This window comes from Pseudophryne corroboree (assembly GCF_028390025.1).
Source record: "Pseudophryne corroboree isolate aPseCor3 chromosome 3 unlocalized genomic scaffold, aPseCor3.hap2 SUPER_3_unloc_6, whole genome shotgun sequence".
NCBI classification, from domain to species: Eukaryota; Metazoa; Chordata; class Amphibia; order Anura; family Myobatrachidae; genus Pseudophryne; species Pseudophryne corroboree.
Window position 1 is genome coordinate 1,010,981 of NW_026967552.1, and position 144,179 is coordinate 1,155,159.

Consider the following 144,179-nt stretch of genomic DNA (forward strand, 5'->3'; position numbering starts at 1 on the left):
ATAGCACTAAAAAGTTTATCTTTATTGTGGCCGATCGCTGAACTTTGATTGCAAGCAGACATGACCAGACTTGTCAGTATTACAGCGTGACATGTCCAGACCTGTATATTAGCGATAAAAGATTTACACCAAATACTGTGTATTAAACCGTTTATATCGATGCATACAGACCACATATTACAGTGTATTACAGAGTATATAGCACTGTATACAGACCACATATTACAGTGTATTACAACGTGTATAACGCTGCAAGCATACCACATATTACTGTGTATTAAACCGTTTATATCGCAGCATACAAGCCGTATGTTACAGTGTATTAAACAGTGTGTGTATTGCTGCATACATGCCATTTATTACTGTGTATTACAGAGTGTATAGCACTGTATACAGACCACATATTACAGTGTATTATAAGTGTATAACGCGGCAAGCATACCATATATTACTGTGTATTACAGAGTGTATAGCACTGTATACAGACCACATATTACTGGGTATTACGTGTATAACGCTGCAAGCATACCACATATTACTGTGTATTAAACCGTTTATATCGCAGCATACAAGCCGTATGTTACAGTGTATTAAACAGTGTGTGTATTGCTGCATACATGCCATTTATTACTGTGTATTACAGAGTGTATAGCACTGTATACAGACCACATATTACTGGGTATTACGTGTATAACGCTGCAAGCATACCACATATTACAGTGTATTACAGAGTGTATAGCACTGTATACAGACCACATATTACTGGGTATTACAACGTGTATAACGCTGCAAGCATACCACATATTACTGGGTATTAAACCGTTTATATAGCTGAGCACCATATATTACTGTATAAGTTACTGTGTGTTAAATAGCACTAAAAAGTTTAAACATTATTTTTTGCAAACATATGTAGAAAATTGGTTTTAAATTGAAAAATATTTAAAAAGCTTAACTGTATATTACAACCTATGTTGCATACATGACATATGTTACTGTGTGTTAAATAGCACTAAAAATATATTTTGCTAATGTAATACCCTTATGGGTGTATGAATTTTAAACAAATAATACTATGTGATCATGTGCAATCTGACTATCTGCACCAGTATTATGTGTTCCAGAATCATAATATATATAATAAATGTATATTGTTTAAATAAGACACAGATGCATTAAATTGAATAGTAACAATACTCTTATGTTATGTTGGTAATAATGTAACGGGCTATTTTAACATAACAGATCCTATTTAGGAAAATGATTACATGATATGCCTAGTGACCCAAGTTATTAAAACTTTTTACTGTAAATATAATGTTTGTGCATGCATACGCCATGAGATATGTACTTCTATTAAGCACAAACAAGCATATTGGCATTCTACTCTGACATTTAGGGTAAAAGATTAGAATGGATCAAGGTAGCATAGCGTAAGGACAGACATAGGTTCAGCGGCCTCTTTGACAATCCATGTTATGGATATGAAGTAAAACCACCATTAATAAGCATTAAAAAGGAAACCATCCTAAAATTTTGGTATAATTTTTAAACAAATAATACTATGTGATCATGTGCAATCTGACTATCTGCGCCAGTATTATGTGTTCCAGAATCATAATATATATGATAAATATATAGCGTTTAAATAAGATACCGCATTCTCACACTGACATACATATGAAAACCGATAATAAGCAGTTCCGGCTACTGTAATCCTTTACATGATGATTTTGGTATATACACATATACTACAGGTCACTACAAAGATATGAATCATGATATATAAGATCACTAAACAAAACAAGAGATCTGTAATGATTTCTGACTAACTAGTTAACTCAGTATACAGTAATCATATAGGTCCCTGTGTCATATAGATATGCGCTTGGCATAAATATTTCCACACGTTCCTAAATCTAAGATGTTTCATGCATGTTGTAACACTAAATATTGCAAATAGAATATCAACATGACAGATGATACAACTGAATTTATCATGATGAATCTTATATAGTCCTATATTTTGCTAATGTAATACCCTTATGGGGGTATGAATTTTAAACAAATAATACTATGTGATCATGTGCAATCTGACTATCTGCACCAGTATTATGTGTTCCAGAATCATAATATATATAATAAATGTATATCGTTTAAATAAGACACAGATGCATTAAATTGAATAGTAACAATACTATTATGTTATGTTGGTAATAATGTAACGGGCTATTTTAACATAACAGATCCTATTTAGGAAAATGATGACATGATATGCCTAGTGACCCAAGTTATTAAAACTTTTTACTGTAAATATAATGTTTGTGCATGCATACGCCATGAGATATGTACTTCTATTAAGCACAAACAAGCATATTGGCATTCTACTCTAACATTTAGGGTAAAAGATTAGAATGGATCAAGGTAGCATAGCGTAAGGACAGACATAGGTTCAGCGGCCTCTTTGACAATCCATGTTATGGATATGAAGTAAACCCACCATTAATAAGCATTAAAAAGGATACCAAGAATATGATTTTGACATATGGCCCCAGATTTTCAAATAAAGGATGTGCAGCGTATCTCCTTATTTAATCCTAATGAAGTCATAGTATTCAACAGGCATATGTATCTAGATTTTTCTTTAGTGACATACATAGTGATGTTACAACCACTTATATCTAGCTCAAACTGTTCTAGATCATAAATTTTCACCTTTTTGTGATTACTAGTGTGGAATCGTAGAAAGTGTCATGCCAAAACTTGTAATTTTCTTCATGTTGCTTAAATCTCTTTGTGTATTTTTAATGATATACACATGATCCAATATCGTTTTAAAAAGCATCTTAGTCATGCTGATATATTTATAAATGAATGGGCCTATTAAGCAGTAAATTACACCAAATGTGTGGAGCAGTTAATGAATCTTTTTTATTTCTGTTTTATTGTTATTTCTGTCAGAGAACTTCTGAGTGATATGAATATATTGGCATGCTTGACATGGTCCACAGGGATAACAGACAGATAATGATGGATTTTTCCTCTGATGCTTGGAAAAGTGACTTCTAAACAAATTAACCCGTAAATTTGTTGATATCTTCCAGATGATCTGTATGGTCTTATCAAATTCTTTCTTCAGAGCATAAACAGTGGTGAGTATATATCGATATTTGTGTAATGACGCATTGATGTGTATCCACTCTTTACAGTATGTAACAATGTATATCCTTACTTATAACCAAGACAAGAGAACGCACCTTGTGCCAAATAAGATACATTGTTACATACTGTAAAGAGTGGATACACATCAATGCGTCATTACACAAATATCGATATATACTCACCACTGTTTATGCTCTGAAGAAAGAATTTGATAAGACCATACAGATCATCTGGAAGATATCAACAAATTTACGGGTTAATTTGTTTAGAAGTCACTTTTCCAAGCATCAGAGGAAAAATCCATCATTATCTGTCTGTTATCCCTGTGGACCATGTCAAGCATGCCAATATATTCATATCACTCAGAAGTTCTCTGACAGAAATAACAATAAAACAGAAATAAAAAAGATTCATTAACTGCTCCACACATTTGGTGTAATTTACTGCTTAATAGGCCCATTCATTTATAAATATATCAGCATGACTAAGATGCTTTTTAAAACGATATTGGATCATGTGTATATCATTAAAAATACACAAAGAGATTTAAGCAACATGAAGAAAATTACAAGTTTTGGCATGACACTTTCTACGATTCCACACTAGTAATCACAAAAAGGTGAAAATTTATGATCTAGAACAGTTTGAGCTAGATATAAGTGGTTGTAACATCACTATGTATGTCACTAAAGAAAAATCTAGATACATATGCCTGTTGAATACTATGACTTCATTAGGATTAAATAAGGAGATACGCTGCACATCCTTTATTTGAAAATCTGGGGCCATATGTCAAAATCATATTCTTGGTATCCTTTTTAATGCTTATTAATGGTGGGTTTACTTCATATCCATAACATGGATTGTCAAAGAGGCCGCTGAACCTATGTCTGTCCTTACGCTATGCTACCTTGATCCATTCTAATCTTTTACCCTAAATGTTAGAGTAGAATGCCAATATGCTTGTTTGTGCTTAATAGAAGTACATATCTCATGGCGTATGCATGCACAAACATTATATTTACAGTAAAAAGTTTTAATAACTTGGGTCACTAGGCATATCATGTCATCATTTTCCTAAATAGGATCTGTTATGTTAAAATAGCCCGTTACATTATTACCAACATAACATAAGAGTATTGTTACTATTCAATTTAATGCATCTGTGTCTTATTTAAACGATATACATTTATTATATATATTATGATTCTGGAACACATAATACTGGTGCAGATAGTCAGATTGCACATGATCACATAGTATTATTTGTTTAAAATTCATACCCCCATAAGGGTATTACATTAGCAAAATATAGGACTATATAAGATTCATCATGATAAATTCAGTTGTATCATCTGTCATGTTGATATTCTATTTGCAATATTTAGTGTTACAACATGCATGAAACATCTTAGATTTAGGAACGTGTGGAAATATTTATGCCAAGCGCATATCTATATGACACAGGGACCTATATGATTACTGTATACTGAGTTAACTAGTTAGTCAGAAATCATTACAGATCTCTTGTTTTGTTTAGTGATCTTATATATCATGATTCATATCTTTGTAGTGACCTGTAGTATATGTGTATATACCAAAATCATCATGTAAAGGATTACAGTAGCCGGAACTGCTTATTATCGGTTTTCATATGTATGTCAGTGTGAGAATGCGGTATCTTATTTAAACGCTATATATTTATCATATATATTATGATTCTGGAACACATAATACTGGCGCAGATAGTCAGATTGCACATGATCACATAGTATTATTTGTTTAAAAATTATACCAAAATTTTAGGATGGTTTCCTTTTTAATGCTTATTAATGGTGGTTTTACTTCATATCCATAACATGGATTGTCAAAGAGGCCGCTGAACCTATGTCTGTCCTTACGCTATGCTACCTTGATCCATTCTAATCTTTTACCCTAAATGTCAGAGTAGAATGCCAATATGCTTGTTTGTGCTTAATAGAAGTACATATCTCATGGCGTATGCATGCACAAACATTATATTTACAGTAAAAAGTTTTAATAACTTGGGTCACTAGGCATATCATGTAATCATTTTCCTAAATAGGATCTGTTATGTTAAAATAGCCCGTTACATTATTACCAACATAACATAAGAGTATTGTTACTATTCAATTTAATGCATCTGTGTCTTATTTAAACTATATATATTTATTATATATATTATGATTCTGGAACACATAATACTGGTGCAGATAGTCAGATTGCACATGATCACATAGTATTATTTGTTTAAAATTCATACACCCATAAGGGTATTACATTAGCAAAATATATTTTTAGTGCTATTTAACACACAGTAACATATGTCATGTATGCAACATAGGTTGTAATATACAGTTAAGCTTTTTAAATATTTTTCAATTTAAAACCAATTTTCTACATATGTTTGCAAAAAATAATGTTTAAACTTTTTAGTGCTATTTAACACACAGTAACTTATACAGTAATATATGGTGCTCAGCTATATAAACGGTTTAATACCCAGTAATATGTGGTATGCTTGCAGCGTTATACACGTTGTAATACCCAGTAATATGTGGTCTGTATACAGTGCTATACACTCTGTAATACACTGTAATATGTGGTATGCTTGCAGCGTTATACACGTAATACCCAGTAATATGTGGTCTGTATACAGTGCTATACACTCTGTAATACACAGTAATAAATGGCATGTATGCAGCAATACACACACTGTTTAATACACTGTAACATACGACTTGTATGCTGCGATATAAACGGTTTAATACACAGTAATATGTGGTATGCTTGCAGCGTTATACACGTAATACCCAGTAATATGTGGTCTGTATACAGTGCTATACACTCTGTAATACACAGTAATATATGGTATGCTTGCCGCGTTATACACTTATAATACACTGTAATATGTGGTCTGTATACAGTGCTATACACTCTGTAATACACAGTAATAAATGGCATGTATGCAGCAATACACACACTGTTTAATACACTGTAACATACGGCTTGTATGCTGCGATATAAACGGTTTAATACACAGTAATATGTGGTATGCTTGCAGCGTTATACACGTTGTAATACACTGTAATATGTGGTCTGTATACAGTGCTATATACTCTGTAATACACTGTAATATGTGGTCTGTATGCATCGATATAAACGGTTTAATACACAGTATTTGGTGTAAATCTTTTATCGCTAATATACAGGTCTGGACATGTCACGCTGTAATACTGACAAATCTGGTCATGTCTGCTTGCAATCAAAGTTCAGCGATCGGCCACAATAAAGATAAACTTTTTAGTGCTATTTAACACACAGTAACATATGTCATGTATGCAACATATATGTGGTTTGTATGCATCGATATAAACGGTTTAATACACAGTATTTGGTGTAAATCTTTTATCGCTAATATACAGATCTGGACATGTCACGCTTTAATACTGACAAGTCTGGTCATGTCTGCTTGCAATCAAAGTTCAGCGATCGGCCACAATAAAGATAAACTTTTTAGTGCTATTTAACACACAGTAACATATGTCATGTATGCAACATATATGTGGTTTGTATGCATCGATATAAACGGTTTAATACACAGTATTTGGTGTAAATCTTTTATCGCTAATATACAGGTCTGGACATGTCACGCTTTAATACTGACAAGTCTGGTCATGTCTGCTTGCAATCAAAGTTCAGCGATCGGCCACAATAAAGATAAACTTTTTAGTGCTATTTAACCATACTTGCCTACTTTTGAAAAAGCATTTCAGTGAGATTGTGAAAGTAACACCTATCAGCGCGGGCGAGTACTACTACATCGGGGAGGCGTGTCATGAAAATGACTTACATCCAAAATGTAAATGAGCCCCAAAGTTAGTAAGATCTATTTGTTGAAGAAAAGACACTGATATTTTGCAGGATTTGTTTGTGTATTGTGTCCTACAAGAGGTTCAATATACTGTAAGTGGCCATAGGGATCCATTGTGCCTTATAACCAATGCAGGGAAATGGCACTAAGGATCCCATTTGAATGTATGTATCTGATTTATTTTTCCCCCAAGAATGAGGGAGATTGATGGACTTTTCAGGGAGTGAGGGAGATTGCTGCTATTTCAGGGAGTCTCCTGCAAAATGAGGGAGGGTAGGCAACTATGTATTTAACACACAGTAACATATGTCATGTATGCAACATAGGTTGTAATATACAGTTAAGCTTTTTAAATATTTTTCAATTTAAAACCAAATACACTGTTTCTACATATGTTTGCAAAAAATAATGTTTAATTTAATACACAGTATTTGGTGTAAATCTTTTATCGCTAATATACAGGTCTGGACATGTCACGCTGTAATACTGACAAGTCTGGTCATGTCTGCTTGCAATCAAAGTTCAGCGATCGGCCACAATAAAGATAAACTTTTTAGTGCTATTTAACACACAGTAACATATGTCATGTATGCAACATATATGTGGTTTGTATGCATCGATATAAACGGTTTAATACACAGTATTTGGTGTAAATCTTTTATCGCTAATATACAGGTCTGGACATGTCACACTTTAATACTGACAAGTCTGGTCATGTCTGCTTGCAATCAAAGTTCAGCGATCGGCCACAATAAAGATAAACTTTTTAGTGCTATTTAACACACAGTAACATATGTCATGTATGCAACATAGGTTGTAATATACAGTTAAGCTTTTTAAATATTTTTCAATTTAAAACCAAATACACTGTTTCTACATATGTTTGCAAAAAATAATGTTTAAACTTTTTAGTGCTATTTAACACACAGTAACATATGTCATGTATGCAACATAGGTTGTAATATACAGTTAAGCTTTTTAAATATTTTTCAATTTAAAACCAAATACACTGTTTCTACATATGTTTGCAAAAAATAATGTTTAAACTTTTTAGTGCTATTTAACACACAGTAACATATGTCAGGTATGCAACATAGGTTGTAATAAAACTTTTTAGTGCTATTTAACACACAGTAACACATGTCATGTATGCAACATAGGTTGTAATATACAGTTAAGCTTTTTAAATATTTTTCAATTTAAAACCAAATACACTGTTTCCACATATGTTTGCAAAAAATAAAAATAAATGGACATGTCACGCTGTAATACTGACAAGTCTGGTCATGTCTGCTTGCAATCAAAGTTCAGCGATCGGCCACAATAAAGATAAACTTTTTAGTGCTATTTAACACACAGTAACATATGTCAGGTATGCAACATAGGTTGTAATATACAGTTAAGCTTTTTAAATATTTTTCAATTTAAAACCAAATACACTGTTTCTACATATGTTTGCAAAAAATAATGTTTAATGCAGAAGTAGACTATGGTAACCTCAGCACAGCCTAGAAGAACAATAAGCAATATGGAAGCCATCACGATGATTATTACATGTCTTATGCTTTGGAGAAGGGAAATGTTCTACCCACAGTAATGAGTGTGTTTATATGGTGCTAATGTTCCTCTACAGAGATAACAATCGAAAATGGTCATGGTCAAATTGTACATCGTACTTCTGAGAGCTCTGTGACATTTTAAAATGACCTGTGATGAACCCGAGTGTCTAAGAAATGGACATGGTCAAATTGCACATCGTACTTCTGAGGGTTTCTGTGACATTTAAAATGACCTTTGTGACATTTTAAAATGACCTTTTAAATTAGTGCCATGTGTCATGATCCCGTGCTTCTAAGAAAATGGCCACGGTCATTAGTGATTATCCTTTTTAAAACTGTAACATGTGTGACTCATGAAGTTTCAGCTGCTGGAATGTAAGAACATTTTGTGTTACAAAAAAAAAAAAAAAGATGTATTTTAAAGTGTGTGTCATATGTGACATTCTTTTCAAAGCCATTAACTTTTAATACGGTTTAATATTGAACACTATAAATTTATATAAAATTTAATATTAAGCGATATAAAACACTATCATTTAATATTAAAAGGGGGTGGAGCCTAGGAGCAAGGGGTGTCACCACCTGTCAAGTTTGACAGAAAGGTTGTCTTTATCTACTCACGGGAATGAGTTCGGGAATGGTAGCAGCTATTCTGACGGGAAACGTAATACATTCCTTATTACAGATGGTACCCCATTGTGAAATCTCCCCCGACTGCCAATCAATGGTGGGATTATGAAAGGCCAGCCAAGGGTGACCCAGAACCACTGGAACTGCTGGGCAATGGGTAAGGAAAAACTCGATCTTTTCGGAATGAAGAGCTCCTACCGTAAGTAGTACAGGGGGAGTACGGAGGGAAATAACCCCATTGGACAAGGAACTCCCATCTAAACCATGCATGGTGATACACCTACCCAAGGCTAACTGAGGAATACCTAAGGCCTTGGCCCAAGTTAAGTCCATAAAGTTCCCTGCAGCTCCACTGTCAACAAAAGCCGACACCGAAGAACTGAGGCTGCCAAAGGAAACTTTAGCTGGGACTAAAAGGGAGTTATTCGAGGAGATAAGCTGCAGACCAAAGTGAACCCCCTCACAATTCACTTGGTCGAGGCGTTTTCCCGACTTGATCGGACAATTACGGGCAAAATGTCCCTTACCCCCACAGTACAAACAAAGACCAGAGTTCTGCCTTCTGGCACAGCCGGGAGAGACCCATCTGCATGGGCTCCTCTACGTCCTCAGGAATAGAAAATACACATGGAGTAGACCTGACAGATGCTCCTTTTTCAGCCCTCCGCTCTCTGAGACGACGATCAATCTTAATAGAAAGCTCCATGAGTTTATCGAGCGTCTCAGGAGCGGGATACTGAAGGAGACTGTCTTTTATAGACTCTGATAAGCCGAGGCGAAACTGACTGCGCAGGGCTGGGCCATTCCAGCCACAGTCGTTCGACCAACGGCGAAACTCTGTACAAAAAACCTCTGCAGGATTTCTACCCTGTCTGAGAGCGCGTAACTGACTCTCAGCGGATGCCTCTCTATCAGGGTCATCATACAAAAGCCCTAAAGACCCAAAAAAGGCGGCTACTGACAACAACGCCGGATCCTCTGCTTTTAAACCGAATGCCCAGGTCTGAGGATCCCGCTGGAGCAAAGAAATAATAATTCCGACCCGCTGAGATTCAGTACCTGAGGAGATCGGTCTTAAACGAAAATAAAGTTTACAGGATTCTTTCAAATTAAAAAACTCCTTCCTATTACCAGAAAAACGGTCAGGCAAGTGCATTTTTGGTTCTGGGACTACCCTCGGGGAAGTTCGTAAAAGATCTTCCTGCGACTTCACCCGAAGAGAAAGATCCTGAACCATCTGAGTAAGTTCTTGAATCTGGCTGACTAGGAGCTGACCAGGATTTGGCCCTAAACCTGTGGGATTCATGATGCCGATAACTCTTACAAAACTAAATAAGGAAAAAATGAAACCCTGTTTAATTTTAAGTTTTGGTTTGGCCGGTAATAATGTTATGATTCCAGTACTCCTGACCGGAGGAGATCTTATGACAATGGCCAGAGTACTGGAAGGGAATGCTGGTTACGGGAGCAGGAAAGACTAGTTGCCCCTGGCGCCCTAACTCTATTGTCTCACCCGTGCTATCGGAAATCCCTTGCAAGACTATGGTTTCTTGAGCCCCTGGCAGCCACGTTTGAAAGGCGGATTATGTCTGCCCAACTCCGGTGCCCCCCGGTCTTAGTGAGAGACAAAGGGAAATCCGAGGCAGGATGATGACAAGAGGACCTCTGACTGACAACAGGCCAGGGGCAACAAGCTAACTAACCAAACCAGAAGTATGCGCGGAAAAACTGCCAGATAAAAAGGACAACCAAAATCCACTAGTCCGTTACTCCTACCCAGCACCGCTGGATACCAGAGTGGATCTGTGGGAGCGGAATCCTCAGCAAAAGCTCCGAAACACAAATAATGAATAATAAGTAAATAAAGCGGCCAAGCCGCAACACACGGCTACGCCGCGACTCACGAACACCACTGGATGTTTAAAGGTGCTCAGTCGGGACTCCAGGAACAGATGACGACTTCCGAGTACAGGACAACTGAGGACAGTAACGACCGGATAAAGCAGGACTGGAAACACTCTCAGCAAACAGGTACAGCATGCAGGAAGCTATTACTGGCGTCTGTGAGAAGCCCTGGGAGTGTACTTAACAGGGAGTCCTCCAATCAGCTGTTTAGAGGCTGATTGGACTAAATGCCGTGCAGCTGCCTTGCTGCACGGCCAGGGAAACAGGTGCCCTTACTAATCTGAATGGACCTAGCAATGGGGAACGCGGTCCGCCAGTGGCGTCCCCGTTGCTAGGGTCTGTGCGGCTCCGTGCGCCCGGCGTCTAGCGTTGCCAGGGAGCCGGCGGCTGTACACGCACGGCGTCCCTGGTTGCTAGGCGCCGGGCCGCACCGACGAGCGGACCCCGGCGCCTAACAGTTGGATTGGATCTGAAAGGGTTTGCCCTGAAGAACTTCCAGCACCAGAATGAGTTATCTGTAGACAACTCATAACTCAAGGTCGTTTATCGGTAAGCAGGTTTCTGCATGTATGTTGTCTGGTTACTGCGCCCCATCCGGAGACTGGCATCCGTGGTAAGCAATACCCAATCCAGGATCCATAAGGTTCGCCCCTTGTTCAGATGTGCCGTCTGGAGCCACCAGACTAGTGACAGTCTGACCTTCGGAGAGAGGACCATCGTCTAGGGACCAGAACTGATATGGTTGTCCAGTCATCCAGGTCAGGATCAGGTGTCGTAGAGCGTAGCGCTCAGGTCTGAATTCCCCCCTTTGTCTGTGTGGCAGGAAGGAGGAAATTGATTCATGCCGTTATCTCCTTTTACAATGGAATTTATTTATCATCCTGATTGGATGGAAAAGACATGGAGGGCTCACCCCCGGAGATAGTGTATTACTGTATAGAGTGCTGTGACCCCTGTGTAGGTATTATACCATCTGCTTTCTGTGTAAACATCTGGCTGTATGATATCCCCTGGGAATAGGGAGGGGCCTTTTCAGGACTTGATTTCAGCGAATGAACATAATTTGCCTTAAGACGACCGCTTCATCTTGCGACCAGCAGGGGTATGCCAAACGTAGCCCCGTTCTGCTGTCCAGGGTAACCCTGGCATCTCCAAGCTCCGCCTTCAGCCAGCTACCATGTAGAGCCCCGGTCAGGTGACCAGTGGGGATCAGTATAAACCTACAGTGACGCTAGTGTACACGGGTTTATCTCCATTATTACACACACAAATGTTGTACAGCCAGTATAATCTTGTTAGAGGGGCCGCGCGCCATTACGCGGGCGCAGCTTCCCTCACAGCGAGACCAGCAGCTCACAGGCGCCATTTCCAGCGGCTGCTGATCTCTAGGTTGCATACAGAGCGCTGCTCCTCCCAGACCCTGCTACACAGCCCTGTACTGGTACCAAGGGGGAGCATATAAATAGTAAATACACCAGCTCCTTTATCTCAGGCACTGGCTTATGCCCAGCAGAGCACTGCTCCTCCACAGACCCTGTTACACAGCCTGTACTGGTACCAGGGGGAGCATATAAATAGTAAATACACCAGCTCCTTTATCTCAGGCACTGGCTTATGCCCAGCAGAGCACTGCTCCTCCACAGACCCTGCTACACAGCCTTGTACTGGTACCAGGGGGGAGCATATACATAGTAAATACACCAGCTCCTTTATCTCAGGCACTGGCTTATGCCCAGCAGAGCACTGCTCCTCCACAGACCCTGCTACACAGCCTGTACTGGTACCAGGGGGGGGCATATAAATAGTAAATACACCAGCTCCTTTATCTCAGGCACTGGCTTATGCCCAGCAGAGCGCTGCTCCTCCCCAGACCCTGCTACACAGCCTTGTACTGGTACCAGGGGGGAGCATATAAATAGTAAATACACCAGCTCCTTTATCTCAGGCACTGGATTATGTCCAGCAGAGCACTGCTCCTCCACAGACCCTGCTACACAGCCTGTACTGGTACCAGGGGGGGGGCATATAAATAGTAAATACACCAGCTCCTTTATCTCAGGCACTGGATTATGTCCAGCAGAGCACTGCTCCTCCCAGACCCTGCTACACAGCCTGTACTGGTACCAGGGGGGAGCATATAAATAGTAAATACACCAGCTCCTTTATCTCAGGCACTGGCTTATGCCCAGCAGAGCACTGCTCCTCCACAGACCCTGCTACACAGCCTGTACTGGTACCAGGGGGAGCATATAAATAGTAAATACACCAGCTCCTTTATCTCAGGCACTGGCTTATGCCCAGCAGAGCACTGCTCCTCCACAGACCCTGCTACACAGCCTGTACTGGTACCAGGGGGGAGCATATACATAGTAAATACACCAGCTCCTTTATCTCAGGCACTGGATTATGTCCAGCAGAGCACTGCTCCTCCACAGACCCTGCTACACAGCCTGTACTGGTACCAGGGGGGAGCATATAAATAGTAAATACACCAGCTCCTTTATCTCAGGCACTGGCTTATGCCCAGCAGAGCGCTGCTCCTCCACAGACCCTGCTACACAGCCTGTACTGGTACCACGGGGAGCATATAAATAGTAAATACACCAGCTCCTTTATCTCAGGCACTGGCTTATGCCCAGCAGAGCACTGCTCCTCCACAGACCCTGCTACACAGCCTTGTACTGGTACCAGGGGGAGCATATAAATAGTAAATACACCAGCTCCTTTATCTCAGGTACTGGCTTATGTCCAGCAGAGCACTGCTCCTCCACAGACCCTGCTACACAGCATTGTACTGGTACCAAGGGGGGAGCATATAAATAGTAAATACACCAGCTCCTTTATCTCAGGCACTGGCTTATGCCCAGCAGAGCACTGCTCCTCCCCAGACCCTGCTACACAGCCTTGTACTGGTACCAAGGGGGAGCATATAAATGGTAAATACACCAGCTCCTTTATCTCAGGCACTGGCTTATGCCCAGCAGAGCACTGCTCCTCCACAGACCCTGCTACACAGCCTTGTACTGGTACCAAGGGGGAGCATATAAATAGTAAATACACCAGCTTCTTTATCTCAGGCACTGGCTTATGCCCAGCAGAGCACTGCTCCTCCACAGACCCTGCTACACAGCCTTGTACTGGTACCAGGGGGAGCATATAAATAGTAAATACACCAGCTCCTTTATCTCAGGCACTGGCTTATGTCCAGCAGAGCACTGCTCCTCCACAGACCCTGATACACAGCCTGTACTGGTACCAAGGGGGAGCATATAAATAGTAAATACACCAGCTCCTTTATCTCAGGCACTGGCTTATGCCCAGCAGAGCACTGCTCCTCCACAGACCCTGCTACACAGCCTTGTACTGGTACCAAGGGGGAGCATATAAATAGTAAATACACCAGCTCCTTTATCTCAGGCACTGGCTTATGCCCAGCAGAGCACTGCTCCTCCCCAGACCCTGCTACACAGCCTTGTACTGGTACCAGGGGGAGCATATAAATAGTAAATACGCCAGCTCCTTTATCTCAGGCACTGGCTTATGCCCAGCAGAGCACTGCTCCTCCACAGACCCTGCTACACAGCCTTGTACTGGTACCAGGGGGAGCATATAAATAGTAAATACACCAGCTCCTTTATCTCAGGCACTGGCTTATGCCCAGCAGAGCGCTGCTCCTCCACAGACCCTGCTACACAGCCTTGTACTGGTACCAGGGGGAGCATATAAATAGTAAATACGCCAGCTCCTTTATCTCAGGCACTGGCTTATGCCCAGCAGAGCACTGCTCCTCCACAGACCCTGCTACACAGCCTTGTACTGGTACCAGGGGGAGCATATAAATAGTAAATACACCAGCTCCTTTATCTCAGGCACTGGCTTATGTCCAGCAGAGCACTGCTCCTCCACAGACCCTGATACACAGCCTGTACTGGTACCAAGGGGGAGCATATAAATAGTAAATACACCAGCTCCTTTATCTCAGGCACTGGCTTATGCCCAGCAGAGCACTGCTCCTCCACAGACCCTGCTACACAGCCTTGTACTGGTACCAAGGGGGAGCATATAAATAGTAAATACACCAGCTCCTTTATCTCAGGCACTGGCTTATGCCCAGCAGAGCACTGCTCCTCCCCAGACCCTGCTACACAGCCTTGTACTGGTACCAGGGGGAGCATATAAATAGTAAATACGCCAGCTCCTTTATCTCAGGCACTGGCTTATGCCCAGCAGAGCACTGCTCCTCCACAGACCCTGCTACACAGCCTGTACTGGTACCATGGGGGAGCATATAAATAGTAAATACACCAGCTCCTTTATCTCAGGCACTGGCTTATGTCCAGCAGAGCACTGCTCCTCCACAGACCCTGCTACACAGCCTTGTACTGGTACCAGGGGGAGCATATAAATAGTAAATACACCAGCTCCTTTATCTCAGGCACTGGCTTATGCCCAGCAGAGCGCTGCTCCTCCACAGACCCTGCTACACAGCCTTGTACTGGTACCAGGGGGAGCATATAAATAGTAAATACGCCAGCTCCTTTATCTCAGGCACTGGCTTATGCCCAGCAGAGCACTGCTCCTCCACAGACCCTGCTACACAGCCTTGTACTGGTACCAGGGGGGAGCATATAAATAGTAAATACACCAGCTCCTTTATCTCAGGCACTGGATTATGCCCAGCAGAGCACTGCTCCTCCACAGACCCTGCTACATAGCCTTGTACTGGTACCAGGGGGAGCATATAAATAGTAAATACACCAGCTCCTTTATCTCAGGCACTGGCTTATGCCCAGTAGAGCACTGCTCCTCCACAGACCCTGCTACACAGCCTGTACTGGTACCAGGGGGGAGCATATAAATAGTAAATACACCAGCTCCTTTATCTCAGGCACTGGCTTATGCCCAGCAGAGCACTGCTCCTCCCAGACCCTGCTATACAGCCTTGTACTGGTACCAGGGGGAGCATATAAATAGTAAATACACCAGCTCCTTTATCTCAGGCACTGGCTTATGCCCAGCAGAGCGCTGCTCCTCCACAGACCCTGCTACACAGCCTGTACTGGTACCAGGGGGAGCATAATAAGAATTTACTTACCGATAATTCTATTTCTCGGAGTCCGTAGTGGATGCTGGGGTTCCTGAAAGGACCATGGGGAATAGCGGCTCCGCAGGAGACAGGGCACAAAAAAGTAAAGCTTTACTAGGTCAGGTGGTGTGCACTGGCTCCTCCCCCTATGACCCTCCTCCAGACTCCAGTTAGGTACTGTGCCCGGACGAGCATACACAATAAGGGAGGCATTTTGAATCCCGGGTAAGACTCATACCAGCCACACCAATCACACCGTACAACTTGTGATCTAAACCCAGTTAACAGTATGACAACAGAAAGGGCCTCTTAAAGATGGCTCCTTAACAATAACCCGAATTAGTTAACAATAACTATGTACAAGTATTGCAGATAATCCGCACTTGGGATGGGCGCCCAGCATCCACTACGGACTCCGAGAAATAGAATTATCGGTAAGTAAATTCTTATTTTCTCTATCGTCCTAAGTGGATGCTGGGGTTCCTGAAAGGACCATGGGGATTATACCAAAGCTCCCAAACGGGCGGGAGAGTGCGGATGACTCTGCAGCACCGAATGAGAGAACTCCAGGTCCTCCTTTGCCAGGGTATCAAATTTGTAAAATTTTACAAACGTGTTCTCCCCCGACCACGTAGCTGCTCGGCAGAGTTGTAATGCCGAGACCCCTCGGGCAGCCGCCCAAGATGAGCCCACCTTCCTTGTGGAGTGGGCTTTTACAGTTTTAGGCTGTGGCAGGCCTGCCACAGAATGTGCAAGTTGAATTGTGTTACAAATCCAACGAGCAATCGACTGCTTAGAAGCAGGTGCGCCCAACTTGTTGGGTGCATACAATATAAACAGCGAGTCAGATTTTCTGACTCCAGCCGTCCTTGCAATGTATATTTTTAAGGCTCTGACAACGTCCAACAACTTGGAGTCCTCCAAGTCGCTAGTGGCCGCAGGCACCACAATAGGTTGGTTCAGATGAAATGCTGATACCACTTTAGGGAGAAAATGCGGACGAGTCCGCAGTTCTGCCCTATCCGAATGGAAGATTAGATAAGGACTTTTATAAGATAAAGCCGCCAATTCAGATACTCTCCTGGCAGAGGCCAGGGCTAGTAACATAGTCACTTTCAATGTGAGATATTTCAAATCCACCTTTTTCAATGGTTCAAACCAATGGGATTTGAGGAAATCTAAAACTACATTTAGATCCCACGGTGCCACCGGAGGCACCACAGGAGGCTGTATATGCAGTACTCCCTTGACAAAAGTCTGGACCTCAGGGACAGAGGCCAATTCTTTTTGGAAGAATATTGACAGGGCCGAAATTTGAACCTTAATGGATCCCAATTTGAGACCCATAGATAATCCTGATTGCAGGAAATGTAGGAAACGACCCAGTTGGAATTCCTCCGTCGGAACCTTCCGATCCTCGCACCACGCTACATATTTTCGCCAAATGCGGTGATAATGTTTCACGGTGACTTCCTTCCGTGCCTTAATCAAGGTAGGAATGACTTCTTCTGGAATGCCTTTCCCTTTTAGGATCTGGCGTTCAACCGCCATGCCGTCAAACGCAGCCGCGGTAAGTCTTGAAAAAGACAGGGACCCTGCTGTAGCAGGTCCCTTCTCAGATGTAGAGGCCACGGTTCGTCCGTGAGCATCTCTTGAAGTTCCGGATACCAAGTCCTTCTCGGCCAATCCGGAACCACTAGTATTGTTCTTACTCTTCTTTGCCGTATGATCTTCAATACCTTTGGTATGAGCGGCAGAGGAGGAAACACATACACTGACTGGTACACCCAAGGAGTTACCAGTGCGTCCACAGCTATTGCCTGTGGATCTCTTGACCTGGCGCAATATTTGTCCAGTTTCTTGTTGAGGCGAGACGCCATCATGTCTACAATTGGTCTTTCCCAACGGTCTATTAACATGTTGAAGACTTCTGGATGTAGACCCCACTCTCCCGGATGAAGATCGTGTCTGCTGAGGAAGTCTGCTTCCCAGTTGTCCACGCCCGGGATGAACACTGCTGACAGTGCTATCACGTGATTCTCCGCCCAGCGAAGAATCTTGGCAGCTTCTGCCATTGCACTCCTGCTTCTTGTGCCGCCCTGCCTGTTTACATGGGCGACCGCCGTGATGTTGTCCGACTGAATCAACACCGGCTTTCCTTGCAGGAGAAGTTCCGCCTGGCTTAGAGCATTGTAGATTGCTCTTAGTTCCAGAATGTTTATGTGAAGAGACTTTTCCAGACTCGTCCATACTCCCTGGAAGTTTCTTCCTTGTGTGACTGCTCCCCAGCCTCTCAGGCTGGCGTCCGTGGTCACCAGGATCCAATCCTGAATGCCGAATCTGCGGCCTTCTAATAGGTGAGCCTTCTGCAACCACCACAGAAGTGACACCCTTGTCTTTGGTGACAGGGTTATTCGCAGGTGCATCTGCAGATGCGACCCTGACCATTTGTCCAACAGATCCCTTTGGAATATTCTTGCATGGAATCTGCCGAATGGAATTGCTTCGTAAGAAGCCACCATTTTTCCCAGGACTCTTGTGCATTGATGTACTGACACTTTTCCTGGTTTTAGGAGGTTCCTGACCAGATCGGATAACTCCTTGGCTTTTTCCTCTGGAAGGAAAACCTTTTTCTGAACCGTGTCCAGAATCATTCCTAGGAACAGCAGACGAGTTGTCGGGATTAAATGGGATTTTGGAATATTCAGAATCCACCCGTGTTGTCTTAGCACCTCTTGAGATAGTGCTAAAGCTGTCTCCAGCTGTTTTCTGGACCTTGCCCTTATTAGGAGATCGTCCAAGTATGGGATAACTAATACGCCTTTTCTTCGAAGAAGAATCATCATCTCGGCCATTACCTTGGTAAAGACCCGAGGCGCCGTGGACAATCCGAACGGCAGCGTCTGAAACTGATAGTGACAGTTTTGAACAATGAACCTGAGGTACCCCTGGTGTGCGGGGTAAATCGGAACGTGTAGATACGCATCCTTGATGTCCAAGGATACCATAAAGTCCCCTTCTTCCAGGTTCGCTATCACTGCTCTGAGTGACTCCATCTTGAACTTGAACTTTTTTATGTAGAGGTTCAAGGACTTCAGATTTAGAATAGGCCTTACCGAGCCATCCGGCTTCGGTACCACAAATAGAGTGGAATAATACCCCTTTCCTTGTTGTAATAGGGGTACTTTGACTATCACCTGCTGAGCGTACAGCTTGTGAATGGCTTCCAACACCCTCTCCCTTTCGGAAGAGACGGTTGGTAAGGCAGACTTCAGGAAACGATGAGGAGGATCCGTCTCTAATTCCAACCTGTACCCCTGAGATATTATCTGCAGGATCCAGGGGTCTACCTGCGAGTGAGCCCACTGCGCGCTGTAATTTTTGAGACGGCCCCCCACTGTCCCCGAGTCCGCTTGAGAGGCCCCAGCGTCATGCTGAGGTTTTTGCAGGAGCCGGGGAGGGCTTCTGTTCCTGGGAAGGAGCTGCCTGTTGGTGTCTCTTCCCTCTTCCTCTGCCTCGTGGCAGGTACGACAAGCCCTTTGCTCTCTTATTTTTGTAGGAGCGAAAAGGCTGCGGTTGAAAAGTCGGTGCCTTTCTCTGTTGGGGAGTGACTTGAGGTAAAAAAGTGGATTTCCCGGCAGTAGCCGTGGCCACCAAGTCTGATAGACCAACTCCAAATAACTCCTCCCCTTTATACGGCAAAACCTCCATGTGACGTTTTGAATCCGCATCGCCTGTCCACTGTCGTGTCCATAAGGCTCTTCTGGCTGAAATGGACATAGCACTCACCCGAGATGCCAGTGTGCAAATATCCCTCTGTGCATCACGCATATAGATAAATGCATCCTTTATTTGTTCTAACGACAGTAAAACATTGTCCCTATCTAGGGTATCAATATTTTCAATCAGGGATTCTGACCAAACTACTCCAGCACTGCACATCCAGGCAGTTGCTATAGCTGGTCGTAGTATAACACCTGCATGTGTGTATATATTCTTTTGAATAACTTCCATCTTTCTATCTGATGGATCCTTAAGTGCGGCCGTCTCAGGAGAGGGTAACGCCACTTGTTTGGATAAGCGTGTGAGCGCCTTGTCCACCTTAGGGGGTGTTTCCCAGCGCGCCCTAACCTCTGGCGGGAAAGGGTATAATGCCAATAACTTTTTTGAAATTATCAACTTTTTATCAGGAGCAACCCACGCTTCATCACACACGTCATTTAATTCTTCTGATTCAGGAAAAACTGTTTGTAGTTTTTTCACACCATACATAATACCCTGTTTTACGGTATCTGTAGTATCAGCTAAATGTAACGTCTCCTTCATTGCCAAAATCATATAACGTGTGGCCCTACTGGAAAATACGTTTGAATTTCTACCGTCGTCACTGGAATCAGTGCCCGTGTCTGGGTCTGTGTCGACCGACTGAGGCAAAGGGCGTTTTACAGCCCCTGACGGTGTTTGAGGCGCCTGGACAGGCATTAATTGATTGTCCGGCCGCCTCATGTCCTCAACTGACTGTTTAAGGGAAGATAAACCATCACGTAATTCCACAAATAAAGGCATCCATTCTGGTGTCGACCCCCTGGGGGGTGACATCTGCATATTTGGCAATTGCTCCGCCTCCACACCAATATCGTCCTCATACATGTCGACACCACGTACCGACACACACCGCAAACTCACAGGGAATGCTCTAATGAAGACAGGACCCACTAGCCCTTTTGGGGAGACAGAGGGAGAGTCTGCCAGCACACACCACAAAGCGCTATATATACAAGGGATATCCTTATATTAAGTGCTCCCTTATAGCTGCTTTAATATATATATATATAGCCATTAATGTGCCCCCCCTCTCTGTTTTACCCTGTTTCTGTAGTGCAGTGCAGGGGAGAGACCTGGGAGCCGTTCTGACCAGCGGAGCTGTGACAGAAAATGGCGCCGTGTGCTGAGGAGATAGGCCCCGCCCCTTTTTCGGCGGGTTCTTCTCCCGCTATTTTTCCAGTCAGGCAGGGGTTAAATATCTCCATATAGCCCCTATGGGCTATATGTGAGGTATTTTTAGCCTTGTATAAGGTTTATATTTGCCTCTCAGAGCGCCCCCCCCCAGCGCTCTGCACCCTCAGTGACTGCCCAGTGAAGTGTGCTGAGAGGAAAATGGCGCACAGCTGCAGTGCTGTGCGCTACCTTATGAAGACTGAGGAGTCTTCAGCCGCCGGTTTCCGGACCTCTTCACGCTTCAGCATCTGCAAGGGGGTCGGCGGCGCGGCTCCGGGACCGGACTCCACGGCTGGGCCTGTGTTCGATCCCTCTGGAGCTAATGGTGTCCAGTAGCCAAGCAGCAAATCCACTCTGCATGCAGGTGAGTTTACTACTTTCCCCCTAAGTCCCACGTTGCAGTGATCCTGTTGCCAGCAGGACTCACTGTAAAGAAAAAAAACCTAAACTAAACTTTCTCTAAGCAGCTCTTTAGGAGAGCCACCTAGATTGCACCCTTCTCGTTCGGGCACAAAATCTAACTGGAGTCTGGAGGAGGGTCATAGGGGGAGGAGCCAGTGCACACCACCTGACCTAGTAAAGCTTTACTTTTTTGTGCCCTGTCTCCTGCGGAGCCGCTATTCCCCATGGTCCTTTCAGGAACCCCAGCATCCACTTAGGACGATAGAGAAATAAATAGTAAATACACCAGCTCCTTTATCTCAGGCACTGGCTTATGCCCAGCAGAGCACTGCTCCTCCACAGACCCTGCTACACAGCCTGTACTGGTACCAAGGGGGAGCATATAAATAGTAAATACACCAGCTCCTTTATCTCAGGCACTGGCTTATGCCCAGCAGAGCACTGCTCCTCCACAGACCCTGCTACACTGCCTTGTACTGGTACCAGGGGGGAGCATATAAATAGTAAATACACCAGCTCCTTTATCTCAGGCACTGGCTTATGCCCAGCAGAGCACTGCTCCTCCACAGACCCTGCTACACAGCCTGTACTGGTACCAGGGGGGAGCATATAAATAGTAAATACACCAGCTCCTTTATCTCAGGCACTGGCTTATGCCCAGCAGAGCACTGCTCCTCCACAGACCCTGCTACACAGCCTTGGTACCAAGGGGGAGCATATAAATAGTAAATACACCAGCTCCTTTATCTCAGGCACTGGCTTATGCCCAGCAGAGCACTGCTCCTCCACAGACCCTGCTACACAGCCTTGTACTGGTACCAGGGGGAGCATATAAATAGTAAATACACCAGCTCCTTTATCTCAGGCACTGGCTTATGCCCAGCAGAGCGCTGCTCCTCCACAGACCCTGCTACACAGCATGTACTGGTACCAGGGGGGAGCATATAAATAGTAAATACACCAGCTCCTTTATCTCAGGCACTGGCTTATGCCCAGCAGAGCGCTGCTCCTCCCCAGACCCTGCTACACAGCCCTGTACTGGTACCAAGGGGGAGCATATAAATAGTAAATACACCAGCTCCTTTATCTCAGGCACTGGATTATGCCCAGCAGAGCACTGCTCCTCCACAGACCCTGCTACACAGCCTGTACTGGTACCAGGGGGGAGCATATAAATAGTAAATACACCAGCTCCTTTATCTCAGGCACTGGCTTATGCCCAGCAGAGCACTGCTCCTCCACAGACCCTGCTACACAGCCTTGTACTGGTACCAGGGGGAGCATATAAATAGTAAATACACCAGCTCCTTTATCTCAGGCACTGGCTTATGTCCAGCAGAGCACTGCTCCTCCACAGACCCTGCTACACAGCCTGTACTGGTACCAGGGGGGAGCATATAAATAGTAAATACACCAGCTCCTTTATCTCAGGCACTGGCTTATGCCCAGCAGAGCACTGCTCCTCCACAGACCCTGCTACACATCCTGTACTGGTACCAGGGGGGGGCATATAAATAGTAAATACACCAGCTCCTTTATCTCAGGCACTGGCTTATGCCCAGCAGAGCACTGCTCCTCCACAGACCCTGCTACACAGCCTTGTACTGGTACCAAGGGGGAGCATATAAATAGTAAATACACCAGCTCCTTTATCTCAGGCACTGGCTTATGCCCAGCAGAGCACTGCTCCACCACAGACCCTGCTACACAGCCTGTACTGGTACCAGGGGGGAGCATATAAATAGTAAATACACCAGCTCCTTTATCTCAGGCACTGGCTTATGCCCAGCAGAGCACTGCTCCTCCACAGACCCTGCTACACAGCCTTGTACTGGTACCAGGGGGAGCATATAAATAGTAAATACACCAGCTCCTTTATCTCAGGCACTGGCTTATGCCCAGCAGAGCACTGCTCCTCCACAGACCCTGCTACACAGCCTTGTACTGGTACCAGGGGGAGCATATAAATAGTAAATACACCAGCTCCTTTATCTCAGGCACTGGCTTATGCCCAGCAGAGCACTGCTCCTCCCCAGACCCTGCTACACAGCCTTGTACTGGTACCAAGGGGGAGCATATAAATAGTAAATACACCAGCTCCTTTATCTCAGGCACTGGCTTATGCCCAGCAGAGCACTGCTCCTCCACAGACCCTGCTACACAGCCTTGTACTGGTACCAGGGGGAGCATATAAATAGTAAATACACCAGCTCCTTTATCTCAGGCACTGGCTTATGTCCAGCAGAGCACTGCTCCTCCACAGACCCTGCTACATTGCCTTGTACTGGTACCAGGGGGGAGCATATAAATAGTAAATACACCAGCTCCTTTATCTCAGGCACTGGCTTATGCCCAGCAGAGCACTGCTCCTCCACAGACCCTGCTACACAGCCTTGTACTGGTACCAGGGGGGAGCATATAAATAGTAAATACACCAGCTCCTTTATCTCAGGCACTGGCTTATGCCCAGCAGAGCACTGCTCCTCCACAGACCCTGCTACACAGCCTTGTACTGGTACCAAGGGGGAGCATATAAATAGTAAATACACCAGCTCCTTTATCTCAGGCACTGGCTTATGCCCAGCAGAGCACTGCTCCTCCACAGACCCTGCTACACAGCCTTGTACTGGTACCAAGGGGGAGCATATAAATAGTAAATACACCAGCTCCTTTATCTCAGGCACTGGCTTATGCCCAGCAGAGCACTGCTCCTCCACAGACCCTGCTACACAGCCTTGTACTGGTACCAAGGGGGAGCATATAAATAGTAAATACACCAGCTCCTTTATCTCAGGCACTGGCTTATGCCCAGCAGAGCACTGCTCCTCCCCAGACCCTGCTACACAGCCTTGTACTGGTACCAAGGGGGAGCATATAAATAGTAAATACACCAGCTCCTTTATCTCAGGCACTGGCTTATGCCCAGCAGAGCACTGCTCCTCCACAGACCCTGCTACACAGCCTTGTACTGGTACCAGGGGGGAGCATATAAATAGTAAATACACCAGCTCCTTTATCTCAGGCACTGGCTTATGCCCAGCAGAGCACTGCTCCTCCACAGACCCTGCTACACAGCCTTGTACTGGTACCAAGGGGGAGCATATAAATAGTAAATACACCAGCTCCTTTATCTCAGGCACTGGCTTATGCCCAGCAGAGCACTGCTCCTCCCCAGACCCTGCTACACAGCCTTGTACTGGTACCAAGGGGGAGCATATAAATAGTAAATACACCAGCTCCTTTATCTCAGGCACTGGCTTATGCCCAGCAGAGCACTGCTCCTCCACAGACCCTGCTACACAGCCTTGTACTGGTACCAAGGGGGAGCATATAAATAGTAAATACACCAGCTCCTTTATCTCAGGCACTGGCTTATGCCCAGCAGAGCACTGCTCCTCCACAGACCCTGCTACACAGCCTTGTACTGGTACCAGGGGGAGCATATAAATAGTAAATACACCAGCTCCTTTATCTCAGGCACTGGCTTATGTCCAGCAGAGCACTGCTCCTCCACAGACCCTGCTACACAGCCTTGTACTGGTACCAAGGGGGAGCATATAAATAGTAAATACACCAGCTCCTTTATCTCAGGCACTGGCTTATGCCCAGCAGAGCACTGCTCCTCCACAGACCCTGCTACACAGCCTTGTACTGGTACCAGGGGGGAGCATATAAATAGTAAATACACCAGCTCCTTTATCTCAGGCACTGGCTTATGCCCAGCAGAGCGCTGCTCCTCCACAGACCCTGCTACACAGCCTTGTACTGGTACCAGGGGGAGCATATAAATAGTAAATACACCAGCTCCTTTATCTCAGGCACTGGCTTATGTCCAGCAGAGCACTGCTCCTCCACAGACCCTGCTACATTGCCTTGTACTGGTACCAGGGGGGAGCATATAAATAGTAAATACACCAGCTCCTTTATCTCAGGCACTGGCTTATGTCCAGCAGAGCACTGCTCCTCCACAGACCCTGCTACACAGCCTTGTACTGGTACCAAGGGGGAGCATATAAATAGTAAATACACCAGCTCCTTTATCTCAGGCACTGGCTTATGTCCAGCAGAGCACTGCTCCTCCACAGACCCTGCTACACAGCCTTGTACTGGTACCAGGGGGAGCATATAAATAGTAAATACACCAGCTCCTTTATCTCATGCACTGGCTTATGCCCAGCAGAGCACTGCTCCTCCACAGACCCTGCTACACAGCCTGTACTGGTACCAGGGGGGAGCATATAAATAGTAAATACACCAGCTCCTTTATCTCAGGCACTGGCTTATGCCCAGCAGAGCACTGCTCCTCCACAGACCCTGCTACACAGCCTTGTACTGGTACCAGGGGGAGCATATAAATAGTAAATACACCAGCTCCTTTATCTCAGGCACTGGCTTATGTCCAGCAGAGCGCTGCTCCTCCACAGACCCTGCTACACAGCCTTGTACTGGTACCAGGGGGGAGCATATAAATAGTAAATACACCAGCTCCTTTATCTCAGGCACTGGCTTATGCCCAGCAGAGCACTGCTCCTCCACACACCCTGCTACACAGCCTTGTACTGGTACCAGGGGGAGCATATAAATAGTAAATACACCAGCTCCTTTATCTCAGGCACTGGCTTATGCCCAGCAGAGCACTGCTCCTCCACAGACCCTGCTACACAGCCTGTACTGGTACCAAGGGGGAGCACATAAATAGTAAATACACCAGCTCCTTTATCTCAGGCACTGGCTTATCCCCAGCAGAGCGCTTCTCCTCCACAGACCCTGCTACACAGCCTGTACTGGTACCAAGGGGGAGCATATAAATAGTAAATACACCAGCTCCTTTATCTCAGGCACTGGCTTATGCCCAGCAGAGCACTGCTCCTCCACAGACCCTGCTACACAGCCTTGTACTGGTACCAAGGGGGAGCATATAAATAGTAAATACACCAGCTCCTTTATCTCAGGCACTGGCTTATGCCCAGCAGAGCACTGCTCCTCCACAGACCCTGCTACACAGCCTTGTACTGGTACCAGGGGGGAGCATATAAATAGTAAATACACCAGCTCCTTTATCTAAGGCACTGGCTTATGCCCAGCAGAGCGCTGCTCCTCCACAGACCCTGCTACACAGCCTTGTACTGGTACCAGGGGGGAGCATATAAATAGTAAATACACCAGCTCCTTTATCTCAGGCACTGGCTTATGCCCAGCAGAGCACTGCTCCTCCACAGACCCTGCTACACAGCCTTGTACTGGTACCAGGGGGGAGCATATAAATAGTAAATACACCAGCTCCTTTATCTCAGGCACTGGCTTATGCCCAGCAGAGCACTGCTCCTCCACAAACCCTGCTACACAGCCTTGTACTGGTACCAGGGGGGAGCATATAAATAGTAAATACACCAGCTCCTTTATCTCAGGCACTGGCTTATGCCCAGCAGAGCACTGCTCCTCCACAGACCCTGCTACACAGCCTTGTACTGGTACCAGGGGGGAGCATATAAATAGTAAATACACCAGCTCTTTTATCTCAGGCACTGGCTTATGCCCAGCAGAGCACTGCTCCTCCACAGACCCTGCTACACAGCCTTGTACTGGTACCAGGGGGAGCATATAAATAGTAAATACACCAGCTCCTTTATCTCAGGCACTGGCTTATGCCCAGCAGAGCACTGCTCCTCCCCAGACCCTGCTACACAGCCTTGTACTGGTACCAAGGGGGAGCATATAAATAGTAAATACACCAGCTCCTTTATCTCAGGCACTGGCTTATGCCCAGCAGAGCACTGCTCCTCCACAGACCCTGCTACACAGCCTTGTACTGGTACCAGGGGGAGCATATAAATAGTAAATACACCAGCTCCTTTATCTCAGGCACTGGCTTATGTCCAGCAGAGCACTGCTCCTCCACAGACCCTGCTACATTGCCTTGTACTGGTACCAGGGGGGAGCATATAAATAGTAAATACACCAGCTCCTTTATCTCAGGCACTGGCTTATGCCCAGCAGAGCACTGCTCCTCCACAGACCCTGCTACACAGCCTTGTACTGGTACAAAGGGGGAGCATATAAATAGTAAATACACCAGCTCCTTTATCTCAGGCACTGGCTTATGCCCAGCAGAGCACTGCTCCTCCACAGACCCTGCTACACAGCCTTGTACTGGTACCAGGGGGAGCATATAAATAGTAAATACACCAGCTCCTTTATCTCAGGCACTGGCTTATGTCCAGCAGAGCACTGCTCCTCCACAGACCCTGCTACACAGCCTTGTACTGGTACCAAGGGGGAGCATATAAATAGTAAATACACCAGCTCCTTTATCTCAGGCACTGGCTTATGCCCAGCAGAGCACTGCTCCTCCACAGACCCTGCTACACAGCCTTGTACTGGTACCAGGGGGAGCATATAAATAGTAAATACACCAGCTCCTTTATCTCAGGCACTGGCTTATGTCCAGCAGAGCACTGCTCCTCCACAGACCCTGCTACATTGCCTTGTACTGGTACCAGGGGGGAGCATATAAATAGTAAATACACCAGCTCCTTTATCTCAGGCACTGGCTTATGTCCAGCAGAGCACTGCTCCTCCACAGACCCTGCTACACAGCCTTGTACTGGTACCAAGGGGGAGCATATAAATAGTAAATACACCAGCAACTTTATCTCAGGCACTGGCTTATGTCCAGCAGAGCACTGCTCCTCCACAGACCCTGCTACACAGCCTTGTACTGGTACCAGGGGGAGCATATAAATAGTAAATACACCAGCTCCTTTATCTCATGCACTGGCTTATGCCCAGCAGAGCGCTGCTCCTCCACAGACCCTGCTACACAGCCTGTACTGGTACCAGGGGGGAGCATATAAATAGTAAATACACCAGCTCCTTTATCTCAGGCACTGGCTTATGTCCAGCAGAGCGCTGCTCCTCCACAGACCCTGCTACACAGCCCTGTACTGGTACCAGGGGGGAGCATATAAATAGTAAATACACCAGCTCCTTTATCTCAGGCACTGGCTTATGCCCAGCAGAGCACTGCTCCTCCACAGACCCTGCTACACAGCCTTGTACTGGTACCAGGGGGGAGCATATAAATAGTAAATACACCAGCTCCTTTATCACAGGCACTGGCTTATGCCCAGCAGAGCACTGCTCCTCCACAGACCCTGCTACACAGCCTTGTACTGGTACCAGGGGGAGCATATAAATAGTAAATACACCAGCTCCTTTATCTCAGGCACTGGCTTATGTCCAGCAGAGCGCTGCTCCTCCACAGACCCTGCTACACAGCCTTGTACTGGTACCAGGGGGAGCATATAAATAGTAAATACACCAGCTCCTTTATCTCAGGCACTGGCTTATGTCCAGCAGAGCGCTGCTCCTCCACAGACCCTGCTACACAGCCTTGTACTGGTACCAGGGGGGAGCATATAAATAGTAAATACACCAGCTCCTTTATCTCAGGCACTGGCTTATGCCCAGCAGAGCACTGCTCCTCCACAGACCCTGCTACACAGCCTTGTACTGGTACCAGGGGGAGCATATAAATAGTAAATACACCAGCTCCTTTATCTCAGGCACTGGCTTATGCCCAGCAGAGCGCTGCTCCTCCACAGACCCTGCTACACAGCCTGTACTGGTACCAAGGGGGAGCACATAAATAGTAAATACACCAGCTCCTTTATCTCAGGCACTGGCTTATCCCCAGCAGAGCGCTTCTCCTCCACAGACCCTGCTACACAGCCTGTACTGGTACCAAGGGGGAGCATATAAATAGTAAATACACCAGCTCCTTTATCTCAGGCACTGGCTTATGCCCAGCAGAGCACTGCTCCTCCACAGACCCTGCTACACAGCCTTGTACTGGTACCAGGGGGGAGCATATAAATAGTAAATACACCAGCTCCTTTATCTCAGGCACTGGCTTATGCCCAGCAGAGCGCTGCTCCTCCACAGACCCTGCTACACAGCCTTGTACTGGTACCAGGGGGGAGCATATAAATAGTAAATACACCAGCTCCTTTATCTCAGGCACTGGCTTATGCCCAGCAGAGCACTGCTCCTCCACACACCCTGCTACACAGCCTTGTACTGGTACCAGGGGGGAGCATATAAATAGTAAATACACCAGCTCCTTTATCTCAGGCACTGGCTTATGCCCAGCAGAGCACTGCTCCTCCACAGACCCTGCTACACAGCCTTGTACTGGTACCAGGGGGGAGCATATAAATAGTAAATACACCAGCTCTTTTATCTCAGGCACTGGCTTATGCCCAGCAGAACACTGCTCCTCCACAGACCCTGCTACACAGCCTTGTACTGGTACCAATGGGGAGCATATAAATAGTAAATACACCAGCTCCTTTATCTCAGGCACTGGATTATGCCCAGCAGAGCACTGCTCCTCCACAGACCCTGCTACACAGCCTTGTACTGGTACCAGGGGGAGCATATAAATAGTAAATACACCAGCTCCTTTATCTCAGGCACTGGCTTATGTCCAGCAGAGCGCTGCTCCTCCACAGACCCTGCTACACAGCCTAGTACTGGTACCAAGGGGGAGCATATAAATAGTAAATACACCAGCTCCTTTATCTCAGGCACTGGCTTATGCCCAGCAGAGCACTGCTCCTCCACAGACCCTGCTACACAGCCTGTACTGGTACCAAGTGGGAGCATATAAATAGTAAATACACCAGCTCCTTTATCTCAGGCACTGGCTTATGCCCAGCAGAGCACTGCTCCTCCACAGACCCTGCTACACAGCCTGTACTGGTACCAAGTGGGAGCATATAAATAGAAAATACACCAGCTCCTTTATCTCAGGCACTGGCTTATGCCCAGCAGAGCGCTGCTCCTCCACAGAGCCTGCTACACAGCCTGTACTGGTACCAAGGGGGAGCATATAAATAGTAAATACACCAGCTCCTTTATCTCAGGCACTGGCTTATGCCCAGCAGAGCACTGCTCCTCCACAGACCCTGCTACACAGCCTGTACTGGTACCAGGGGGGAGCATATAAATAGTAAATACACCAGCTCCTTTATCTCAGGCACTGGCTTATGCCCAGCAGAGCACTGCTCCTCCACAGACCCTGCTACACAGCCTGTACTGGTACCAGGGGGGAGCATATAAATAGTAAATACACCAGCTCCTTTATCTCAGGCACTTGCTTATGCCCAGCAGAGCACTGCTCCTCCACAGACTCTGCTACACAGCCTTGTACTGATACCAATGGGGAGCATATAAATAGTAAATACACCAGCTCCTTTATCTCAGGCACTGGCTTATGCCCAGCAGAGCACTGCTCCTCCACAGACCCTGCTACATTGCCTTGTACTGGTACCAAGGGGGAGCATATAAATAGTAAATACACCAGCTCCTTTATCTCAGGCACTGGCTTAAGCCCAGCAGAGCACTGCTCCTCCACAGACCCTGCTACACAGCCTGTACTGGTACCAGGGGGGAGCATATAAATAGTAAATACACCAGCTCCTTTATCTCAGGCACTGGCTTATGCCCAGCAGAGCGCTGCTCCTCCACAGACCCTGCTACACAGCCTTGTACTGGTACCAGGGGGGAGCATATAAATAGTAAATACACCAGCTCCTTTATCTCAGGCACTGGCTTATGCCCAGCAGAGCACTGCTCCTCCACAGACCCTGCTACACAGCCTTGTACTGATACCAATGGGGGCATATAAATAGTAAATACACCAGCTCCTTTATCTCAGGCACTGGCTTATGCCCAGCAGAGCACTGCTCCTCCACAGACCCTGCTACACAGCCTTGTACTGGTACCAGGGGGGAGCATATAAATAGTAAATACACCAGCTCTTTTATCTCAGGCACTGGCTTATGCCCAGCAGAGCACTGCTCCTCCACAGACCCTGCTACACAGCCTTGTACTGGTACCAGGGGGAGCATATAAATAGTAAATACACCAGCTCCTTTATCTCAGGCACTGGCTTATGTCCAGCAGAGCGCTGCTCCTCCCCAGACCCTGCTACACAGCCTTGTACTGGTACCAGGGGGGAGCATATAAATAGTAAATACACCAGCTCCTTTATCTCAGGCACTGGCTTATGCCCAGCAGAGCACTGCTCCTCCACAGACCCTGCTACACAGCCTGTACTGGTACCAGGGGGAGCATATAAATAGTAAATACACCAGCTCCTTTATCTCAGGCACTGGCTTATGTCCAGCAAAGCACTGCTCCTCCACAGACCCTGCTACACAGCCTTGTACTGGTACCAAGGGGGAGCATATAAATAGTAAATACACCAGCTCCTTTATCTCAGGCACTGGCTTATGCCCAGCAGTGCACTGCTCCTCCACAGACCCTGCTACACAGCCTGTACTGGTACCAAGGGGGAGCATATAAATAGTAAATACACCAGCTCCTTTATCTCAGGCACTGGCTTATGCCCATCAGAGCACTGCTCCTCCACAGACCCTGCTACACAGCCTTGTACTGGTACCAGGGGGGAGCATATAAATAGTAAATACACCAGCTCCTTTATCTCATGCACTGGCTTATGCCCAGCAGAGCACTGCTCCTCCACAGACCCTGCTACACAGCCTTGTACTGGTACCAAGGGGGAGCATATAAATAGTAAATACACCAGCTCCTTTATCTCAGGCACTGGCTTATGCCCAGCAGAGCACTGCTCCTCCACAGACCCTGCTACACAGCCTTGTACTGGTACCAGGGGGGAGCATATAAATAGTAAATACACCAGCTCCTTTATCTCAGGCACTGGCTTATTCCCAGCAGAGCGCTGCTCCTCCACAGACCCTGCTACACAGCCTTGTACTGGTACCAGGGGGGAGCATATAAATAGTAAATACACCAGCTCCTTTATCTCAGGCACTGGCTTATGCCCAGCAGAGCACTGCTCCTCCACAGACCCTGCTACACAGCCTTGTACTGCTACCAAGGGGGAGCATATAAATAGTAAATACACCAGCTCCTTTATCTCAGGCACTGGCTTATGCCCAGCAGAGCGCTGCTCCTCCACAGACCCTGCTACACAGCCTTGTACTGGTACCAGGGGGAGCATATAAATAGTAAATACACCAGCTCCTTTATCTCAGGCACTGGCTTATGCCCAGCAGAGCACTGCTCCTCCACAGAGCCTGCTACACAGCCTTGTACTGGTACCAGGGGGAGCATATAAATAGTAACTACACCAGCTCCTTTATCTCAGGCACTGGCTTATGCCCAGCAGAGCACTGCTCCTCCACAGACCCTGCTACACAGCCTGTACTGGTACCAGGGGGAGCATATAAATAGTAAATACACCAGCTCCTTTATCTCAGGCACTGCCTTATGTCCAGCAGAGCACTGCTCCTCCACAGACCCTGCTACACAGCCTTGTACTGGTACCAAGGGGGAGCATATAAATAGTAAATACACCAGCTCCTTTATCTCAGGCACTGGCTTATGCCCAGCAGAGCGCTGCTCCTCCACAGACCCTGCTACACAGCCTGTACTGGTACCAAGGGGGAGCACATAAATAGTAAATACACCAGCTCCTTTATCTCAGGCACTGGCTTATCCCCAGCAGAGCGCTTCTCCTCCACAGACCCTGCTACACAGCCTGTACTGGTACCAAGGGGGAGCATATAAATAGTAAATACACCAGCTCCTTTATCTCAGGCACTGGCTTATGCCCAGCAGAGCACTGCTCCTCCACAGACCCTGCTACACAGCCTTGTACTGGTACCAGGGGGGAGCATATAAATAGTAAATACACCAGCTCCTTTATCTCAGGCACTGGCTTATGCCCAGCAGAGCGCTGCTCCTCCACAGACCCTGCTACACAGCCTTGTACTGGTACCAGGGGGGAGCATATAAATAGTAAATACACCAGCTCCTTTATCTCAGGCACTGGCTTATGCCCAGCAGAGCACTGCTCCTCCACACACCCTGCTACACAGCCTTGTACTGGTACCAGGGGGAGCATATAAATAGTAAATACACCAGCTCCTTTATCTCAGGCACTGGCTTATGCCCAGCAGAGCACTGCTCCTCCACAGACCCTGCTACACAGCCTTGTACTGGTACCAGGGGGGAGCATATAAATAGTAAATACACCAGCTCTTTTATCTCAGGCACTGGCTTATGCCCAGCAGAACACTGCTCCTCCACAGACCCTGCTACACAGCCTTGTACTGGTACCAATGGGGAGCATATAAATAGTAAATACACCAGCTCCTTTATCTCAGGCACTGGATTATGCCCAGCAGAGCACTGCTCCTCCACAGACCCTGCTACACAGCCTTGTACTGGTACCAGGGGGAGCATATAAATAGTAAATACACCAGCTCCTTTATCTCAGGCACTGGCTTATGTCCAGCAGAGCGCTGCTCCTCCACAGACCCTGCTACACAGCCTAGTACTGGTACCAAGGGGGAGCATATAAATAGTAAATACACCAGCTCCTTTATCTCAGGCACTGGCTTATGCCCAGCAGAGCACTGCTCCTCCACAGACCCTGCTACACAGCCTGTACTGGTACCAAGTGGGAGCATATAAATAGTAAATACACCAGCTCCTTTATCTCAGGCACTGGCTTATGCCCAGCAGAGCACTGCTCCTCCACAGACCCTGCTACACAGCCTGTACTGGTACCAAGTGGGAGCATATAAATAGAAAATACACCAGCTCCTTTATCTCAGGCACTGGCTTATGCCCAGCAGAGCGCTGCTCCTCCACAGAGCCTGCTACACAGCCTGTACTGGTACCAAGGGGGAGCATATAAATAGTAAATACACCAGCTCCTTTATCTCAGGCACTGGCTTATGCCCAGCAGAGCACTGCTCCTCCACAGACCCTGCTACACAGCCTGTACTGGTACCAGGGGGGAGCATATAAATAGTAAATACACCAGCTCCTTTATCTCAGGCACTGGCTTATGCCCAGCAGAGCACTGCTCCTCCACAGACCCTGCTACACAGCCTGTACTGGTACCAGGGGGGAGCATATAAATAGTAAATACACCAGCTCCTTTATCTCAGGCACTGGCTTATGCCCAGCAGAGCACTGCTCCTCCACAGACTCTGCTACACAGCCTTGTACTGATACCAATGGGGAGCATATAAATAGTAAATACACCAGCTCCTTTATCTCAGGCACTGGCTTATGCCCAGCAGAGCACTGCTCCTCCACAGACCCTGCTACATTGCCTTGTACTGGTACCAAGGGGGAGCATATAAATAGTAAATACACCAGCTCCTTTATCTCAGGCACTGGCTTAAGCCCAGCAGAGCACTGCTCCTCCACAGACCCTGCTACACAGCCTGTACTGGTACCAGGGGGGAGCATATAAATAGTAAATACACCAGCTCCTTTATCTCAGGCACTGGCTTATGCCCAGCAGAGCGCTGCTCCTCCACAGACCCTGCTACACAGCCTTGTACTGGTACCAGGGGGGAGCATATAAATAGTAAATACACCAGCTCCTTTATCTCAGGCACTGGCTTATGCCCAGCAGAGCACTGCTCCTCCACAGACCCTGCTACACAGCCTTGTACTGATACCAATGGGGGCATATAAATAGTAAATACACCAGCTCCTTTATCTCAGGCACTGGCTTATGCCCAGCAGAGCACTGCTCCTCCACAGACCCTGCTACACAGCCTTGTACTGGTACCAGGGGGGAGCATATAAATAGTAAATACACCAGCTCTTTTATCTCAGGCACTGGCTTATGCCCAGCAGAGCACTGCTCCTCCACAGACCCTGCTACACAGCCTTGTACTGGTACCAGGGGGAGCATATAAATAGTAAATACACCAGCTCCTTTATCTCAGGCACTGGCTTATGTCCAGCAGAGCGCTGCTCCTCCCCAGACCCTGCTACACAGCCTTGTACTGGTACCAGGGGGGAGCATATAAATAGTAAATACACCAGCTCCTTTATCTCAGGCACTGGCTTATGCCCAGCAGAGCACTGCTCCTCCACAGACCCTGCTACACAGCCTGTACTGGTACCAGGGGGAGCATATAAATAGTAAATACACCAGCTCCTTTATCTCAGGCACTGGCTTATGTCCAGCAAAGCACTGCTCCTCCACAGACCCTGCTACACAGCCTTGTACTGGTACCAAGGGGGAGCATATAAATAGTAAATACACCAGCTCCTTTATCTCAGGCACTGGCTTATGCCCAGCAGTGCACTGCTCCTCCACAGACCCTGCTACACAGCCTGTACTGGTACCAAGGGGGAGCATATAAATAGTAAATACACCAGCTCCTTTATCTCAGGCACTGGCTTATGCCCAGCAGAGCACTGCTCCTCCACAGACCCTGCTACACAGCCTTGTACTGGTACCAGGGGGGAGCATATAAATAGTAAATACACCAGCTCCTTTATCTCATGCACTGGCTTATGCCCAGCAGAGCACTGCTCCTCCACAGACCCTGCTACACAGCCTTGTACTGGTACCAAGGGGGAGCATATAAATAGTAAATACACCAGCTCCTTTATCTCAGGCACTGGCTTATGCCCAGCAGAGCACTGCTCCTCCACAGACCCTGCTACACAGCCTTGTACTGGTACCAGGGGGGAGCATATAAATAGTAAATACACCAGCTCCTTTATCTCAGGCACTGGCTTATTCCCAGCAGAGCGCTGCTCCTCCACAGACCCTGCTACACAGCCTTGTACTGGTACCAGGGGGGAGCATATAAATAGTAAATACACCAGCTCCTTTATCTCAGGCACTGGCTTATGCCCAGCAGAGCACTGCTCCTCCACAGACCCTGCTACACAGCCTTGTACTGCTACCAAGGGGGAGCATATAAATAGTAAATACACCAGCTCCTTTATCTCAGGCACTGGCTTATGCCCAGCAGAGCGCTGCTCCTCCACAGACCCTGCTACACAGCCTTGTACTGGTACCAGGGGGAGCATATAAATAGTAAATACACCAGCTCCTTTATCTCAGGCACTGGCTTATGCCCAGCAGAGCACTGCTCCTCCACAGAGCCTGCTACACAGCCTTGTACTGGTACCAGGGGGAGCATATAAATAGTAACTACACCAGCTCCTTTATCTCAGGCACTGGCTTATGCCCAGCAGAGCACTGCTCCTCCACAGACCCTGCTACACAGCCTGTACTGGTACCAGGGGGGAGCATATAAATAGTAAATACACCAGCTCCTTTATCTCAGGCACTGCCTTATGTCCAGCAGAGCACTGCTCCTCCACAGACCCTGCTACACAGCCTTGTACTGGTACCAAGGGGGAGCATATAAATAGTAAATACACCAGCTCCTTTATCTCAGGCACTGGCTTATTCCCAGCAGAGCACTGCTCCTCCACAGACCCTGCTACACAGCCTTGTACTGGTACCAGGGGGAGCATATAAATAGTAAATACACCAGCTCCTTTATCTCAGGCACTGGCTTATGTCCAGCAGAGCACTGCTCCTCCACAGACCCTGCTACACAGCCTTGTACTGGTACCAGGGGGGAGCATATAAATAGTAAATACACCAGCTCCTTTATCTCAGGCACTGGCTTATGCCCAGCAGAGCACTGCTCCTCCACAGACCCTGCTACACAGCCTTGTACTGGTACCAAGGGGGAGCATATAAATAGTAAATACACCAGCTCCTTTATCTCAGGCACTGGTTTATGCCCAGCAGAGCACTGCTCCTCCACAGACCCTGCTACACAGCCTGTACTGGTACCAGGGGGAGTATATAAATAGTAAATACACCAGCTCCTTTATCTCAGGCACTGGCTTATGCCCAGCAGAGCACTGCTCCTCCACAGACCCTGCTACACAGCCTGTACTGGTACCAGGGGGGAGCATATAAATAGTAAATACACCAGCTCCTTTATCTCAGGCACTGGCTTATGCCCAGCAGAGCGCTGCTCCTCCACAGACCCTGCTACACAGCCTGTACTGGTACCAGGGGGGAGCATATAAATAGTAAATACACCAGCTCCTTTATCTCAGGCACTGGCTTATGCCCAGCAGAGCACTGCTCCTCCACAGACCCTGCTACACAGCCTGTACTGGTACCAGGGGGGAGCATATAAATAGTAAATACACCAGCTCCTTTATCTCAGGCACTGGCTTATGTCCAGCAGAGCACTGCTCCTCCACAGACCCTGCTACACAGCCTTGTACTGGTACCAGGGGGGAGCATATAAATAGTAAATACACCAGCTCCTTTATCTCAGGCACTGGCTTATGCCCAGCAGAGCACTGCTCCTCCACAGACCCTGCTACACAGCCTTGTACTGGTACCAAGGGGGAGCATATAAATAGTAAATACACCAGCTCCTTTATCTCAGGCACTGGCTTATTCCCAGCAGAGCGCTGCTCCTCCACAGACCCTGCTACACAGCCTTGTACTGGTACCAGGGGGGAGCATATAAATAGTAAATACACCAGCTCCTTTATCTCAGGCACTGGCTTATGCCCAGCAGAGCACTGCTCCTCCACAGACCCTGCTACACAGCCTTGTACTGCTACCAAGGGGGAGCATATAAATAGTAAATACACCAGCTCCTTTATCTCAGGCACTGGCTTATGCCCAGCAGAGCGCTGCTCCTCCACAGACCCTGCTACACAGCCTGTACTGGTACCAAGGGGGAGCATATAAATAGTAAATACACCAGCTCCTTTATCTCAGGCACTGGCTTATGCCCAGCAGAGCACTGCTCCTCCACAGAGCCTGCTACACAGCCTTGTACTGGTACCAGGGGGAGCATATAAATAGTAACTACACCAGCTCCTTTATCTCAGGCACTGGCTTATGCCCAGCAGAGCACTGCTCCTCCACAGACCCTGCTACACAGCCTGTACTGGTACCAGGGGGGAGCATATAAATAGTAAATACACCAGCTCCTTTATCTCAGGCACTGCCTTATGTCCAGCAGAGCACTGCTCCTCCACAGACCCTGCTACACAGCCTTGTACTGGTACCAAGGGGGAGCATATAAATAGTAAATACACCAGCTCCTTTATCTCAGGCACTGGCTTATTCCCAGCAGAGCACTGCTCCTCCACAGACCCTGCTACACAGCCTTGTACTGGTACCAGGGGGAGCATATAAATAGTAAATACACCAGCTCCTTTATCTCAGGCACTGGCTTATGTCCAGCAGAGCACTGCTCCTCCACAGACCCTGCTACACAGCCTTGTACTGGTACCAGGGGGGAGCATATAAATAGTAAATACACCAGCTCCTTTATCTCAGGCACTGGCTTATGCCCAGCAGAGCACTGCTCCTCCACAGACCCTGCTACACAGCCTTGTACTGGTACCAAGGGGGAGCATATAAATAGTAAATACACCAGCTCCTTTATCTCAGGCACTGGTTTATGCCCAGCAGAGCACTGCTCCTCCACAGACCCTGCTACACAGCCTGTACTGGTACCAGGGGGAGTATATAAATAGTAAATACACCAGCTCCTTTATCTCAGGCACTGGCTTATGCCCAGCAGAGCACTGCTCCTCCACAGACCCTGCTACACAGCCTGTACTGGTACCAGGGGGGAGCATATAAATAGTAAATACACCAGCTCCTTTATCTCAGGCACTGGCTTATGCCCAGCAGAGCGCTGCTCCTCCACAGACCCTGCTACACAGCCTGTACTGGTACCAGGGGGGAGCATATAAATAGTAAATACACCAGCTCCTTTATCTCAGGCACTGGCTTATGCCCAGCAGAGCACTGCTCCTCCACAGACCCTGCTACACAGCCTGTACTGGTACCAGGGGGGAGCATATAAATAGTAAATACACCAGCTCCTTTATCTCAGGCACTGGCTTATGTCCAGCAGAGCACTGCTCCTCCACAGACCCTGCTACACAGCCTTGTACTGGTACCAGGGGGGAGCATATAAATAGTAAATACACCAGCTCCTTTATCTCAGGCACTGGCTTATGCCCAGCAGAGCACTGCTCCTCCACAGACCCTGCTACACAGCCTTGTACTGGTACCAAGGGGGAGCATATAAATAGTAAATACACCAGCTCCTTTATCTCAGGCACTGGCTTATGCCCAGCAGAGCGCTGCTCCTCCACAGATCCTGCTACACAGCCTTGTACTGGTACCAAGGGGGAGCATATAAATAGTAAATACACCAGCTCCTTTATCTCAGGCACTGGCTTATGCCCAGCAGAGCACTGCTCCTCCCCAGACCCTGCTACACAGCCTTGTACTGATACCAATGGGGAGCATATAAATAGTAAATACATCAGCTCCTTTATCTCAGGCACTGGCTTATGCCCAGCAGAGCGCTGCTCCTCCACAGACCCTGCTACACAGCCTGTACTGGTACCAAGGGGGAGCATATAAATAGTAAATACACCAGCTCCTTTATCTCAGGCACTGGCTTATGCCCAGCAGAGCACTGCTCCTCCACAGACCCTGCTACATTGCCTTGTACTGGTACCAGGGGGGAGCATATAAATAGTAAATACACCAGCTCCTTTATCTCAGGCACTGGCTTATGCCCAGCAGAGCGCTTCTCCTCCACAGACCCTGCTACACAGCCTTGTACTGGTACCAGGGGGGAGCATATAAATAGTAAATACACCAGCTCCTTTATCTCAGGCACTGGCTTATGCCCAGCAGAGCACTGCTCCTCCACAGACCCTGCTACACAGCCTTGTACTGGTACCAGGGGGGAGCATATAAATAGTAAATACACCAGCTCCTTTATCTCAGGCACTGGCTTATGCCCAGCAGAGCACTGCTCCTCCACAGACCCTGCTACACAGCCTTGTACTGGTACCAGGGGGGAGCATATAAATAGTAAATACACCAGCTCCTTTATCTCAGGCACTGGCTTATGCCCAGCAGAGCACTGCTCCTCCACAGACCCTGCTACACAGCCTGTACTGGTACCAGGGGGAGCATATAAATAGTAAATACACCAGCTCCTTTATCTCAGGCACTGGCTTATGCCCAGCAGAGCGCTGCTCCTCCACAGACCCTGCTACACAGCCTGTACTGGTACCAGGGGGGACCATATAAATAGTAAATACACCAGCTCCTTTATCTCAGGCACTGGCTTATGCCCAGCAGAGCACTGCTCCTCCCCAGACCCTGCTACACAGCCTTGTACTGGTACCAGGGGGAGCATATAAATAGTAAATACACCAGCTCCTTTATCTCAGGCACTGGCTTATGCCCGGCAGAGCACTGCTCCTCCACAGATCCTGCTACATTGCCTTGTACTGGTACCAGGGGGGAGCATATAAATAGTAAATACACCAGCTCCTTTATCTCAGGCACTGGCTTATGTCCAGCAGAGCACTGCTCCTCCCAGACCCTGCTACACAGCCTTGTACTGGTACCAGGGGGAGCATATAAATAGTAAATACACCAGCTCCTTTATCTCAGGCACCTGCTTATGCCCAGCAGAGCACTGCTCCTCCACAGACCCTGCTACACAGCCTTGTACTGATACCAATGGGGAGCATATAAATAGTAAATACACCAGCTCCTTTATCTCAGGCACTGGCTTATGTCCAGCAGAGCACTGCTCCTCCCAGACCCTGCTACACAGCCTTGTACTGGTACCAGGGGGGAGCATATAAATAGTAAATACACCAGCTCCTTTATCTCAGGCACTGGCTTATGTCCAGCAGAGCGCTGCTCCTCCACAGACCCTGCTACACAGCCTGTACTGGTACCAAGGGGGGAGCATATAAATAGTAAATACACCAGCTCCTTTATCTCAGGCACTGGCTTATGCCCAGCAGAGCACTGCTCCTCCCCAGACCCTGCTACACAGCCTTGTACTGGTACCAGGGGGGAGCATATAAATAGTAAATACACCAGCTCCTTTATCTCAGGCACTGGCTTATGCCCAGCAGAGCACTGCTCCTCCACAGACCCTGCTGCACAGCCCTGTACTGGTACCAGGGGGGAGCATATAAATAGTAAATACACCAGCTCCTTTATCTCAGGCACTGGCTTATGCCCAGCAGAGCACTGCTCCTCCACAGACCCTGCTACACAGCCTTGTACTGATACCAATGGGGAGCATATAAATAGTAAATACACCAGCTCCTTTATCTCAGGCACTGGCTTATGCCCAGCAGAGCACTGCTCCTCCACAGACCCTGCTACACAGCCTTGTACTGGTACCAGGGGGGAGCATATAAATAGTAAATACACCAGCTCCTTTATCTCAGGCACTGGCTTATGCCCAGCAGAGCGCTGCTCCTCCACAGACCCTGCTACACAGCCTTGTACTGGTACCAAGGGGGAGCATATAAATAGTAAATACACCAGCTCCTTTATCTCAGGCACTGGCTTATGCCCAGCAGAGCGCTGCTCCTCCACAGACCCTGCTACACAGCCTGTACTGGTACCAGGGGGGAGCATATAAATAGTAAATACACCAGCTCCTTTATCTCAGGCACTGGCTTATGTCCAGCAGAGCGCTGCTCCTCCACAGACACTGCTACACAGCCTTGTACTGGTACCAGGGGGGAGCATATAAATAGTAACTACACCAGCTCCTTTATCTCAGGCACTGGCTTATGCCCAGCAGAGCGCTGCTCCTCCACAGACCCTGCTACACAGCCTGTACTGGTACCAGGGGGGAGCATATACATAGTAAATACACCAGCTCCTTTATCTCAGGCACTGGCTTATGCCCAGCAGAGCGCTGCTCCTCCACAGACCCTGCTACACAGCCTGTACTGGTACCAAGGGGGAGCATATAAATAGTAAATACACCAGCTCCTTTATCTCAGGCACTGGCTTATGCCCAGCAGAGCACTGCTCCTCCACAGACCCTGCTACACAGCCTTGTACTGGTACCAAGGGGGAGCATATAAATAGTAAATACACCAGCTCCTTTATCTCAGGCACTGGCTTATGCCCAGCAGAGCGCTGCTCCTCCACAGACCCTGCTACACAGCCTGTACTGGTACCAGGGGGGAGCATATAAATAGTAAATACACCAGCTCCTTTATCTCAGGCACTGGCTTATGTCCAGCAGAGCGCTGCTCCTCCACAGACACTGCTACACAGCCTTGTACTGGTACCAGGGGGGAGCATATAAATAGTAACTACACCAGCTCCTTTATCTCAGGCACTGGCTTATGCCCAGCAGAGCGCTGCTCCTCCACAGACCCTGCTACACAGCCTGTACTGGTACCAGGGGGGAGCATATACATAGTAAATACACCAGCTCCTTTATCTCAGGCACTGGCTTATGCCCAGCAGAGCGCTGCTCCTCCACAGACCCTGCTACACAGCCTGTACTGGTACCAGGGGGGAGCATATAAATAGTAAATACACCAGCTCCTTTATCTCAGGCACTGGCTTATGTCCAGCAGAGCGCTGCTCCTCCACAGACACTGCTACACAGCCTTGTACTGGTACCAGGGGGGAGCATATAAATAGTAACTACACCAGCTCCTTTATCTCAGGCACTGGCTTATGCCCAGCAGAGCGCTGCTCCTCCACAGACCCTGCTACACAGCCTTGTACTGGTACCAGGGGGGAGCATATAAATAGTAAATACACCAGCTCCTTTATCTCAGGCACTGGCTTATGCCCAGCAGAGCACTGCTCCTCCACAGACCCTGCTACACAGCCTTGTACTGCTACCAAGGGGGAGCATATAAATAGTAAATACACCAGCTCCTTTATCTCAGGCACTGGCTTATGCCCAGCAGAGCACTGCTCCTCCACAGACCCTGCTACACAGCCTGTACTGGTACCAAAGGGGAGCATATAAATAGTAAATACACCAGCTCCTTTATCTCAGGCACTGGCTTATGCCCAGCAGAGCACTGCTCCTCCACAGACCCTGCTACACAGCCTGTACTGGTACCAGGGGGGAGCATATAAATAGTAAATACACCAGCTCCTTTATCTCAGGCACTGGCTTATGCCCAGCAGAGCACTGCTCCTCCACAGACCCTGCTACACAGCCTTGTACTGGTACCAAGGGGGAGCATATAAATAGTAAATACACCAGCTCCTTTATCTCAGGCACTGGCTTATGCCCAGCAGAGCACTGCTCCTCCACAGACCCTGCTACACAGCCTTGTACTGGTACCAAGGGGAGCATATAAATAGTAAATACACCAGCTCCTTTATCTCAGGCACTGGCTTATGCCCAGCAGAGCACTGCTCCTCCACAGACCCTGCTACACAGCCTTGTACTGGTACCAGGGGGGAGCATATAAATAGTAAATACACCAGCTCTTTTATCTCAGGCACTGGCTTATGCCCAGCAGAGCACTGCTCCTCCCCAGACCCTGCTACACAGCCTGTACTGGTACCAAGGGGGAGCATATAAATAGTAAATACACCAGCTCTTTTATCTCAGGCACTGGATTATGCCCAGCAGAGCACTGCTCCTCCCCAGACCCTGCTACACAGCCTGTACTGGTACCAGGGGGGAGCATATAAATAGTAAATACACCAGCTCCTTTATCTCAGGCACTGGCTTATGCCCAGCAGAGCACTGCTCCTCCACAGACCCTGCTACACAGCCTTGTACTGGTACCAGGGGGGAGCATATAAATAGTAAATACACCAGCTCCTTTATCTCAGGCACTGGCTTATGCCCAGCAGAGCGCTGCTCCTCCACAGAGCCTGCTACACAGCCTGTACTGGTACCAAGGGGGAGCATATAAATAGTAAATACACCAGCTCCTTTATCTCAGGCACTGGCTTATGCCCAGCAGAGCGCTGCTCCTCCCCAGACCCTGCTACACAGCCTTGTACTGGTACCTGGGGGGAGCATATAAATAGTAAATACACCAGCTCCTTTATCTCAGGCACTGGCTTATGCCCAGCAGAGCACTGCTCCTCCACAGACCCTGCTACACAGCCTGTACTGGTACCAAGGGGGAGCATATAAATAGTAAATACACCAGCTCCTTTATCTCAGGCACTGGCTTATGCCCAGCAGAGCGCTGCTCCTCCCAGACCCTGCTACACAGCCTTGTACTGGTACCAGGGGGAGCATATAAATAGTAAATACACCAGCTCCTTTATCTCAGGCACTGGCTTATGCCCAGCAGAGCGCTGCTCCTCCACAGACCCTGCTACACAGCCTTGTACTGGTACCAGGGGGGAGCATATAAATAGTAAATACACCAGCTCCTTTATCTCAGGCACTGGCTTATGCCCAGCAGAGCACTGCTCCTCCCAGACCCTGCTACACAGCCCTGTACTGGTACCAGGGGGGAGCATATAAATAGTAAATACACCAGCTCCTTTATCTCAGGCACTGGCTTATGCCCAGCAGAGCGCTGCTCCTCCACAGACCCTGCTACACAGCCTTGTACTGGTACCAGGGGGGAGCATATAAATAGTAAATACACCAGCTCCTTTATCTCAGGCACTGGCTTATGCCCAGCAGAGCACTGCTCCTCCACAGACCCTGCTACACAGCCTGTACTGGTACCAAGGGGGAGCATATAAATAGTAAATACACCAGCTCCTTTATCTCAGGCACTGGCTTATGTCCAGCAGAGCACTGCTCCTCCACAGACCCTGCTACACAGCCTTGTACTGGTACCAAGGGGGAGCATATAAATAGTAAATACACCAGCTCCTTTATCTCAGGCACTGGCTTATGTCCAGCAGAGCACTGCTCCTCCACAGACCCTGCTACACAGCCTTGTACTGGTACCAAGGGGGAGCATATAAATAGTAAATACACCAGCTCCTTTATCTCAGGCACTGGTTTATGCCCAGCAGAGCACTGCTCCTCCACAGACCCTGCTACACAGCCTGTACTGGTACCAGGGGGGAGCATATAAATAGTAAATACACCAGCTCCTTTATCTCAGGCACTGGCTTATGCCCAGCAGAGCACTGCTCCTCCACAGACCCTGCTACACAGCCTTGTACTGGTACCAGGGGGGAGCATATAAATAGTAAATACGCCAGCTCCTTTATCTCAGGCACTGGCTTATGTCCAGCAGAGCACTGCTCCTCCCCAGACCCTGCTACACAGCCTTGTACTGGTACCAGGGGGGAGCATATAAATAGTAAATACACCAGCTCCTTTATCTCAGGCACTGGCTTATGCCCAGCAGAGCACTGCTCCTCCACAGACCCTGCTACACAGCCTTGTACTGCTACCAAGGGGGAGCATATAAATAGTAAATACACCAGCTCCTTTATCTCAGGCACTGGCTTATGCCCAGCAGAGCGCTGCTCCTCCACAGACCCTTCTACACAGCCTTGTACTGGTACCAAGGGGGAGCATATAAATAGTAAATACACCAGCTCCTTTATCTCAGGCACTGGCTTATGCCCAGCAGAGCGCTGCTCCTCCACAGACCCTGCTACACAGCCTTGTACTGGTACCAAGGGGGAGCATATAAATAGTAAATACACCAGCTCCTTTATCTCAGGCACTGGCTTATCCCCAGCAGAGCGCTGCTCCTCCACAGACCCTGCTACACAGCCTGTACTGGTACCAGGGGGAGCATATAAATAGTAAATACACCAGCTCCTTTATCTCAGGCACTGGCTTATGCCCAGCAGAGCACTGCTCCTCCACAGACCCTGCTACACAGCCCTGTACTGGTACCAGGGGGGAGCATATAAATAGTAAATACACCAGCTCCTTTATCTCAGGCACTGGCTTATGCCCAGCAGAGCGCTGCTCCTCCACAGACCCTGCTACACAGCCTTGTACTGGTACCAGGGGGGAGCATATAAATAGTAAATACGCCAGCTCCTTTATCTCAGGCACTGGCTTATGCCCAGCAGAGCACTGCTCCTCCACAGACCCTGCTACACAGCCTGTACTGGTACCAGGGGGGAGCATATAAATAGTAAATACACCAGCTCCTTTATCTCAGGCACTGGCTTATGCCCAGCAGAGCGCTGCTCCTCCACTGACCCTGCTACACAGCCTGTACTGGTACCAGGGGGGAGCATATAAATAGTAAATACACCAGCTCCTTTATCTCAGGCACTGGCTTATGCCCAGCAGAGCGCTGCTCCTCCACAGACCCTGCTACATTGCCTTGTACTGGTACCAGGGGGAGCATATAAATAGTAAATACACCAGCTCCTTTATCTCAGGCACTGGCTTATGTCCAGCAGAGCACTGCTCCTCCACAGACCCTGCTACACAGCCTTGTACTGGTACCAGGGGGGAGCATATAAATAGTAAATACACCAGCTCCTTTATGTTAGGCACTGGCTTATCCCCAGCAGAGCGCTGCTCCTCAACAGACCCTGCTACACAGCCTGTACTGGTACCAAGGGGAGCATATAAATAGTAAATACACCAGCTCCTTTATCTCAGGCACTGGCTTATGCCCAGCAGAGCACTGCTCCTCCACAGACCCTGCTACACAGCCTGTACTGGTACCAGGGGGAGCATATAAATAGTAAATACACCAGCTCCTTTATCTCATGCACTGGCTTATGCCCAGCAGAGCACTGCTCCTCCACAGACCCTGCTACACAGCCTGTACTGGTACCAGGGGGGAGCATATAAATAGTAAATACACCAGCTCCTTTATCTCAGGCACTGGCTTATGCCCAGCAGAGCGCTGCTCCTCCACAGACCCTGCTACACAGCCTTGTACTGGTACCAGGGGGAGCATATAAATAGTAAATACACCAGCTCCTTTATCTCAGGCACTGGCTTATCCCCAGCAGAGCACTGCTCCTCCACATACCCTGCTACACAGCCTTGTACTGGTACCAGGGGGGAGCATATAAATAGTAAATACACCAGCTCCTTTATCTCAGGCACTGGCTTATGCCCAGCAGAGCGCTGCTCCTCCCAGACCCTGCTACACAGCCTGTACTGGTACCAGGGGGGAGCATATAAATAGTAAATACACCAGCTCCTTTATCTCAGGCACTGGCTTATCCCCAGCAGAGCGCTGCTCCTCCCAGACCCTGCTACACAGCCTGTACTGGTACCAGGGGGAGCATATAAATAGTAAATACACCAGCTCCTTTATCTCAGGCACTGGCTTATGTCCAGCAGAGCACTGCTCCTCCACAGACCCTGCTACACAGCCTGTACTGGTACCAGGGGGGAGCATATAAATAGTAAATACACCAGCTCCTTTATCTCAGGCACTGGCTTATGCCCAGCAGAGCGCTGCTCCTCCACAGACCCTGCTACACAGCCTTGTACTGGTACCAGGGGGGAGCATATAAATAGTAAATACACCAGCTCCTTTATCTCAGGCACTGGCTTATGCCCAGCAGAGCACTGCTCCTCCACAGACCCTGCTACATTGCCTTGTACTGGTACCAGGGGGAGCATATAAATAGTAATTACACCAGCTCCTTTATCTCAGGCACTGGCTTATGCCCAGCAGAGCACTGCTCCTCCACAGACCCTGCTACACAGCCTTGTACTGATACCAGGGGGGAGCATATAAATAGTAAATACACCAGCTCCTTTATCTCAGGCACTGGCTTATGTCCAGCAGAGCACTGCTCCTCCACAGACCCTGCTACACAGCCTGTACTGGTACCAGGGGGAGCATATAAATAGTAAATACACCAGCTCCTTTATCTCAGGCACTGGCTTATGCCCAGCAGAGCGCTGCTCCTCCACAGACCCTGCTACACAGCCTTGTACTGGTACCAAGGGGAGCATATAAATAGTAAATACACCAGCTCCTTTATCTCAGGCACTGGCTTATGTCCAGCAGAGCGCTGCTCCTCCACAGACCCTGCTACACAGCCTGTACTGGTACCAGGGGGGAGCATATAAATAGTAAATACACCAGCTCCTTTATCTCAGGCACTGGCTTATGCCCAGCAGAGCACTGATCCTCCACAGACCCTGCTACACAGCCTTGTACTGGTACCAGGGGGGAGCATATAAATAGTAAATACACCAGCTCCTTTATCTCAGGCACTGGCTTATGCCCAGCAGAGCACTGCTCCTCCACAGACCCTGCTACACAGCCTTGTACTGGTACCAGGGGGGAGCATATAAATAGTAAATACACCAGCTCCTTTATCTCAGGCACTGGCTTATGCCCAGCAGAGCGCTGCTCCTCCACAGAGCCTGCTACACAGCCCTGTACTGCTACCAGGGGGAGCATATAAATAGTAAATACACCAGCTCCTTTATCTCAGGCACTGGCTTATGCCCAGCAGAGCACTGCTCCTCCACAGACCCTGCTACACAGCCTGTACTGGTACCAGGGGGAGCATATAAATACTAAGTACACCAGCTCCTTTATCTCAGGCACTGGCTTATGCCCAGCAGAGCACTGCTCCTCCACAGACCCTGCTACACAGCCTTGTACTGGTACCAAGGGGGAGTATATAAATAGTAAATACACCAGCTCCTTTATCTCAGGCACTGGCTTATGCCCAGCAGAGCACTGCTCCTCCACAGACCCTGCTACACAGCCTGTACTGGTACCAGGGGGGAGCATATAAATAGTAAATACACCAGCTCCTTTATCTCAGGCACTGGCTTATGCCCAGCAGAGCGCTGCTCCTCCACAGACCCTGCTACACAGCCTTGTACTGGTACCAGGGGGGAGCATATAAATAGTAAATACACCAGCTCCTTTATCTCAGGCACTGGCTTATGTCCAGCAGAGCACTGCTCCTCCACAGACCCTGCTACACAGCCTTGTACTGGTACCAGGGGGAGCATATAAATAGTAAATACACCAGCTCCTTTATCTCAGGCACTGGCTTATGCCCAGCAGAGCACTGCTCCTCCACAGACCCTGCTACACAGCCTTGTACTGGTACCAAGGGGGAGCATATAAATAGTAAATACACCAGCTCCTTTATCTCAGGCACTGGCTTATGCCCAGCAGAGCGCTGCTCCTCTACAGACCCTGCTACACAGCCTGTACTGGTACCAGGGAGGAGCATATAAATAGTAAATACGCCAGCTCCTTTATCTCAGGCACTGGCTTATGTCCAGCAGAGCACTGCTCCTCCACAGACCCTGCTACACAGCCTGTACTGGTACCAAGGGGGAGCATATAAATAGTAAATACACCAGCTCCTTTATCTCAGGCACTGGCTTATGCCCAGCAGAGCACTGCTCCTCCACAGACCCTGCTACACAGCCTGTACTGGTACCAGGGGGGAGCATATAAATAGTAAATACACCAGCTCCTTTATCTCAGGCACTGGTTTATGCCCAGCAGAGCACTGCTCCTCCACAGACCCTGCTACACAGCCTGTACTGGTACCAAGGGGGAGCATATAAATAGTAAATACACCAGCTCCTTTATCTCAGGCACTGGCTTATGCCCAGCAGAGCACTGCTCCTCCACAGACCCTGCTACACAGCCTGTACTGGTACCAGGGGGGAGCATATAAATAGTAAATACACCAGCTCCTTTATCTCAGGCACTGGCTTATGTCCAGCAGAGCACTGCTCCTCCACAGACCCTGCTACACAGCCTGTACTGGTACCAGGGGGAGCATATAAATAGTAAATACACCAGCTCCTTTATCTCAGGCACTGGCTTATGCCCAGCAGAGCACTGCTCCTCCACAGACCCTGCTACACAGCCTGTACTGGTACCAGGGGAAGCATATAAATAGTAAATACACCAGCTCCTTTATCTCAGGCACTGGCTTATGCCCAGCAGAGCGCTGCTCCTCCCCAGACCCTGCTACACAGCCTTGTACTGGTACCAGGGGGGAGCATATAAATAGTAAATACACCAGCTCCTTTATCTCAGGCACTGGCTTATACCCAGCAGAGCACTGCTCCTCCACAGACCCTGCTACACAGCCTGTACTGGTACCAGGGGGGAGCATATAAATAGTAAATACACCAGCTCCTTTATCTCAGGCACTGGCTTATGCCCAGCAGAGCGCTGCTCCTTCACAGACCCTGCTACACAGCCTGTACTGGTACCAGGGGGAGCATATAAATAGTAAATACACCAGCTCCTTTATCTCAGGCACTGGCTTATGCCCAGCAGAGCGCTGCTCCTCCACAGACCCTGCTACACAGCCTTGTACTGGTACCAAGGGGGAGCATATAAATAGTAAATACACCAGCTCCTTTATCTCAGGCACTGGCTTATGCCCAGCAGTGCACTGCTCCTCCACAGACCCTGCTACACAGCCTTGTACTGGTACCAGGGGGGAGCATATAAATAGTAAATACACCAGCTCCTTTATCTCAGGCACTGGCTTATGCCCAGCAGAGCACTGCTCCTCCACAGACCCTGCTACACAGCCTTGTACTGGTACCAGGGGGAGCATATAAATAGTAAATACACCAGCTCCTTTATCTCAGGCACTGGCTTATGCCCAGCAGAGCGCTGCTCCTCCACAGACCCTGCTACACAGCCTTGTACTGGTACCAGGGGGAGCATATAAATAGTAAATACACCAGCTCCTTTATCTCAGGCACTGGCTTATGCCCAGCAGAGCACTGCTCCTCCACAGACCCTGCTACACAGCCTTGTACTGGTACCAGGGGGGAGCATATAAATAGTAAATACACCAGCTCCTTTATCTCAGGCACTGGCTTATGCCCAGCAGAGCACTGCTCATCCACAGACCCTGCTGCACAGCCTGTACTGGTACCAGGGGGGAGCATATACATAGTAAATACACCAGCTCCTTTATCTCAGGCACTGGCTTATCCCCAGCAGAGCACTGCTCCTCCACAGACCCTGCTACACAGCCTGTGCTGGTACCAGGGGGGAGCATATAAATAGTAAATACACCAGCTCCTTTATCTCAGGCACTGGCTTATGCCCAGCAGAGCACTGCTCCTCCACAGACCCTGCTACACAGCCTGTACTGGTACCAGGGGGAGCATATAAATAGTAAATACACCAGCTCCTTTATCTCAGGCACTGGCTTATGTCCAGCAGAGCACTGCTCCTCCACAGACCCTGCTACACAGCCTTGTACTGGTACCAAGGGGGAGCATATAAATAGTAAATACACCAGCTCCTTTATCTCAGGCACTGGCTTATGTCCAGCAGAGCACTGCTCCTCCACAGACCCTGCTACACAGCCTGTACTGGTACCAGGGGGGAGCATATAAATAGTAATTACACCAGCTCCTTTATCTCAGGCACTGGCTTATGCCCAGCAGAGCGCTGCTCCTCCACAGACCCTGCTACACAGCCTTGTACTGGTACCAAGGGGGAGCATATAAATAGTAAATACACCAGCTCCTTTATCTCAGGCACTGGCTTATGCCCAGCAGAGCACTGCTCCTCCACAGACCCTGCTACACAGCCTTGTACTGGTACCAGGGGGGAGCATATAAATAGTAAATACACCAGCTCCTTTATCTCAGGCACTGGCTTATGCCCAGCAGAGCACTGCTCCTCCACAGACCCTGCTACACAGCCTTGTACTGGTACCAGGGGGGAGCATATAAATAGTAAATACACCAGCTCCTTTATCTCAGGCACTGGCTTATGCCCAGCAGAGCACTGCTCCTCCACAGACCCTGCTACACAGCCTGTACTGGTACCAGGGGGAGCATATAAATAGTAAATACACCAGCTCCTTTATCTCAGGCACTGGCTTATGCCCAGCAGAGCACTGCTCCTCCACAGACCCTGCTACACAGCCTGTACTGGTACCAAGGGGAGCATATAAATAGTAAATACACCAGCTCCTTTATCTCAGGCACTGGCTTATGCCCAGCAGAGCGCTGCTCCTCCACAGACCCTGCTACACAGCCTTGTACTGGTACCAAGGGGGAGCATATAAATAGTAAATACACCAGCTCCTTTATCTCAGGCACTGGCTTATGCCCAGCAGAGCGCTGCTCCTCCACAGACCCTGCTACACAGCCTTGTACTGGTACCAGGGGGAGCATATAAATAGTAAATACGCCAGCTCCTTTATCTCAGGCACTGGCTTATGCCCAGCAGAGCACTGCTCCTCCACAGACCCTGCTACACAGCCTTGTACTGGTACCAGGGGGAGCATATAAATAGTAAATACACCAGCTCCTTTATCTCAGGCACTGACTTATGCCCAGCAGAGCACTGCTCCTCCACAGAGCCTGCTACACAGCCTGTACTGGTACCAAGGGGGAGCATATAAATAGTAAATACACCAGCTCCTTTATCCCAGGCACTGGCTTATGTCCAGCAGAGCACTGCTCCTCCACAGACCCTGCTACACAGCCTGTACTGGTACCAGGGGGGAGCATATAAATAGTAAATACACCAGCTCCTTTATCTCAGTCACTGGCTTATGCCCAGCAGAGCGCTGCTCCTCCACAGACCCTGCTACACAGCCTGTACTGGTACCAAGGGGGAGCATATAAATAGTAAATACACCAGCTCCTTTATCTCAGGCACTGGCTTATGCCCAGCAGAGCGCTGCTCCTCCCAGACCCTGCTACACAGCCTGTACTGGTACCAGGGGGGAGCATATAAATAGTAAATACACCAGCTCCTTTATCTCAGGCACTGGCTTATCCCCAGCAGAGCGCTGCTCCTCCCAGACCCTGCTACACAGCCTGTACTGGTACCAGGGGGAGCATATAAATAGTAAATACACCAGCTCCTTTATCTCAGGCACTGGCTTATGTCCAGCAGAGCACTGCTCCTCCACAGACCCTGCTACACAGCCTGTACTGGTACCAGGGGGGAGCATATAAATAGTAAATACACCAGCTCCTTTATCTCAGGCACTGGCTTATGCCCAGCAGAGCGCTGCTCCTCCACAGACCCTGCTACACAGCCTTGTACTGGTACCAGGGGGGAGCATATAAATAGTAAATACACCAGCTCCTTTATCTCAGGCACTGGCTTATGCCCAGCAGAGCGCTGCTCCTCCACAGACCCTGCTACATTGCCTTGTACTGGTACCAGGGGGAGCATATAAATAGTAATTACACCAGCTCCTTTATCTCAGGCACTGGCTTATGCCCAGCAGAGCACTGCTCCTCCACAGACCCTGCTACACAGCCTTGTACTGATACCAGGGGGGAGCATATAAATAGTAAATACACCAGCTCCTTTATCTCAGGCACTGGCTTATGTCCAGCAGAGCACTGCTCCTCCACAGACCCTGCTACACAGCCTGTACTGGTACCAGGGGGAGCATATAAATAGTAAATACACCAGCTCCTTTATCTCAGGCACTGGCTTATGCCCAGCAGAGCGCTGCTCCTCCACAGACCCTGCTACACAGCCTTGTACTGGTACCAAGGGGAGCATATAAATAGTAAATACACCAGCTCCTTTATCTCAGGCACTGGCTTATGTCCAGCAGAGCGCTGCTCCTCCACAGACCCTGCTACACAGCCTGTACTGGTACCAGGGGGGAGCATATAAATAGTAAATACACCAGCTCCTTTATCTCAGGCACTGGCTTATGCCCAGCAGAGCACTGATCCTCCACAGACCCTGCTACACAGCCTTGTACTGGTACCAGGGGGGAGCATATAAATAGTAAATACACCAGCTCCTTTATCTCAGGCACTGGCTTATGCCCAGCAGAGCACTGCTCCTCCACAGACCCTGCTACACAGCCTTGTACTGGTACCAGGGGGGAGCATATAAATAGTAAATACACCAGCTCCTTTATCTCAGGCACTGGCTTATGCCCAGCAGAGCGCTGCTCCTCCACAGAGCCTGCTACACAGCCCTGTACTGCTACCAGGGGGAGCATATAAATAGTAAATACACCAGCTCCTTTATCTCAGGCACTGGCTTATGCCCAGCAGAGCACTGCTCCTCCACAGACCCTGCTACACAGCCTGTACTGGTACCAGGGGGAGCATATAAATACTAAGTACACCAGCTCCTTTATCTCAGGCACTGGCTTATGCCCAGCAGAGCACTGCTCCTCCACAGACCCTGCTACACAGCCTTGTACTGGTACCAAGGGGGAGTATATAAATAGTAAATACACCAGCTCCTTTATCTCAGGCACTGGCTTATGCCCAGCAGAGCACTGCTCCTCCACAGACCCTGCTACACAGCCTGTACTGGTACCAGGGGGGAGCATATAAATAGTAAATACACCAGCTCCTTTATCTCAGGCACTGGCTTATGCCCAGCAGAGCGCTGCTCCTCCACAGACCCTGCTACACAGCCTTGTACTGGTACCAGGGGGGAGCATATAAATAGTAAATACACCAGCTCCTTTATCTCAGGCACTGGCTTATGTCCAGCAGAGCACTGCTCCTCCACAGACCCTGCTACACAGCCTTGTACTGGTACCAGGGGGAGCATATAAATAGTAAATACACCAGCTCCTTTATCTCAGGCACTGGCTTATGCCCAGCAGAGCACTGCTCCTCCACAGACCCTGCTACACAGCCTTGTACTGGTACCAAGGGGGAGCATATAAATAGTAAATACACCAGCTCCTTTATCTCAGGCACTGGCTTATGCCCAGCAGAGCGCTGCTCCTCTACAGACCCTGCTACACAGCCTGTACTGGTACCAGGGAGGAGCATATAAATAGTAAATACGCCAGCTCCTTTATCTCAGGCACTGGCTTATGTCCAGCAGAGCACTGCTCCTCCACAGACCCTGCTACACAGCCTGTACTGGTACCAAGGGGGAGCATATAAATAGTAAATACACCAGCTCCTTTATCTCAGGCACTGGCTTATGCCCAGCAGAGCACTGCTCCTCCACAGACCCTGCTACACAGCCTGTACTGGTACCAGGGGGGAGCATATAAATAGTAAATACACCAGCTCCTTTATCTCAGGCACTGGTTTATGCCCAGCAGAGCACTGCTCCTCCACAGACCCTGCTACACAGCCTGTACTGGTACCAAGGGGGAGCATATAAATAGTAAATACACCAGCTCCTTTATCTCAGGCACTGGCTTATGCCCAGCAGAGCACTGCTCCTCCACAGACCCTGCTACACAGCCTGTACTGGTACCAGGGGGGAGCATATAAATAGTAAATACACCAGCTCCTTTATCTCAGGCACTGGCTTATGTCCAGCAGAGCACTGCTCCTCCACAGACCCTGCTACACAGCCTGTACTGGTACCAGGGGGGAGCATATAAATAGTAAATACACCAGCTCCTTTATCTCAGGCACTGGATTATGCCCAGCAGAGCACTGCTCCTCCCCAGACCCTGCTACACAGCCTTGTACTGGTACCAAGGGGGAGCATATAAATAGTAAATACACCAGCTCCTTTATCTCAGGCACTGGCTTATGCCCAGCAGAGCACTGCTCCTCCACAGACCCTGCTACACAGCCTGTACTGGTACCAGGGGGAGCATATAAATAGTAAATACACCAGCTCCTTTATCTCAGGCACTGGCTTATGCCCAGCAGAGCACTGCTCCTCCACAGACCCTGCTACACAGCCTGTACTGGTACCAGCGGAAGCATATAAATAGTAAATACACCAGCTCCTTTATCTCAGGCACTGGCTTCTGCCCAGCAGAGCGCTGCTCCTCCCCAGACCCTGCTACACAGCCTTGTACTGGTACCAGGGGGGAGCATATAAATAGTAAATACACCAGCTCCTTTATCTCAGGCACTGGCTTATACCCAGCAGAGCACTGCTCCTCCACAGACCCTGCTACACAGCCTGTACTGGTACCAGGGGGGAGCATATAAATAGTAAATACACCAGCTCCTTTATCTCAGGCACTGGCTTATGCCCAGCAGAGCGCTGCTCCTTCACAGACCCTGCTACACAGCCTGTACTGGTACCAGGGGGAGCATATAAATAGTAAATACACCAGCTCCTTTATCTCAGGCACTGGCTTATGCCCAGCAGAGCATTGCTCCTCCACAGACCCTGCTACACAGCCTTGTACTGGTACCAAGGGGGAGCATATAAATAGTAAATACACCAGCTCCTTTATCTCAGGCACTGGCTTATGCCCAGCAGTGCACTGCTCCTCCACAGACCCTGCTACACAGCCTTGTACTGGTACCAGGGGGGAGCATATAAATAGTAAATACACCAGCTCCTTTATCTCAGGCACTGGCTTATGCCCAGCAGAGCACTGCTCCTCCACAGACCCTGCTACACAGCCTTGTACTGGTACCAGGGGGAGCATATAAATAGTAAATACACCAGCTCCTTTATCTCAGGCACTGGCTTATGCCCAGCAGAGCGCTGCTCCTCCACAGACCCTGCTACACAGCCTTGTACTGGTACCAGGGGGAGCATATAAATAGTAAATACACCAGCTCCTTTATCTCAGGCACTGGCTTATGCCCAGCAGAGCACTGCTCCTCCACAGACCCTGCTACACAGCCTTGTACTGGTACCAGGGGGGAGCATATAAATAGTAAATACACCAGCTCCTTTATCTCAGGCACTGGCTTATGCCCAGCAGAGCACTGCTCATCCACAGACCCTGCTGCACAGCCTGTACTGGTACCAGGGGGGAGCATATACATAGTAAATACACCAGCTCCTTTATCTCAGGCACTGGCTTATCCCCAGCAGAGCACTGCTCCTCCACAGACCCTGCTACACAGCCTGTGCTGGTACCAGGGGGGAGCATATAAATAGTAAATACACCAGCTCCTTTATCTCAGGCACTGGCTTATGCCCAGCAGAGCACTGCTCCTCCACAGACCCTGCTACACAGCCTGTACTGGTACCAGGGGGAGCATATAAATAGTAAATACACCAGCTCCTTTATCTCAGGCACTGGCTTATGTCCAGCAGAGCACTGCTCCTCCACAGACCCTGCTACACAGCCTTGTACTGGTACCAAGGGGGAGCATATAAATAGTAAATACACCAGCTCCTTTATCTCAGGCACTGGCTTATGTCCAGCAGAGCACTGCTCCTCCACAGACCCTGCTACACAGCCTGTACTGGTACCAGGGGGGAGCATATAAATAGTAATTACACCAGCTCCTTTATCTCAGGCACTGGCTTATGCCCAGCAGAGCGCTGCTCCTCCACAGACCCTGCTACACAGCCTTGTACTGGTACCAAGGGGGAGCATATAAATAGTAAATACACCAGCTCCTTTATCTCAGGCACTGGCTTATGCCCAGCAGAGCACTGCTCCTCCACAGACCCTGCTACACAGCCTTGTACTGGTACCAGGGGGGAGCATATAAATAGTAAATACACCAGCTCCTTTATCTCAGGCACTGGCTTATGCCCAGCAGAGCACTGCTCCTCCACAGACCCTGCTACACAGCCTTGTACTGGTACCAGGGGGGAGCATATAAATAGTAAATACACCAGCTCCTTTATCTCAGGCACTGGCTTATGCCCAGCAGAGCACTGCTCCTCCACAGACCCTGCTACACAGCCTGTACTGGTACCAGGGGGAGCATATAAATAGTAAATACACCAGCTCCTTTATCTCAGGCACTGGCTTATGCCCAGCAGAGCACTGCTCCTCCACAGACCCTGCTACACAGCCTGTACTGGTACCAAGGGGAGCATATAAATAGTAAATACACGAGCTCCTTTATCTCAGGCACTGGCTTATCCCCAGCAGAGCGCTGCTCCTCCACAGACCCTGCTACACAGCCTTGTACTGGTACCAGGGGGGAGCATATAAATAGTAAATACACCAGCTCCTTTATCTCAGGCACTGGCTTATGCCCAGCAGAGCACTGCTCCTCCACAGACCCTGCTACATTGCCTTGTACTGGTACCAGGGGGGAGCATATAAATAGTAAATACACCAGCTCCTTTATCTCAGGCACTGGCTTATGCCCAGCAGAGCGCTGCTCCTCCACAGACCCTGCTACACAGCCTTGTACTGGTACCAGGGGGGAGCATATAAATAGTAAATACACCAGCTCCTTTATCTCAGGCACTGGCTTATGCCCAGCAGAGCACTGCTCCTCCACAGACCCTGCTACACAGCCTTGTACTGGTACCAAGGGGGAGCATATAAATAGTAAATACACCAGCTCCTTTATCTCAGGCACTGGATTATGCCCAGCAGAGCACTGCTCCTCCACAGACCCTGCTACACAGCCTTGTACTGGTACCAGGGGGGAGCATATAAATAGTAAATACACCAGCTCCTTTATCTCAGGCACTGGCTTATGTCCAGCAGAGCACTGCTCCTCCACAGACCCTGCTACACAGCCCTGTACTGGTACCAGGGGGGAGCATATAAATAGTAAATACACCAGCTCCTTTATCTCAGGCACTGGCTTATGCCCAGCAGAGCGCTGCTCCTCCACAGACCCTGCTACACAGCCTTGTACTGGTACCAAGGGGGAGCATATAAATAGTAAATACACCAGCTCCTTTATCTCAGGCACTGGCTTATGCCCAGCAGAGCGCTGCTCCTCCACAGACCCTGCTACACAGCCTTGTACTGGTACCAGGGGGAGCATATAAATAGTAAATACGCCAGCTCCTTTATCTCAGGCACTGGCTTATGCCCAGCAGAGCACTGCTCATCCACAGACCCTGCTGCACAGCCTGTACTGGTACCAGGGGGGAGCATATACATAGTAAATACACCAGCTCCTTTATCTCAGGCACTGGCTTATCCCCAGCAGAGCACTGCTCCTCCACAGACCCTGCTACACAGCCTGTGCTGGTACCAGGGGGGAGCATATAAATAGTAAATACACCAGCTCCTTTATCTCAGGCACTGGCTTATGCCCAGCAGAGCACTGCTCCTCCACAGACCCTGCTACACAGCCTGTACTGGTACCAGGGGGAGCATATAAATAGTAAATACACCAGCTCCTTTATCTCAGGCACTGGCTTATGTCCAGCAGAGCACTGCTCCTCCACAGACCCTGCTACACAGCCTTGTACTGGTACCAAGGGGGAGCATATAAATAGTAAATACACCAGCTCCTTTATCTCAGGCACTGGCTTATGTCCAGCAGAGCACTGCTCCTCCACAGACCCTGCTACACAGCCTGTACTGGTACCAGGGGGGAGCATATAAATAGTAATTACACCAGCTCCTTTATCTCAGGCACTGGCTTATGCCCAGCAGAGCGCTGCTCCTCCACAGACCCTGCTACACAGCCTTGTACTGGTACCAAGGGGGAGCATATAAATAGTAAATACACCAGCTCCTTTATCTCAGGCACTGGCTTATGCCCAGCAGAGCACTGCTCCTCCACAGACCCTGCTACACAGCCTTGTACTGGTACCAGGGGGGAGCATATAAATAGTAAATACACCAGCTCCTTTATCTCAGGCACTGGCTTATGCCCAGCAGAGCACTGCTCCTCCACAGACCCTGCTACACAGCCTTGTACTGGTACCAGGGGGGAGCATATAAATAGTAAATACACCAGCTCCTTTATCTCAGGCACTGGCTTATGCCCAGCAGAGCACTGCTCCTCCACAGACCCTGCTACACAGCCTGTACTGGTACCAGGGGGAGCATATAAATAGTAAATACACCAGCTCCTTTATCTCAGGCACTGGCTTATGCCCAGCAGAGCACTGCTCCTCCACAGACCCTGCTACACAGCCTGTACTGGTACCAAGGGGAGCATATAAATAGTAAATACACCAGCTCCTTTATCTCAGGCACTGGCTTATCCCCAGCAGAGCGCTGCTCCTCCACAGACCCTGCTACACAGCCTTGTACTGGTACCAGGGGGGAGCATATAAATAGTAAATACACCAGCTCCTTTATCTCAGGCACTGGCTTATGCCCAGCAGAGCACTGCTCCTCCACAGACCCTGCTACATTGCCTTGTACTGGTACCAGGGGGGAGCATATAAATAGTAAATACACCAGCTCCTTTATCTCAGGCACTGGCTTATGCCCAGCAGAGCGCTGCTCCTCCACAGACCCTGCTACACAGCCTTGTACTGGTACCAGGGGGGAGCATATAAATAGTAAATACACCAGCTCCTTTATCTCAGGCACTGGCTTATGCCCAGCAGAGCGCTGCTCCTCCACAGACCCTGCTACACAGCCTTGTACTGGTACCAAGGGGGAGCATATAAATAGTAAATACACCAGCTCCTTTATCTCAGGCACTGGATTATGCCCAGCAGAGCACTGCTCCTCCACAGACCCTGCTACACAGCCTTGTACTGGTACCAGGGGGGAGCATATAAATAGTAAATACACCAGCTCCTTTATCTCAGGCACTGGCTTATGTCCAGCAGAGCACTGCTCCTCCACAGACCCTGCTACACAGCCCTGTACTGGTACCAGGGGGGAGCATATAAATAGTAAATACACCAGCTCCTTTATCTCAGGCACTGGCTTATGCCCAGCAGAGCGCTGCTCCTCCACAGACCCTGCTACACAGCCTTGTACTGGTACCAAGGGGGAGCATATAAATAGTAAATACACCAGCTCCTTTATCTCAGGCACTGGCGTATGCCCAGCAGAGCGCTGCTCCTCCACAGACCCTGCTACACAGCCTTGTACTGGTACCAGGGGGAGCATATAAATAGTAAATACGCCAGCTCCTTTATCTCAGGCACTGGCTTATGCCCAGCAGAGCACTGCTCCTCCACAGACCCTGCTACACAGCCTTGTACTGGTACCAGGGGGAGCATATAAATAGTAAATACACCAGCTCCTTTATCTCAGGCACTGGCTTATGCCCAGCAGAGCACTGCTCCTCCACAGAGCCTGCTACACAGCCTGTACTGGTACCAAGGGGGAGCATATAAATAGTAAATACACCAGCTCCTTTATCCCAGGCACTGGCTTATGTCCAGCAGAGCACTGCTCCTCCACAGACCCTGCTACACAGCCTGTACTGGTACCAGGGGGGAGCATATAAATAGTAAATACACCAGCTCCTTTATCTCAGTCACTGGCTTATGCCCAGCAGAGCGCTGCTCCTCCACAGACCCTGCTACACAGCCTGTACTGGTACCAAGGGGGAGCATATAAATAGTAAATACACCAGCTCCTTTATCTCAGGCACTGGCTTATGCCCAGCAGAGCACTGCTCCTCCACAGACCCTGCTACACAGCCTGTACTGGTACCAGGGGGGAGCATATAAATAGTAAATACACCAGCTCCTTTATCTCAGGCACTGGCTTATGCCCAGCAGAGCACTGCTCCTCCACAGACCCTGCTACACAGCCCTGTACTGGTACCAAGGGGGAGCATATAAATAGTAAATACACCAGCTCCTTTATCTCAGGCACTGGCTTATGCCCAGCAGAGCGCTGCTCCTCCACAGACCCTGCTACACAGCCTGTACTGGTACCAGGGGGGAGCATATAAATAGTAAATACACCAGCTCCTTTATCTCAGGCACTGGCTTATGCCCAGCAGAGCACTGCTCCTCCACAGACCCTGCTACACAGCCTGTACTGGTACCAGGGGGGAGCATATAAATAGTAAATACACCAGCTCCTTTATCTCAGGCACTGGCTTATGCCCAGCAGAGCACTGCTCCTCCACAGACCCTGCTACACAGCCCTGTACTGGTACCAGGGGGGAGCATATAAATAGTAAATACACCAGCTCCTTTATCTCAGGCACTGGCTTATGTCCAGCAGAGCACTGCTCCTCCACAGACCCTGCTACACAGCCTTGTACTGGTACCAGGGGGGAGCATATAAATAGTAAATACACCAGCTCCTTTATCTCAGGCACTGGCTTATGCCCAGCAGAGCACTGCTCCTCCACAGACCCTGCTACACAGCCTGTACTGGTACCAGGGGGAGCATATAAATAGTAAATACACCAGCTCCTTTATCTCAGGCACTGGATTATGTCCAGCAGAGCGCTGCTCCTCCACAGACCCTGCTACACAGCCTTGTACTGGTACCAGGGGGGAGCATATAAATAGTAAATACACCAGCTCCTTTATCTCAGGCACTGGCTTATGCCCAGCAGAGCGCTGCTCCTCCACAGACCCTGCTACACAGCCTTGTACTGGTACCAGGGGGGAGCATATAAATAGTAAATACACCAGCTCCTTTATCTCAGGCACTGGCTTATGCCCAGCAGAGCACTGCTCCTCCACAGACCCTGCTACACAGCCTGTACTGGTACCAGGGGGGAGCATATAAATAGTAAATACACCAGCTCCTTTATCTCAGGCACTGGCTTATGCCCAGCAGAGCACTGCTCCTCCACAGACAGTGCTACACAGCCTTGTACTGGTACCAGGGGGGAGCATATAAATAGTAAATACACCAGCTCCTTTATCTCAGGCACTGGCTTATGCCCAGCAGAGCGCTGCTCCTCCACAGACCCTGCTACACAGCCTTGTACTGGTACCAGGGGGAGCATATAAATAGTAAATACACCAGCTCCTTTATCTCAGGCACTGGCTTATGCCCAGCAGAGCACTGCTCCTCCCCAGACCCTGCTACACAGCCTGTACTGGTACCAGGGGGGAGCATATAAATAGTAAATACACCAGCTCCTTTATCTCAGGCACTGGCTTATGCCCAGCAGAGCACTGCTCCTCCACAGACCCTGTTACACAGCCTGTACTGGTACCAGGGGGAGCATATAAATAGTAAATACACCAGCTCCTTTATCTCAGGCACTGGCTTATGCCCAGCAGAGCACTGCTCCTCCCAGACCCTGCTACACAGCCCTGTACTGGTACCAGGGGGGAGCATATAAATAGTAAATACACCAGCTCCTTTATCTCAGGCACTGGCTTATGTCCAGCAGAGCACTGCTCCTCCACAGACCCTGCTACACAGCCTTGTACTGGTACCAGGGGGAGCATATAAATAGTAAATACACCAGCTCCTTTATCTCAGGCACTGGCTTATGCCCAGCAGAGCGCTGCTCCTCCACAGACCCTGCTACACAGCCTGTACTGGTACCAGGGGGGAGCATATAAATAGTAAATACACCAGCTCCTTTATCTCAGGCACTGGCTTATGCCCAGCAGAGCGCTGCTCCTCCACAGACCCTGCTACACAGCCTTGTACTGGTACCAGGGGGGAGCATATAAATAGTAAATACACCAGCTCCTTTATCTCAGGCACTGGCTTATGCCCAGCAGAGCACTGCTCCTCCCAGACCCTGCTACACAGCCTTGTACTGGTACCAGGGGGAGCATATAAATAGTAAATACACCAGCTCCTTTATCTCAGGCACTGGCTTATTCCCAGCAGAGCACTGCTCCTCCACAGACCCTGCTACACAGCCTTGTACTGGTACCAAGGGGGAGCATATAAATATTTATAGAAACAAAAATTGGTCCTTCCAAAGAGATGGGGAACCAAGGAGAAAAAGCCTCTTTGTGGGTGCACTCTTTCAAAAACAATTTATACGTTTATTTGTAAATATTTATTGTTTAAAAATATAAATTTTATTATGACAATTAAAAATAATGTGTATAGAATAAGGGAAAAAAATTTACCTATTGGTATACCCTAAAAATTAAACAAATAAAGTACAAGGTGATTATGTGTCATTTATTGGACTCCTCCAAAGTAATAATTATCTCAAAAGATTCTTTATGATAGTTTGTAGCATCCCCTGTGAACAGTAGTGTGTTTTAGAGTAAAGGAATTGATTCCAAAGCTCTTGACACTGGATGCAATTTAATAAAATCTGTAGTGGAGGAGGATTAATTAATTGATTATCTGCTAGGCGAAAATCTATATGCTAATAATCATAGTAGGCAAAGAAGTTTACATAACAACAATTCTGTTTGTTACCGACTGTATAGAATATTACACACTGATGTGTGGATGTTTACTTAATAAATATCAGAAACCACACATCCTGCAATAGATAGCCGTAACTGTTAATCATTATACAAATGCTGCATTAATATCCAAATATCTTGCAAGTGCATGCAGCAAATGAAAGATGTTTCATAATGATAAAAAGTTGTTACTTAATAAAAAACAGAAATGACACATCCTGCAATTGGAAACTGTAACTTGTGATACCTAAATAAGACACTCTATTTGTATCAATAAATCTTACTGATGTATAAAGCAGGATTCTGTCTGCTGTGTCAGTTTAGGACAAGTGGTGGTTTTCACTGCAAGGAGAGGTAATTGAGGTAATAAGGTAAATCTTGGAGAGTACCCGTGCCGTGATTCCACTCACTTCTGCTGCCTTCCCATATGTGAACAATGGTCACAGTGAATGGGAGGTGAGAGAGTCAGTGGCCGGAACGGGTATGAAGAAAGACAGTGGCGTTACTTGCTTTTGCCGGGATACGGTGAGGGGTTATCCTGATAACAATTGTCATTGCAGGAAAAAGCCCACTCCCGACCCGCAATGAGTGCGCGCCGAAATACCTCAGGTGCGAGAAGTTCTAGTTGTTATAGCCCCCGTGGATGTCCTTGCTTGAGACGCGTGTGGGGGTTTCTGCCTGTGAGTCCGGGTCCGTGATTGTCACACGGGAATCCGGAAAAGACGTCAGGATGACGTCAGAGTATCTGTGAACGAAGCGGACGTACGTTTCACCCTAGCCGGGCTTGGTCACCTTGTGTCCTATTGTGGTTGCTGCCGTGTTTTATGCCGGTTCTATCCAATGAGAATGGGAGCTGCCAAGATTAGTGTTTGAATTGCAGCAGAAGTGTCTAACTGAATTAATCAATTTAATTAATTAATAGCATAATAAGATAAATTTATCAATAATCTTAGAGGAGCTAATCTACTAAACGACGTTTATGGTTTTGTGAGATAATGTAATTGAATTATGATGGAATGAATAAATAAAAATTATATGAATAAATAGATGAATAAATGGAAAAATAAATAGATAATTAGAAAATGAAAAATATTAAATAATAATAGGTAGAATAAAAAATAATAATAATAATAAATAATTAATAAAATGAATATTTAATGACGAACTATTTGTGACTTTTTTAGCAAAAAGGGGAATTTATGATTAGTGATGATTCCTTACAAAAATCGAATAAAGGAATCATTGCAATATAAAGAAAAATAAGGAAGAAAAGGGGCGGGTTTATTTATTAGAGAAAAAAAAGTTTTTTTCTTTTTCTTTGAATACTGAAGATTGCAATACATTGTTTGCATATGTGGGTGAAGATACCTCTAATACGAGCACATATAATATATAAAGATAAATTAGTAGTGGACATATAATGTAATGTAATGTAAAGATATAAAGTGGATACACTCTTGTACGTATATGTATGTATATAATAGCAGTTACACATCATGGTATTTGATGCTTAAAGAGAACTAATAAAATTTGTAATATTAAGAATTAATTGGTTATATCCAAGTAATTGTCTGGTAATTAATCCAGATTAATTTAATTAGAATTGATAATAGTTTATAATGATCAATAAGTTGAATATGTGGGATCCACTATCTTAACCGATATTTAGTACTGAAAGTTTTTTTGCTGTTTTGTACGAAGTCTTTAAGTGGTTAAAAAAGCCCCATAATGTATATTTTCATTTAGTCCCCTTGGTGAAAGGGATCCAAGCCTGAAGATCCATTTGCTCTCTTTTTTCAAGAGCTCCTTGTTCAGATCTCCACCTCTCAGGCCCAGGAGTACTTTTTCTAAACCAAAGATTTTTAAATCATCTGAGCAACCATGGTGTACTTTATGGAAGTGTTTTGCCACTGTGGTCAGAGGTCTCAGTTTTTTAATATCGGATTCAACGTTCCTGATTGTCCCTATATGTTCCAGAGCTCGTTGCTTGAGCATTCTTGAAGTCATTCCCACGTAATAAATATGGCAAGGGCAAGTTATGCAATAGATGACATTCTTTGTCTTGCAATTGAAAAAGTCCTCTATGGGTCGAGATATACCATATTTGTCCATGATTGAATCCTTATGCAAAATATGTCTACAAACTTTGCAGTTGCCACATGGGAAACTGCCTCTGATGGTAGCTACTTTCGGTGGTCTAGCTTCAAAGTGACTTTGAACTAGTCTATCCTTGAGACTTGCAGACCTCCGCCAGCTCATCTGTACTTGTTCTTTCAGTATTTTATCCAAATCAGTATCTGTATGTAACACTGGCCAGTGTTTTTGGATGATACTTTTGATTTCACTCCACTCGGCACAGAAGTTGCCCACAAAACGGATTTCAATATCTTGTGGTTGGTCCTTTGTGTTTTTCTTTTTAAAAATTAGCGAGTCTCTGCTGGTATGTCTGATGTCTCTTAGTGCCTTCTTGATGGACCTGTTGCTGTATCCCCTACTTCGTAGTCTATTGGATAGCTCTAGACTTTTTTCTTGAAACGTTCTCTCATCAGAGCAGTTCCTCTTTAGCCTCAAGAACTCCCCTTTAGGGATATTTTTGACTGTGGGTGGGAAGTGGGAGCTGGAGTGATGAAGTATGGAGTTGGTGGCTGTAGGTTTCCTGAACAATTCCGTACCAACAATATTATCCGGGTCACGGAAAATGGTGAGGTCCAGAAAAGGGATCTTATCCTTGCTAACCTCAAATGTAAATTTGAGATTTAAATCGTTGACGTGCAAGTCTTGTACAAAAGACCCCAAAGATTCTTCGTCACCATCCCATATGAGTAATATGTCATCTATATAGCGAAGCCATAATAGAATCCTCCTGGTATGATGGTCATTTTTTTCTTGAAACACAACTTCCCGTTCCCACCAGCCTAAGAATAAATTTGCATACGTGGGTGCACAGGATGCTCCCATCGCTGTCCCCCTTGTTTGTATGTAAAATTTATTGTCAAAAATGAAGTAATTATAATGAAGGACAAAATGCAATAGGTCCAAAATAAATGAGTGAAAATCCGTTAATCCTTCCATTTCCATAAAGTATCGAATTGCTGCTAAGCCTTTTTGATGATCAATTGAAGTGTAGAGTGACTCTACATCCATACTGACAAGGAGATGAGTCTCATCTAGCCTGATGCCATGAATTTTCTGTAGGACATCCGTGGTGTCTTGGACATAAGAAGGAAGAGTAGTTACATGGTGTCTTAATTGTACATCTATAAAGACACTTGCCTGTTCAAGGAGGCCTCCAATCCCAGACACTATGGGTCTGCCTGGGGGTTTGGTAATACTTTTGTGTGTCTTGGGTAGGAGATAAAAGGTTGGAATTTTGGGATGGTTTATTTTCAAAAATTGGAGTTCTGATTTTGTAATGATGTTATTTCTCCATGCATTCTCAATGAGCCTTGTATACAATGTCTGAAAATTATCTGTAGGGTTGAAGAGCGTCTTCTTATAACAATTTTTGTCATTGAGTTGCCTGAGAGCTTCCTTCACATACATATCTTTGGGCCATAGGACCACATTACCTCCTTTATCGGATTGTTTGATTTCTATGTCATTCCATGATTCGATCTCATTAAGTGCCTTTCTTTCAATACTTTTCAAATTATGATGTAAGGCCCCCTTATGTTTTTGATGTAATCCATCCAATTCCTTTGAGACCAGATTTATAAATACCCTCACCTCCGGGCATATGTTGTCCTGTGGAAAGAAGTTTGATTTCCTTTTACAGGTTGGTCTCGTAGTTTCCCCTACGGATTCCATTTCCCTGGTGTCCTGTAATTCTTCAAGAATAGATAATGCCACTAATTCTTCTTCAGAAAATGGAAAATCTTGGTTCTCCAAGTCCATTGTGGCCTCTGGATTGTTTGTCTCTTCAGGAGTCAGGGAGATAGCCGAATAGTTTTTATTAGCATGAAATTTTGCAAGCAACAGTTTCCTGCCAAACAAATGTAGGTCCTTGTCCCATTGGAACCTATCAAATTTTTTAGTTGGAGCAAAGGTAAGACCTTTTGACAACACTTTGCTATGAGCTTCTGTTAATATATGTTCTGATAGATTGATAATCATGAGATTATCTTCAGTATTTAATATTTCCTGCGGTTCCGTATGGGGTAATGGGATGGTGGTGGGGAATCCCATCTTTGGGCCCCTCTTCCTCTTCTTTCCCCCCCTCCTCGACTTCCTCTTGGACGTCCCCTTTTGGGCCTGACTTCCTCTGAAAAAGGAAGGAGATGTGCGGTTTGGTATCTATTGATCTCAGACCGCGATCGATTATCACCGAAATCCTCTTCAGTCCCTGAGGAGTCGATCTCAGAGGAGGAGGCTTGTTCCTGGTTGGATGGTCTCTGGGATCTTTGTGGTCTATTCCACTTGAAAATCCTACCAGAACTGAAATCCTGTTGATCTCTACTGAATTTGGATTTTTTCCTTTCAATGATCACCCTTTCATATTCCTGTAGTTCTTTCTTGTTCTGTTCAAATTTCACTTGAAAGGAGAGATCTTTCTCAAAGTCCTCTAATTTCTTTCCAATTTTCTCTATTTCTGCCCCCACTTCTGCCAAGACTAGATTGTTATGTTTTACCAGAATTTGGAGAAGTTCAGAAGAGCATTTCAATAAGCATGTCTCCCACTCACTTTTAAGATTTTCAGTAGTGAGTGGGAAAGTGGGAAAAAGCTTGGGTCTCAGACCTCTGGGAACAATCTTTTGTTTTAAATAATTTTCTAAGCTGATCAAATCCCAGTTGACCCTCGTCTGGCGTTGTAATAGGTGCTTCAACTTGCGCATATCATCTTCCCAACTGCCCACTGAAATATTTGTTGTAGCAGTGTCTGGAAAAATATTCTCCAAATCCTCTGTCCGTCGTTTATTGATTAGCTCATGCTTAAGACTAAAAGTTGACATTATAGATGTGACACACAATTTGGCGGCAGGTTATATACAATAACCACGAATCGGATATAAACATTCAATACACTGTTGATGTTGAATGTCTTAAACTATACAGTCAAGAATATTTTTAACTATATATAGCCACAAATGATCAAATGATTAGTTGTGATGATATGTGCGTGCAAGGCAGAGAAAGCTGAGAAAAAAGCTCAGCACAAACAATGTAGAACGAAGGATTTGAGTTTGCCTGCACTGCTGCCGTTGAATTCTTTAAATCATGTTGAGCCAACAGTATCAGAATTTCATAATTTTCAATACAGTATAACAGAAAATTTCTATATATGTTGGCGGTGCGACCCCAGAGGTATTGAACATTTATAGAAACAAAAATTGGTCCTTCCAAAGAGATGGGGAACCAAGGAGAAAAAGCCTCTTTGTGGGTGCACTCTTTCAAAAACAATTTATACGTTTATTTGTAAATATTTATTGTTTAAAAATATAAATTTTATTATGACAATTAAAAATAATGTGTATAGAATAAGGGAAAAAAATTTACCTATTGGTATACCCTAAAAATTAAACAAATAAAGTACAAGGTGATTATGTGTCATTTATTGGACTCCTCCAAAGTAATAATTATCTCAAAAGATTCTTTATGATAGTTTGTAGCATCCCCTGTGAACAGTAGTGTGTTTTAGAGTAAAGGAATTGATTCCAAAGCTCTTGACACTGGATGCAATTTAATAAAATCTGTAGTGGAGGAGGATTAATTAATTGATTATCTGCTAGGCGAAAATCTATATGCTAATAATCATAGTAGGCAAAGAAGTTTACATAACAACAATTCTGTTTGTTACCGACTGTATAGAATATTACACACTGATGTGTGGATGTTTACTTAATAAATATCAGAAACCACACATCCTGCAATAGATAGCCGTAACTGTTAATCATTATACAAATGCTGCATTAATATCCAAATATCTTGCAAGTGCATGCAGCAAATGAAAGATGTTTCATAATGATAAAAAGTTGTTACTTAATAAAAAACAGAAATGACACATCCTGCAATTGGAAACTGTAACTTGTGATACCTAAATAAGACACTCTATTTGTATCAATAAATCTTACTGATGTATAAAGCAGGATTCTGTCTGCTGTGTCAGTTTAGGACAAGTGGTGGTTTTCACTGCAAGGAGAGGTAATTGAGGTAATAAGGTAAATCTTGGAGAGTACCCGTGCCGTGATTCCACTCACTTCTGCCATCATACCAGGAGGATTCTATTATGGCTTCGCTATATAGATGACATATTACTCATATGGGATGGTGACGAAGAATCTTTGGGGTCTTTTGTACAAGACTTGCACGTCAACGATTTAAATCTCAAATTTACATTTGAGGTTAGCAAGGATAAGATCCCTTTTCTGGACCTCACCATTTTCCGTGACCCGGATAATATTGTTGGTACGGAATTGTTCAGGAAACCTACAGCCACCAACTCCATACTTCATCACTCCAGCTCCCACTTCCCACCCACAGTCAAAAATATCCCTAAAGGGGAGTTCTTGAGGCTAAAGAGGAACTGCTCTGATGAGAGAACGTTTCAAGAAAAAAGTCTAGAGCTATCCAATAGACTACGAAGTAGGGGATACAGCAACAGGTCCATCAAGAAGGCACTAAGAGACATCAGACATACCAGCAGAGACTCGCTAATTTTTAAAAAGAAAAACACAAAGGACCAACCACAAGATATTGAAATCCGTTTTGTGGGCAACTTCTGTGCCGAGTGGAGTGAAATCAAAAGTATCATCCAAAAACACTGGCCAGTGTTACATACAGATACTGATTTGGATAAAATACTGAAAGAACAAGTACAGATGAGCTGGCGGAGGTCTGCAAGTCTCAAGGATAGACTAGTTCAAAGTCACTTTGAAGCTAGACCACCGAAAGAAGCTACCATCAGAGGCAGTTTCCCATGTGGCAACTGCAAAGTTTGTAGACATATTTTGCATAAGGATTCAATCATGGACAAATATGGTATATCTCGACCCATAGAGGACTTTTTCAATTGCAAGACAAAGAATGTCATCTATTGCATAACTTGCCCTTGCCATATTTATTACGTGGGAATGACTTCAAGAATGCTCAAGCAACGAGCTCTGGAACATATAGGGACAATCAGGAACGTTGAATCCGATATTAAAAAACTGAGACCTCTGACCACAGTGGCAAAACACTTCCATAAAGTACACCATGGTTGCTCAGATGATTTAAAAATCTTTGGTTTAGAAAAAGTACTCCTGGGCCTGAGAGGTGGAGATCTGAACAAGGAGCTCTTGAAAAAAGAGAGCAAATGGATCTTCAGGCTTGGATCCCTTTCACCAAGGGGACTAAATGAAAATATACATTATGGGGCTTTTTTAACCACTTAAAGACTTCGTACAAAACAGCAAAAAAACTTTCAGTACTAAATATCGGTTAAGATAGTGGATCCCACATATTCAACTTATTGATCATTATAAACTATTATCAATTCTAATTAAATTAATCTGGATTAATTACCAGACAATTACTTGGATATAACCAATTAATTCTTAATATTACAAATTTTATTAGTTCTCTTTAAGCATCAAATACCATGATGTGTAACTGCTATTATATACATACATATACGTTCAAGAGTGTATCCACTTTATATCTTTACATTACATTACATTATATGTCCACTACTAATTTATCTTTATATATTATATGTGCTCGTATTAGAGGTATCTTCACCCACATATGCAAACAATGTATTGCAATCTTCAGTATTCAAAGAAAAAGAAAAAAACTTTTTTTTCTCTAATAAATAAACCCGCCCCTTTTCTTCCTTATTTTTCTTTATATTGCAATGATTCCTTTATTCGATTTTTGTAAGGAATCATCACTAATCATAAATTCCCCTTTTTGCTAAAAAAGTCACAAATAGTTCGTCATTAAATATTCATTTTATTAATTATTTATTATTATTATTATTTTTTATTCTACCTATTATTATTTAATATTTTTCATTTTCTAATTATCTATTTATTTTTCCATTTATTCATCTATTTATTCATATAATTTTTATTTATTCATTCCATCATAATTCAATTACATTATCTCACAAAACCATAAACGTCGTTTAGTAGATTAGCTCCTCTAAGATTATTGATAAATTTATCTTATTATGCTATTAATTAATTAAATTGATTAATTCAGTTAGACACTTCTGCTGCAATTCAAACACTAATCTTGGCAGCTCCCATTCTCATTGGATAGAACCGGCATAAAACACGGCAGCAACCACAATAGGACACAAGGTGACCAAGCCCGGCTAGGGTGAAACGTACGTCCGCTTCGTTCACAGATACTCTGACGTCATCCTGACGTCTTTTCCGGATTCCCGTGTGACAATCACGGACCCGGACTCACAGGCAGAAACCCCCACACGCGTCTCAAGCAAGGACATCCACGGGGGCTATAACAACTAGAACTTCTCGCACCTGAGGTATTTCGGCGCGCACTCATTGCGGGTCGGGAGTGGGCTTTTTCCTGCAATGACAATTGTTATCAGGATAACCCCTCACCGTATCCCGGCAAAAGCAAGTAACGCCACTGTCTTTCTTCATACCCGTTCCGGCCACTGACTCTCTCACCTCCCATTCACTGTGACCATTGTTCACATATGGGAAGGCAGCAGAAGTGAGTGGAATCACGGCACGGGTACTCTCCAAGATTTACCTTATTACCTCAATTACCTCTCCTTGCAGTGAAAACCACCACTTGTCCTAAACTGACACAGCAGACAGAATCCTGCTTTATACATCAGTAAGATTTATTGATACAAATAGAGTGTCTTATTTAGGTATCACAAGTTACAGTTTCCAATTGCAGGATGTGTCATTTCTGTTTTTTATTAAGTAACAACTTTTTATCATTATGAAACATCTTTCATTTGCTGCATGCACTTGCAAGATATTTGGATATTAATGCAGCATTTGTATAATGATTAACAGTTACGGCTATCTATTGCAGGATGTGTGGTTTCTGATATTTATTAAGTAAACATCCACACATCAGTGTGTAATATTCTATACAGTCGGTAACAAACAGAATTGTTGTTATGTAAACTTCTTTGCCTACTATGATTATTAGCATATAGATTTTCGCCTAGCAGATAATCAATTAATTAATCCTCCTCCACTACAGATTTTATTAAATTGCATCCAGTGTCAAGAGCTTTGGAATCAATTCCTTTACTCTAAAACACACTACTGTTCACAGGGGATGCTACAAACTATCATAAAGAATCTTTTGAGATAATTATTACTTTGGAGGAGTCCAATAAATGACACATAATCACCTTGTACTTTATTTGTTTAATTTTTAGGGTATACCAATAGGTAAATTTTTTTCCCTTATTCTATACACATTATTTTTAATTGTCATAATAAAATTTATATTTTTAAACAATAAATATTTACAAATAAACGTATAAATTGTTTTTGAAAGAGTGCACCCACAAAGAGGCTTTTTCTCCTTGGTTCCCCATCTCTTTGGAAGGACCAATTTTTGTTTCTATAAATGTTCAATACCTCTGGGGTCGCACCGCCAACATATATAGAAATTTTCTGTTATACTGTATTGAAAATTATGAAATTCTGATACTGTTGGCTCAACATGATTTAAAGAATTCAACGGCAGCAGTGCAGGCAAACTCAAATCCTTCGGAGCATATAAATAGTAAATACACCAGCTCATTTATCTCAGGCACTGGCTTATGCCCAGCAGAGCACTGCTCCTCCACAGACCCTGCTACACAGCCTTGTACTGGTACCAGGGGGGAGCATATAAATAGTAAATACACCAGCTCCTTTATCTCAGGCACTGGCTTATCCCCAGCAGAGCACTGCTCCTCCACAGACCCTGCTACACAGCCTTGTACTGGTACCAAGGGGGAGCATATAAATAGTAAATACACCAGCTCCTTTATCTCATGCACTGGCTTATGCCCAGCAGAGCACTGCTCCTCCACAGACCCTGCTACACAGCCTTGTACTGGTACCAGGGGGAGCATATAAATAGTAAATACACCAGCTCCTTTATCTCATGCACTGGCTTATGCCCAGCAGAGCACTGCTCCTCCACAGACCCTGCTACACAGCCTTGTACTGGTACCAGGGGGAGCATATAAATAGTAAATACACCAGCTCCTTTATCTCAGGCACTGGCTTATGCCCAGCAGAGCACTGCTCCTCCACAGACCCTGCTACACAGCCTTGTACTGGTACCAGGGGGGAGCATATAAATAGTAAATACACCAGCTCCTTTATCTCAGGCACTGGCTTATGCCCAGCAGAGCACTGCTCCTCCACAGACCCTGCTACACAGCCTTGTACTGGTACCAGGGGGGAGCATATAAATAGTAAATACACCAGCTCCTTTATCTCAGGCACTGGCTTATGTCCAGCAGAGCACTGCTCCTCCACAGACCCTGCTACACAGCCTTGTACTGGTACCAAGGGGGGAGCATATAAATAGTAAATACACCAGCTCCTTTATCTCAGGCACTGGCTTATGTCCAGCAGAGCACTGCTCCTCCACAGACCCTGCTACACAGCCTGTACTGGTACCAGGGGGGAGCATATAAATAGTAAATACACCAGCTCCTTTATCTCAGGCACTGGCTTATGTCCAGCAGAGCGCTGCTCCTCCACAGACCCTGCTACACAGCCTGTACTGGTACCAGGGGGGAGCATATAAATAGTAAATACACCAGCTCCTTTATCTCAGGCACTGGCTTATGTCCAGCAGAGCGCTGCTCCTCCACAGACCCTGCTACACAGCCTGTACTGGTACCAAGGGGAGCATATAAATAGTAAATACACCAGCTCCTTTATCTCAGGCACTGGCTTATGTCCAGCAGAGCACTGCTCCTCCACAGACCCTGCTACACAGCCTTGTACTGGTACCAAGGGGGGAGCATATAAATAGTAAATACACCAGCTCCTTTATCTCAGACACTGGCTTATGCCCAGCAGAGCGCTGCTCCTCCACAGACCCTGCTACACAGCCTGTACTGGTACCAGGGGGGAGCATATAAATAGTAAATACACCAGCTCCTTTATCTCAGGCACTGGATTATGCCCAGCAGAGCGCTGCTCCTCCACAGACCCTGCTACACAGCCTGTACTGGTACCAGGGGGAGCATATAAATAGTAAATACACCAGCTCCTTTATCTCAGGCACTGGCTTATGCCCAGCAGAGCACTGCTCCTCCACAGACCCTGCTACACAGCCTTGTACTGGTACCAAGGGGGAGCATATAAATAGTAAATACACCAGCTCCTTTATCTCAGGCACTGGCTTATGCCCAGCAGAGCACTGCTCCTCCACAGACCCTGCTACACAGCCTTGTACTGGTACCAGGGGGGAGCATATAAATAGTAAATACACCAGCTCCTTTATCTCAGGCACTGGCTTATGCCCAGCAGAGCACTGCTCCTCCACAGACCCTGCTACACAGCCTGTACTGGTACCAGCGGGGAGCATATAAATAGTAAATACGCCAGCTCCTTTATCTCAGGCACTGGCTTATGCCCAGCAGAGCACTGCTCCTCCACAGACCCTGCTACACAGCCTTGTACTGGTACCAGGGGGAGCATATAAATAGTAAATACACCAGCTCCTTTATCTCAGGCACTGGCTTATGCCCAGCAGAGCGCTGCTCCTCCACAGACCCTGCTACACAGCCTTGTACTGGTACCAGGGGGAGCATATAAATAGTAAATACACCAGCTCCTTTATCTCAGGCACTGGCTTATGCCCAGCAGAGCACTGCTCCTCCACAGACCCTGCTACACAGCCTTGTACTGGTACCAGGGGGGAGCATATAAATAGTAAATACACCAGCTCCTTTATCTCAGGCACTGGCTTATGCCCAGCAGAGCACTGCTCATCCACAGACCCTGCTGCACAGCCTGTACTGGTACCAGGGGGGAGCATATACATAGTAAATACACCAGCTCCTTTATCTCAGGCACTGGCTTATCCCCAGCAGAGCACTGCTCCTCCACAGACCCTGCTACACAGCCTGTGCTGGTACCAGGGGGGAGCATATAAATAGTAAATACACCAGCTCCTTTATCTCAGGCACTGGCTTATGCCCAGCAGAGCACTGCTCCTCCACAGACCCTGCTACACAGCCTGTACTGGTACCAGGGGGAGCATATAAATAGTAAATACACCAGCTCCTTTATCTCAGGCACTGGCTTATGTCCAGCAGAGCACTGCTCCTCCACAGACCCTGCTACACAGCCTTGTACTGGTACCAAGGGGGAGCATATAAATAGTAAATACACCAGCTCCTTTATCTCAGGCACTGGCTTATGTCCAGCAGAGCGCTGCTCCTCCACAGACCCTGCTACACAGCCTGTACTGGTACCAAGGGGAGCATATAAATAGTAAATACACCAGCTCCTTTATCTCAGGCACTGGCTTATCCCCAGCAGAGCGCTGCTCCTCCACAGACCCTGCTACACAGCCTTGTACTGGTACCAGGGGGGAGCATATAAATAGTAAATACACCAGCTCCTTTATCTCAGGCACTGGCTTATGCCCAGCAGAGCACTGCTCCTCCACAGACCCTGCTACATTGCCTTGTACTGGTACCAGGGGGGAGCATATAAATAGTAAATACACCAGCTCCTTTATCTCAGGCACTGGCTTATGCCCAGCAGAGCGCTGCTCCTCCACAGACCCTGCTACACAGCCTTGTACTGGTACCAAGGGGGAGCATATAAATAGTAAATACACCAGCTCCTTTATCTCAGGCACTGGCTTATTCCCAGCAGAGCGCTGCTCCTCCCAGACCCTGCTACACAGCCTTGTACTGGTACCAGGGGGAGCATATAAATAGTAAATACACCAGCTCTTTTATCTCAGGCACTGGCTTATGTCCAGCAGAGCACTGCTCCTCCACAGACCCTGCTACACAGCCTGTACTGGTACCAGGGGGGAGCATATAAATAGTAAATACACCAGCTCCTTTATCTCAGGCACTGGCTTATGCCCAGCAGAGCACTGCTCCTCCACAGACCCTGCTACACAGCCTTGTACTGGTACCAGGGGGAGCATATAAATAGTAAATACACCAGCTCCTTTATCTCAGGCACTGGCTTATGTCCAGCAGAGCGCTGCTCCTCCACAGACCCTGCTACACAGCCTTGTACTGGTACCAGGGGGGAGCATATAAATAGTAAATACACCAGCTCCTTTATCTCAGGCACTGGCTTATGTCCAGCAGAGCACTGCTCCTCCACAGACCCTGCTACACAGCCTTGTACTGGTACCAAGGGGGAGCATATAAATAGTAAATACACCAGCTCCTTTATCTCAGGCACTGGATTATGCCCAGCAGAGCACTGCTCCTCCACAGACCCTGCTACACAGCCTTGTACTGGTACCAAGGGGGAGCATATAAATAGTAAATACACCAGCTCCTTTATCTCAGGCACTGGCTTATGTCCAGCAGAGCACTGCTCCTCCACAGACCCTGCTACACAGCCCTGTACTGGTACCAGGGGGGAGCATATAAATAGTAAATACACCAGCTCCTTTATCTCAGGCACTGGCTTATGCCCAGCAGAGCACTGCTCCTCCACAGACCCTGCTACACAGCCTTGTACTGGTACCAGGGGGAGCATATAAATAGTAAATACACCAGCTCCTTTATCTCAGGCACTGGCTTATGTCCAGCAGAGCACTGCTCCTCCACAGACCCTGCTACACAGCCTTGTACTGGTACCAGGGGGGAGCATATAAATAGTAAATACACCAGCTCCTTTATCTCAGGCACTGGATTATGCCCAGCAGAGCGCTGCTCCTCCACAGACCCTGCTACACAGCCTTGTACTGGTACCAAGGGGGAGCATATAAATAGTAAATACACCAGCTCCTTTATCTCAGGCACTGGCTTATGCCCAGCAGAGCACTGCTCCTCCACAGACCCTGCTACACAGCCTGTACTGGTACCAAGGGGGAGCATATAAATAGTAAATACACCAGCTCCTTTATCTCAGGCACTGGCTTATGCCCAGCAGAGCGCTGCTCCTCCACAGACCCTGCTACACAGCCTTGTACTGTTACCAGGGGGAGCATATAAATAGTAAATACGCCAGCTCCTTTATCTCAGGCACTGGCTTATGCCCAGCAGAGCACTGCTCCTCCACAGACCCTGCTACACAGCCTTGTACTGGTACCAAGGGGGAGCATATAAATAGTAAATACACCAGCTCCTTTATCTCAGGCACTGGCTTATGCCCAGCAGAGCGCTGCTCCTCCACAGACCCTGCTACACAGCCTTGTACTGGTACCAGGGGGGAGCATATAAATAGTAAATACACCAGCTCCTTTATCTCAGGCACTGGCTTATGCCCAGCAGAGCACTGCTCCTCCACAGACCCTGCTACACAGCCTGTACTGGTACCAGGGGGGAGCATATAAATAGTAAATACACCAGCTCCTTTATCTCAGGCACTGGCTTATGCCAAGCAGAGCACTGCTCCTCCCCAGACCCTGCTACACAGCCTTGTACTGGTACCAAGGGGGAGCATATAAATAGTAAATACACCAGCTCCTTTATCTCAGGCACTGGCTTATGCCCAGCAGAGCACTGCTCCTCCACAGACCCTGCTTCACAGCCTTGTACTGGTACCAGGGGGGAGCATATAAATAGTAAATACACCAGCTCCTTTATCTCAGGCACTGGCTTATGTCCAGCAGAGCACTGCTCCTCCACAGACCCTGCTACACAGCCTTGTACTGGTACCAAGGGGGAGCATATAAATAGTAAATACACCAGCTCCTTTATCTCAGGCACTGGCTTATGTCCAGCAGAGCACTGCTCCTCCACAGACCCTGCTACACAGCCTTGTACTGGTACCAGGGGGAGCATATAAATAGTAAATACACCAGCTCCTTTATCTCAGGCACTGGCTTATGCCCAGCAGAGCGCTGCTCCTCCACAGACCCTGCTACACAGCCTTGTACTGGTACCAGGGGGAGCATATAAATAGTAAATACACCAGCTCCTTTATCTCAGGCACTGGCTTATGCCCAGCAGAGCGCTGCTCCTCCACAGACCCTGCTACACAGCCTGTACTGGTACCAGGGGGGAGCATATAAATAGTAAATACACCAGCTCCTTTATCTCAGGCACTGGCTTATGCCCAGCAGAGCACTGCTCCTCCACAGACCCTGCTACACAGCCTGTACTGGTACCAGGGAGAGCATATAAATAGTAAATACACCAGCTCCTTTATCTCAGGCACTGGCTTATGTCCAGCAGAGCACTGCTCCTCCACAGACCCTGCTACACAGCCTTGTACTGGTACCAAGGGGGAGCATATAAATAGTAAATACACCAGCTCCTTTATCTCAGGCACTGGCTTATGTCCAGCAGAGCGCTGCTCCTCCACAGACCCTGCTACACAGCCTGTACTGGTACCAAGGGGGAGCATATAAATAGTAAATACACCAGCTCCTTTATCTCAGGCACTGGCTTATGTCCAGCAGAGCACTGCTCCTCCACAGACCCTGCTACACAGCCTTGTACTGGTACCAGGGGGGAGCATATAAATAGTAAATACACCAGCTCCTTTATCTCAGGCACTGGCTTATGTCCAGCAGAGCGCTGCTCCTCCACAGACCCTGCTACACAGCCTTGTACTGGTACCAGGGGGGAGCATATAAATAGTAAATACACCAGCTCCTTTATCTCAGGCACTGGCTTATGCCCAGCAGAGCACTGCTCCTCCACAGACCCTGCTACACAGCCTGTACTGGTACCAAGGGGGAGCATATAAATAGTAAATACACCAGCTCCTTTATCTCAGGCACTGGCTTATGCCCAGCAGAGCACTGCTCCTCCCCAGACCCTGCTACACAGCCTGTACTGGTACCAGGGGGAGCATATAAATAGTAAATACACCAGCTCCTTTATCACAGGCACTGGCTTATGCCCAGCAGAGCACTGCTCCTCCACAGACCCTGCTACACAGCCTGTACTGGTACCAGGCGGGAGCATATAAATAGTAAATACACCAGCTCCTTTATCTCAGGCACTGGCTTATGCCCAGCAGAGCGCTGCTCCTCCACAGACCCTGCTACATTGCCTTGTACTGGTACCAGGGGGGAGCATATAAATAGTAAATACACCAGCTCCTTTATCTCAGGCACTGGCTTATGCCCAGCAGAGCACTGCTCCTCCCCAGACCCTGCTACACAGCCTTGTACTGGTACCAGGGGGGAGCATATAAATAGTAAATACACCAGCTCCTTTATCTCAGGCACTGGCTTATGCCCAGCAGAGCACTGCTCCTCCACAGACCCTGCTACATTGCCTTGTACTGGTACCAGGGGGAGCATATAAATAGTAAATACACCAGCTCCTTTATCTCAGGCACTGGCTTATGCCCAGCAGAGCACTGCTCCTCCCCAGACCCTGCTACACAGCCTGTACTGGTACCAGGGGGAGCATATAAATAGTAAATACACCAGCTCCTTTATCTCAGGCACTGGCTTATGCCCAGCAGAGCACTGCTCCTCCCCAGACCCTGCTACACAGCCTGTACTGGTACCAGGGGGAGCATATAAATAGTAAATACACCAGCTCCTTTATCTCAGGCACTGGCTTATGCCCAGCAGAGCACTGCTCCTCCCCAGACCCTGCTACACAGCCTGTACTGGTACCAGGGGGAGCATATAAATAGTAAATACACCAGCTCCTTTATCTCAGGCACTGGCTTATGCCCAGCAGAGCACTGCTCCTCCCCAGACCCTGCTACACAGCCTTGTACTGGTACCAGGGGGAGCATATAAATAGTAAATACACCAGCTCCTTTATCTCAGGCACTGGCTTATGCCCAGCAGAGCGCTGCTCCTCCACAGACCCTGCTACATTGCCTTGTACTGGTACCAGGGGGGAGCATATAAATAGTAAATACACCAGCTCCTTTATCTCAGGCACTGGCTTATGTCCAGCAGAGCACTGCTCCTCCACAGACCCTGCTACACAGCCTTGTACTGGTACCAAGGGGGAGCATATAAATAGTAAATACACCAGCTCCTTTATCTCAGGCACTGGCTTATTCCCAGCAGAGCGCTGCTCCTCCCAGACCCTGCTACACAGCCTTGTACTGGTACCAGGGGGGAGCATATAAATAGTAAATACACCAGCTCCTTTATCTCAGGCACTGGCTTATGTCCAGCAGAGCACTGCTCCTCCACAGACCCTGCTACACAGCCTGTACTGGTACCAAGGGGGAGCATATAAATAGTAAATACGCCAGCTCCTTTATCTCAGGCACTGGCTTATGCCCAGCAGAGCGCTGCTCCTCCACAGACCCTGCTACACAGCCTGTACTGGTACCAAGGGGGAGCATATAAATAGTAAATACACCAGCTCCTTTATCTCAGGCACTGGCTTATGCCCAGCAGAGCACTGCTCCTCCACAGACCCTGCTACACAGCCTTGTACTGATACCAGGGGGGAGCATATAAATAGTAAATACACCAGCTCCTTTATCTCAGGCACTGGCTTATGCCCAGCAGAGCGCTGCTCCTCCACAGACCCTGCTACACAGCCTTGTACTGGTACCAAGGGGGAGCATATAAATAGTAAATACACCAGCTCCTTTATCTCAGGCACTGGCTTATGCCCAGCAGAGCACTGCTCCTCCACAGACCCTGCTACACAGCCTGTACTGGTACCAGGGGGGAGCATATAAATAGTAAATACACCAGCTCCTTTATCTCAGGCACTGGCTTATGCCCAGCAGAGCGCTGCTCCTCCACAGACCCTGCTACACAGCCTGTACTGGTACCAGGGGGGAGCATATAAATAGTAAATACACCAGCTCCTTTATCTCAGGCACTAGCTTATGCCCAGCAGAGCGCTGCTCCTCCACAGACCCTGCTACACAGCCTTGTACTGGTACCAGGGGGGAGCATATACATAGTAAATACACCAGCTCCTTTATCTCAGGCACTGGCTTATGCCCAGCAGAGCACTGCTCCTCCACAGACCCTGCTACACAGCCTGTACTGGTACCAGGGGGAGCATATAAATAGTAAATACACCAGCTCCTTTATCTCAGGCACTGGCTTATGTCCAGCAGAGCACCGCTCCTCCACAGACCCTGCTACACAGCCTGTACTGGTACCAAGGGGGAGCATATAAATAGTAAATACACCAGCTCCTTTATCTCAGGCACTGGCTTATGCCCAGCAGAGCGCTGCTCCTCAACAGACCCTGCTACACAGCCATGTACTGGTACCAAGGGGGAGCATATAAATAGTAAATACGCCAGCTCCTTTATCTCAGGCACTGGCTTATCCCCAGCAGAGCACTGCTCCTCCACAGACCCTGCTACACAGCATTGTACTGGTACCAGGGGCGAGCATATAAATAGTAAATACACCAGCTCCTTTATCTCAGGCACTGGCTTATGCCCAGCAGAGCACTGCTCCTCCCCAGACCCTGCTACACAGCCTTGTACTGGTACCAAGGGGGAGCATATAAATAGTAAATACACCAGCTCCTTTATCTCAGGCACTGGCTTATGCCCAGCAGAGCGCTGCTCCTCCACAGACCCTGCTACACAGCCCAGTACTGGTACCAGGGGGGAGCATATAAATAGTAAATACACCAGCTCCTTTATCTCAGGCACTGGCTTATGTCCAGCAGAGCACTGCTCCTCCCCAGACCCTGCTACACAGCCTGTACTGGTACCAAGGGGGAGCATATAAATAGTAAATACACCAGCTCCTTTATCTCAGGCACTGGCTTATGCCCAGCAGAGCACTGCTCCTCCACAGACCCTGCTACACAGCCTGTACTGGTACCAAGGGGGAGCATATAAATAGTAAATACACCAGCTCCTTTATCTCAGGCACTGGCTTATGCCCAGCAGAGCGCTGCTCCTCCACAGACCCTGCTACATTGCCTTGTACTGGTACCAGGGGGGAGCATATAAATAGTAAATACACCAGCTCCTTTATCTCAGGCACTGGCTTATGCCCAGCAGAGCGCTGCTCCTCCACAGACCCTGCTACACAGCCTGTACTGGTACCAGGGGGGAGCATATAAATAGTAAATACACCAGCTCCTTTATCTCAGGCACTGGCTTATGCCCAGCAGAGCACTGCACCTCCCCAGACCCTGCTACACAGCCTTGTCCTGGTACCAAGGGGGAGCATATAAATAGTAAATACACCAGCTCCTTTATCTCAGGCACTGGCTTATGCCCAGCAGAGCACTGCTCCTCCACAGACCCTGCTACACAGCCTTGTACTGGTACCAGGGGGGAGCATATAAATAGTAAATACACCAGCTCCTTTATCTCAGGCACTGGCTTATGCCCAGCAGAGCACTGCTCCTCCACAGACCCTGCTACACAGCCTGTACTGGTACCAAGGGGGAGCACATAAATAGTAAATACACCAGCTCTTTTATCTCAGGCACTGGCTTATCCCCAGCAGAGCACTGCTCCTCCACAGACCCTGCTACACAGCCTGTACTGGTACCAGGGGGGAGCATATAAATAGTAAATACACCAGCTCCTTTATCTCAGGCACTGGCTTATGCCCAGCAGAGCACTGCTCCTCCACAGACCCTGCTACACAGCCTGTACTGGTACCAGGGGGGAGCATATAAATAGTAAATACACCAGCTCCTTTATCTCAGGCACTGGCTTATGCCCAGCAGAGCACTGCTCCTCCACAGACCCTGATACACAGCCTGTACTGGTACCAAGGGGGAGCATATAAATAGTAAATACACCAGCTCCTTTATCTCAGGCACTGGCTTATGCCCAGCAGAGCACTGCTCCTCCACAGACCCTGCTACACAGCCTGTACTGGTACCAAGGGGGAGCATATAAATAGTAAATACACCAGCTCCTTTATCTCAGGCACTGGCTTATGCCCAGCAGAGCACTGCTCCTCCACAGACCCTGCTGCACAGCCTTGTACTGGTACCAAGGGGGAGCATATAAATAGTAAATACACCAGCTCCTTTATCTCAGGCACTGGCTTATGCCCAGCAGAGCGCTGCTCCTCCACAGACCCTGCTACACAGCCTTGTACTGGTACCAGGGGGGAGCATATAAATAGTAAATACACCAGCTCCTTTATCTCAGGCACTGGCTTATGCCCAGCAGAGCACTGCTCCTCCACAGACCCTGCTACACAGCCTTGTACTGGTACCAGGGGGGAGCATATAAATAGTAAATACACCAGCTCCTTTATCTCAGGCACTGGCTTATGCCCAGCAGAGCACTGCTCCTCCACAGACCCTGCTACACAGCCTTGTACTGGTACCAGGGGGAGCATATAAATAGTAAATACACCAGCTCCTTTATCTCAGGCACTGGCTTATGCCCAGCAGAGCGCTGCTCCTCCACAGACCCTGCTACACAGCCTGTACTGGTACCAAGTGGGAGCATATAAATAGTAAATACACCAGCTCCTTTATCTCAGGCACTGGCTTATGCCCAGCAGAGCGCTGCTCCTCCACAGACCCTGCTACACAGCCTTGTACTGGTACCAAGGGGGAGCATATAAATAGTAAATACACCAGCTCCTTTATCTCAGGCACTGGCTTATGCCCAGCAGAGCACTGCTCCTCCACAGACCCTGCTACACAGCCTTGTGCTGGTACCAGGGGGAGCATATAAATAGTAAATACACCAGCTCCTTTATCTCAGGCACTGGCTTATGCCCAGCAGAGCGCTGCTCCTCCGCAGACCCTGCTACACAGCCTGTACTGGTACCAAGGGGGAGCATATAAATAGTAAATACACCAGCTCCTTTATCTCAGGCACTGGCTTATGCCCAGCAGAGCGCTGCTCCTCCACAGACCCTGCTACACAGCCTGTACTGGTACCAAGGGGGAGCATATAAATAGTAAATACACCAGCTCCTTTATCTCAGGCACTGGCTTATCCCCAGCAGAGCACTGCTCCTCCACAGACCCTGCTACACAGCCTGTACTGGTACCAGGGGGGAGCATATAAATAGTAAATACACCAGCTCCTTTATCTCAGGCACTGGCTTATGCCCAGCAGAGCACTGCTCCTCCCCAGACCCTGCTACACAGCCTTGTACTGATACCAGGGGGGAGCATATAAATAGTAAATACACCAGCTCCTTTATCTCAGGCACTGGCTTATGTCCAGCAGAGCACTGCTCCTCCACAGACCCTGCTACACAGCCTGTACTGGTACCAGGGGGAGCATATAAATAGTAAATACACCAGCTCCTTTATCTCAGGCACTGGCGTATGCCCAGCAGAGCACTGCTCCTCCACAGACCCTGCTACACAGCCTGTACTGGTACCAAGGGGGAGCATATAAATAGTAAATACACCAGCTCCTTTATCTCAGGCACTGGCTTATGCCCAGCAGAGCACTGCTCCTCCACAGACCCTGCTACACAGCCTGTACTGGTACCAAGGGGGAGCATATAAATAGTAAATACACCAGCTCCTTTATCTCAGGCACTGGCTTATGTCCAGCAGAGCACTGCTCCTCCACAGACCCTGCTACACAGCCTGTACTGGTACCAGGGGGGAGCATATAAATAGTAAATACACCAGCTCCTTTATCTCAGGCACTGGCTTATGTCCAGCAGAGCACTGCTCCTCCACAGACCCTGCTACACAGCCTTGTACTGGTACCAGGGGGGAGCATATAAATAGTAAATACACCAGCTCCTTTATCTCAGGCACTGGCTTATGCCCAGCAGAGCATTGCTCCTCCACAGACCCTGCTACACAGCCTTGTACTGGTACCAAGGGGGAGCATATAAATAGTAAATACACCAGCTCCTTTATCTCAGGCACTGGCTTATGCCCAGCAGAGCGCTGCTCCTCCACAGACCCTGCTACACAGCCTGTACTGGTACCAAGTGGGAGCATATAAATAGTAAATACACCAGCTCCTTTATCTCAGGCACTGGCTTATGCCCAGCAAAGCACTGCTCCTCCACAGACCCTGCTACACAGCCTTGTACTGGTACCAGGGGGAGCATATAAATAGTAAATACACCAGCTCCTTTATCTCAGGCACTGGCTTATCCCCAGCAGAGCACTGCTCCTCCACAGAGCCTGCTACACAGCCTTGTACTGGTACCAGGGGGAGCATATAAATAGTAAATACACCAGCTCCTTTATCTCAGGCACTGGCTTATGCCCAGCAGAGCGCTGCTCCTCCACAGACCCTGCTACACAGCCTGTACTGGTACCAGGGGGGAGCATATAAATAGTAAATACACCAGCTCCTTTATCTCAGGCACTGGCTTATGTCCAGCAGAGCACTGCTCCTCCACAGACCCTGCTACACAGCCTGTACTGGTACCAGGGGGAGCATATAAATAGTAAATACACCAGCTCCTTTATCTCAGGCACTGGCGTATGCCCAGCAGAGCACTGCTCCTCCACAGACCCTGCTACACAGCCTGTACTGGTACCAAGGGGGAGCATATAAATAGTAAATACACCAGCTCCTTTATCTCAGGCACTGGCTTATGCCCAGCAGAGCACTGCTCCTCCACAGACCCTGCTACACAGCCTGTACTGGTACCAAGGGGGAGCATATAAATAGTAAATACACCAGCTCCTTTATCTCAGGCACTGGCTTATGTCCAGCAGAGCACTGCTCCTCCACAGACCCTGCTACACAGCCTGTACTGGTACCAGGGGGGAGCATATAAATAGTAAATACACCAGCTCCTTTATCTCAGGCACTGGCTTATGTCCAGCAGAGCACTGCTCCTCCACAGACCCTGCTACACAGCCTTGTACTGGTACCAGGGGGGAGCATATAAATAGTAAATACACCAGCTCCTTTATCTCAGGCACTGGCTTATGCCCAGCAGAGCATTGCTCCTCCACAGACCCTGCTACACAGCCTTGTACTGGTACCAAGGGGGAGCATATAAATAGTAAATACACCAGCTCCTTTATCTCAGGCACTGGCTTATGCCCAGCAGAGCGCTGCTCCTCCACAGACCCTGCTACACAGCCTGTACTGGTACCAAGTGGGAGCATATAAATAGTAAATACACCAGCTCCTTTATCTCAGGCACTGGCTTATGCCCAGCAAAGCACTGCTCCTCCACAGACCCTGCTACACAGCCTTGTACTGGTACCAGGGGGAGCATATAAATAGTAAATACACCAGCTCCTTTATCTCAGGCACTGGCTTATCCCCAGCAGAGCACTGCTCCTCCACAGAGCCTGCTACACAGCCTTGTACTGGTACCAGGGGGAGCATATAAATAGTAAATACACCAGCTCCTTTATCTCAGGCACTGGCTTATGCCCAGCAGAGCGCTGCTCCTCCACAGACCCTGCTACACAGCCTGTACTGGTACCAGGGGGGAGCATATAAATAGTAAATACACCAGCTCCTTTATCTCAGGCACTGGCTTATGCCCAGCAGAGCGCTGCTCCTCCACAGACCCTGCTACACAGCCTGTACTGGTACCAGGGGGGAGCATATAAATAGTAAATACACCAGCTCCTTTATCTCAGGCACTGGCTTATGTCCAGCAGAGCACTGCTCCTCCACAGACCCTGCTACACAGCCTGTACTGGTACCAAGGGGGAGCATATAAATAGTAAATACACCAGCTCCTTTATCTCAGGCACTGGCTTATGCCCAGCAGAGCACTGCTCCTCCACAGACCCTGCTACATTGCCTTGTACTGGTACCAGGGGGAGCATATAAATAGTAAATACACCAGCTCCTTTATCTCAGGCACTGGCTTATGCCCAGCAGAGCACTGCTCCTCCACAGACCCTGCTACACAGCCTGTACTGGTACCAAGGGGGAGCATATAAATAGTAAATACACCAGCTCCTTTATCTCAGGCACTGGCTTATGCCCAGCAGAGCACTGCTCCTCCACAGACCCTGCTACACAGCCTTTACTGGTACCAGGGGGGAGCATATAAATAGTAAATACACCAGCTCCTTTATCTCAGGCACTGGCTTATGTCCAGCAGAGCGCTGCTCCTCCACAGACCCTGCTACACAGCCTTGTACTGGTACCAAGGGGGAGCATATAAATAGTAAATACACCAGCTCCTTTATCTCAGGCACTGGCTTATGTTCAGCAGAGCGCTGCTCCTCCACAGACCCTGCTACACAGCCTTGTACTGGTACCAAGGGGGAGCATATAAATAGTAAATACACCAGCTCCTTTATCTCAGGCACTGGCTTATGCCCAGCAGAGCACTGCTCCTCCACAGACCCTGCTACACAGCCTTGTACTGGTACCAGGGGGGAGCATATAAATAGTAAATACACCAGCTCCTTTATCTCAGGCACTGGCTTATCCCCAGCAGAGCACTGCTCCTCCACAGACCCTGCTACACAGCCTTGTACTGGTACCAAGGGGGAGCATATAAATAGTAAATACACCAGCTCCTTTATCTCATGCACTGGCTTATGCCCAGCAGAGCACTGCTCCTCCACAGACCCTGCTACACAGCCTTGTACTGGTACCAGGGGGAGCATATAAATAGTAAATACACCAGCTCCTTTATCTCATGCACTGGCTTATGCCCAGCAGAGCACTGCTCCTCCACAGACCCTGCTACACAGCCTTGTACTGGTACCAGGGGGAGCATATAAATAGTAAATACACCAGCTCCTTTATCTCAGGCACTGGCTTATGCCCAGCAGAGCACTGCTCCTCCACAGACCCTGCTACACAGCCTGTACTGGTACCAAGGGGGAGCATATAAATAGTAAATACACCAGCTCTTTTATCTCAGGCACTGGATTATGCCCAGCAGAGCACTGCTCCTCCCCAGACCCTGCTACACAGCCTGTACTGGTACCAGGGGGGAGCATATAAATAGTAAATACGCCAGCTCCTTTATCTCAGGCACTGGCTTATGTCCAGCAGAGCACTGCTCCTCCCCAGACCCTGCTACACAGCCTTGTACTGGTACCAAGGGGGAGCATATAAATAGTAAATACACCAGCTCCTTTATCTCAGGCACTGGCTTATGCCCAGCAGAGCACTGCTCCTCCACAGACCCTGCTACACAGCCTGTACTGGTACCAGGGGGGAGCATATACATAGTAAATACACCAGCTCCTTTATCTCAGGCACTGGCTTATGTCCAGCAGAGCGCTGCTCCTCCACAGACCCTGCTACACAGCCTTGTACTGGTACCTGGGGGAGCATATAAATAGTAAATACACCAGCTCCTTTATCTCAGGCACTGGCTTATGCCCAGCAGAGCGCTGCTCCTCCACAGACCCTGCTACACAGCCTTGTACTGATACCAGGGGGAGCATATAAATAGTAAATACACCAGCTCCTTTATCTCAGGCACTGGCTTATGTCCAGCAGAGCACTGCTCCTCCACAGACCCTGCTACACAGCCTGTACTGGTACCAGGGGGGAGCATATAAATAGTAAATACACCAGCTCCTTTATCTCAGGCACTGGCTTATGCCCAGCAGAGCGCTGCTCCTCCACAGACCCTGCTACACAGCCTGTACTGGTACCAGGGGGGAGCATATAAATAGTAAATACACCAGCTCCTTTATCTCAGGCACTGGCTTATGCCCAGCAGAGCACTGCTCCTCCACAGACCCTGCTACACAGCCTGTACTGGTACCAGGGGGGAGCATATAAATAGTATATACACCAGCTCCTTTATCTCAGGCACTGGCTTATGCCCAGCAGAGCACTGCTCCTCCACAGACCCTGCTACACAGCCTTGTACTGGTACCAGGGGGGAGCATATAAATAGTAAATACACCAGCTCCTTTATCTCAGGCACTGGCTTATGCCCAGCAGAGCGCTGCTCCTCCACAGACCCTGCTACACAGCCTGTACTGGTACCAGGGGGGAGCATATAAATAGTAAATACACCAGCTCCTTTATCTCAGGCACTGGCTTATGCCCAGCAGAGCACTGCTCCTCCACAGACCCTGCTACACAGCCTGTACTGGTACCAGGGGGGAGCATATAAATAGTAAATACACCAGCTCCTTTATCTCAGGCACTGGCTTATGTCCAGCAGAGCACTGCTCCTCCACAGACCCTGCTACACAGCTTGTACTGGTACCAGGGGGGAGCATATAAATAGTAAATACACCAGCTCCTTTATCTCAGGCACTGGCTTATGCCAAGCAGAGCACTGCTCCTCCACAGACCCTGCTACACAGCCTTGTACTGGTACCAATGGGGAGCATATAAATAGTAAATACACCAGCTCCTTTATCTCAGGCACTGGCTTATGCCCAGCAGAGCGCTGCTCCTCCACAGACCCTGCTACACAGCCTTGTACTGGTACCAGGGGGGAGCATATAAATAGTAAATACGCCAGCTCCTTTATCTCAGGCACTGGCTTATGCCCAGCAGAGCACTGCTCCTCCACAGACCCTGCTACACAGCCTGTACTGGTACCAGGGGGAGCATATAAATAGTAAATACACCAGCTCCTTTATCTCAGGCACTGGCTTATGCCCAGCAGAGCGCTGCTCCTCCACAGACCCTGCTACACAGCCTTGTACTGGTACCAGGGGGGAGCATATAAATAGTAAATACACCAGCTCCTTTATCTCAGGCACTGGCTTATGCCCAGCAGAGCACTGCTCCTCCACAGACCCTGCTACACAGCCTGTACTGGTACCAGGGGGAGCATATAAATAGTAAATACACCAGCTCTTTTATCTCAGGCACTGGCTTATGCCCAGCAGAGCACTGCTCCTCCACAGACCCTGCTACACAGCCTGTACTGGTACCAGGGGGGAGCATATAAATAGTAAATACACCAGCTCCTTTATCTCAGGCACTGGCTTATGTCCAGCAGAGCACTGCTCCTCCACAGACCCTGCTACACAGCCCTGTACTGGTACCAAGGGGGAGCATATAAATAGTAAATACGCCAGCTCCTTTATCTCAGGCACTGGCTTATGTCCAGCAGAGCACTGCTCCTCCACAGACCCTGCTACACAGCCTTGTACTGGTACCAGGGGGGAGCATATAAATAGTAAATACACCAGCTCCTTTATCTCAGGCACTGGCTTATGCCCAGCAGAGCACTGCTCCTCCACAGACCCTGCTACACAGCCTGTACTGGTACCAGGGGGAGCATATAAATAGTAAATACACCAGCTCCTTTATCTCAGGCACTGGCTTATGCCCAGCAGAGCACTGCTCCTCCACAGACCCTGCTGCACAGCCTTGTACTGGTACCAGGGGGAGCATATAAATAGTAAATACACCAGCTCCTTTATCTCAGGCACTGGCTTATGTCCAGCAGAGCACTGCTCCTCCACAGACCCTGCTACACAGCCTGTACTGGTACCAGGGGGGAGCATATAAATAGTAACTACACCAGCTCCTTTATCTCAGGCACTGGCTTATGCCCAGCAGAGCGCTGCTCCTCCACAGACCCTGCTACACAGCCTGTACTGGTACCAGGGGGGAGCATATAAATAGTAAATACACCAGCTCCTTTATCTCAGGCACTGGCTTATGTCCAGCAGAGCACTGCTCCTCCACAGACCCTGCTACACAGCCTGTACTGGTACCAGGGGGAGCATATAAATAGTAAATACACCAGCTCCTTTATCTCAGGCACTGGTTTATGCCCAGCAGAGCACTGCTCCTCCACAGACCCTGCTACACAGCCTGTACTGGTACCAAGGGGGAGCATATAAATAGTAAATACACCAGCTCCTTTATCTCAGGCACTGGCTTATGCCCAGCAGAGCACTGCTCCTCCACAGACCCTGCTACACAGCCTTGTACTGGTACCAGGGGGAGCATATAAATAGTAAATACACCAGCTCCTTTATCTCAGGCACTGGCTTATGTCCAGCAGAGCACTGCTCCTCCACAGACCCTGCTACACAGCCTTGTACTGGTACCAGGGGGGAGCATATAAATAGTAAATACACCAGCTCCTTTATCTCAGGCACTGGCTTATGCCCAGCAGAGCATTGCTCCTCCACAGACCCTGCTACACAGCCTTGTACTGGTACCAAGGGGGAGCATATAAATAGTAAATACACCAGCTCCTTTATCTCAGGCACTGGCTTATGCCCAGCAGAGCGCTGCTCCTCCACAGACCCTGCTACACAGCCTGTACTGGTACCAAGTGGGAGCATATAAATAGTAAATACACCAGCTCCTTTATCTCAGGCACTGGCTTATGCCCAGCAAAGCACTGCTCCTCCACAGACCCTGCTACACAGCCTTGTACTGGTACCAGGGGGAGCATATAAATAGTAAATACACCAGCTCCTTTATCTCAGGCACTGGCTTATCCCCAGCAGAGCACTGCTCCTCCACAGAGCCTGCTACACAGCCTTGTACTGGTACCAGGGGGAGCATATAAATAGTAAATACACCAGCTCCTTTATCTCAGGCACTGGCTTATGCCCAGCAGAGCGCTGCTCCTCCACAGACCCTGCTACACAGCCTGTACTGGTACCAGGGGGGAGCATATAAATAGTAAATACACCAGCTCCTTTATCTCAGGCACTGGCTTATGCCCAGCAGAGCGCTGCTCCTCCACAGACCCTGCTACACAGCCTGTACTGGTACCAGGGGGGAGCATATAAATAGTAAATACACCAGCTCCTTTATCTCAGGCACTGGCTTATGTCCAGCAGAGCACTGCTCCTCCACAGACCCTGCTACACAGCCTGTACTGGTACCAAGGGGGAGCATATAAATAGTAAATACACCAGCTCCTTTATTTCAGGCACTGGCTTATGCCCAGCAGAGCACTGCTCCTCCACAGACCCTGCTACATTGCCTTGTACTGGTACCAGGGGGAGCATATAAATAGTAAATACACCAGCTCCTTTATCTCAGGCACTGGCTTATGCCCAGCAGAGCACTGCTCCTCCACAGACCCTGCTACACAGCCTGTACTGGTACCAAGGGGGAGCATATAAATAGTAAATACACCAGCTCCTTTATCTCAGGCACTGGCTTATGCCCAGCAGAGCACTGCTCCTCCACAGACCCTGCTACACAGCCTTTACTGGTACCAGGGGGGAGCATATAAATAGTAAATACACCAGCTCCTTTATCTCAGGCACTGGCTTATGTCCAGCAGAGCGCTGCTCCTCCACAGACCCTGCTACACAGCCTTGTACTGGTACCAAGGGGGAGCATATAAATAGTAAATACACCAGCTCCTTTATCTCAGGCACTGGCTTATGTCCAGCAGAGCGCTGCTCCTCCACAGACCCTGCTACACAGCCTTGTACTGGTACCAAGGGGGAGCATATAAATAGTAAATACACCAGCTCCTTTATCTCAGGCACTGGCTTATGCCCAGCAGAGCACTGCTCCTCCACAGACCCTGCTACACAGCCTTGTACTGGTACCAGGGGGGAGCATATAAATAGTAAATACACCAGCTCCTTTATCTCAGGCACTGGCTTATCCCCAGCAGAGCACTGCTCCTCCACAGACCCTGCTACACAGCCTTGTACTGGTACCAAGGGGGAGCATATAAATAGTAAATACACCAGCTCCTTTATCTCATGCACTGGCTTATGCCCAGCAGAGCACTGCTCCTCCACAGACCCTGCTACACAGCCTTGTACTGGTACCAGGGGGAGCATATAAATAGTAAATACACCAGCTCCTTTATCTCATGCACTGGCTTATGCCCAGCAGAGCACTGCTCCTCCACAGACCCTGCTACACAGCCTTGTACTGGTACCAGGGGGAGCATATAAATAGTAAATACACCAGCTCCTTTATCTCAGGCACTGGCTTATGCCCAGCAGAGCACTGCTCCTCCACAGACCCTGCTACACAGCCTGTACTGGTACCAAGGGGGAGCATATAAATAGTAAATACACCAGCTCTTTTATCTCAGGCACTGGATTATGCCCAGCAGAGCACTGCTCCTCCCCAGACCCTGCTACACAGCCTGTACTGGTACCAGGGGGGAGCATATAAATAGTAAATACGCCAGCTCCTTTATCTCAGGCACTGGCTTATGTCCAGCAGAGCACTGCTCCTCCCCAGACCCTGCTACACAGCCTTGTACTGGTACCAAGGGGGAGCATATAAATAGTAAATACACCAGCTCCTTTATCTCAGGCACTGGCTTATGCCCAGCAGAGCACTGCTCCTCCCCAGACCCTGCTACACAGCCTTGTACTGGTACCAAGGGGGAGCATATAAATAGTAAATACACCAGCTCCTTTATCTCAGGCACTGGCTTATGCCCAGCAGAGCACTGCTCCTCCACAGACCCTGCTACACAGCCTGTACTGGTACCAGGGGGGAGCATATACATAGTAAATACACCAGCTCCTTTATCTCAGGCACTGGCTTATGTCCAGCAGAGCGCTGCTCCTCCACAGACCCTGCTACACAGCCTTGTACTGGTACCTGGGGGAGCATATAAATAGTAAATACACCAGCTCCTTTATCTCAGGCACTGGCTTATGCCCAGCAGAGCGCTGCTCCTCCACAGACCCTGCTACACAGCCTTGTACTGATACCAGGGGGAGCATATAAATAGTAAATACACCAGCTCCTTTATCTCAGGCACTGGCTTATGTCCAGCAGAGCACTGCTCCTCCACAGACCCTGCTACACAGCCTGTACTGGTACCAGGGGGGAGCATATAAATAGTAAATACACCAGCTCCTTTATCTCAGGCACTGGCTTATGCCCAGCAGAGCGCTGCTCCTCCACAGACCCTGCTACACAGCCTGTACTGGTACCAGGGGGGAGCATATAAATAGTAAATACACCAGCTCCTTTATCTCAGGCACTGGCTTATGTCCAGCAGAGCACTGCTCCTCCACAGACCCTGCTACACAGCTTGTACTGGTACCAGGGGGGAGCATATAAATAGTAAATACACCAGCTCCTTTATCTCAGGCACTGGCTTATGCCCAGCAGAGCACTGCTCCTCCACAGACCCTGCTACACAGCCTTGTACTGGTACCAATGGGGAGCATATAAATAGTAAATACACCAGCTCCTTTATCTCAGGCACTGGCTTATGCCCAGCAGAGCGCTGCTCCTCCACAGACCCTGCTACACAGCCTTGTACTGGTACCAGGGGGGAGCATATAAATAGTAAATACGCCAGCTCCTTTATCTCAGGCACTGGCTTATGCCCAGCAGAGCACTGCTCCTCCACAGACCCTGCTACACAGCCTGTACTGGTACCAGGGGGAGCATATAAATAGTAAATACACCAGCTCCTTTATCTCAGGCACTGGCTTATGCCCAGCAGAGCGCTGCTCCTCCACAGACCCTGCTACACAGCCTTGTACTGGTACCAGGGGGGAGCATATAAATAGTAAATACACCAGCTCCTTTATCTCAGGCACTGGCTTATGCCCAGCAGAGCACTGCTCCTCCACAGACCCTGCTACACAGCCTGTACTGGTACCAGGGGGAGCATATAAATAGTAAATACACCAGCTCTTTTATCTCAGGCACTGGCTTATGCCCAGCAGAGCACTGCTCCTCCACAGACCCTGCTACACAGCCTGTACTGGTACCAGGGGGGAGCATATAAATAGTAAATACACCAGCTCCTTTATCTCAGGCACTGGCTTATGTCCAGCAGAGCACTGCTCCTCCACAGACCCTGCTACACAGCCCTGTACTGGTACCAAGGGGGAGCATATAAATAGTAAATACGCCAGCTCCTTTATCTCAGGCACTGGCTTATGTCCAGCAGAGCACTGCTCCTCCACAGACCCTGCTACACAGCCTTGTACTGGTACCAGGGGGGAGCATATAAATAGTAAATACACCAGCTCCTTTATCTCAGGCACTGGCTTATGCCCAGCAGAGCACTGCTCCTCCACAGACCCTGCTACACAGCCTGTACTGGTACCAGGGGGAGCATATAAATAGTAAATACACCAGCTCCTTTATCTCAGGCACTGGCTTATGCCCAGCAGAGCACTGCTCCTCCACAGACCCTGCTGCACAGCCTTGTACTGGTACCAGGGGGAGCATATAAATAGTAAATACACCAGCTCCTTTATCTCAGGCACTGGCTTATGTCCAGCAGAGCACTGCTCCTCCACAGACCCTGCTACACAGCCTGTACTGGTACCAGGGGGGAGCATATAAATAGTAACTACACCAGCTCCTTTATCTCAGGCACTGGCTTATGCCCAGCAGAGCGCTGCTCCTCCACAGACCCTGCTACACAGCCTGTACTGGTACCAGGGGGGAGCATATAAATAGTAAATACACCAGCTCCTTTATCTCAGGCACTGGCTTATGTCCAGCAGAGCACTGCTCCTCCACAGACCCTGCTACACAGCCTGTACTGGTACCAGGGGGAGCATATAAATAGTAAATACACCAGCTCCTTTATCTCAGGCACTGGTTTATGCCCAGCAGAGCACTGCTCCTCCACAGACCCTGCTACACAGCCTGTACTGGTACCAAGGGGGAGCATATAAATAGTAAATACACCAGCTCCTTTATCTCAGGCACTGGCTTATGCCCAGCAGAGCACTGCTCCTCCACAGACCCTGCTACACAGCCTTGTACTGGTACCAGGGGGAGCATATAAATAGTAAATACACCAGCTCCTTTATCTCATGCACTGGCTTATGCCCAGCAGAGCACTGCTCCTCCACAGACCCTGCTACACAGCCTGTACTGGTACCAGGGGGGAGCATATAAATAGTAAATACACCAGCTCCTTTATCTCAGGCACTGGCTTATGCCCAGCAGAGCGCTGCTCCTCCACAGACCCTGCTACACAGCCTTGTACTGGTACCAGGGGCGAGCATATAAATAGTAAATACACCAGCTCCTTTATCTCAGGCACTGGCTTATGCCCAGCAGAGCACTGCTCCTCCACAGACCCTGCTACACAGCCTTGTACTGGTACCAGGGGGGAGCATATAAATAGTAAATACACCAGCTCCTTTATCTCAGGCACTGGCTTATGCCCAGCAGAGCGCTGCTCCTCCACAGACCCTGCTACTCAGCCTTGTACTGGTACCAGGGGGGAGCATATAAATAGTAAATACACCAGCTCCTTTATCTCAGGCACTGGCTTATGCCCAGCAGAGCACTGCTCCTCCACAGAGCCTGCTACACAGCCTGTACTGGTACCAGGGGGGAGCATATAAATAGTAAATACACCAGCTCCTTTATCTCAGGCACTGGCTTATGCCCAGCAGAGCGCTGCTCCTCCACAGACCCTGCTACACAGCCTTGTACTGGTACCAAGGGGGAGCATATAAATAGTAAATACACCAGCTCCTTTATCTCAGGCACTGGCTTATGCCCAGCAGAGCACTGCTCCTCCACAGACCCTGCTACACAGCCTTGTACTGGTACCAGGGGGGAGCATATAAATAGTAAATACGCCAGCTCCTTTATCTCAGGCACTGGCTTATGCCCAGCAGAGCACTGCTCCTCCACAGACCCTGCTACACAGCCTTGTACTGGTACCAGGGGGGAGCATATAAATAGTAAATACACCAGCTCCTTTATCTCAGGCACTGGCTTATGCCCAGCAGAGCGCTGCTCCTCCACAGACCCTGCTACACAGCCTTGTACTGGTACCAGGGGGGAGCATATAAATAGTAAATACACCAGCTCCTTTATCTCAGGCACTGGCTTATGCCCAGCAGAGCACTGCTCCTCCCCAGACCCTGCTACACAGCCTTGTACTGGTACCAGGGGGGAGCATATAAATAGTAAATACACCAGCTCCTTTATCTCAGGCACTGGCTTATGCCCAGCAGAGCGCTGCTGCTCCACAGACCCTGCTACACAGCCTGTACTGGTACCAGGGGGGAGCATATAAATAGTAAATACACCAGCTCCTTTATCTCAGGCACTGGCTTATGCCCAGCAGAGCGCTGCTCCTCCACAGACCCTGCTACACAGCCTTGTACTGGTACCAGGGGGGAGCATATAAATAGTAAATACACCAGCTCCTTTATCTCAGGCACTGGCTTATGCCCAGCAGAGCACTGCTCCTCCACAGACCCTGCTACACAGCCTTGTACTGGTACCAGGGGGAGCATATAAATAGTAAATACACCAGCTCCTTTATCTCAGGCACTGGCTTATGCCCAGCAGAGCACTGCTCCTCCACAGACCCTGCTACACAGCCTTGTACTGGTACCAGGGGGAGCATATAAATAGTAAATACACCAGCTCCTTTATCTCAGGCACTGGCTTATGCCCAGCAGAGCGCTGCTCCTCCACAGACCCTGCTACACAGCCTGTACTGGTACCAGGGGGAGCATATAAATAGTAAACACACCAGCTCCTTTATCTCAGGCACTGGCTTATGCCCAGCAGAGCACTGCTCCTCCACAGACCCTGCTACATTGCCTTGTACTGGTACCAGGGGGGAGCATATAAATAGTAAATACACCAGCTCCTTTATCTCAGGCACTGGCTTATGCCCAGCAGAGCACTGCTCCTCCACAGACCCTGCTACATTGCCTTGTACTGGTACCAGGGGGGAGCATATAAATAGTAAATACACCAGCTCCTTTATCTCAGGCACTGGCTTATGCCCAGCAGAGCGCTGCTCCTCCACAGACCCTGCTACACAGCCTTGTACTGGTACCAGGGGGAGCATATAAATAGTAAATACACCAGCTCCTTTATCTCAGGCACTGGCTTATGCCCAGCAGAGCACTGCTCCTCCACAGACCCTGCTACACAGCCTTGTACTGGTACCAGGGAGAGCATATAAATAGTAAATACACCAGCTCCTTTATCTCAGGCACTGGCTTATGCCCAGCAGAGCGCTGCTCCTCCACAGACCCTGCTACACAGCCTGTACTGGTACCAGGGGGGAGCATATAAATAGTAAATACACCAGCTCCTTTATCTCAGGCACTGGCTTATGTCCAGCAGAGCGCTGCTCCTCCCCAGACCCTGCTACACAGCCTTGTACTGATACCAGGGGGGAGCATATAAATAGTAAATACACCAGCTCCTTTATCTCAGGCACTGGCTTATGCCCAGCAGAGCGCTGCTCCTCCACAGACCCTGCTACACAGCCTTGTACTGGTACCAGGGGGAGCATATAAATAGTAAATACACCAGCTCCTTTATCTCAGGCACTGGCTTATGCCCAGCAGAGCGCTGCTCCTCCACAGACCCTGCTACACAGCCTGTACTGGTACCAAGGGGGAGTATATAAATAGTAAATACACCAGCTCCTTTATCTCAGGCACTGGCTTATGTCCAGCAGAGCACTGCTCCTCCACAGACCCTGCTACACAGCCTTGTACTGGTACCAGGGGGGAGCATATAAATAGTAAATACACCAGCTCCTTTATCTCAGGCACTGGCTTATGTCCAGCAGAGCACTGCTTCTCCACAGACCCTGCTACACATCCTGTACTGGTACCAGGGGGGGGCATATAAATAGTAAATACACCAGCTCCTTTATCTCAGGCACTGGCTTATGCCCAGCAGAGCGCTGCTCCTCCACAGACCCTGCTACACAGCCTGTACTGGTACCAAGGGGGAGCATATAAATAGTAAATACACCAGCTCCTTTATCTCAGGCACTGGCTTATGTCCAGCAGAGCACTGCTCCTCCACAGACCCTGCTACACAGCCTTGTACTGGTACCAGGGGGAGCATATAAATAGTAAATACACCAGCTCCTTTATCTCAGGCACTGGCTTATGTCCAGCAGAGCACTGCTCCTCCACAGACCCTGCTACACAGCCTGTACTGGTACCAGGGGGGAGCATATAAATAGTAAATACACCAGCTCCTTTATCTCAGGCACTGGCTTATGCCCAGCAGAGCGCTGCTCCTCCACAGACCCTGCTACACAGCCTTGTACTGATACCAATGGGGAGCATATAAATAGTAAATACACCAGCTCCTTTATCTCAGGCACTGGCTTATGCCCAGCAGAGCGCTGCTCCTCCACAGACCCTGCTACACAGCCTTGTACTGGTACCAGGGGGGAGCATATAAATAGTAAATACACCAGCTCCTTTATCTCAGGCACTGGCTTATGCCCAGCAGAGCACTGCTCCTCCACAGACCCTGCTACACAGCCTTGTACTGGTACCAGGGGGGAGCATATAAATAGTAAATACACCAGCTCCTTTATCTCAGGCACTGGCTTATGCCCAGCAGAGCACTGCTCCTCCACAGACCCTGCTACACAGCCTTGTACTGGTACCAGGGGGAGCATATAAATAGTAAATACACCAGCTCCTTTATCTCAGGCACTGGCTTATGCCCAGCAGAGCACTGCTCCTCCACAGACCCTGCTACACAGCCTGTACTGGTACCAGGGGGAGCATATAAATAGTAAATACACCAGCTCCTTTATCTCAGGCACTGGCTTATGCCCAGCAGAGCACTGCTCCTCCACAGACCCTGCTACACAGCCTTGTACTGGTACCAAGGGGGAGCATATAAATAGTAAATACACCAGCTCCTTTATCTCAGGCACTGGCTTATGCCCAGCAGAGCACTGCTCCTCCACAGACCCTGCTACACAGCCTTGTACTGGTACCAAGGGGGAGCATATAAATAGTAAATACACCAGCTCCTTTATCTCAGGCACTGGCTTATGCCCAGCAGAGCGCTGCTCCTCCACAGACCCTGCTACACAGCCTTGTACTGGTACCAGGGGGAGCATATAAATAGTAAATACGCCAGCTCCTTTATCTCAGGCACTGGCTTATGCCCAGCAGAGCGCTGCTCCTCCACAGACCCTGCTACACAGCCTGTACTGGTACCAAGGGGGAGTATATAAATAGTAAATACACCAGCTCCTTTATCTCAGGCACTGGCTTATGTCCAGCAGAGCACTGCTCCTCCACAGACCCTGCTACACAGCCTTGTACTGGTACCAGGGGGGAGCATATAAATAGTAAATACACCAGCTCCTTTATCTCAGGCACTGGCTTATGTCCAGCAGAGCACTGCTTCTCCACAGACCCTGCTACACAGCCTTGTACTGGTACCAGGGGGGAGCATATAAATGGTAAATACACCAGCTCCTTTATCTCAGGCACTGGCTTATGCCCAGCAGAGCACTGCTCCTCCACAGACCCTGCTACACAGCCTGTACTGGTACCAGGGGGAGCATATAAATAGTAAATACACCAGCTCCTTTATCTCAGGCACTGGCTTATGTCCAGCAGAGCACTGCTCCTCCACAGACCCTGCTACATTGCCTTGTACTGGTACCAGGGGGGAGCATATAAATAGTAAATACACCAGCTCCTTTATCTCAGGCACTGGCTTATGCCCAGCAGAGCGCTGCTCCTCCACAGACCCTGCTACACAGCCTTGTACTGGTACCAGGGGGAGCATATAAATAGTAAATACACCAGCTCCTTTATCTCAGGCACTGGCTTATGCCCAGCAGAGCGCTGCTCCTCCACAGACCCTGCTACAAAGCCTTGTACTGGTACCAAGGGGGAGCATATAAATAGTAAATACACCAGCTCCTTTATCTCAGGCACTGGCTTATGCCCAGCAGAGCACTGCTCCTCCACAGACCCTGCTACACAGCCTTGTACTGGTACCAGGGGGAGCATATAAATAGTAAATACACCAGCTCCTTTATCTCAGGCACTGGCTTATGCCCAGCAGAGCGCTGCTCCTCCACAGATCCTGCTACACAGCCTTGTACTGGTACCAGGGGGAGCATATAAATAGTAAATACACCAGCTCCTTTATCTCAGGCACTGGCTTATGTCCAGCAGAGCACTGCTCCTCCACAGACCCTGCTACACAGCCTTGTACTGGTACCAAGGGGGAGCATATAAATAGTAAATACACCAGCTCCTTTATCTCAGGCACTGGCTTATGCCCAGCAGAGCACTGCTCCTCCCCAGACCCTGCTACACAGCCTTGTACTGGTACCAAGGGGGAGCATATAAATAGTAAATACACCAGCTCCTTTATCTCAGGCACTGGCTTATGCCCAGAAGAGCACTGCTCCTCCACAGACCCTGCTACACAGCCTTGTACTGGTACCAGGGGGGAGCATATAAATAGTAAATACACCAGCTCCTTTATCTCAGGCACTGGCTTATGCCCAGCAGAGCGCTGCTCCTCCACAGACCCTGCTACACAGCCTGTACTGGTACCAGGGGGGAGCATATAAATAGTAAATACACCAGCTCCTTTATCTCAGGCACTGGCTTATGCCCAGCAGAGCGCTGCTCCTCCACAGACCCTGCTACACAGCCTTGTACTGGTACCAGGGGGGAGCATATAAATAGTAAATACACCAGCTCCTTTATCTCAGGCACTGGCTTATGCCCAGCAGAGCACTGCTCCTCCACAGACCCTGCTACACAGCCTTGTACTGGTACCAGGGGGGAGCATATAAATAGTAAATACACCAGCTCCTTTATCTCAGGCACTGGCTTATGCCCAGCAGAGCGCTGCTCCTCCACAGACCCTGCTACACAGCCTTGTACTGGTACCAAGGGGGAGCATATAAATAGTAAATACACCAGCTCCTTTATCTCAGGCACTGGTTTATGCCCAGCAGAGCACTGCTCCTCCACAGACCCTGCTACACAGCCTTGTACTGGTACCAGGGGGGAGCATATAAATAGTAAATACACCAGCTCCTTTATCTCAGGCACTGGCTTATGCCCAGCAGAGCACTGCTCCTCCACAGACCCTGCTACACAGCCTTGTACTGGTACCAGGGGGGAGCATATAAATAGTAAATACACCAGCTCCTTTATCTCAGGCACTGGCTTATGCCCAGCAGAGCACTGCTCCTCCACAGACCCTGCTACACAGCCTGTACTGGTACCAGGGGGGAGCATATAAATAGTAAATACACCAGCTCCTTTATCTCAGGCACTGGATTATGCCCAGCAGAGCACTGCTCCTCCACAGACCCTGCTACACAGCCTGTACTGGTACCAGGGGGGAGCATATAAATAGTAAATACACCAGCTCCTTTATCTCAGGCACTGGCTTATGCCCAGCAGAGCACTGCTCCTCCACAGACCCTGCTACACAGCCTTGTACTGGTACCAGGGGGAGCATATAAATAGTAAATACACCAGCTCCTTTATCTCAGGCACTGGCTTATGCCCAGCAGAGCGCTGCTCCTCCACAGACCCTGCTACACAGCCTGTACTGGTACCAGGGGGAGCATATACATAGTAAATACACCAGCTCCTTTATCTCAGGCACTGGCTTATGCCCAGCAGAGCACTGCTCCTCCACAGACCCTGCTACACAGCCTTGTACTGGTACCAAGGGGGAGCATATAAATAGTAAATACACCAGCTCCTTTATCTCAGGCACTGGCTTATGTCCAGCAGAGCACTGCTCCTCCACAGACCCTGCTACACAGCCTTGTACTGGTACCAAGGGGGGAGCATATAAATAGTAATACACCAGCTCCTTTATCTCAGGCACTGGCTTATGCCCAGCAGAGCGCTGCTCCTCCACAGACCCTGCTACACAGCCTTGTACTGGTACCAGGGGGAGCATATAAATAGTAAATACACCAGCTCCTTTATCTCAGGCACTGGCTTATGTCCAGCAGAGCACTGCTCCTCCACAGACCCTGCTACACAGCCTGTACTGGTACCAGGGGGAGCATATAAATAGTAAATACACCAGCTCCTTTATCTCAGGCACTGGCTTATGTCCAGCAGAGCACTGCTCCTCCACAGACCCTGCTACACAGCCTGTACTGGTACCAGGGAGAGCATATAAATAGTAAATACACCAGCTCCTTTATCTCAGGCACTGGCTTATGCCCAGCAGAGCGCTGCTCCTCCACAGACCCTGCTACACAGCCTTGTACTGGTACCAGGGGGAGCATATAAATAGTAAATACACCAGCTCCTTTATCTCAGGCACTGGCTTATGCCCAGCAGAGCACTGCTCCTCCACAGACCCTGCTACACAGCCTGTACTGGTACCAGGGGGAGCATATAAATAGTAAATACACCAGCTCCTTTATCTCAGGCACTGGCTTATGCCCAGCAGAGCACTGCTCCTCCACAGACCCTGCTACACAGCCTGTACTGGTACCAGGAGGGAGCATATAAATAGTAAATACACCAGCTCCTTTATCTCAGGCACTGGCTTATGCCCAGCAGAGCACTGCTCCTCCACAGACCCTGCTACACAGCCTTGTACTGGTACCAGGGGGAGCATATAAATAGTAAATACACCAGCTCTTTTATCTCAGGCACTGGCTTATGCCCAGCAGAGCACTGCTCCTCCACAGACCCTGCTACACAGCCTGTACTGGTACCAGGGGGGAGCATATAAATAGTAAATACACCAGCTCCTTTATCTCAGGCACTGGCTTATGCCCAGCAGAGCACTGCTCCTCCACAGACCCTGCTACACAGCCTTGTACTGGTACCAGGGGGGAGCATATACATAGTAAATACACCAGCTCCTTTATCTCCGGCACTGGCTTATGCCCAGCAGAGCACTGCTCCTCCACAGACCCTGCTACACAGCCTGTACTGGTACCAGGGGGGAGCATATAAATAGTAAATACACCAGCTCCTTTATCTCAGGCACTGGCTTATGCCCAGCAGAGCACTGCTCCTCCACAGACCCTGCTACACAGCCTTGTACTGGTACCAGGGGGGAGCATATAAATAGTAAATACACCAGCTCTTTTATCTCAGGCACTGGCTTATGCCCAGCAGAGCACTGCTCCTCCACAGACCCTGCTACACAGCCTTGTACTGGTACCAGGGGGGAGCATATAAATAGTAAATACACCAGCTCCTTTATCTCAGGCACTGGCTTATGCCCAGCAGAGCGCTGCTCCTCCACAGACCCTGCTACACAGCCTTGTACTGGTACCAGGGGGGAGCATATAAATAGTAAATACACCAGCTCCTTTATCTCAGGCACTGGCTTATGCCCAGCAGAGCACTGCTCCTCCACAGACCCTGCTACACAGCCTGTACTGGTACCAGGGGGAGCATATAAATAGTAAATACACCAGCTCTTTTATCTCAGGCACTGGCTTATGCCCAGCAGAGCACTGCTCCTCCACAGACCCTGCTACACAGCCTGTACTGGTACCAGGGGGAGCATATAAATAGTAAATACACCAGCTCTTTTATCTCAGGCACTGGCTTATGCCCAGCAGAGCACTGCTCCTCCACAGACCCTGCTACACAGCCTGTACTGGTACCAGGGGGGAGCATATAAATAGTAAATACACCAGCTCCTTTATCTCAGGCACTGGCTTATGTCCAGCAGAGCACTGCTCCTCCACAGACCCTGCTACACAGCCCTGTACTGGTACCAAGGGGGAGCATATAAATAGTAAATACGCCAGCTCCTTTATCTCAGGCACTGGCTTATGTCCAGCAGAGCACTGCTCCTCCACAGACCCTGCTACACAGCCTTGTACTGGTACCAGGGGGGAGCATATAAATAGTAAATACACCAGCTCCTTTATCTCAGGCACTGGCTTATGCCCAGCAGAGCACTGCTCCTCCACAGACCCTGCTACACAGCCTTGTACTGGTACCAGGGGGAGCATATAAATAGTAAATACGCCAGCTCCTTTATCTCAGGCACTGGCTTATGTCCAGCAGAGCACTGCTCCTCCACAGACCCTGCTACACAGCCTTGTACTGGTACCAGGGGGGAGCATATAAATAGTAAATACACCAGCTCCTTTATCTCAGGCACTGGCTTATGCCCAGCAGAGCGCTGCTCCTCCACAGACCCTGCTACACAGCCTGTACTGGTACCAAGGAGGAGCATATAAATAGTAAATACACCAGCTCCTTTATCTCAGGCACTGGCTTATGTCCAGCAGAGCACTGCTCCTCCACAGACCCTGCTACACAGCCTGTACTGGTACCAGGGGGAGCATATAAATAGTAAATACACCAGCTCTTTTATCTCAGGCACTGGCTTATGCCCAGCAGAGCACTGCTCCTCCACAGACCCTGCTACACAGCCTGTACTGGTACCAAGGGGGAGCATATAAATAGTAAATACACCAGCTCCTTTATCTCAGGCACTGGCTTATGCCCAGCAGAGCACTGCTCCTCCACAGACCCTGCTACACAGCCTGTACTGGTACCAGGGGGAGCATATAAATAGTAAATACACCAGCTCCTTTATCTCAGGCACTGGCTTATGCCCAGCAGAGCACTGCTCCTCCACAGACCCTGCTACACAGCCTGTACTGGTACCAGGGGGAGCATATAAATAGTAAATACACCAGCTCCTTTATCTCAGGCACTGGCTTATGCCCAGCAGAGCGCTGCTCCTCCCCAGACCCTGCTACACAGCCCTGTACTGGTACCAGGGGGGAGCATATAAATAGTAAATACACCAGCTCCTTTATCTCAGGCACTGGCTTATGCCCAGCAGAGCGCTGCTCCTCCACAGACCCTGCTACACAGCCTTGTACTGGTACCAGGGGGGAGCATATAAATAGTAAATACACCAGCTCCTTTATCTCAGGCACTGGCTTATGCCCAGCAGAGCGCTGCTCCTCCCAGACCCTGCTACACAGCATTGTACTGGTACCAGGGGGGAGCATATAAATAGTAAATACACCAGCTCCTTTATCTCAGGCACTGGCTTATGCCCAGCAGAGCGCTGCTCCTCCACAGACCCTGCTACACAGCCTTGTACTGGTACCAGGGGGGAGCATATAAATAGTAAATACACCAGCTCCTTTATCTCAGGCACTGGCTTATGCCCAGCAGAGCACTGCTCCTCCACAGACCCTGCTACACAGCCTGTACTGGTACCAGGGGGGAGCATATAAATAGTAAATACACCAGCTCCTTTATCTCAGGCACTGGCTTATGCCCAGCAGAGCACTGCTCCTCCACAGACCCTGCTACACAGCCTTGTACTGGTACCAGGAGGAGCATATAAATAGTAAATACACCAGCTCTTTTATCTCAGGCACTGGCTTATGCCCAGCAGAGCACTGCTCCTCCACAGACCCTGCTACACAGCCTTGTACTGGTACCAGGAGGGAGCATATAAATAGTAAATACACCAGCTCCTTTATCTCAGGCACTGGCTTATGCCCAGCAGAGCGCTGCTCCTCCACAGACCCTGCTACACAGCCCTGTACTGGTACCAGGGGGGAGCATATAAATAGTAAATACACCAGCTCCTTTATCTCAGGCACTGGCTTATGCCCAGCAGAGCACTGCTCCTCCCCAGACCCTGCTACACAGCCTTGTACTGGTACCTGGGGGGAGCATATAAATAGTAAATACACCAGCTCCTTTATCTCAGGCACTGGCTTATGTCCAGCAGAGCACTGCTCCTCCCCAGACCCTGCTACACAGCCTTGTACTGGTACCAGGGGGGAGCATATAAATAGTAAATACGCCAGCTCCTTTATCTCAGGCACTGGCTTATGCCCAGCAGAGCACTGCTCCTCCCCAGACCCTGCTACACAGCCTTGTACTGGTACCAGGGGGGAGCATATAAATAGTAAATACGCCAGCTCCTTTATCTCAGGCACTGGCTTATGCCCAGCAGAGCACTGCTCCTCCACAGACCCTGCTACACAGCCTGTACTGGTACCAGGGGGGAGCATATAAATAGTAAATACACCAGCTCTTTTATCTCAGGCACTGGATTATGCCCAGCAGAGCACTGCTCCTCCACAGACCCTGCTACACAGCCTTGTACTGGTACCAGGGGGAGCATATAAATAGTAAATACACCAGCTCCTTTATCTCAGGCACTGGCTTATGCCCAGCAGAGCACTGCTCCTCCACAGACCCTGCTACACAGCCTTGTACTGGTACCAGGGAGGAGCATATAAATAGTAAATACACCAGCTCCTTTATCTCAGGCACCGGCTTATGTCCAGCAGAGCACTGCTCCTCCACAGACCCTGCTACACAGCCTTGTACTGGTACCAGGGGGGAGCATATAAATAGTAAATACACCAGCTCCTTTATCTCAGGCACTGGCTTATGCCCAGCAGAGCGCTGCTCCTCCACAGACCCTGCTACACAGCCTTGTACTGGTACCAGGGGGAGCATATAAATAGTAAATACACCAGCTCCTTTATCTCAGGCACTGGCTTATGTCCAGCAGAGCACTGCTCCTCCACAGACCCTGCTACACAGCCCTGTACTGGTACCAGGGGGGAGCATATAAATAGTAAATACACCAGCTCCTTTATCTCAGGCACTGGCTTATGCCCAGCAGAGCACTGCTCCTCCACAGACCCTGCTACACAGCCTTGTACTGGTACCAGGGGGGAGCATATAAATAGTAAATACACCAGCTCCTTTATCTCAGGCACTGGCTTATGCCCAGCAGAGCACTGCTCCTCCACAGACCCTGCTACACAGCCTTGTACTGGTACCAGGGGGGAGCATAAAAATAGTAAATACACCAGCTCCTTTATCTCAGGCACTGGCTTATGCCCAGCAGAGCGCTGCTCCTCCACAGACCCTGCTACACAGCCTTGTACTGGTACCAGGGGGGAGCATATAAATAGTAAATACACCAGCTCCTTTATCTCAGGCACTGGCTTATGCCCAGCAGAGCGCTGCTCCTCCACAGACCCTGCTACACAGCCTTGTACTGGTACCAAGGGGGAGCATATAAATAGTAAATACACCAGCTCCTTTATCTCAGGCACTGGCTTATGCCCAGCAGAGCGCTGCTCCTCCACAGACCCTGCTACACAGCCTTGTACTGGTACCAGGGGGGAGCATATAAATAGTAAATACACCAGCTCCTTTATCTCAGGCACTGGCTTATGCCCAGCAGAGCACTGCTCCTCCACAGACCCTGCTACACAGCCTGTACTGGTACCAGGGGGGAGCATATAAATAGTAAATACACCAGCTCCTTTATCTCAGGCACTGGCTTATGCCCAGCAGAGCACTGCTCCTCCACAGACCCTGCTACACAGCCTTGTACTGGTACCAGGAGGAGCATATAAATAGTAAATACACCAGCTCTTTTATCTCAGGCACTGGCTTATGCCCAGCAGAGCACTGCTCCTCCACAGACCCTGCTACACAGCCTTGTACTGGTACCAGGAGGGAGCATATAAATAGTAAATACACCAGCTCCTTTATCTCAGGCACTGGCTTATGCCCAGCAGAGCGCTGCTCCTCCACAGACCCTGCTACACAGCCCTGTACTGGTACCAGGGGGGAGCATATAAATAGTAAATACACCAGCTCCTTTATCTCAGGCACTGGCTTATGCCCAGCAGAGCACTGCTCCTCCCCAGACCCTGCTACACAGCCTTGTACTGGTACCTGGGGGGAGCATATAAATAGTAAATACACCAGCTCCTTTATCTCAGGCACTGGCTTATGTCCAGCAGAGCACTGCTCCTCCCCAGACCCTGCTACACAGCCTTGTACTGGTACCAGGGGGGAGCATATAAATAGTAAATACGCCAGCTCCTTTATCTCAGGCACTGGCTTATGCCCAGCAGAGCGCTGCTCCTCCACAGACCCTGCTACACAGCCTTGTACTGGTACCAGGGGGGAGCATATAAATAGTAAATACACCAGCTCCTTTATCTCAGGCACTGGCTTATGCCCAGCAGAGCACTGCTCCTCCCCAGACCCTGCTACACAGCCTTGTACTGGTACCAGGGGGGAGCATATAAATAGTAAATACGCCAGCTCCTTTATCTCAGGCACTGGCTTATGCCCAGCAGAGCACTGCTCCTCCACAGACCCTGCTACACAGCCTGTACTGGTACCAGGGGGGAGCATATAAATAGTAAATACACCAGCTCTTTTATCTCAGGCACTGGATTATGCCCAGCAGAGCACTGCTCCTCCACAGACCCTGCTACACAGCCTTGTACTGGTACCAGGGGGAGCATATAAATAGTAAATACACCAGCTCCTTTATCTCAGGCACTGGCTTATGCCCAGCAGAGCACTGCTCCTCCACAGACCCTGCTACACAGCCTTGTACTGGTACCAGGGAGGAGCATATAAATAGTAAATACACCAGCTCCTTTATCTCAGGCACCGGCTTATGTCCAGCAGAGCACTGCTCCTCCACAGACCCTGCTACACAGCCTTGTACTGGTACCAGGGGGGAGCATATAAATAGTAAATACACCAGCTCCTTTATCTCAGGCACTGGCTTATGCCCAGCAGAGCGCTGCTCCTCCACAGACCCTGCTACACAGCCTTGTACTGGTACCAGGGGGAGCATATAAATAGTAAATACACCAGCTCCTTTATCTCAGGCACTGGCTTATGTCCAGCAGAGCACTGCTCCTCCACAGACCCTGCTACACAGCCCTGTACTGGTACCAGGGGGGAGCATATAAATAGTAAATACACCAGCTCCTTTATCTCAGGCACTGGCTTATGCCCAGCAGAGCACTGCTCCTCCACAGACCCTGCTACACAGCCTTGTACTGGTACCAGGGGGGAGCATATAAATAGTAAATACACCAGCTCCTTTATCTCAGGCACTGGCTTATGCCCAGCAGAGCACTGCTCCTCCACAGACCCTGCTACACAGCCTTGTACTGGTACCAGGGGGGAGCATAAAAATAGTAAATACACCAGCTCCTTTATCTCAGGCACTGGCTTATGCCCAGCAGAGCGCTGCTCCTCCACAGACCCTGCTACACAGCCTTGTACTGGTACCAGGGGGGAGCATATAAATAGTAAATACACCAGCTCCTTTATCTCAGGCACTGGCTTATGCCCAGCAGAGCGCTGCTCCTCCACAGACCCTGCTACACAGCCTTGTACTGGTACCAAGGGGGAGCATATAAATAGTAAATACACCAGCTCCTTTATCTCAGGCACTGGCTTATGCCCAGCAGAGCGCTGCTCCTCCACAGACCCTGCTACACAGCCTTGTACTGGTACCAGGGGGAGCATATAAATAGTAAATACACCAGCTCCTTTATCTCAGGCACTGGCTTATGCCCAGCAGAGCGCTGCTCCTCCACAGACCCTGCTACACAGCCTTGTACTGGTACCAAGGGGGAGCATATAAATAGTAAATACACCAGCTCCTTTATCTCAGGCACTGGCTTATGCCCAGCAGAGCACTGCTCCTCCACAGACCCTGCTACACAGCCTTGTACTGGTACCAAGGGGGAGCATATAAATAGTAAATACACCAGCTCCTTTATCTCAGGCACTGGCTTATGCCCAGCAGAGCACTGCTCCTCCACAGACCCTGCTACACAGCCTTGTACTGGTACCAGGGGGGAGCATATAAATAGTAAATACACCAGCTCCTTTATCTCAGGCACTGGCTTATGCCCAGCAGAGCACTGCTCCTCCACAGACCCTGCTACACAGCCTTGTACTGGTACCAGGAGGGAGCATATAAATAGTAAATACACCAGCTCCTTTATCTCAGGCACTGGCTTATGTCCAGCAGAGCACTGCTCCTCCACAGACCCTGCTACACAGCCTGTACTGGTACCAGGGGGAGCATATAAATAGTAAATACACCAGCTCCTTTATCTCAGGCACTGGCTTATGCCCAGCAGAGCACTGCTCCTCCACAGAGCCTGCTACACAGCCTTGTACTGGTACCAGGGGGGAGCATATAAATAGTAAATACACCAGCTCCTTTATCTCAGGCACTGGCTTATGCCCAGCAGAGCACTGCTCCTCCACAGACCCTGCTACACAGCCTGTACTGGTACCAGGGGGAGCATATAAATAGTAAATACACCAGCTCCTTTATCTCAGGCACTGGCTTATGCCCAGCAGAGCACTGCTCCTCCACAGACCCTGCTACACAGCCCTGTACTGGTACCAGGAGGGAGCATATAAATAGTAAATACACCAGCTCCTTTATCTCAGGCACTGGCTTATGCCCAGCAGAGCGCTGCTCCTCCACAGACCCTGCTACACAGCCCTGTACTGGTACCAGGGGGGAGCATATAAATAGTAAATACACCAGCTCCTTTATCTCAGGCACTGGCTTATGCCCAGCAGAGCACTGCTCCTCCCCAGACCCTGCTACACAGCCTTGTACTGGTACCTGGGGGGAGCATATAAATAGTAAATACACCAGCTCCTTTATCTCAGGCACTGGCTTATGTCCAGCAGAGCACTGCTCCTCCCCAGACCCTGCTACACAGCCTTGTACTGGTACCAGGGGGGAGCATATAAATAGTAAATACGCCAGCTCCTTTATCTCAGGCACTGGCTTATGCCCAGCAGAGCACTGCTCCTCCCCAGACCCTGCTACACAGCCTTGTACTGGTACCAGGGGGGAGCATATAAATAGTAAATACGCCAGCTCCTTTATCTCAGGCACTGGCTTATGCCCAGCAGAGCACTGCTCCTCCACAGACCCTGCTACACAGCCTGTACTGGTACCAGGGGGGAGCATATAAATAGTAAATACACCAGCTCTTTTATCTCAGGCACTGGATTATGCCCAGCAGAGCACTGCTCCTCCACAGACCCTGCTACACAGCCTTGTACTGGTACCAGGGGGAGCATATAAATAGTAAATACACCAGCTCCTTTATCTCAGGCACTGGCTTATGCCCAGCAGAGCACTGCTCCTCCACAGACCCTGCTACACAGCCTTGTACTGGTACCAGGGAGGAGCATATAAATAGTAAATACACCAGCTCCTTTATCTCAGGCACCGGCTTATGTCCAGCAGAGCACTGCTCCTCCACAGACCCTGCTACACAGCCTTGTACTGGTACCAGGGGGGAGCATATAAATAGTAAATACACCAGCTCCTTTATCTCAGGCACTGGCTTATGCCCAGCAGAGCGCTGCTCCTCCACAGACCCTGCTACACAGCCTTGTACTGGTACCAGGGGGAGCATATAAATAGTAAATACACCAGCTCCTTTATCTCAGGCACTGGCTTATGTCCAGCAGAGCACTGCTCCTCCACAGACCCTGCTACACAGCCCTGTACTGGTACCAGGGGGGAGCATATAAATAGTAAATACACCAGCTCCTTTATCTCAGGCACTGGCTTATGCCCAGCAGAGCACTGCTCCTCCACAGACCCTGCTACACAGCCTTGTACTGGTACCAGGGGGGAGCATATAAATAGTAAATACACCAGCTCCTTTATCTCAGGCACTGGCTTATGCCCAGCAGAGCACTGCTCCTCCACAGACCCTGCTACACAGCCTTGTACTGGTACCAGGGGGGAGCATATAAATAGTAAATACACCAGCTCCTTTATCTCAGGCACTGGCTTATGCCCAGCAGAGCACTGCTCCTCCACAGACCCTGCTACACAGCCTTGTACTGGTACCAGGAGGGAGCATATAAATAGTAAATACACCAGCTCCTTTATCTCAGGCACTGGCTTATGTCCAGCAGAGCACTGCTCCTCCACAGACCCTGCTACACAGCCTGTACTGGTACCAGGGGGAGCATATAAATAGTAAATACACCAGCTCCTTTATCTCAGGCACTGGCTTATGCCCAGCAGAGCACTGCTCCTCCACAGAGCCTGCTACACAGCCTTGTACTGGTACCAGGGGGGAGCATATAAATAGTAAATACACCAGCTCCTTTATCTCAGGCACTGGCTTATGCCCAGCAGAGCACTGCTCCTCCACAGACCCTGCTACACAGCCTGTACTGGTACCAGGGGGAGCATATAAATAGTAAATACACCAGCTCCTTTATCTCAGGCACTGGCTTATGCCCAGCAGAGCACTGCTCCTCCACAGACCCTGCTACACAGCCCTGTACTGGTACCAGGGGGGAGCATATAAATAGTAAATACACCAGCTCCTTTATCTCAGGCACTGGCTTATGCCCAGCAGACCGCTGCTCCTCCACAGACCCTGCTACACAGCCTTGTACTGGTACCAGGGGGAGCATATAAATAGTAAATACACCAGCTCCTTTATCTCAGGCACTGGCTTATGCCCAGCAGAGCACTGCTCCTCCACAGACCCTGCTACACAGCCTGTACTGGTACCAGGGGGAGCATATAAATAGTAAATACACCAGCTCCTTTATCTCAGGCACTGGCTTATGCCCAGCAGAGCGCTGCTCCTCCACAGACCCTGCTACACAGCCTTGTACTGGTACCAGGGGGGAGCATATAAATAGTAAATACACCAGCTCCTTTATCTCAGGCACTGGCTTATGCCCAGCAGAGCACTGCTCCTCCACAGACCCTGCTACACAGCCTTGTACTGGTACCAGGGGGGAGCATATAAATAGTAAATACACCAGCTCCTTTATCTCAGGCACGGGCTTATGCCCAGCAGAGCGCTGCTCCTCCACAGACCCTGCTACACAGCCTGTACTGGTACCAGGGGGGAGCATATAAATAGTAAATACACCAGCTCCTTTATCTCATTCACTGGCTTATGTCCAGCAGAGCACTGCTCCTCCACAGACCCTGCTACACAGCCTGTACTGGTACCAGGGGGAGCATATAAATAGTAAATACACCAGCTCCTTTATCTCAGGCACTGGCTTATGCCCAGCAGAGCACTGCTCCTCCACAGACCCTGCTACACAGCCATGTACTGGTACCAAGGGGGAGCATATAAATAGTAAATACACCAGCTCCTTTATCTCAGGCACTGGCTTATGCCCAGCAGAGCACTGCTCCTCCACAGACCCTGCTACACAGCCTTGTACTGGTACCAGGGGGGAGCATATAAATAGTAAATACACCAGCTCCTTTATCTCAGGCACTGGCTTATGTCCAGCAGAGCACTGCTCCTCCACAGACCCTGCTACACAGCCTTGTACTGGTACCAGGGGGGAGCATATAAATAGTAAATACACCAGCTCCTTTATCTCAGGCACTGGCTTATGCCCAGCAGAGCACTGCTCCTCCACAGACCCTGCTACACAGCCTTGTACTGGTACCAGGGGGAGCATATAAATAGTAAATACACCAGCTCCTTTATCTCAGGCACTGGCTTATGCCCAGCAGAGCACTGCTCCTCCACAGACCCTGCTACACAGCCTTGTACTGGTACCAGGGGGGAGCATATACATAGTAAATACACCAGCTCCTTTATCTCAGGCACTGGCTTATGTCCAGCAGAGCACTGCTCCTCCACAGACCCTGCTACACAGCCTTGTACTGGTACCAGGGGGGAGCATATAAATAGTAAATACACCAGCTCCTTTATCTCAGGCACTGGCTTATGCCCAGCAGAGCACTGCTCCTCCACAGACCCTGCTACACAGCCTTGTACTGGTACCAGGGGGAGCATATAAATAGTAAATACACCAGCTCCTTTATCTCAGGCACTGGCTTATGCCCAGCAGAGCACTGCTCCTCCACAGACCCTGCTACACAGCCTTGTACTGGTACCAGGGGGGAGCATATAAATAGTAAATACACCAGCTCCTTTATCTCAGGCACTGGCTTATGTCCAGCAGAGCACTGCTCCTCCACAGACCCTGCTACACAGCCTGTACTGGTACCAGGGGGAGCATATAAATAGTAAATACACCAGCTCCTTTATCTCAGGCACTGGCTTATGTCCAGCAGAGCACTGCTCCTCCACAGACCCTGCTACACAGCCTTGTACTGGTACCAGGGGGGAGCATATAAATAGTAAATACGCCAGCTCCTTTATCTCAGGCACTGGCTTATGCCCAGCAGAGCGCTGCTATGACTTGAGGGTTTGTGTTCTGGTCTCATTCCTCTCTGTGTCTCAGTCCAGCTGTCTGGGGTTGTTGTGTTATTTCACTGTATTGTGTTTTCTCTTATGTCCTAGAGCATAGGTCTTCAACCTGTGGCCCTCCAGCTGCTGCGGAACTACACATCCCAGCATGCCCTGCCTCAGTTTTACCATGCCTTAATAGCAAAACTGTGGCAGGGCATGGTGGGATGTGTAGTTCCGCAGCAGCTGGAGGGCCACAGGTTGAAGACCCATGTCCTAGAGGATGCTGGGGTCCATATTAGTGCTATGAATTGTACATATATGTTTCTTTGTGCCTTAGAGAAGGATCCCACTGTTATACATTATAGGTAGTAACACTGTCTTATCGTGTGATACGCTACGGGTAGTAACAAAGTGGTCATTGTAAGACATAGTGGTTACCAGAAAAGGCCACTTAGGTTGTATGCAGTGGTAACGCTCTGCACGGAGCACTTAGGTTGTATGCAGTAGTAACGCTCTGCAGGGTGCACTTAGGTTGTATGCAGTAGTAACACACTGCAGGGAGCACTTAGGTTGTATGCAGTAGTAATGTTCTGCAGGGAGCACTTAGGTTGTACGCAGTAGTAACGTTCTGCAGGGAGCACTTAGGTTGTATGCAGTGGTAACGCTCTGCAGGGAGCACTTAGGTTGTATGCAGTAGTAACGCTCTGCAGGGAGCACTTAGGTTGTATGCAGTAGTAACGCTCTGCAGGGAGCACTTAGGTTGTATGCAGTAGTAACGCTCTGCAGGGAGCACTTAGGTTGTATGCAGTAGTAACGCTCTGCAGGGAGCAATTAGGTTGTATGTAGTAGTAACGCTCTGCAGGGAGCACTTAGGTTGTATGCAGTAATGACGCTCTGCAGGGAGCACTTAGGTTGTATGCAGTAGTAACGCTCTGCAGGGAGCAGCTGTAAAATAGTTTTTTTCTGAGGTCACAATCCCGTTGTGAAAGGATCTCATAAATTTGATAAATAAAACCTATGTTTAAATTCCTTTTATATTTCACTTGCTTATATCAGTTATTGCTCTACCCATATACCCATACATAGGTAGTGCTGGTATATAAATTATTTTATATCTTTCATTCTTATGTCAAAGTCGAAAAATATCATGATTCACTATTGCCTTGTACTAACCCCAATGCAGGTGCCCGCTGCTCGTGCACCGACTCCCCCGTGCGTACGCATACCCTCAGGTTGCGTAAGGGACGCTCCGACGTCGCCTGCGCACGGAGATGTGTATTTATGGCGGTGTTTGTGTGCGACTAGCGAGCGACTCGATCGCAACATATTTAACCTTTATAGGGCGTTTTGTAGATAATATTCCCCTTAACAATGTCAGTAAGTTTGTTTAGTATAAACGGTTTTTGGACAGAGGGATTCCTCTTTGCATGATACGAAGGGTCAGATAGGGGTTGAACAGTAGTGTTTAGTATCCAGCTGTAGAGTATTTTAAGGGTAATATTCCTATGATAGTTAGGAAAGATTCGCATATTCCTTCGCATAGTTATTGCCAGAAGTAGAAAATAAATTGTATTTTATCTATAAATTACACATAAGTGCAGGGTAAGTGAATGGAATGCAGACATGAATTTCCCGCAGACTAAGACACAATGGCCTTATTTACACTAAGCTTTGAGATTCTATGAAGAGGGCTTACACCTTTGTTTATGAATAGGACCAGGTTTCTCTCCAGAAGAATGAGTGCTGAGATGTCATTGTCTCAACTGAAGGAGGGGACAGTGGGGTGAACAAAGCCCAGAGACAGAGTTTGTTTGGAAGATCCAAAACAATAGCTTTCCTCAATATAACCAGACAAAGAGGAATTTAGAATACTAACAAGTCCTAGCCATCGCCCACTTCTTGAACTAACCAATGATCCCAGGTGCAGTACATGTCCCACCCCCTAACCAATGGAAAGAGAGCACACAGTATCTATTGTAGTATGTCTTGAGTTAGTAAATAAATATAGCTTGCAATAGGCTTGGTCACACAAGACCCTGCAAGGTTTTCACACTGAAGGCTGGGTCCCTGCTCCAGGACTGCGCTTGCGATTCATCCCCACGTGTGTAAGTTTCTCTGTGACCATCTTGTTCTCCTTCTGTGTTAGCCATTTACTCTTTCTCTCGGTTATTATTTGCGATTGTGCCACTATTGTATATTCACGTCTAGTTATTCTGTTTAGGTATTAATGTTAGTTTTGTAGTTTATAAGCTGTAACTGTTTTCCCCTTTTTACATACTAAAATCATCTAGATAAAGGTTTTGGAACCTTACAAGGTATTGTGTGTTTATCATTACATTGCTAAGGGTACTCTGAGCGTCTCAATCGCTCAAGCAGCTTTTATATTAACAAGGTTAATAAGCGTTATATCATTACAGAATTTCAGTATTAAGGTTTACAGTATAAGTATATCCTTTCAGTGTATTGCTAACAAGGTTTACTGTGTGTCATTCTGTGAGCGTCTGCGCCGCTCGTGTTCCTCTCGTGGGCACAGCGTCCACTACAGTTTGCTGGTGGTGGCAAAATACACATGCGCAGCGGCCGTGCACACACATTGCGGTCGCATCCCTGAGGGGTAAACGCAGGTGGGCCAGGACCATTTTCCAGGGGCTGCATGATGTCACATCTGCGATCATCTCTGATTAACCCCCTGTAAGCTTCCAGAGTGCACCTCATATCTCATATTTTCCAAGTTACTACAAATGATATGAGATCGGTAGCAGCACTACTTTCAGGATTATTACACAGAACACACATAAAGGCTGACACAGCAAATAACAGTAACACATACAAGGAATTCATTAGAAATAAGGAAGTATAATCATCACTAAGTCTAATTATCAACTGATTCTGTGCGGGACCCATACACCTCGTTACTGTCTCCAGCAGCCCCTGGTACTGCACTGCAGCCATCCACCCTGTCTCCCCCCCCACTACTGCCACATCTCACCCCACAACTGCCACCCACCTTGTCCTCTGTCACTACTGCCACCCTCCTTATCCTCCCCCACTACTGCCACTGCCCTGTCTCCCCCTCTGACACCTTAGCGCTGCTTGGGGACAATATTACCCACAGACAGTGCCTCCGGCAGCCCCCGCTACAGCACTAGTACCACAACCCTGTCTGCCCCTCTGACATCTCAGAACTGCTTGGGGATTCTTGGTACTGCTGGTAACAGTCCTTTGTCTCCAGATGGAAGTAAGCAAGCAGGGCAGTAAGGAGGCAGAAGCTGCTTCTGGTACCATGGACCCTGGTCATGTAGGGCTGGGAGAGTCAGTAAGATTATGTAATAGAGTCACCATCTTACAGGCAGCCGGTGAAGGGAGCAGAGAATGGGTGTTATGTGGCAGGAATGGGCTGGTTAGGTAATAGCCTGGTTGCAGCATTCTGTACAAGCTACAAGCGGTACAATTATTTTGCTGGGTGACCCAGGTAGAGGACATTGCAGTAGTCTATGTGTGATGATACAAGTGCATGTATGACTGTAGGAAGATATTCTGAGGGAAATAAGTGCTGGAGTCTGGCTATGTTCCTCAGATGAGGATCTGATTGTGGCTGATACCTGATGTCTAAGTGTCACTCCGCCATCCAGGACACCAAGATTACGCATAGGATCAGCATTTTGTAACTCTGAACACCCAAACGTAAGTCTGGTTGGTAGGCAAAGCTGAGCTGTAGCCCTGCCCTTTGTTGGTGAGCTTCTACCATATGGACCTGTTTCACCAGGACTGTGTCACAGCCAACTGGCATCACCCACACCAGGAGCTCAGCTAGACAACCATTTAGGATTGGTACTGGGTTCTCAGTACCTGGAGCAAAAGACAGGTCATCTGCAGAGCAGTGGTAGATGAGGGCATGACATCTGATTATTTCACCCAGTGGTAACATGTATATTGCAAAAAGCATAGGAGATAGGATAAGAACCTTGAAGAACAACGCATGGCAATGAGTATACTCCAGAAGATTAAAATGGTTCCTCACCTGAGTGATGTCTATTGTGTGCAACAAGAGCTTATTTATTTCTCAGAGTTTGGAAATGGACTCTCACCTGTGTGACTTTGCTGATGTGTAACAAGTTGTGATTTCCGTGTAAAACATTTCCTACACTCAGAGCAAGAAAATGGTTTCTCACCTGTGTGAGTTCTCTGATGTCTAACAAGATGTAATTTGTGAGCAAAACATTTCCCACACTCAGAGCATGGAAATGGCTTCTCACCTGTGTGACTTTTGTTATGTCTAACAAGATTTAATTTTTGTGTAAAACATTTCCCACACTCAGTGCAAGAAAATGGCTTCTCACCTGTGTGACTTCTGTGATGTATAACAAGATGTGATTTACTTACAAAACATTTCCCACACTCAGAGCAGGAAAACAGCTTCTCACCTGTGTGACTTCTGTTATGTCTAACAAGATCTGATTTGTTTGCAAAACAATTCCCACACTCAGAACATGGAAATGCCTTCTCACCTGCGTGACTTTGCTGATGTGTAACAAGATATGATTTCCGTGTAAAACATTTCCCACACTCAGAACAAGAAAATGGTTTCTCACCTGTGTGACTTCTGTTATGTATAACAAGATGTGATTTACTTACACAACATTTCCCACACTCAGAGCAAGAAAATGGCTTCTCACCTGTGTGACTTCGCTGATGTGTAACAAGTTGTGATTTGCAGGTAAAACATTTCCCACACTCAGAACATGGATATGGCTCCTCACCTGTGTGACTTCTGTGATGTATAACAAGACCTGATTTGTGTGCAAAACATTTTCCACACTCAGAACATGGAAAAGGCTTCTCACCTGTGTGACTTCTCTGATGTATAACAAGGTGGGATTTCCAGGTAAAACTTTTCCCACACTCAGAGCAAGAAAATGGCTTCTCACCTGTGTGACTTCTGTGATGTGTAACAAGATCTGATTTGTGTGCAAAACATTTCCCACACTCTGAACATATCAGTGGCCTTTCACCTGCCTTACCTGTGCGTGGGTTAATAGGCTTTGTGTTCTGTGTAAAACATTTGGCATCTGTAGAACAGGGAAACACTGTATCTACTGTCAGAGCTGACATAAAATAAAATACATTATGGAAATACAAAAATGAGAACACACAATAACAAATGTAATATTATAATAAGACTTAGATATATCTCTCTCTTGTACTGGTAACTAACCATGAAGTATAAATGGAGACGTAGTCACTCGCCAAGTCCTATGTCAGCACCAATGTAAAACAATGGATGGGGAACATATTGTATGAATTGGAGATTCTAGATGAACAATAACATCAGTCATATGAGCTGATGGATCAGAGAAATGTCTCCTAACGTTACTCCTGGAAGCATTGGTAAGGTAGCATTCCTTTATGTGTGTGCTCATACGCTGGTAAGCCTGTACATGTGTTACTCACCCTTATATAAGGTATATTGCTACAGCAGAGTAGGTGTGGAAGAAGGTACTTTACATGCAATACACCATATGATACCCTGTAATCATCATCATCACCTGCTAGGTTATAATCTACTTTCTCTGACGTCCTAGAGGATGCTGGGGTCCATTTAGTACCATGGGGTATAGACGGGTCCTTTGAGAGCCACTGCCACTTTAAGAGTTTAATAGTGTGGGCTGGCCCCTCCCTCTATGCCACTCCTGCCAGACTCAGTTTAGAAAATGTGCCCGGGGGAGCCAGTCACAGCTAGGGGAGCTCCTAGGAGTTTTATTAGTTTTTTATTTTCTAGAGTTAGTTAGGTTTCAGGAAGGCTGCTGGCAACAACCTCCCTGCTTCGTGGGACTTAGGGAGGGGGGGGTCGGGAATAGGAACCAACTTCCTGAAGAGTTAATGGTTCCCTAGTCCGCTGACAGGACACTGAGCTTCTGAGGGTGCTGATCGCAAGACCACGAGGCGACTGCTCACTCCCGCAGCATGGCCACCACCCCCTAACAAAGCCAGAAGAAAGTAAAGTGGTGTCAGTCAGTGTATGTGTTCCCTCCACTTCCACTCATCCCAAGGATTCTCAAACTAATAAAAAGATCAAGAGTTCCAGCGACCGTCATTGCTCTGAACTGGCCAAGGCGTGCTTGGTACGCGGATCTTCTAGCATTACTGCTGGAGGATCTGAGGCCTCTTCCTCTTCAAGAGGACCTTCTACTGCAGGGGCTGTTTGCCTATCAAGACTTACAGCAGCTACGTTTGACGGCATAGAAGTTGAACACCAGATCTTAGCTCGAAAGGGCATTCCGAATAAGGTTATTCCTACTCTGATCCAAGCTAGGAAGGGGGTAACGTCTAAGCATTACCATCGGATTTGGAAAAAGTATGTGTCTTGGTGTGAATCCAAGAAGTTTCCTATGGTGGAGTTTTAACAGGGACATTTTCTCCTCTTTCTGAAGTCGAGTGTGGATGTTGGCCTATGCTTGGGCTCCATCAAGGTCCAGATTTCGGCATTGTTTATTTTCTTCCAGAAACAATTGGCTGCTATCCCTGAGGTTCAGACTTTCTTGAAAGGAGTTCTGCACATCCAACCACCCTTTGTGCCTCCTATGGCACCTTCGTATCTTAATGTGGTGCTGCAGTCCCTGCAATCGGATTGGTTCGATCCTTTACAGGAGGTTGACATAAAGTTTCTTACTTGGAAGACGGTCATGTTGTTGGCCTTGGCTTCTGCCAGACGTGTGTCAGAATTGGGCGCATTGTCGCACAAGAGCCCCTACTTGATTTTCCATGAGGATAGAGCTGAGCTCAGAACGCGTCAGCAATTTATCCCTAAGGTTGTGTCGGCTTTTCAACCAACCTATTGTGGTGCCAGTGGCTACTGACACCTCAATTACCTCAAAGTCCTTGGATGTCGTGCGGGCTTTGAAAATCTATGTGAAGAGAACTACTCGTCACAGGAAGTCGTATGCACTATTTGTATTTTATGATCCTAACAAGATTGGGTGTCCTGATTCTAAGCAGACAATTCACGCTGGATCAGGCTTACTATCCAGCATGCTTATTCCACGGCAGGACTGCCAATTCCAAAATCTGTTCAGGCCCACTCTACCCGTAAAGTGGGTTCTTCCTGGGCAGCTGCCCGGAGTGTCTCTGTCTATTCAGCTTTGTCGAGCAGCTACTTCGTCAGGGTCGAACACGTTTGCTAAGTTTTATAAGTTCTATACTTTGGCCTCTAAGTACCTCATGTTTGGTCAAGCATTTCTGCAGGAACCTTAGCACTCTCCCGCCTGTACTGGGAGCTTTGCTACATCCTCATGGTACTAAATGGACCCCAGGATCCTCTAGGACGTAAGAAAAAATAGGATTTTAATTACCTACCAGTAAATCCTTTTCTCGTAGTCCGTAGAGGATGCTGGGCGGCCGTCCTGTGCTTCGTATTCCGGCATTGTTATTTGGTTCAGTATTGTTGGTTCAGCTGTTGCTGAACTGTTCCAAGTTGGTTAGCTTGGCTTTCCTTTTTGTTATGTGTGAGCTGGTGTAAATCTCACCATCTGTGTATTTCCTTCTCTCGAAGTATGTACGTCTCCTCTGGCACAGTTTCTAGAGGGAAGGGTCAGCTTACACTATTAAACTCTTAAAGTGCCAGTGGCTCCCAAAGGACCCATCTATACCCAAGGGTACTAAATGGAACCCAGCATCCTCTACAGACTAAGAGAAAAGGATTTACTGATAGGTACTTAAAATTCTATTTTTACACCCCCCATCATCAGTGTCTTACCTCTAAATCCTCAATAGTAATAAGGATGATGTGTGTACAGGAAGTATGATATAGAGAATTACATATCAGAATCTATACAGCTGCCGCCATACTTCTGCTTCTCATACGTGTGCTACTGGCAGCAGTGAACATCTGAGTGAGAGTGCAGGGAACACAGCAGTCTGATGAGAAAGAGATTGGATCTGCCTTTGCAGTGATATTCCACACCTGTCACCCCTGTTAGTATATAAAACAATAAATAAGAGGGGCGTGGCCTGAGTCCATCCAGACGTGCTTTCTGGAGCTCTCCTCAGTAAGTGGCTTCTTATCTAACGTACCTGATAACTCTCAGTCGCTGCTGGGACCAAGACCCTATTTATTAAGTCCCCCACTCCTACTGCCCTAAAGCCGCTCGCTCCGGGCACTGTTCACTGCCGCAGCCTAGTGACGCCTATAAAGCCACGGGCTGTATTCTGTGGCTATGTGCGCCCAGTCTTTCCTGCACGCTCCAGACACCTGACTTGGAGGCGCTTTTGGCTCAGGCGGGAGCACTTGCTCTCCATATAACACAGGTGCTCAGCTCCTGCTACTGCTGGGGACAGAACGGGCTGCCCACAGTCACTGGCGCCCGGCGGTGATATTGGGAAGTAAGGTGGCTGCCATTTTATATCCTGGTGTCGGCCATCGTATGCTTTGCCTTCTGCCTTCAATAAGGTTTAATATAAATAAGTGTCCTGATGGCTGGACCGGGGTCACTACACTAAATTGAAGCATTTGCCTGAAGGTGAAACTACCTTCTATTTATATGGTACCACTATAATCTACTTCCTCTCAGTCTATATGCAGAGCCCAGTATCAAGTATCGTCTGAGTACAGCGCATTACACTCTGATTACAACCTCACAGTATATTGGCCCTCATTCCGAGTTGATCGCTCATTGCCGTTTTTTTGCAGCACTGCGATTAGGTGAAAAATCGGCAATTCTGCGCATGGTACGCAGCACTAAGTACTTTCACACAAAACTATGCAGTTTTACACAAGGCCGACCGACGTTTTTTCATCGCTCAAGTGATCGTTGTGTGATTGACAGGAAAAGGGTGTTTCTGGGCGTAAACTGACCGTTTTCCGGGAGTGCGCTAAAAAACGCAGGCGTGCCAGGTAAAAACGCATGAGTGGCTGGCCGAACGCAGGGCGTTTGTGACATCAAACCAGGAACTAAACAGACTGCAGTGATCGCAAGGAAGGAGTAAGTCTCGAGCCACTCTGAAACTGCAGGAAAATATTTAGTAGCAGAACTGCTAACCTTTCGTTCGCACTTCTGCTAAGCTAAGATACACTCCCAGAGGGCGGCAGCCTAGCATGTGCACTGCTGCTAAAAGCAGCTAGCGAGCGATCAACTCGGAACCATTATTTTGTGGATTTATCCACTGAATATATTATTCCATTTGTGTCTCTCTGGACTGAGTACTTCACGTCTGTGATCACGCTGACCTCTAATGGAATTTCTCGGTCATTACTGTGTTATTTGAGTTGCAATAAATCATGTTTACTTGAAATTTTGGCACGGATGCCCCCGTCACACTAAGAATGTCATTTTGAACGGAGTCATCCTGACAGCTTACTACTGCTCCTTTTATTTATAGATCGTTTGTATTTTCCTATCTCTGAGAGGTCAGTCTCTTTGTAGCCGGCTTATCATGCCTCCAAAAAAGGTTAAAAGGTACCAAATCGGCCCCGCCTGTCCATCTCTTTGGTACCTTAAATTCAGGTGGTTCTTCTGAGACCACTACATCATCTGCTTCTTCTTGTCAGACGCACAGCCCAGCTGTAATGGCTGAATAAATCTTAAGACACTCTAGATGGTCCTGTTACTCTACGCTCTATACATCGTACAGAATAAGATGAATGAGATTGCTGCATCTCACAAAGATCTGATTTCAGCACATGACACCCTTCAGGAAGATCCGGTCTCTATTCGTGATAAAGTCGTTGATTTAGAAGACAGGTCTAGGAGAAATAATATCACAATAATGGCCATTCCGGATTCTGTTACAAATGCTGAGCTTTATGATTATGCCACGGTCCTCTTTTCAGAAACTTCCACTGAAGGCTTCTGCCGCGGACCTTCTTATTGATAGGATCCATAGACTCCCAAATTCCAAACAGGCCCCTATCCAAGCACAGAGGGACACTCTGCTCAGGTTCCACTTTTTTCATATTAAAGAACGCATTCTACAGGCTGCTTTGCCTTCCTCATCCACAGCTGAGTGCCTGGATAATCTGCAGATATTTCCAGATATTTCTCCTGTGACACTGGCCAAAAGGCGTCTATTCCACCCAAGGAAATGTACAATACAAATGGGTAGTTCCTACTAAGGTTATTGTTATGCGAAACGGCGTCTTCACAGTGATACCTTAAACTGAGGATGGCCCTGCTATTCTGAAATAATAGGATTTTAATACCTACTGGAAAATCCTTTTCTTGTAGTGCGTAGGGGATACTGGGATGGTTTTAGTACCATGGGGTATAGATGGGGTCCATTGGAGCCTGCACTTTAAAACTTCTTCAGAGTGTGATGGCTCCTCCCCTCTATGCCCCTCCTGTAGACATAGTCTAGGAAAACTGTGCCCGAGGAGACGGACATACTTTGAAAGGAGGAAAAGAGACAAGAAAGTGGTGAGAGAACGAACCAGCACACTACATAACAAGAGGATAGCAACTCTAACCACAACTTGAACATAGGGACAGCAAAAGCAGACCCAAACTACAACACACAAGAACAACTCTTGCTGAAAAATATCAAAGCACAGAGGTGGGCACCCAGTATCCCCTATGGACTACGAGAAAAGGATTTACCGGTAGGTATTAAAATCCTAATGTTCAAGGGGATACTGGGATGGTCTTAGTACCATGGAGAAGTTGCAAAATCCCAAACTGGGTGGGAGAGTGCTGAGACCCCATCAAAACTGATTGACCAAACTGAAGATCCTCAGTAGCCAAGTTGTTAAACCTTTAAAACTTTACAGCGTGTTCGAACCCAACCAAGTAGCTGCCCAGCATAACTACAAAGCCGAGACACCCCGGGCAGCCACCTAGGAAGAACCCACTGACTGTGTGAGTGGGCTTGAACAGACCTAGGCAGCGGCAAAGCCGCCGAAGAGTGAGCCTGTTGGATCGTAAGCCTGATCCAACATGCAATAGACTGCTTCGAAACAGGACAACCAATCTTTGAAGCATCATAGAGAACAAAAAGCAGTCTGATTTTCTGAGTCGAGCTGGCCTCTTGACATAAATCTCCAAAGCCCGAACCACGTCCAAGGACATTGGTGTAACAGACGTGTCAGTGACAACCAGAACCATCATCGGCCAATTGATATGAAATGCTAATACCACCTTAGGGGGGCGTGGCTTGGCTGGCAGGGAAGGTGGCTGTATTTTACCTCAGCTCCCCGAGGGATCCCACCAAAACAGCCTATAAACCCCTTCCATCACCCCCAGCACACTCAAGAGGGGTCACATCAGCTTCCCTGGCCTCCCTACTACAGCCTGGGGAGACCCGCGGAGTCGGGGAGCACTTATAAGCGCTTCTGCAGATTGCGGCCTTCTCCCCGGACAGGAGCCGGGACCTAGATTTGGAGGAGAGCCCGGATCGCTGCAACCAGAGGTGGACCTCGCAGCCCGACGGCGCTTGGAGGCCCCCGCATCCCTCCTCACACCCCTGGACCTCGGAAGGGAAACGGAGGGAACACCCTGCACCATCCGGTGAGTCCGCTCCACGCCCGGACCCCGCGCACCGCTGCAGCCCCAGCCCCAGGCGGCCGCGACTCCCGCAAGAGCGCTGACGCTCACACGACCCTGCAGCAAAGCACGGCGCGTTCGGCTGCCCGGCCCGCCGGATAATAACACAGACGGCTGTGCATGCCCGAGCCCCCCTCCGCACTGCGGGTATTAAAGCCCACTATCCCCCTGCTTTGCTATACAGAGGGTCCTCACCCTCTGCTACAAAAGGCGGCTGCCTTAATATTAATATTAATATAATTGATAATATACTGAGGCCCAAGAATAACCTAACTTGCACTCACCCAAATCATCTCCGCTCAGTGGCACCATAGGATCCACAGAGGTTGGATTTTGTGAAACCAAGAGGGGCCTTGGAACCCTCACTGCAGGCCACGGCCTGGTCACTCACCAGGAGCCGGGGACTCGATTAACTAGTGCACCTGAGAGACACTGGGACAGACACTTGCATAGGGCCTGAACCATCGCCCACAGTGAAAACTCCCCCTTGTGGCTACCTTAAGATAATTCACTGAAGACATACAGTCAAACACACTTAACCATTTGAATATCTCTACATAAGCTTGAGTGCATGCCGCCTCCAGACGTATATTGCACTTGGATGACGCTGCTGCGACCACCGTAATGCCCTGCTGATGCCAACCCATAGGGAGCTACTCCGCTGAAGGCGCTCTTATGTGAGCTATGTAAACAAACCTAACCTCGTTGACTTGCAGCTAGAGAAATTAACCCCGTCACTGCTGATTGAGTGATGACCAAGAACAAAAGGCCCACCAAAAAGGCCGAACCATCAACTCCGCGAGGAAACAAATCGCAATCCGCTATGAGATCTTTCCTACAACCCACCCCACCAGCCATGACCGGTAGTCCATCTGCCGCAGACGCTCTCGCACCTCCACAGACTCCCCACCCATCTCATCTAGGTGAGGAAGTGCCACGCACCGGCACTCCAGGAAACAGAGAATTACAAGACATCTTAGCCTACATGAAGAACCTACCCACCAAGCAAGATCTACAGGATACAGTGAGGCGCGAGCTGGCGGCCGTGAGACAAGATATTTCCCACATCTCGGACCGAGTGACGAGCCTAGAGGATCACCAGGACTCCTCCGACACATTTTTAAAGTCGCTGACTACCATCATTGATGCTCAGTCCTCAGAGATCCGCTCGCTCCAAACTCGTCTAACAGATTTGGATAACAGAGGGAGGAGAAACAATATCCGTATACGGGGCCTGCCAGAAGAGGTCCCTCAGACGGGCTTGATCGACGCCCTCACAAAAATTTTTAACGAAATCCTTGGCAATGACCCCAACGATGCCATTACCTTCGACAGAGCCCACAGAGCCCTAAAACCAAGAGGTCTCTCTGCGGACCGACCACGGGATGTGATATGCAGACTGCACTATTTCTCCCAAAAGGAGGATATCATGCGTAAAGTCCGCCAGCTCGACGGAGTTGACTTCAATGGCTCAATGATCCAGATATACCAAGATTTGTCCTGGCACACACTCCAACAGCGGAAGGCCCTAAAGCCCCTAACGGATGAACTCCGTAAACGTCAGCTGAAATATCGCTGGGGCTTTCCCTTCAGCCTCCAAGTCTCCCAATCAGGGAAAACCCACACCCTCCACTCATTCTCGGACCTCCCAGAATTTTGTGCCGGCCTGGGCATCCCAAAACTGGATCTGCGTGACTGGGACTTCCCTACCCCAGAGCTGCCATCTTTCCAACCCCTGCATACTGGAGAACCATGGACAGAGGTGCGGAGATCCGGGAAGAGGAATTCCAAAGGAACCCCCCCCGACAAGGCCCTACGCGATACCTGATGGATAAGTGGCAAATGGACAAAGTCTCCTAGATCACAGGGGGATGTCATCACACTTCATTAGTGACCCTTGAACTGACATCTCACCGTTGCTGTGGTCGTCTCCCCCCTCCGCGGCCAGATCACGAGCTGCCAACTGCAAAGGCGTACTTTTTGGTCATAAGAACTCCTGCAGCAAAAGAAACTTCAAAAGAGCCCCTCTTTAAGTGAAGATCCCTGAGCCACCTGATGGAACAATAAAGGAAGGCCACGGCTTCTGATACACTGCATGGGACCACCATATACATCTGATGGACCTTTATATGACATTTGACTGCTGCGGGGTTTCGCCCCCTACTTCAATTGGAGGCATGGACTGCAAAACGGAGCCCACTGAACAGGAGACTTGCTGCAACCTACAGTTTAGAGAGGTTTACAGTTTAGAATTTATAATTATATCTAACAGTTTACAATTATCTAACACCATGTATGTTTGTTTACCTTAGTTTACTTATTGATTAATGACAAGAAGCCTTGGCGGAGGCTCCCTTAACCGCCCTCCACCCGCCCTTGGCAGAAATGCCTCTTAGTGTTGTCTACCTCTCTCCCTTGTTTTACCCTTCCCACGCCCTCCCCATACCTTCAATCACCCCCCTCCTTGACCACTCCAGACGTGCAACCTTCCTTCATAACTCATACCCACCATGACCATCCCCGGAAGACTTAAAATAACTTCAATTAACGCGAAAGGCCTTAATGTCCCAGAGAAAAGAACATCCCTGCTGCGGTCCCTATGGGCTGACAGAGTAGATGTTGCGCTAATCCAAGAGTCACATTTCAAAATTTCCGCTAGAAACCCACCCTTGACTAATTTTCGCTTCCCACAGGTTTACTACAGTAACAACCCAGACGCCAAGTCTAAGGGAGTAGCGATAATGTTCTCCAGGACTCTCCAAATATCGGATATAACGGTCCACAAACCGATCCCTGGACGCCTCCTGGTGGTCAATTGCAAACTATGTATGTGCCCGTATACATTTGTGGCTATGTATGCCCCAAACAAAGATCAGATCCCTTTTTTCCGCTCGGCCCTTTCCCTGATTGAACCTCTACTCTCGAGGGTGGTGGTTATGGGGGGAGACCTGAATTGGACAATGGACCCAACCTTAGACTCATCCTCCGGCTCACCCCGAACGTCCCAACGTCAACACCGACAGGCTAAGCGATTATTCCACGATATGCAGCTGGTTGACTCCTGGAGAATACTCCACCCATCCGACAGGGACTACTCTTTCTATTCGAACCCGCATAATGCCTACTCACGTCTCGATTATATATTTTTGAGCCACAGACACCTCCCCCAATTAATTGACTCCCCCATAGGCTCGATAACCTGGTCGGACCATGCCCCAATACATATGATCCTCTCAACCCCCCAATCTGCCCCGGGCCAACGAGTTACTTTTACAAGACCAATACTGGCGCCTCAACGAGTTACTTTTACAAGACCAATACTGCAAAGGCGAACTAGAAAAGGCCCTGGTGTTATGATTCCCGTACTCCAGACCAGAGGAGATCTTATGACAGAGGTCTGAGTACTGGGAAGATATGCTGGTTGTGGGAGCAGGAGAGCCTAGTAACCCCTGGCGCCCTAACTCCGTTGTCTCGCCCGTGTTATCAGAAATCCCTTGCGAGACTATGGTTGCTTGAGCCCATGGCAGCCGCGTTCGAAGGGCGGATTATGTCTGCCCAACCCCGATGCCCCCACAGGTCTTAATGGGAGACAAAGGGAAATCCGAGACAGGGTGATAACAAGGGGCCCTCTGACTAAGCAACCAGGCCAGGGGTTACAAGCTAACTAACTTAAACCAAAGGTATGTGCGGACTAGCCGCCAGGGAAAAGGACAACCAAAGATCCACTGATCCGTTACTCCTATCCAGCACCGCTGGATACCAGAGTGGATCTGTGGGAGCGGAATCCTCCGCAAAAGCTCCAGAACACAAATAAACTAAATAATAAACAGGAAGCGGACAAGCCGCAACACACGGCTGAGCCGCGACTCACGAACACCACAGGATGTTAAAGGTGCTCGGTCAGACTCCAGGAATAGATGACAAACTTCCGAGTACAGGATCTCTGAGGACAGGAACAACCGGATTGAGCAGGACTGGAAACTCTCTGTAGCAGACACAGGCAAACAGGAAGCTATCACCGGCGTCTGTAGGAAGTCCTGAGGGTGCCTTTATTCAGGAACCCTCCAATCAAGATCCAGACCGGGTGATTACAGGAAATGCCGTGCAGCTTGCATGCTGCACGGCCAGCACATCATAATCAAATTTAGGACAGACCCAGCAACGGGGAACGCGGCTGAACGTGGCGTCCCCGTTGCTAAGGTCAGAGCGGCTCCGTGCGCCCGGCGTCTAGCGTTGCCAGGGAGCCGGCGGCTGCACGCGCCCGGCGTCCCTGGTTGCTAGGCGCCGGGCCGCACTGACGAGCGGACCCCGGCGCCTAACACCTGGCGGAATATTTTTCCTTTAACGACAATGATGAGACCTCCAAGGTTACTCTATGGGAAGCACATAAATGCACCATAAGAGGCAAACTTATTCAGCTGGGGACTTTCATGAAAAAACAGAGGTCGGCCCATATCACTACCTTACTAGAGCCTCTTCACCGTCTCGAGTCCTCACACAAAATGACCCTCTCAGAATCTGATTACTCAGATCTGATAGAAACTCGCGCCCAATTGAAAAAAACTCTCACGGATAGTATACAACTCTCTGTCCGAAAATGTAGCTCCAAATATTACCAGTGGGGCAACAAACCTGGTCGCCTCTTGGCCCATGCCCTCAAAGCGCAACGCTCATCCCTGTACATCAATAGCATAAAAGATCGGGACGGAACCCCCCGATTCAAGACCCCTGAAATAGCCGCGTGCTTTAAACAATATTACTCTCTCCTATACAACCTAGAAAACCGAGACGAAAATACATCCTCCCCCCACAACTTCTTACAGGCAAAAGCATACTTGGAAAAAGTATCCTACCCAGTCCTAACCCTAGCCGAAAGAGAAGCTCTTGAGCAACCCTACACCCAGCTAGAATTGGACAGTGCTCTAGCTTCGACCCCTACTGGTAAGAGCCCGGGGCCAGATGGCTTCACACTCACATATTACAAACAATTCAAAGAACTACTCACTCCCCACCTCCTTCAAGCCTTCAATTCAATCTCTGCAGACACCCATTTCTCGACCCAATCCCTAGAAGCCCACATATCGGTATTGCCTAAGCCTGGTAAAGACCCCTCGGTGTGCTCCAGCTACAGACCCATATCCCTGCTGAACATCGATGCCAAGCTGTTTGCAAAATTAATGGCAAACAGATTAAACGTCCTATTACCATCCCTGATTCATAATGACCAGGTGGGCTTTGTCTTGAACCGCGAAGCCAAAGACAATACCACCAAGGTCTTAAACCTAATTCATATAGCGTCTCAGGGAGGTCCTCCTACTGTACTACTGTCTACTGACGCTGAGAAGGCCTTCGACAGAGTCAGTTGGGGCTTTATGAGGTCTGTCCTGGAGCACATAGGATTGGGTTCCCTGGCACTTGGTAGAATCATGGGACTCTATAGATCGCCCACAGCCCGGGTCCGAATCAACGGGACATTGTCTGAGCCCTTCTGTATAAACAACGGGACGCGGCAGGGATGCCCCCTATCACCTCTACTTTTCATCCTATGCATCGAGGCCCTGGCAAGGGCCATTAGGGCCAATACACACATCACAGGCGTGATAGTAGGGGATACAGAACATAAACTCTCCCTATTTGCAGATGATCTCCTGGCCACTATAACGCACCCGATCACCTCCCTTCCCCACTTCATGCAAGAGCTGTCTCACTTTGGACAACTTTCCAACTTTAAGATAAATATGTCTAAATCCAGTGCCCTGAACATATCTGCGCTCCCCGACACAGTGAATACACTTAAAAGATCCTTCCCTTTTACCTGGAACACCTCACACCTGCCCTATTTGGGCATACTGCTGCCGAAAGACTTAACTCGTTTATTTAACCTGAACTTCACCCCCATGCTACGGATGATCAGAAACGACTATAGCAGATGGTATCTTAAACCACTCTCATGGCTGGGGAGGGTAAACGTGGTAAAAATGAATACACTTCCTAAACTACTGTATAAAATGCAAACTCTCCCTATACAAATCCCAGACTCCTGGTTCAGGTCCATACAACTCCTGACACAGCAATTCATATGGTCTAGGAGAAGACCTAGAATTAGCAGAACCATAATGACCCGCTCTATTCGGAGCGGTGGTTTTCAATTACCAGACATCAGAGGCTACTACTGGGCTATAATGCTCAATAGAGTTTTGGACTGGACGAGGAGTCGAGATACTAAACAATGGGTAGCATTAGAGGGACTCTATATGCAACAATTTCCAGAGATCTTCCCGTGGCTTCCCTCCTTGCCCAAAACACCTCTTACCCACCCAACTATCACCGCAACCCTCTCCTTCTGGAAAAAAGCACGTAACTGGCCAAACATCTCATCCGCTTTTGGCCCACTGACTTCTTTTCTAGCAAACCCCGAATTTCAGCCCGGTCTAACGCCATCCCACTTCGGCAACTGGGCCCTCGCGGGTCTCTTTAGGGTAGGCCAACTAACAACCATCACGGGAGTCAAACAGTTTTCAGAAGTGCGATTAAAGTGGGACATCCCACAACAAGATTTCTGGAAATACCTACAGCTTAGGCATTACTTACAATCCGGGCATAGACATCCCCAGGCCTCAAGGGAACTAACACAATACGAGAGGCTATGTGTTTCCAGATGCACCCCCCAACATACGGTCTCTACACTCTACAAACTAATACAAGACACTACAGTCCAAACACACACATCCTTTCAAAAGGCATGGGAGAGGGACCTGGATATTCAACTGACGGACAAAGAGTGGCGAACGATATTCCTCAAAACTTATAAAAGTTCAGTGTGCATACAAGTTAGGGAAACTCAATATAAATTGCTAATGAGGTGGTATAGACACCCCTCCCTCTTTCATCACATGTACAGGGGAGTGACGGACAAATGCTGGAGATGCCTTGGTGCAACAGGCTCCCTAATGCATATATGGTGGACTTGTCCCCTAATACGCCCTTTCTGGGCAGAAGTGATTACTATCTCCCAAGATATACTACACACACCTGTCCATACTGATCCGGCCTTCTGGCTGCTGTCCCATTCCCCTATCCCACTAGCACAACACAAAACGTCACTGCTCCGACACCTATCCAACGCAGCACGGGCAGTCATCCCCACACTGTGGAGGTCCCCAACCCCACCCATGAGAAAACAATGGTTTGAGAGGATTAACTACTACATGCACATGGAACACATTCTCTTGACATCCAGAGATAAACTTTCGGAATTCATGGCCATGTGGCTGCCATGGATAGAATATACATCTTCCAAAGAGTACAAAGATTACCTCTATGCAACCAAGTGAACTAGTAAGGCTACTAGCCACTCATACCGAAAGCACTACACCCTCCTCACAATTCATGAATCCTCTGGATTTGGTCAATCCAGTCCCCCGACCCTCCCACCCCCCCCCCCCCTTCCACCCCTACCTCGCCTAACCTCCCACCCTCTAAATGTTTTACTATTAATATCTCGAAGCTATGATTAGATTTATTGTATAAACAGAAGGCAAATGGATAATGTACTAAATAACACAGGATGATACATCATTGATTATACCTGTAATGACTCACGAAACCTGTGACAACTTAAAATTTTGATGCCATAAGATTGGAATGTACTTAATCCTAAACCGCATTTATAATAGTTTACAGAGATTTAAATGTAATGTAATTTTTTGAATTTTCTTGAATAAAAACAGAATATACAAAAAAAAATACCACCTTAGGCAAGAACTTCTAGCGAATTTTAGGCACCGCTCTATCCTCATGAAACACGAGAGAAGGACTCTTACAGGATAAGGCCCCTAATCCCAAAACACGCCTCACTGAGGCCAAGGCCAACAACATGACAGCCTGCCATGTCAAATACTCCATGTCTACCTTGTGGAAAGGTTCAATCAAACCGATTGGAGAAAGGCCAGAATCAACTTGAGAACTCACGGCGCTGTGGGAGGCACAAAGGGTGGTCGAATATGAAGGACACCTGTCAAGAACATCTGGACCACTGGGAAAACAGCCAATTGTTCCATGGAAAAAAAGACAAGGCTGAGATTTGAAATTTTATGGAGCCTAAACGTAGGCCCACATCCACAACAGCCTGCAGGAAGTGCAAGATATGTCCCAGATGAAAATCCACAGTAGAATACTGTTGACCCTCAAACCAAGAGACACATTTCTTCCATATGCAATGGTAATGTTTTGATGCGACCATCTAGCCGGCTTGGAGCATAGTCGAGATAACCTAGCCCGGAATCTCTTTCCTGGCAAAAATCCTCCCAATATACTTCCATTGCATCAAACGTAGCCGTGGTAAGTCTGGATAGACGAACGGCCCCTGTGTAAGACGATCATCCTGAATTGGCAGAGGCCAGGGGCCTACGAGTAATAAGGCTAGAATGTCTACATACCAAGCCCTGCGGGGCCAGTCTGGGGCACTCAGAATTGCCTGAACCCTGTCCCTTTAAGTCCTTTGAGAACTCTTGGAATTAGAGGAACTGGAGGGAACAAGTACACCAACCAGTAAATCCACGGTGTCGCCAGAGAGTCCACTGCTGTGGCCTGTGGATCCCTTGTACCAGAACAGTAACGCAGAAGCTTCTTGGTCAGCTGAGAAACCAACAAGTCGATTTGCGGGTAGCCCACATTGATGAAATATCTTCTGAAACACTTGCGGGTAGAGGCCCCATTCCCCCAGGTGCAGATCGTGTCTACCGAGGAAGTCTGCTCCACAATTGTCTACTCCCGGAATTAATATGGCGGAAATGGCCTTAGGATTACGCTCCACCCAGAGGAGTATATGTGACACCTCCCTTATTGCAGCACTGCTGTTTGGACCTCATTGTTGGTTTATGTAAGCCACAGTTGGTGCGTTTTCCGACCATACCTGTATGGCCTGATAATGAAGGATATAAAGAGGTCAGCAAAAGGGCATTATAAATTGCCTTGAGTTCCAAAACATTTATTGAAAGGGAAGCCTCTTGATCAGACCACCTTCATTGGAACCAAGCCCCTAGGGTCACTGCACCCCAACCATGGAGGCTTGCATCTGTTGTCAACAGAATCCAATCCTGAATTCGGAAGTGTCGACCCTCCAGGAGGGAGATCAGCAACCACCATAAGAGGGAAATCCTGGCGTTTGGTGAAAGGCATATCATCTGGCGCATGTGCAGATGTCACCAAGACCATTTGTCCAGCAGATCCAGCTGGAATGGTCATGCATGGTCTCTACCGTACCGAATTGCGTCGTAGGAGGCCATTATCTTTCCCAGTAAGCATATGCAAAGATGTACCAAGATTTTGTTCAGCTTCAAAATGGAACGTACCATTGTCTGAATTATCTTTGCCTTGTCCATAGGAAGGAACACCTTCTGAGACACCGTGTCCAGTATCCTTACTAGGAACTTAAGCCTCTGCGTAGGTTCTAGGTGGGATTTCTGCAGATTGAGAATCCACCCATGATCCGTGAGTAGTCGTGTTGAAAGGCTGATCTTTTCCATCAACTGTGCTCTGAATATAGCCATTATGAGGAGATCGTCCAAGTATGGAACGATGTTCACTTCCTGCTTGCGGAGTTGTAGCAACATCTCTGCCATCACCCCTGATAACACCCTCAGTGTCATTGAGAGACCGAAAGGCAAGGCCTGGATCTAGTAGTCAACAGTAAATTATTGAATACACCGTTGGCGCTCCCACTCTAAGAAAATTATGTGAAAGTCTTAATGGATAGTTCAAAAAATAAATTCTGTGTTTCACTTGGAAAATTCTTTTTTTCTTCTTCTTCTTTCTAGAGGACAATTCTTCTCCCACAACTAGTTCAGAATTATTCCTTATATGGAGGTATTTGTCATAAAGAGAAGAGAAAAGCACATATAGTGTAGTAGTTCAAAAAAGTTGGTTTATTTAGTTAAAATTCATAAGATACTCGTATCCAATAAAAGTGACAGATTCACTGTATAGTAAAATTGGAACCGTACCGTGTCATGCTCCCAGCATGGAGCGATGAGAAGAGCAAAAAATTGGAAGGTTACGGAATTCCTTCCTCCTCCCCTCATGCAAAACACCGGGCGCAGGAACTGGTAGGGTTCTCCTGGTACTTTAGATGCAGGTAGATGGATCATGCAGTGCCGCCTTAGTCTTTTGGGTGATTGGGAGTCACCAGAATACACCCAGGCCGCCTCCATTTTTATTAAGCGCTATTCTCTGTTCCATTTATATTTTGCATTCTGGATCTAGTAGTGACTGTCCTGCAGTGTAAACATGAGGTAAGCCTGAAGAGGCAGCCATATTGGGATGTGAAGATATGCATGCTTAATATCCAGAGGAACCAGGAATTCCCCTTCTTCCATGTCACGCTTGGCTTGAGTTGGGGATCTGACGACTGATCATTGACTGGGGGAGCAGCTATCGGCAAAGGAAGGAGACAAGGTGGCTGAATGTAGTTCTTACACATGGATTGAAGACTTGGGCCTGAAGATGTAGAGGAGTAGGCAATGAGGACAATGACCGAGAATGATACACTGAATAAAGAGGAATTCAGTTTTAATGAGACCTCAATCATACACAACGACTAGGAGAGAAGCCTGAGTGAATTCTGAAAGGTTAGTGACTTGTAAACGATGCTGAAGAATACTGAATGAAAAGATGACTTGTGATTTTTAAACAATGCTGAAGGGAGGATCGCTGAGAGCACCATCCGTAAACGGAGACCCTCTACCAGACAGAGGGCCCAGTGGTTAAATCACAAGAGCAGGTGAACTGGGAGCAAATGACTGCAATAACAGAACTGACCACCAGGCGGACACAACAGACCTGGGATACCAGGGGTTAACCTGGCAGAGTGCTCTGCAGGGCACCTTACAGCAGCAAGTAGCTTGAAGTACTGGCAACATAGCTAAGCATCAACCCCTTTTTCTAAGGGAAGCCTGTATCGGATTGGCTGGTTATGAACTGGGATAGCTATTGACTTGGATTGGTCTCCAACATGGTGGCTCCCTGCACAGAGGACACATGTGGAACCAGCACACAGCCACTACCTCTGGCCTCAGCCTCCCAGACGCCACACTCCAGCAACAGTACACTTGGAAAAAGACACCTCCGGCTGCCATGCTCCGCTCCCCAGGACCCAGACCCTGGCCTCTATACACCCGGCAGCCGCACCGAAGGACCTTGCTGCTGTAGCTCCTATCGATCGCAGCGAAACCAACCAGCTAAGAGGAAGGCTGCAGGGACCAGAACCCGTGGCAAGACTCCCGATGCTGACAGTATGCCCCTTTTTAGGGTGGTCTCCGAACACCCACGCTGCTTAGTGAGATTCTTGGCATGAAAGGCACAACTCAGTCTTGGAGCATGAACATCCTCTGCAGCCACCCAAGCTCTTTCCTCCGGACCATATCCTCTCCAATCTATGAGATACTGGAGACGACCATACCTCTTGCGGAAGTCAAGAAACTTATGAACTTCGAATTCCTCATTTTGAGCAGCTTGAACCTTGGGAGATTAAGGGAAGGCTGCCCAAAAATTATTTGGTACAAGATGATTTAACAGAGAAATGTGAAAGGTATCGGGAATTTTCAAATAGGGAGGCAGTTTCACCTTGTAAGAAACAGGATTCAACACTTTTTTAATAGGATACAGACCGATGAATCTTGGAGCAAACTTTTTGGTAGAAACTTTGAGTCTGAGGTTTCTGGTGGATATCCAAACACGATCTTCCACTTTGAGACTAGTAACAGCCCTATGTTTCCGATCAGCGTAGGTCTTTTATTTCTGGGAAGTCTTAAGTAGCGCCTTATGAATTTGTCTCCAAATCTTAGTGAACTGACGAAGAGTGGATTCAGCAGCAGGAACCTCAAGAGGTGGGAGAGATTAGAAAGAAGGAACTCGTGGATGAAAACTACAGTTAATGAAGAAAGGAGTGGAATTGGTAGAAGAATGATATAGGTTATTGTATGCAAACTCAGCAAATGGGAGGTAATCCATCCAGTCTTCCTGAGCAGGGGACATGAACATCCGTATGAAAGTTTCCAGATCTTGGTTGACTCTTTCAGTCTGTCCGTCAGTCTGGGGATAGTAGGCTGAAGAGAAGTTCAACTTGATTCCTAGGACAGAGCTGAGAGCTTTCCAGAACATGGTGACGAATTGGAGGACCCTGATCAGAAACTATTTCCTGTGGAAGGCCATGCAAATGAAAATTTTATGAGAAAAACAATTTCGATAGCTGAGGAGCAGAGGGTAAGACCGGTGAGGGGTATGAAGTGAGCCATCTTCAAAAATCATTACACAATGACTCAAATGGTGTTGTGCCCTCTGGAGACTGGCAAATCGGTTATGAAATCAATAGAGATGTGAGGCCAAGGCTTTTGAGGTGTTGGAAGTGGATGAAGATGATCAGAGGGAGATGTTCGTGGACTTGTATGTTGAGCACACTTGGAACAGGCTGCTACAAATTCAAAGACATCCGTTTTAAGATGAGTCCACCAGTAGAATCGCTGAATGAACTTGAGAGTCTTAAGACCACCGGTATGACTCATGAAAGATGAAGAATGAGACCACGTAAGCAATTTCCTGCAAAGTTAAGGTGCCACAAAAGTTCTCCCCAGACGAGCTAGAGGAACAGTACGAGTTGAAGCAAATTAAGCCGGATTCAGAATAAATTGTTTCTCAGAGGAGTTGAGTGAATCATCCATTTGAAAAGAACGAGAAAGTGCATCTGCTCTTCGATTTAAAGTTCCTGGGTGGTTAAAGAGTTTGAAGGAGAACCAAGAGAAGAAGAGAGCCCACCTGGCTAGCCATGGGTTTAAACAACAAGCTGTCTGGAGGTACAGAATATTCTTGTGATCCATGATAACAGGGATAGGGTGTTGAGCACCCTCTAATAAATATCGCCACTCTTCAAAAGCTAATTTTATGGCCAACAGTTCTTGTTCACCAATAGCATCATTTTGCTCTGCTTGGGAGAATCTATGAGAAAAATATGCACAAGGATGACTTTTCTTATCTTCAAAGAGCTGAGAGAGAACCGCCCGACTCCCACCGAAGAAGCATCAACTTCCACCTGAAAGGGGCGACTGAGATCGGGTTGGCAAAGAATTGGAGCAGACATAAAGGCCTCTTAAGAACATGAAGGCTTTCAGAGCCTCGGGTGGCCAAATCGAAGGATTAGCTCTTTTCCTGGTTAATATGGTAATTCGGGAGATGACAGTGGAGTAGTTCTTGATAAATTTTTCGGTAAAAGTTGGCAAAGCCAAAAAATCGTTGGATCCCTTATAGAGTGGTAGGAAGAGTCCAATCACGAATCGCTTGGACCTTGGTTGAATCCATCTGTAGCTCCTGTCTGGAGATGACATAACCGAGAAAGGAGATGGAGGGTACCTCAAAAGGTGCACTTTTCTAACTTGCAAAAAAAATTTCTTCCTAAGACCTCTTTGACTTGCTTACGATGGACCTTCAAATCTTTAGAAAAAATATGAGAATATTGTCCAAGTATACCACTAGAAAACTGTAAAGAAGATCTCTGAATATCTCGTTCACAAAGTTCTGGAAGACCGCTGGAGCATTGCAGAGACCGATGGCATCACTAGATGCCCATAATGCCTTGAGTCTACTTTTGAAGAGAAGATCGCGGTGAGCACCATAAAAAACATGGAGACCCTCTACCAGATGAGGACCCAGCGGTTAAACCGCAAGAGCAGGTGGACTAGGAGCAAAGGACTGCAATAACAGAACCGACCACCGGGCGGACTCAAGAGAACCAGGATACCAGGGGTTAACCTGTGAGCGCGGAGCTTGGGTACCTTACAGCAGCAAGTAACTTGAAGAACTGGCACCATGACTAAGCATCAACCCCTTTTTATAAGGGAAGACTGCACGTGAACTGGGATACCTATTGGCTTGGCTTGGTCTCCAACATGGTGGCTCCCTGCACAGAGGACACATGTGGAGCCAGCACACAGCCACTACCGCTGGCCTCAGCCTCCCAGACGCAGCACTCCAGCAACAGGACACTTGAAAACAGACACCTCCGGCTGACATGCTCCACTCCACAGGACCTGGACCCTGGCCTCCAGACGCCCGGAAGCTGCACTGGAGGACCTCGCTGCTGCAGCTCCTATCCGCCGCAGCGACACCAGCCAGCTAACAGGAAGGCCGCAGGGACCAGAACCGGAGGCAAGACTCCGGATGCTGACATTCCAGACCTGAGACCACCGCTCTCAGAGACTCCATTTTGAAGTGGAAAACTCAGAAGAACGGGATCAGTGATTTGAATTTAAGATCGTCCCTACCGAACCACCCGGTTTCGGCATCACAAACAGGCCGGAAAAATAACCCCTGTATTGGAGTTGAGGCGGAACTGCAACAATGACCTGCGTCCGTAACAGTCTTCGTATGTCTTCTGCAAGGTTACTGTTTTGTGTGAAACTGGTAAGCCCAAGCTGAAGAATCTGAGGTGGGAGCGTTTGATACTCTAACCTGTAGCTCTGGGAGAGTAGGTCTGTCACCCAGGGGTCCTGGCAGGAGCTTGCCCAAATGTGACTGAAACATTTGAGGCGAGCTCCCACATGTAAGGCCCCCAGAATCTGGGGCCAACCCTCATGCTGAGGTCATGGAAGAGGCTGAGCCTGAGCACTGCTCCTGTGAACCAGCGGCCGGTGGTCTGAGCGGTTTACCTCTGGGTCCTCTAGCGGCGTTGGAGGTACCTCTGGCCTTGCCCTTAAATCTGGCAACCTGAAAGGACTGCAGAATGGTGCCTGGGTAAGCACGTCCAGGCGGCGGAGCTGCAGACGGGGGATATGTGGACTTACCAGCCGTGGCATGTGAAATCCACTTGTTCAATTCATCACCGAAACAAAGCCTCACCCGTAAAGGGAAGGCTCTCTACACCTCTCTTGGAATCAGTGTTTGCTGTCCACTGCCACAGCCATAACGCTCTGCACACCGACACCGCCATAGCCATTGAGCGAGCATTGATCAGGGCTATTTCCTAGATTGCTACCCACTGCAGAATCCTGTACATGTCACAGGAGTGTGAGAAGCTCAACCTGAGTCGTGTCAAAACCTTTCAGTATATTACTCGTCCATTTACTAATGGCCCTTGTAATATATCCATATGCAATTGTGGGTCTCTGAGCAACTCCCACTGCTGTGTAAATGTATTTAAAAGTAGTCTCAATGTTATAATCAGCAGAGTCTTTAAGGAAATAGCTCCTGGCACTGGCAGCAAGAAGTTTACGTGACAGCCAGGACATTGAAGTATCCACTGCAGGTGGATTTACCCACACCTTCCCATCCTCAGGGGGAAAAGGAAAGGATGACAGCAACCTCATAGGGATCTGAAATTTCTTGTCAGGATAAACCCACAATACTCTAAAGAATGTGTTTCATTTCTTTGAGATAGGAAAGTAGCAGTAGCTTCTGATTTACAATTAAACATATTTTTTTGAACTGTGTCTGTCTCCTTATCAGGGATATTCATTACATCTCAAATAGCGTAGATAAGAGCTTCCACTCCCTGAGACATTAGCGTGCCCCTTTTTACATTCACCTCCCCCTCTTCCAGATCTGGCATCTTGACATCACAGACAGACAGACTGGAGAACTTGTGGTAGTGTTCCTTTTTGGAAAATAAGTATAGGGGGCTGAGAGGATGGTCTGTGTTCTGAATTCTTGATCATAAAATCAGCCATAGACTTCTTTTAATATCTGGCCTCTCCTGCCTGGCAGTATCCAGCACAGATGAGATGTCTGTAATCATTCCTTTAATTGAGTCCAGCCACGCTGGCTCTTGAGTGCTGCTTCCTTGTGAAGGAGGGCTGCACTGTGCACACAACAGAGATCCCCTGGGGAAGGGGAAAACCTTGTGCTGCAGGACAGGCATATGACCTTCTTACCTGACATACTGTACAGCATAATACACACACAGGAACAGGTTACATAACACAGTAACCCAGAGACCCTGCTAAGAATGAGAGGGAGAAACCAGCACACCTTGCCTCTACAGCCAAAGCAGTGCTGTGCCGGCCAGTAACTAGGAACCTTAGATAAAGGACCTAGATTATTATATACACATACAGTATATCGCTCCACCCTACCACAAACCCCCTTGTACCTTGGGTAGGAAATAGCGCACTGATCCGCTGGTCCCGCTCTTCAGGAAGCCCCGCCCCCTTAATGGCGTGCAGTGTTCCCGCAATAGTTTATACTGGCAAGGTAATATTTGCAAAGTAAATGGGGTTAAAACCCCTTTTCAGCATCAGTGCCAGTGTGGGCTTGCATAGAGGAACAACAGCAGCTCTTAAGCCGTGTGCCCGCTGCCCTAATGCCGCCATCTGTACCGGGGACCCCGGTTTAGTACTCACCACTCAATTAGGGGTGGTGGCATGCTGTGAGGAAGAGCTCACGACGCAGGCAGACTGGTGCCAACCCGTCCTGCCTGAAAATAACAAATTAAAATACATTTTGAAGAGAACTTTCTGGAGCTCCAGAGAATGCACCCGGCTCCTTGGGCACATTTTTGTATAGTGAGTCTGGTAGGAGGGGCATAGAGGGGAGTAGCCAGCACACTCTGAAGAAGTTTTAAAGTGCCAGGCTCCAATGGACCCCATCTATACCCCATAGTACTAAGACAATACCAGTAACTCCTAGGATGTTAGAGAAAATAGGATTTTACATACCTACCGGTAAATCCTTTTCTTGTAGTCCGCAGAGGATGCTGGGGTCCATAATAGTACCATGGGGTAAAGACGAGTTCACCAGGAGCCATTGGCACTTTAAGAGTTTGAGAGTGTGGGCTCCCTCTATGCCCCTCCTACCAGATTCAGTCTAGAAACTGTGCCCGAGGAGACGGACATCTTCGAGAGAAGGAAATACACAGATAGTTGCAAGATTCATACCAGCTCACACAACAATGCAAATCCGGCAACAGGACGGAAAAC